The sequence below is a fragment of the Thermobia domestica genome, chromosome 6, assembly GCF_964235325.1.
Source record: "Thermobia domestica chromosome 6, izTheDome1.hap1.1, whole genome shotgun sequence".
Lineage (NCBI taxonomy): Eukaryota > Metazoa > Arthropoda > Insecta > Zygentoma > Lepismatidae > Thermobia > Thermobia domestica.
Window position 1 is genome coordinate 209,699,426 of NC_137459.1, and position 144,179 is coordinate 209,843,604.

Below are 144,179 nucleotides of genomic sequence, written 5' to 3' on the forward strand. Positions count from 1 at the left end.
AACAGCCTCACGATCATGTGGCCTCAATTTGCCACAAATTCCTCATATGAACAGGAGAAAATAAACCAGTAGTTATGGAACATAAACATAGAACTGTCTATTTCTACACGTGTTGATACAACCTAAAGAATGTGAAAGTAATATCTGTCGTCTTTTCTTCTTTGGAAATTAGAAGTTATATTAAATACGAAATGTAATGTAAATCGGGAACTTTCCTGCAACTGATGACCAGCGCCGTAACTTAGATTCTTTTCTGCGGGTTGAATTTGGCGTGGGAGACCCGGATTTAATTTCCGGCGGGATCTCATGTGGTTAGGATTCCACAATAATCAGTACGTCCACGCCTCATATAGCCTTGCTGCTGAAAGGGTCGTTAAACTCAAAATCGACTCATCTCTTTTCTGCGGGGCAAGCATTAATAAGCTTATTTGAGACCCTAGCAAAAGTTGTTTTGTAATTATTAGGCCCCAACTCTCCAACTTTCTCCTAATCTTTATGGGCCCACCGGAGCCTGTGGGCCCTCTTGCACGGCAAGGTCTGTGGTTCCGTTAGTTACTCCCTGGGCTCATTCCATACATGGCAAAATCATCAAAGGGGACAATATTGATAAATCTCTAAGCCATACTAATTAATATTACTCAAGTGGGTCCACAACTCATTTTTGTTCTATTTACCTTTTGTGTGCTGTTTTGTTTATGTATTGTAGCGACTCTACTTGATGCTTCATTCTAATTTCATGTTCGTATAGTTTATGGTGTAAGAAAATTTTGTCTGAAAATGGCCCCCTCAAACGCTGGGGAGCTTCTCTGAAGGCATTTGCTCCCTGATAGGTTACGGCTTTTGCGATGACGTAGGCTCAACTTCAAGAATATTTCGTGATACTTTCTTCATTGAGGAATGTGTATATAACTTGTTTTTGAGTTAAACAAGGAAATCTCGAGTAAGTCATTAAGACACTCACACAAGTTGCTTATATTTTCTTATTTGTATTTTGTTTATATTTATTTGTTTTTGTTATATTTGAGTATCTTGTTTATATTTTTCCATGAAACGATTTTAACTAGTTATTAGATTCAGTAGAAGGATAAGCGGCGCGCTAGGTGAGTGGTTAGCACATTGAGCTTCTGTTCGGTAGACCCGGGTTCGAATCCCGGCGAGACTGAGAGTTTTCCAAGTGTTCCTGTTTCAACTTCAATGCACACTCAGTGTGATAAGCAAGATTTTCTCTTCACTAGAAAGAAAAAGATGTTAGAATGTGGAGAATTGCGGAGGTCTCCCAATGGTGGCAATCATTTACAAAGTTATTTTCAGTAGTTGTTCTAGATTTTATATTTCCAGCTATTTCAAGCATTGTCTGATTAAGGTGTGATCAGTGCTTCTATTTCTTTGATTATACAGTATATAATGAAAAAAATACATTACATATACAGTAATATTGAGATTAACATATGATGTTCATTGACAACACGCTCTGAACCAGAGAGATTGATCTGAGAATGGAGAAATGTTTCGTGCGCAGTGGCGGAACCAAGGGAGGACCTGGGGGGACAGGCCCCCTTGCTCAAAGTCTTCCCCCCCTAGTGGCCCCCCACACAGAGTGATACTACTATAGGTCGACAAACGGTGAGTTCATAGTGGCCTCAAGTGAAACTACTACCGAAACATCTCTCGACAACAGAGTTATTAACGGCAGAATACCGTATGTTGTAATAGTCCGCGTTCTGAGTAAAAAGATCCAGGCTCGTTTTAGTTTGTATTACAGCAAGACCTAGTTCATCGAAATCTGTATGGTGCATCCATTGATCGTTTCTTTTAACCTTTGTCCCTTATCTGGCTGTCTTCTTTGTTATCGACAAAAAACCAGAAAAAAGGCAAAATCAGTTGGCATTCTCATTCGTTTCGATGTTGAAAGTCATATGAAAATAAGAGAGCTTACTTACAAATAGTATGCACTGCAGTAAAACATTACGCTTGTGTTGGACGAAAGAAGTCTACGTGCACTAAGTAATTAATCTTCATTGATTATGGCGACATAGAGCAAATGCGTAGCATCCAATAAATAACTTGGTATTATTATTATTATTATTATTATTATTATTATTATTATTATTATTATTATTATTATTATTAAATAATATCGAGCCGTCTTGTTTAATATACAGTAAAAGAAGAGAGCAGAAGTTTTCATTATTTCTGTCATTCTCTCTGTTGTTCGTATCCCAATCGTTCGAGAAAATTAAGATACTGAATAACACCAACAACTACTATTTGCTACTGATACTGGTTCTCCTTTTCGACTGCCTTCTGCTCTTGTCTCTAGTACGTCTAGTTTCCTAACGCTCTTGGTCGTTGCCAACTCAGTGGAAGCTTTCTGCTGCGATGTTATCTCCAAGAAAAACAAAGTCAGTGCTTGGTGGACCTATACTACTAAGTAAAGCCTGGGAAAATGAAGCTAACAAAAATCAATGATTATAAATAAATCTTTCACGAGTATTTTCTTTTAAATGATTTTAACTCTAGCTTAATCACAAAACTGCTACTACTAGAGAAATTCCGAAGTTTATCACAGAGACAGATTACTTACCATCAGGTAAGATACCGAGATGATACAACTTGGATGCGGCAGTAATGCTATTTTGTGTAATGTTTAGTAATCAGATATATATCAGGAGTTTGTGGGACTGGTCCACAGATATTCCATTCAGTAAGTTCAGTCAGTGAATATACGTTTTTATCACAGATTTATATTTGTTCTTTGTCAAAATATTCAATTCTGAGAAAATTAAGCACTAAGCATTTCTGAGAAAATTACATTGTAGGAATTATGCAGAACAGTAAATCAGTGGTGATATGAATTTTCAACAAGATATACTAATTAATGCCCCTCCTTCAAATCTAAACTCAAAACTAACAATATTTATTTAGCATCGACTACAGTGTAGTAGCGTTAAGTTATTTCAACTACGTTTGAACTGATTTTAAGGCTTTGAAACATCCAAGACTCAGAGGATAGAAATGAGGGAAATGAGTCAATAGGTCCATAAAAATTTCGCTAGTGACACCGAGGATGAATCTTGGTAATCTCCTCAGTCGAAATATTTATCCATGAGGGATCGATCACACCATTTTCCGAATGTTAAGCTGATGTTCTACCGCTGAGCTTCGGCCATTCGGTGTGGGTGTGAAGTGTTTGTGTATTTGAATTCACGTCAAATTCTAAACACTAGTGAAAGTAAACAAACGAAAGAAAGAAAAAGGCCACGTATACTTCTTTTGCTGTAAGGAGTCCCGATTGAAATGTCTAAACTAACACTGTTTGATATTAGGGAAAGAAAATCACATTTCCTCTTTTTGCTTCAAAGAATGTTCATCTCATCATTTTAATGAAGTAAAGGCACATCCGTTACTCATTTTTGGAGCTCAACAATAAAAGTAACCAAAAATAATTGAATCACAACCAGATCAAAACAAAATGCTGCAACTGGGACAGTTGCTCAGCACGCCAGGAAACTAATCTGTGTTTATTGGTGTAGATGTAGATTAAGGGGATACTAATAGCAAAATTTGCCCCGGGCCCCAAATGTCTAGTTTCGTAACTGATTAGACTACCAAATTTTTAGAGCGTGGAATCGGGTCATTTTTCTGAAATATTAAGAATACATGATAATTATTGGCAGTTTACTTTAAACTTCAAGAGCTGGGTTTAAAATTTAAAGTGGGCTGGGACGGCAACTCCTGCTCGAGTTCAGTTCCTGCTAGAGTTCAGTTCCTGTTACTGTGCGACGTTTGTCTCTTAAGAACATTTGTCCTTGTCCATCACTTTTTACTTTACTATTATTATTAATAATAATAATAATAATAATAATAATAATAATAATAATAATAATAATAATAATAATAATAATAATAATACAGTTTATCTACTAAACAACAATTTATATTATTATGCGGCATTAAACCAAATCTAGAACTTGGGATATTTATTTGCTTCCATCATTCCATCCTGCAAATTAGTGTAATCTGTACAAAAGCGAATGTTTTCGGGCTGATAATATTTGGGATGACTGCTACCATGCTATAACGTTGAGCTTCACCTTATCTCAAGTAGATGCGGGCATGTCGGAAGATTCGGTTCTTGTAGACTCACTAGTTCAAACGCTGTCGAAGATGAGGTCTGAAGAATGACTCTCAACGACAACATTCGAACAAATTTATCAAGAATGTTTGAAGATATGCAAAGAAAATGGTCTTGAAATTCGAGAGCCGGAAACAGATAGACTATAGGGTTTTCCGTGGAAACGAACTAGACATTTGCCATCGAAATATCACAAATTGATTTTGGATGAATCTCTTCCTTCATTGGAGGCAGAAAATGAAATTTCTAAAGATGATATACTAAGACATTTTTCTGCCTACTATTGATAAGGCAACCACTGAGGCTTAAAAACGCTTTGGATCATGTAGCAAAACCATTGGATCAATCACCACTCTACATCCAAAAAGTGAAAACTTTCTAAATTACAACATTATGGATCCTATAGTCCAGCATTATGGGAATGATCTGGAAATATTCGAATGTGAACCCAAAATACTTCCATACACAATTAAGTTGTAGGAAGGCGAGAGAAAACCAAAGTTGAATCCTTGATTAATATTGTTAATCTTTGCGTCTACAAAAATGCATTCCTAGAAACCTACAAGCTAGATATCATCTCTGTGACTATACCAGTTTCTAGTGCTACATGTGAAAGGTCATTCTCATGTTTGAAAAGGTTAAAGACATATACACAATTCAATGACTGATGATAGGTTTAAAGATTTAGGATTACTTTATATTGAAAAAAAATGCTAAATCTTTAGATCTTGAAGAAGTTGTGATAAGTTTGCTGCTGCCCACAAGAATAGAAAGATCCTCTTTTAATTAGAGGCATGAACCTATAAGTTATTTTCTTTACCTGTAAAAGTGTATTTCTTCGCTTCCACTTAAATCAACCAGTCACAAATATTTTAAACGCCATGATTAAAGAACTACTTACTTATACACTTACTTAGAAATCAGTTGTATTAATATATCCTAGTTGTTTGAGGTAGTAAATTCTTACATTTTCGCTGTAAAAGGGTAAAACCATGAACAACAAAGATGAAAAAAATTCACCTTGAACACACATACAAACACACACACGTATATATATATATATATATATATATATATATATATATATATATATATATATATATATAATGTGTGCGTATGTATTTATGTGAATAAAATTTTTCGTTCATTCGAGATGGCCCCCTCAAATTTTTGGGCCCTTCATTGCCCCCCCCTGAAAAACAATTCTAGCTACGCTACTGTTCGTGCGTCATCTACTCACAATTTTACTTCCATAAAGACTTGACTGAGTGCTACCAACTGCCGTCAGTGCCGAGAAAAGTTAAGTTTAAGTTGGGTTGCATCTGTCTAGGCGTTCTCACAACTGAAAAAGAATTGGATTCAAAGTAATGGAATTAGAGCGCTTAGGGGGATTACTTTTGTGGCTGGCTGTACCATCCAGAAGTGTCCCTTACTGAACAAACTTAACTGAGGATGATACTCTTACACCAGTAAATAATTTCCTACGTTCATTATCTAGTCATATTGATTTTTCGTTAAATGATAAATTAATTAGTTTTTCATGAGGATCTTATCCTTATCGTGCATACATTGAGACAATATTAAATTATTCTTATGATCCTTCTCAAGCACATTTAGTATGTGCCGTGTGGCATAAAGGTACCAAAGAGCATTTTAATAAATTATATAACACAAATGCTGGTTTAGAAAAACGTGCTAATAGGGTGAAAAGTAGTAAATCTTTTAAAATGTACGAACGCCTTTATATCGATATTGTAAGTTCAGATCGTATGCTTCCCAATAAAGTAAGTTTACGTGTAAAATTACAGTGCAGTAATTATAACCTTTGCTTAATGTCTCCTGAAAATACAAGTTATAAAGTTGTACAGCGGGGGACACTTCTAAATGGTACAGCCATATGGAGATTTACGGCTAAGGTGCTCCACCAACTGAGTCCGAAGCATTTGCTGGGAAGTATGCAACCCAATTAGCTGTAAATGAAGGCAGGTTGCATAACCGCCAGGAGCTGAAAATTCCCGTACACTTGGGCGAGATTCCCACTACTGTCTACAGCATCATTTCTCCAAAATGAAATAAATCTTAGACGTGTAGTTCTTATGGCAAACATATTACTTGATATTTGTCCTATTTGAGCCGATAAATTGAAACAAAAAATTAAAGTCCAATCCTGTTGCTGTTGGAATGAACACTCTTTTTGTCGTTTGATCTGAAATGACTTTGCAGACTCTGAATAAATATTCTGTCACTTCAGGAGGGTAGGAAGAGCGGATACCCACCCCCCACCATCAGTGTGAAAACACATACGTTTAATTAAATGCTTAGTGAGAGTGAGCCCATTGGTATGGCACTTTTATGATTTCAATCTTTGCCCCCAAGCCATCTTATGTCATAGCTGATGACCTTGGAAAACGAGAGATGCAAATATGATGAAAGAGAGATACAGTCACATGCGCAAATTTAGAATTGGAGACAAAATGATCGGATAGCATCCATATTTTGTCGAAAATTTTGATTTGGTAAGTAGACATGTAAAAGCTCACCCAAACCTGAGAGCATCTCACTACCAATTGTTGAATTCAAGTGAAGAACTCAGTTGAGAGCACCAGATGATTACGGAGGGGGAGAAACATCTTCAGATATGGGAAACAAATAATGAAAAAAAAAATGGACTACTCTGAGCAGGACTCGAACCATCGAACTTATTATTACTAAGCAACGACTCTACTTTTTTAAATATATTTATTGAACTGTAATAACTAGTACCCCATTGCAAACACTGATATTACATTACATGAGACCAGTATACTATGGAAGCTTACAAAATCACTTTAAGGAAATTAGCAAACACAGATGTTTCATGCAGATTGATCATAGGAAAAGTCTGATGAGCATATTTTAAGTATAAATAATATTTTTCCACTGTACACTTCGGCGTAGAGGACATAGCATAATAGATAGTATGCCAGACAAGCCAATTAACGGCATTGAGTTTAGTATTGGGATACCATACATAGTCCGGAAAGACAAAATAGTATACGACGGTCAAAATAGTTAGCTGGTTTACGACAGATCACTGCAAGTAATCCACATAAAGAGGTCCAGATGCGAGTCGTATCAGTGCAGATACACGATGCAAAAGAGTATCCAGTCGACCGCAGTGCACACAATTAGGAGATTCAGAACGATGAATAGTATGGAGTCGTTCATTGGTAGGGTGTAATTCATGAATAAAGTACAACCAAACAATACGAATGACCGAAGATAAAATTTTGTTGTGCACATTTCGCCAGATCACATGCCAGTCATAGGTGGGAAACTTATGACAAATTCGGGGTACAGAATGACACATAACACTGTTGATTAAAGCACCATACAACATTTTAGGGGACATGGTGCAAGCCTCGGCTAACGGTGGAACATATGCCCATGCGGAAATGAGTTCCCGCACATATGCAGGGCAATGAGGAAAAAAGCGAATATATGGCGGATTATTTTCAGTTAATGAAACAGTCCAGCATGATATCCATTGCGATGTGTGTGAGTCAGAATCAAGAAATAACTTAAATCCATTACGCATATAAAGAGCTTTGCATTTTTTTCTCACATTAGTAACTTGTAATCCGCCTGTAAAATATGAGCAATAGGTAACATTTCGTGGGAGTCGAAATATAAAATCCACTCCACAGAAACCATCCTATGAGAGAGTCAATCTTCCTTTTCTACTCACTCATCCACGGAGGCACACTGAACGCTAGGCAGTCAGACGTCAGACACAGAACGTTTGTTACTTAAAAAACATTTTTGTAAGGGGTAAAGCTAAGGAAATTCCCCGTCTCTAGTTTTCTTTCCCTGGCACTAACTTAATTACTGTTGTCCCAGCCTGGGAAGAATATTTTCCACCCCTCCATAAACTTTGCTAACAATTTTCATACATTTATATATAGCAGCACAAAACATTAATCCATGGCTGTTCTGCACAATTGTACATACACACAACAATTACTTCCAATTTTATTAATTCCAGTACCAAGTAAACAGAAATACTGGATATGAAATTCTATATTTTGGCAATAGTCTTGCAGAAAATATAGAAAAAAATCAATTTTTCTATTTGGAACAGGGGGACCATACACGCAAGTTGCGCCCATGAGATTTGTTTTACGGAGGAGGGAACAGAAATTTACATTGAAAATGGAAAATCGCACGTTTAATTATAAAACAATTTTATTTTTAAGAATGCCAAATGCGAAGGAGAACGAATGTATCCTCTTTGGCTTGAAAGAATAAAATTATGGCTGAAAGTAGAAGTTAACAGAGACTGATGATGTTTAGGAAAAATGCATGCTACCAAACAGTGGCGTAGCCAGGAGGTCGGGAACCTCAGGACATTTGCACAAGTTGTTAAAATAAGACCCAAGGGTAGAAAGATACTGAAGAGGCCTCGCGATCGAGGTCGAGGTGTCACTCTCGATACTGGCACAAACACATGGATTCAAATGGGTATGCACATGCGGGTACGCTACATTGCGACCTAGAGGTCGACCACGAGGGTGAATCAGTGGTCGCGATGATAAACAACCGAGTTTATTTTTACATCGATGTTCAGCGGAAGCACCGCTGTGGCTCATGTTCTCTTTGGTTCTCCTTGAAGCGCTGCAAGGAATAAAGTATTCATTTTTTTAAAATTTCGTCTGCAGAGGATTCTGTATGTCTATACTCGAAAGGTTTTGCTGCACTGTTAAATGTTATTATGAAAGACATATTAATAGAACTAGTGAGGAATGTTCCAGCAATATGGGAAAAGAAACACAAAAACATGATAATAGACACGTTTTAAATTGAGAATGGAAGAGAATAACAACTGAAATGTGAATGTCGGGAAAGTTATTCATATTTATTTGAGAATTACACTGTAGCTTATTAGAAAAAAAAAGAAGCCATTGTTAATTATATATATGCTTAAAAACTCCACTCCTTTCCCCCAATTCCGAGACTAATAAAAAAGGGTTTCTTGCAAATTTGTTACTGATATAAGATAAAGAAATACCTGTAAAGACAGGCACATATCCATAGGGAGAAAATGTCGTATAATGGATTTTGCAGTGACAAAACTTCATTTGCTACAGTCAATACCGCCTCCAAACCGAAACCTGAAAACATACCTGTCTTTTTCAAGCACCTGGAGGAATGGCCACACCAGGCCCAGGAGGGGAGCCGCAATTTTTAAGTTGCCAAAAGCTAGCCAAGAGTCTAGGTTCTTTCCCCTCCAGAAAATCAGTAAACAAAACATTGGTTACTACTGTGTTAGTTAAGATTTATTTGGAAGAACCGTCTGCTGAAAACTACTACCAAATAATCAGACATAAAACATAGCTAATATTCAAAAATGCCCGAAACATGTAATATTTGTGAAACATAAGATAGAGAGAGAAAGAGAGAGAATTAGTCCTGCACAAAATAGTGCCCTTCGGTTATATATATTTTGTAGTTACTCTTCCGAAATATAACGGGAAAAAAGTAAAGCAAACTAGGTACGTTACTTAAAAATTTGTATCGCGTTACCCTTACAGTTACTTTGGAAAATTGTAACCCGTTACTTGCGTTACGTTACTTCCCAAGACTGGTCACAAGCTTACTTGCCTTGGGAACGAACCAGGCAACCCACCCATCATACAGTTCAGTAGGCGGGGTCTCAGTTTCGATTCTCGGTGGAAGAGCCTTTGAAATATTAAATGTCCTCGATGTATCTGTGTTCGTGTCCCTGTCGTTCAAGGTTACTGGAAATAACTGTACATGCCTGTTCACAAAAAGCTGGAAACTCGATCAGAAACTAAGCCTACATCCGTCACAATTTCCGCAGATCTATACACAGGGAATTGCATGTTCCCGCATTCTTTATATAGACACTAGCTACAATTCGTACTGTCATCCGAGCGATGTGAAAATGTAAAAACAAAATCAAATTACTCTTTTTTAGATTAATATTGATTGCACATCTCATGCACAGTTCCAATATGCAAAATCAACCATTATCTTGAGCAGAAATTGCTGAAAATGACAGAAAATGGATATTTAAACATCCATGTAGAAACCTGTGCTGGAGCGATTCTATTATGAATATTATAATACAAGCTCTTGTAAGATGCGTCCGTGGTCAAGCGGCTTTAGTACTACTACTCACATTTCTGAAACTAAGAGCAACCATTCGAGCGTCCGTGCGGAAAGTTAAACTTTTTCTTCCTTCTTTTAAATATATGAAATTTTTTTTAGAAATATAAATGTCTACTGTGAAGTGATTGGAAACACATTATCCGACAAACTGTCACTTTTGAAATCCCTGTCCCATTTACTAGCCTGCCATGTCCATAATTCATATACGAAAACGCTAAAAATGAGAAATGTAAACACAGTCGAATACCTAAAAACACACGTCCAAAATGAAAATTATTCATATATATAATACGGGGGGCTTTGCCAACTTCATTCTTGGAAATGTGAACATTCTACAAGATATTTCATTCACTTTACAATATTTTATTTGAATAAACATAAAATTTGGGGGGATCAAACCCGGAAGTCCCCTAAAATACATATATATATATATATATATATATATATATATATATATATATATATATATATATATATATATATATATATATATATACTGTTTTTTTTTTTGCATTACAAAACCTTAGGGTACTTCATAATCTGGATTCTTATAAAGCAATTTGAACAATTATTTAGAAAATATGTACACCTTGTCTCAAAAAGGTTGAGCGCATTCTTTATTGGTGTTTTGAGGCAAAAATTTTCTAAGTCCAACTTCGGGAATCTTCCGAAAATAGTAAACCAGGTTCGAACCTCCAAGCCAGCCTTTGTAACGGGGAAAAAGTTTGCACATGAGTTTTTCTTCTTTTAAATATAATAAGACTTGTTATCAAGTGTTGAAAAAAAGCAACATTGACTTAAATACTTAGTGATACAATATTTCGAAACCTTGTATTAATGTCAGCCCATGCTTGTTTGTCATTTAGCTCTCCATACGTGATGGAACATTTAGATACGTAAACGAATCTTTCCATATGTAAAAGAATGCTCAAAGTTAAGACATAGAATATAATTATCCCCTGAGTACTAAAATAAAAGTCAATGTAGAACAGAAACAGCGTTTGTAGTGGATATGAATGTCGTAATTATCTTGAGAACCTTATACATGGCTAAAAACATGCTAGCAGAAGTCCTTGTGGCAGCTCACTGGTAAGTTGTTGAATTTCAGATCATAAGGTTATGAGCTCAATTCTCATCTGGGTCAATGCTCTTTTAAAAATTATATTTTCCGCATTGCATGAAAAATTATATCAAATGATTACATTAAAATACATCAGTTATATATATAACATAATCATTGCAGAACATAGTAATTATTATGTTTAAACTATAAAATCTGAGATAATTTTCACGGTAGGTCAGTATTATATATGAGAATGTTGAATACAAGTTAGGAAAATCGTTTAATAGCAATAAATAAATTATGTAGTGTATTTATTTGCAGCTATTTGTCATATAGATGTAACTTCTCAATATTCTCATTACAGCATGTCATCTACAATCATGATACACAGTATATTCCTACGAATATAGAAAGTGTATAAACAGAGTATCCAAAGTCGAATCCTGCTTGAAGACACATAATTTTTCCCGATCCCCTTAACGTCACGGAAAGAAAAACAAATTATCTTTAGAACGGAATGTCGTTACTTAGTCTCATTCGAATACGTTGAATATGCTTTTGTATATTCATGTCTCTCTCTTTTTCTCTCTCTCTAGCTTTGTTTATGTGTTTGTGTGTGTGTGTGTTACGGGATATCCCAAGTTGAATACAACATTTTCAAAGTATATGAGCATCAGTGTCAGGGAACACCGGAAATTGAAAGTCGTGTTTCTTCAGGTTGGATTTGCGTGTTCATGTTAGCTCACAGGTAGAGTTCGGGCTTGTTAAGGAGGTCGTCTTGAGTTCAAAGCCTGCAGAGAATTATCTTTTTTTGTTAGTAGAATTGCACAGAAATCGGATACAAGGAGTGGTTTACTTCTAGAAATATTTCAAAAGCTTTTAGGTAGCCCTGAAAAGGGTTGTTTTTGGGAGTTAAGGCGGGGACATTAATATTGTGTCCAAGACCCTTCTGAATTTATTACACGCCCCATTCTTCTGGGCATGGAATCTATTAAATGGGTGACAAATCTATCTCCTTACCCTACCTCCAGCCATGCTTCGGAAACAAGATGCCACAGGTCATCCTGAGTTCTTGGTGGATCTGCCTCAGGCCAACTGTCCCTTAGAGTACGCTTCACTTCTGCCCACATATTTTCCATGGGATTGAGGTCTGCTCCACGAGGCGGCCAGTCAATTGAATCAATCTCAGGCTGCCCTGCAAACCATTCCTGAACCACACGGGAAGTATGTATTGGCGACTGGTCTTGCTGGAACTGAATTACACCATCAGGCTGAAATACTCGTACAGATTGCACCATTATATTACTCATAATGTCTAAGTACTGAGCACTGTCCAGATATCCTTCAATTCTGTAAAGCTGTACTGCTCCGCGACTGGAAATCCAACCCCAACATGAAATAGATACATGGCCACTGCGATTTCAAGCAGCCACATATCCAGGGTCATATCGAGTGCCTCTCGGACGATACACAAAACGGCGTCCTCATTTGATGTTGTGAATATGGATTCATCTGAGAAAACTACGTTTACCCAATGCGACCCACATTCGCCTGTGCAAACGCGAGACGGTAAATTTTGTGGTCGTCTGAGAGTTTTTCCTTCACGGCAGCAAAACGGTCACGTAACCCAGCATGACGAAGCCTTCGCAGAGCTGTATGCTTATTACCAGGAAAGAGAGAAGCTTCCATTAGGTCCCCTTCATTCGCGGCCACTGAGTGGAAACACTGAGTTGCGCCACTGTTTGTGAAAAGACGAGCAACCGACAGCAGGTACCAGGGCTTCTTGTTATTTTCTGTTTCCCCTCTTTTTATTGCCCAAGTTATGAGTGGTGTTGCCAGGACACAGACATACACGGAACACACAGAAATACACATACAGCTGTTCATGGTTCGAGATTTCAGTGTCCATTCGGCGACTATCCGGTTCATATAGTTCGTAGAAGCATTTCCACTATCTCAAGTTATTCCACTTTGAGAAATGGCATTTAATAATAAGCAAGCAATTCTTCTTATTTTGCTGCTCAAAACGAAGAAACTTAGAGGGAAAAAACGTATGACCGTGCATCCTATGCTATCAACGAGATTGCATAATGGCCTGTATCATACTTTGTACCTGTTTCATATCGTGATCTCTGTGCAGACAAAATGAAGTTCTTTAACTACTTCCGTATGTCGAAACCTTCCGTATGTAGAAAATTTTTAGATATTTACAACTAAATCCTCTTAATTGAGTGAGTTCCCTGGGTTTTGAAGATGCTGACATGAAGGGGGATATTTTAGATTCCCCGGATGACAGTTGGCCTGAACTAGCTTGAATGAGGTTACTGAGGATTCACAGGACGGCTGTCTTTCTGCTAAGAGATTTGCCTTAGAGGAGGATTTGCATGAGAGCAATCCTGTCATTAGGACTATATACATATGCATATTATTTCTGTACTTTTTTTAAAGATGTATGCAGCTCGAAAGTCAACATAAACTTTGTAATTAATTTCTCAATTTATATTCTTTTGTTAGACGCAGGTAATACTCTTCCACTTACCTATATTTTTGTTTATATATTTTTATTACTTATTCCGATGCTTGTGGTCCCTAGTTCGATCCCAGCTCGCGCCGTGTGGACTTTGTGGTGGACAAACACCGTGCTCGTGGGTTTTCTCGGGGTTACCAGTTTCCTTCCACTTTCTTCATTCCATCATTTCATTCATTTATCATCATCACCGTCTCCTTTAGTCTAACCGGCATATCCGTGGGACGTAAAACTTAAAGATTTCATTTCATTTTTCATTTTTATTACTTAGAGTTCAACTTCATTTCAACACCTACGCTACTAGGCTACATGGTACGTAGATCTACAAACCACAGTACCTGCCACCGGAAATCGAACCCGACTCCTGCAAGGGTGCAAGTTCTAAGCATTTAGCCACAAAGAATCCCATAAATATATATTTGGTTTAGTCAACAACATATTTCCGTCCTTTACTTCTTTCCTTAATGATTTAATAATAATAATAATAATAATAATAATAATAATAATAATAATAATAATAATAATACATAATTCTGTAAAGACAATAAAGTGGAGCGTGCCAATATTTTTTCAAATTAGTCTGGAAACCAAAAATGGTACATGCGTACCAGGTCGACAGATTATAGTCGAGATGAAATATTATTCTTGGGACACAATTGATTACATAAAACCGCTTCTCCCTAGCTATTACTGTTTTTACCTTATAGTAATCAACGTTTAAACCGGAAGTAGTTGTATTATGCCATTTCTGGTTTAAATAGAGGGTTAAGACAGTAGATAGTACATATATTTGAAATGCTAAATTGATTACAAAAGCACTTTTCGCTATCTATTATCGTTTTTATTCTATTAATATGACGATCAACACTGAAAGCGGAAACGGTTGATTTCTACCACTACCGATTTGAATAAAGTGTTAAAAGGGAAAATGCGAACTATTCTTAGAACGCTAAGTCGATTCCAAGGAAATCGAACTTGTTCTCTTATCGGTTTTCTTTATATAAATTAATATTGAAACCGGAAGTCGTATTGGATTTCTACCACTTCCGGTTTTAATACAGTATTAAGGATGGACATGGAAGATATTCTTAGAACACTTAATCGAACTGAGAAAACCTCTTCTCGCTATCTATTATGGCTTTCGCTCTATAATGGCAACGTTAAAACCGGAAATTGTTGATTTTTACCACTTCCGGTTGATTAATCGTCTCCATTAACGAACTCGGACAAGATACCATAATCGCTCCACATATCTATTGCAAAAACAGAATATAACAATTTGGCATTTGTCCAAGAGTTATCGTAGGAGTAACGGACGGACGGGCTAAGAATACAATATTATAAGTCCCGTTACGTGATAATAATAATAGTTATAAACGTATCCGGAAATGATTCATTGGGCATAAGGGCTGGCTGCTAATCTGGTGATGAATGACTAATACCCAAAGAACAAAACATAATAAACGACTAGGCAGAGTTGGATTTACCACTAGGCCCGAGTCTAGGGGCGCAACGTTTTGAGGGGAGCACTTTGAATAAAAATTTAATTAGCAAGACAAAGAAAAGTGCAAAATTATTATTATTATTATTATTATTATTATTATTATTATTATTATTATTATTATTATTATTGATAATAATAATAATAATAATAATAATAATAATAATAATAATAATAATAATAATAATAATAATAATAATAATAACAGAAGTCAAACAGTCTCCAAATAGTAATTGATTTAGGAAGTCTATTGACGTTAAATATTGGTCGTCGAAGCTAAATAGAATTTTAACGTTCTACTTGCAGTAGACAGTAGCGAAGAAGCGGGTAATTATGGTGTACTGCACTTCCTCGCAACCCTCTGTGCATGTGCTCCTCAACACCTTGTCACTATAGAAATCTAGATAAACTTCAATAATCCGACAAGGGCGCCCATGTTGTGGTTTACAAGGGGGGCAGTATAAGCAACGTTTCAAAAATAGTTTCAAATTTTGCTGTAACTAATGTAAAAATTCTATTGGATTTTCGATATTCTGAAGTACAATTTCCTCTAGGGGGGGCGATCGCCCCACCTTGCCTCTCCTGATGGGTGCCCTTGCAGTCCGATTATTTTATTTCCTTTAATGAAATTCTTAGTGTTGGAATATTCAAACTATTACGGGCGAAAGTTCAAAACGAATTTATTTCATTATTGCGCCAACGTATATTGTAAAACTCATCATTCTCTGTAACTATTTCAAACAAGAAAAGATCGTGAATTTATAGTAATTAAAGTCTTTCTTCACAACTTATGTAAAATGAAAATTCATTAAAATTTATACTAAAACGAAATAAAGGTATGCATAAAATAAGTTTTTTCATTATTATTTTCTATTGTGTTAAAAATTTCCCCCATCGGGGAGGGGTAGTAAACCCGCGACTAGGGCAGGCACGGAAAGATCAAGTGTGCATGTTTTGTCTGATCAGCACCTTTTCTTATTTTCTTTCTCCTTTTTTTTAACAACATATACATACATTGGCATCGAGATACACTGGCAACCTTGTGCGGTGACCGCCACTGCAGTGTCTCCGTACGAAGGTTACAATTCAAAGCAATGCTTTTCCTCGAGTGACGGACACTGAGAGTTGCTCGAGACAGTTGCGCGAGAGCGGTCGGTGGCAGCAACCGTTTTAGTGGAAGCAACTGCAGAAGCAAACGAAGGCAGCAATTTAAAGCAATGCTTCACAAGCAGTTGTGCCACCGAGTTGCGCCACTGCAGTGGCTGAATATGAAGAGGGACTTAGCTGTCTAGACGTCCTTAGTGGGTCTAACCGGGCTTCGTTTACTAATCTCGCATCTTCTGCTTCGGTTGACACATGCGGACGACCAGGAGACCGTAAATTACCAGTCTGACGTGTAGCACCATATTTCCGAATCCATCGCCTTCCTGTAGAGGCCGGGACACCTACTCGCCTGCTAGCTGCAGTTGCAGAATAGCCTTCCAACTCCCATACAGTAATTACTGCTGTGCGTCTATCCATAGTTACCAATGTTCTGAGCTGTGAGCCTGACGTGGGGTTGGTTACTTACACGACACGCCTATTGTGGGGAACGACTTGGTCAACGACTCGCGAAAGAAATCTGAAAATGGTGCGCCGTAATAATAATATTAAAAACAGTTTTTATAAAGGAATATTAATACATACGAAAAGCTGTTTAAAGAATGAATTGTTATACTGACTTTACGCGTATAAAAACGTATACCATATACCAAACATATTGAGCGATATGATAATAGCTGTATTGAGACGAACACTTTCGAAATCCAACTTCGGGTATCTTCTGAAAACAGTAAACTAAAGTTGCCGGTTCGAACCTCCAAGCCAACCTTATCAATCGGGAAAAAAATGTAAAGATATGTTTTGCCTTCTGTTAAATATAATAAGACATGTTGAAACGGTATTAAGCGTAGAAAAAAAGTAAAATTGATTGAAATACTTAATGATACAATATTTCGAAACTATATATTCACACTCTCGTTTCGTCATTGTGATTTCCATACGGAAAAGAGCATTTACGTATGAGCTCAGTTATATTTCAGAAGCAGCTTCCGAAAAGCGGTCATGTTAGCTCAGTGGTACACCCCCGAGCGTTTAAATCATGAGTTCGATACCCGTTCAGGTGAGATTCTTTTATGATATTCTGCTTTCCTCAATGCATGAAAATTATGTAAAATAGTTACATTACAATACATCAGTTGTATATATCAGTTGAATATATATATATATATATATTCATATCATTTCACGACATAAGCAATTCTTATTTTTAGAATATAACATTTGAGGTATTGACAGAACGTCGGTAGGTTATATGTGAATATTAAATACAAATTAAGAAAATCGTGTAATAGCAATAAATATGTAATGCATTTATTTGCAGCTATTTTCATACGCAGGTAACATCTCAATATTCGCATTACAACATTTAGGTAGAGCATATCGAAAATCGGATCGTGGTTCAAGACAAAAAAAATATTAATACCTTAATCGCAATCTCTCAACTCTCTCTTATCTGCCTTTATACATATAAAAGTGTATGTATGTATGTTCCAACATAACTCATGTATGCCTAGAGCAGGGTTTCTCAACCTGGGAGTCGTGGCCCCTAGGGGTCGCGAAGATAAGCGGAAGTGATAAATATAGTTAGAATCTAATACCGGAAATTATTTTTAAATATTATTTTGAATTTTGTTCTGATAGGCATACTTTTATTTCTTATACATACTGTAAAGAACAATAAAAAATAAGTCTACTGAACATTTTCAAAGGGTGCAGAGTTGTTTAAAAATGAATTTAGATGAAAGAGGTATGATATGAAACTAATGAGAACTGTATATAAAAATACTAGAAAAATGCACATGCAACAAAACTTGCACATTGAAATACAATTAAAATTGAAACCTAATGAGATACCTAAGCATGGTGTAATTTCACTAGTGCAGCACTGCCCGGTTCAATCTTCGTGACGAACATTATGAAGCCATTTTCAACTGATAAGCAAATTCTTGTCTTTGTTTTAATGTTTACCATAAAAAACACACTTTCGCACAAGTACGATGTAGAAAATGGAATTATTACTTTTAAAGCAGCAGATAGCAGACCAAAATATTCTTCTCTCCTTATCAGGCAGAACTTGTCCAAGTCTTCGTTACAGAAAACCAGTTGCAAAGACTTGTCGCACAATCATTCTATTAGTTGCTCAAGAAGTTGTGGGCGTAGATCAGTTACGTTAATGGCCTCTTCAACGAAGGAGTTTAACAACCATCTTGAACCAACACCTTCGTCGTTGGGAATATGGATATTACAGTTACTGTATCCACTGTCAATGCCGGGCGTCGAAAAAGGGGGCAGAAATTTCGGCGGAAGTGTGTTACTCATGTTAGTAAAGTGCATGTACACATGCATAAAATAGAAGGAGAAACGTAATAAAATGTGCTCAAAATGAAGGAAAGGCAGGGTTTACTTTTGAAAATTTTATTGAGCTTCGTGCCGGCGCTTCGCAGCTAGTCTATCGACCTCCCTCATACGTACGGAGACATCGTCGTATACTCTCGTCCCGAGCGCTGATTTTCCATGCCACAGCACTGTTCACTATAAACAAGAAATGGATTCTACTATTATAGAAATAGGTATGTTAAAACTCCCACACAAGCTTATTATAAAACACAAATTATAGAAGGGTCGCTGGCAATAAGATGTGATGAAAGGGGATTGTGATAGGAATTAGATTGAGAATCACTGGCCTAGAATAATTTTAACTACATTTCTTATAGTCTGAAAAAGAGTGCTGTCGGGTAACCTATGGTGAATGGGAGGGGGATACATATAAAATATTGCTAGAAAATGATCGGTATTAGTGTCGAATTCATAGTTATCGGGGTCGCTTTGATAAATAGTGTGACTTTCGATTTCGCTTAACTCCGATTAAGCTCCCATTAGTAGGGATGGGCACGAGCGACTTTTCTTTGAAACTCGACTCGACTCGAAACAGAAATCTTTGAGGTCTACTCTAGGAATCGGCGCGAAAAATATCCTCCAACTCGACTCGGATTAGAGTCGAGTCGAACCAAAACGAGCCAAATCCTGTGTGTAGTCCTACCTAGACAATACGTAGACAATATAATTATTCTATTATCAATTATACAACTATTACTACAAATAATAATAATAATAATAATAATTATTATTATTATTATTATTATTATTATTATTATTATTATTATTATTATTATTATTACAACACCGTGTATAAACATGAACGATAGATGGTTAGTAAAGGAATATTAAAAGCTAGTCGACTGCCGAAGTCGGTAGTCATGAAGTCTACAAGGCAAAGACATCGTTCATTACCCTAATCTGTAAGCGTCGGTGGACTACAGATGGTCAAATAATGACCTCTTGCCAAAAATTGGTGGCCCCGCAGCGACAATCCGCGGTGGCCACAGTTCCATTTTTAAAACTTTACTACCAGCGGCAGAGGCGCTATGAAACGACAACGAACCACAAAATTACTCTCCCAAAATATGTTAAAATGCCTATATGTGTGATTTGTTTATATTTAGGTGAGTCAAAAAAACACAAAACAAATACCCCGGGGTGGACGCGAACTATCAATATTACGATTACTAGACACGTGTTCTTCTGACTTAACCACGGAAACGATCATAAAAAGCTTCCTTGTTGAGGGATAAATCATTGACGTCTTAATTTAGCCAATCAGACAAACCCCTACATCTCGAGTTCTAGGAGGTGATACCGTGAACCGTTTCAGATTTATTGACTCCTGGTGGGCTACTATCTATGTGCAAAATTTGAACATAATAGCCGACATGCATGTTCGGTGACTCTTATGTTTAGTTCTATTTTAACCAGAGATGGTGTGGGTCAATGAAAAAATGATCCACCCACCATGACCCACTATCACCCACCACCCAAATGACCAATTGGCCCACTCTAACCCATCATCCATCGTGATCCACTCTGACCCACCACAAACTATGAACTACTCTGAAGCATTGTGACCAACTCCGACCCGCCAACACCCATCGACATCAACTCTGACCCATGATCCACGTCCTCTTCGCCGTTGACCAAAGAGGTTACACTTGTAATAAAACAAGACTGTGAAATTATCACTTATCGGAGTTTGAATTCCTACCGTCAATGGCTCAAGCACCTCTCTGTTACAATAATGGTGGATCTGACCTTTACGATATTTAATGGCAAAGTGTTTCTCATCTTCTGAATTAAAATGAAATTAAATTTATCATATATAATTATTTCTTTGTTGCTTTACAGACACATTTCAGTAGAAAACAGGATGAAATTTGAAAGTCTCAAATCAAGGAAAAGTAGACAGACGTAAAAAAGAAAGAAAAACTAATTTTCTACATAATTAAGCACCTGGAGTGCCACTTTTTATCTAATCCACCCCGAAAATTATGGATTCGACATTCGATTTCATTTCTCCTAGGAGAGCAAACGGATACTGCCACCGTTAGGACTAAATTTGGTCTTAAATGACATTAAAATTTCTACCAATTAATTTAGCGACCAGTGTTGCATTTAAAAGCTCGGCGCCCCTACGCACTTCTGCTCTCGGCGCCCCCAATAACTACATATTTCTCCTCCCCTTCATCCCTAACTTAAAAATAAAACTTAATTCGAATATGCTTAATTAGTGAATTTATTACAGTTAAATACCACTCACTACATGCTACAGCTAGAACTACGTAACAAAAAATAACAAATGTGAAACATGTTCTGAATTATTTTTAGATTTCTTACGCTACTATTAAACATATTAGAATAGTAAAAGAGGATTGTTCATGAAATAGTATATTTGCTCTTGATTTTTAACTTTTTCATACGGAAAAAAATACAATATTATTCAAGTTTTAAACTTTGCACTCTGCAAATATGTTGCCCTCTAGGTCAGCGTTTCCCAACCAGTGTGCCGTGAATGGGCCGCTGGTGTGCCGCGTGGAAATCGAAACAAAATATTAATTCTACAGCAATCAAATTGCAAGACAATGGGGAAAATGTATATTTGTATTTCACATCACTATAAATCAACAATTTTGAGTTTTATACCGTGTTACTTTCCTGTACATTTTTAATGTTGAAAAAAGTATTTGCTATCATTGTTATGATTATTGTTGCTTCTTTATTGTTGCAGACTATTTCGTAACTTGAAATTTTAAAATATCATTCAATCCTTTCGACAAAGCAAACATGCATACAAATTACCTACATTTATTTTTTTAAAAACTAAAAGAGATTTGTTTGTGTGTTCGTTATTTAGTGATATTTCTACTTAGTGAAAGGTTGGATACAGTTTTCGAAAAAGAAATCTTAGTTTTATAAACCTGAGTCCAATATTTCACTACAATTGTTTTCTATTTTTAAATTAGAATGAAAAATAAGCATAATGATTTATCACGGGCGAAAACCAGTGATCGAGCTTTCTTCTCTTTGAGGAGATCAGTAATCACAGAAAAAAATACCTTGGTATTTTATATTTACAAATATGAATGTGCCGCGAGAATTTAAGTTGCATCCATAGTGTGCCGCAAGTTGAAAAAGGTTGGGAAACGCTGCTCTAGCAATGGGACTAATGTGAAATATGAACTAATGCAGACTAATGGGAAATGCGGCACTGTTAGCGGCGCTGAAAACTTACGATTCGATTCTAATATCGGTTGATTTCGATATTTTTATGTCGCTACGTAACCACCCTGGGTGCTAATGGGAGCTTAATTGGACTTGAATTGAAAGTAGAACTATTAACCTAAGCGACCACGAAGTTATGGATTCGATACTAATATCGACTTGTTTCTAGCATTTTTCATATGTATCCCGACAATACTCTTTTCCAGACTGTAAGAAATATAGTTAAAATTGCTCTAGATATATCAGAATTATGTTGAAACACACACATACATCCACCTTTATATTCTGTATAAATAGAGAGTGAGCGAGCGAGCGAGAGAGAGCGACTCAAGGCATCACCACTTCCACATTGCAAAACCACATATCAGGAATTGAATTTAAAATCTATGTAAAGACTTTCTGCTGTGGCATGCTTCATAAGGACAATTCCACTCTGCTCACGTGACCTTTGGGATTCATGAATTTCTTGCGAGCATAGCGACTTTGGATTCTCTGATTATGCATCGCATAATTTTTCAAGAACATAAATGACATGCTGTATTATGAATGTTGAGAATTATTCTCTATATGGCATATAGCTGCAAATAAATACACTACATGATTTATTTATTGCTATTGAACGAGTTTCTTAACTTGTATTTAACATTCTCATATATATAATACAGACCTACTGCGAACACCTACCTATTTCAGATGTTATATTTTAAACATATTAATTACTATATTCTGCAATGATTATGTTATATATATATATATAAAACTGATGTATTTAATGTTATTATTTTATATAATTTTTCATGCATTGCGGAAAATATAATTTTTAAAAGAGCATTGACCCAGATGAGAATCGAACTCATAACCTTATGATTTGAAATCCGACAGCTTACCAGTGAGCTAACACAAGGACTTTTGTAAATATGCTTCTAGAAATGTATTACGATACTCAAGAAAAATATGGCATTCATATCCACTATAAACGCTGTTTTTGTTCTACTTTGACTTTTGTTTTAGTACTCAGGCGATAATTATATTATATGTCTTAACTTTGAGCATTCTTTTACATATGGAAAGATTCGTTTACATATCTAAATGTTCCATTACGTATGGAGAGATAAATGACAAACAAGCATGTGCTGACATTAATACAAGGTTTCGAAATATTGTATCATTAAGTATTTCAATCAATGTTGCGTTTTTTCAACACTTGATAAAAAGTCTTATTATATTTAAAAGAAGAAAAACACATCTGCATACTTTTTCTCGATTCAAAAGGCTGGCTTGGAGGTTCGAACCTGGTTTACTATTTTCGGAAGATTCCCGAAGTTGGACTTAGAAAATTTTTTCCTCAAAACACCAATAAAGAATGCGCTCAACCTTTTTGAGACAAGGTGTACCAAATTTCTCAAAAGTAAATCCCCACGTTAAGCGGGTTTGAATATCCAGGCTCCTACCTGTGAAAACATTTACGATCACTCTAACCCCAATCATTTCACAGATTCCACCTGTTGAATATAAGTTATTGGGACGTAAAATTGAACATAATTTATGCGAAAAAGACTTTTATGCATTGCCAAATATTCACCAAAAACTTATAGTCATATCGACATAAAGAAAAAGAAGTGTGGACCAGGAAATACTTTACACAAAAGTCAAAAGAGATTCACTGAAGAGGTACGAACTGTTCAAGCGGTTTGGGTCACTAGTCTATCAATTAGAAGATTATGTGTTCAAACCCTGAAGGGGGTATTCGTTTTTTTAAAGTGTGTTCCTATTTTCATCACAGGACTGAGAACATTTCTTTAAATAAGTCTTTGGCAACTACTTTTCTCTCAATTTCCATTGAAAGGGAACATTATATGAATTGCAAATCTAAAATCCACAGCTGAGAACAAAATATTATGTTCAATATTTCATTATTATCCTTTGATTTGTAATGAAAAATTAATTATAAGCATTGACGATTTCAGAAGATTCTCCCCTAGCAATGGTCAATATATGAATGAGAGAAAACTGATAAAACATTATTAGTCCACTTTGGGCATGATCGAAAATAACTTATGGCCACGAAGGGGGAAATTTATGTCGACAGAGTCTCAAATTCTCCCTGAAATCCTCACTGTTTGAAATGTTTCCTTAACAAATAGAATAATCCATTTATCTCTCGTTCTACGTTTTGAAATGGAAAAATCATAATTTTAAAGTGAATTATAATACGATAAGCATAAAGATTTACAGAACTAATGAAGTAAATATTCTTGTGTAAGTTATCGATTTCTAATCGGATTAAAACTCGAATATTCGTTTGCATTGCACTTTAAAGTAAATCCTCTGTATATATAATTCATACTGAAAGCATGTTTAATTCCAATTACGTAATCAATATTTTTATTGTAATATTTTTACTATTCAATGTTGTATACACTTCATTTCCCAAAGCAAAACCTCGCAAATGTATACTGGGCTAGTGAATATTATCAAATAAATTATCATTTAGTTTACGTAAATACTGCATCGCCTCATTTGAACCTTCGTACTTTAAATAATAATAATAATAATAATAATAATAATATCATAGCCATACCTTTATCAGAATTTCAGGCTTAGTCAATAAATGAATTCAACGTGGTCTCTATTGGAAGTTTGAGCTCCCTCGTGGCTAAGCGGTTAGCGTACGCGCCTATGGCGTGGGAGACCCCAGTTCTATTCCCGGCGGGAGCTCATGTGGTTCGGATTCCACGTTAATGAGTAGGTCCACGTCTCATATAGCCTCACTGCTGAACGGGACGCTAAACTAAAATCCACTACACTCTATTCGAAGTTCTATTTAATCGAAAATGAAATGAAATGAAATCTTTGAGTTTTACGTCCCACGGTTATGCCGGTGAGGCTAAAGGAGACGGTGATGATGAGTAATGAATGAAATGAAGAAAGTGGGAGGAAACGGGAGAACCCCGAGAAAACCCACGCACACGGTGTTTGTCCACCACAAAGTTCACTTGGCGGGGGCTGGGATCGAACCCGGGACCCCTAGCACCAGAGGTGAACGCTCTACCACTGAGCCACCGCGGCCCCTTCTATTTAATCGAATCCGATAGAAATACAAAGAGAAGCTTCGAGAACAGGTAAAAGAAAAATGTTACTTTGGTGGGATTGGAAGTAACTTTTAGGAGTTCTTTACAATTTACAAACAAATGCCTTAGACAGTTTTTTTTCTTTACGTTAACTTATTCATCGAACGTATCTGAGTAACTTGTCTCTTTTTTCTACTCGGTTATATACGTTTTACAATCATTCCCGTTAATCTTGAACGACAGGAACACGAATACAAAAACATCTAAGAGATTTAAAATTCCAAACTCCCCCACCGGGAATCGAATCCGGAACCCCATACACCAGCGTTTCCTACCCGGTGTGCCGCGAATGGAACGCTGGTGTGCCGCGAGGAAATCGAAACAAAATTATTAATTCTATAGCTACCAAATTGCAAGACATAGGAAAATATGTATATTTTTCTATTTCACATTACTATGAATTTCTACCATGGAATAATTTACTGTAATTGTAATATATTATTCTACATCTATTACTGTGCAGCAGACAGTATTTCGGTTCGTACGCATTTCCACGGTTAGCTGCCTGGTTACGCTTCATTTGAGAGTCATACCAACACCGAGAAATGGAATCACTTGTACGGTACGAGTCATGTGAACGTTCGTAGAACACTCATTCGCACGTGAATGACAGAACAACACTTTATTCAAAAGCTGTGTTTTGACGTCGACGCATCGCAAGCTGTGTGATTGCAATAATATGCACCGGTTTTGGTTAAAACAGCAAAGTTAAAAGTACAAGACATTTGTGTGTTCGTTCGTTGTTTAGTGATCTTTGTTCTTAGTGAAAGTTTGGATATAGGCTTCGAAAAAGAAAGCATATTTTTAAAAATCTGAGTCCTATATTTCATTGCAATTGTTTTCTATTTTAAAATTAGAATAAAAAATAAACATAATGAATTAGCATACGGGAAAACCAGTGATCGAGCTTTCATCTCTGTGAGCAGATCAGTAATCATAGAAAAGAAACACCATGGTATTTTATATTTGCAAATAATAATAATATCTATAAGTGTGCCGCAAGAATTCATTTACACCCGTAGCGTGCCGCAAGTTGAAAAAGGTTGGGAAACGCTGCCATACACCTTAGGCACACGTGCTAGCATCTAGACCAGCGGGGAAAGCAAGTGAAATGCATTTTGTTGTATCTGAAGTTTACACCTTATTATTATTATTATTATTATGTTTACCGTATTCGTTACTTTGAGGAATGATACTTGTTATTCATATAGGTTTTATTACATATTCGTTCATAAATATTATATGCGTGGGACGTAAAACTGAAAGATTTCATTTCATTTCATAAATATTATATAAATTATCAGAATTATTCATGATTTTCCATGGAAATTCACTGGTACATGCGCAGTAGAAACAGAAGAATACAGTTTACTGATATTAGTCAGAATGCAAATTTCTAACAGGCTATCAGAATTCCTTAATGGAAAGTAGTGGTTCCCAACCTGGGAACACGCAGCTTCCTCCTGAGTAAGCATGAAGTGGGAGTAAGGGGGCGAAAGCTACTGGCAGAAATGAATTGTGAAATAAATTATTATTGTTATTGTTATTATTATTATTATTATTATTATTAATATTATTATTATTATTATTATTATTATTATTATTATTATTATTATTATTTGTCATACCGCTAAATCAATTTCTTCACTGCTTTCTCGTCACAGCCCAAAACCCAAGCGATCTGAATGAGAGTTTGTTCCACTTTTACTCGACTATAATTTCTCCTCGCAGACTAACAGATAGTTCTCTACAGCCTTTAGAGCTAGGCATTTTGACAACTTGTAGAAATTTGCATTGTGATTCGTATTAGCAATGACAGTAAAGTGGATCTTTCTGTTTCTAATGTGCATAATAGCATCATTATATCAGAAGTATTCCGCCATTACCAGCGGGTCACTTACCGCAGCTGAGAAGCTGTCATGCTCCACAATCTTCAGTTAACCTCTCCATCTTCACATACGATTTTTCTGTTTTGATATCGCCAATAGCCTAATTATGTTTCTATATAGTCTAATTCGTCCCCTCCCTCTCTTTCCTGCCACCATACCCTCTAGCACATCCCTCATGATACAGTTTCTTCTTAAACAATATTCCAACCAGTTTCTCTTCCTCTTCTTAATAATATTTCTCTCCTTCCATTTCCAACCCTTTCACTCGTATCCTCTCGACCCAGCTATTTCTCTCCATTCTTCTCCATTTACATATTTCGAAAGCCTTCAATTGTTTCTCATCATTTCTGCGTAATGTCCATGTTTCTGTCCTATAAATACAGTAAAATACAGTACACGAAGCATTTTATGAGTCTTTTTTCTTTTCAACTCTAAGGCCCCACAAAATAGTATTTTCTTCATCTTAAAGGCTTCTTTCGCCATTTCTATAATTAATTTTATTTTACGTTCGCATGTCATATCACTCATAATACTACTCAGACATCAAAAACTAGTCATTTGCTTTTTTTCCCGCTCCTACTTCTATATTTGACTCCGATCGCTTCGTTTCAATCACCATGGATTTTGTCTTTCTAACATTTATTTTCATCCCATATTCTTCAGAAGCCTTTCTCAAGTTTTCTGCATTTTATTAATTTTCTTTTTAGATTCTGCAACAACAATCATATCAACCCTAAACCGTATACACCTCATCATTCTATTTCCTACCGAAATTCCATCTTCTTTATGAAAACTCATTTTTGCTATCTCTTCTACATAGCTATTAAATAATGTCGGCGAAATATATATCTGTTGAACTCACCTTTCAATTACACTGTCTGTCTACTGTGCATGCGCCAGTGAATTTCCATGGAAGATCATGAATAATTCTGATAATTTATATAATATTTACGGACGAATATGTAATAGAACCTATATGAATAACATATATCATTCCTCAAAGTAACGAATACGGTAAACATTATTACAGCAGGATGAAATAAGTGTAAACTTTAGACACTACAAAAAGCATTTCCTTGTTTTCCCCGCTGGTCTAGTGGCTAGCACGTATGCCTAAGGTGAACGGGATCCTGGGTTCGGTTCCCCAGTGGGGGAGTTTCGAATTTTAATTATCTTGGATGTTTTTGTATTAGCGTTCCTGTCGTTCAAGATTAACGGAAATGATTGTAAAATGTATATAACCGAGTAGAAAAAAAAAGACAAGTTACTCAGATACCTTCGGTGAATAAGTTAACTTAAAGAAAAGAAAAAAACTGTCTAAGGCATTTGTTTGTAAATTGTAAAGAACTCCTAAAAGTTACTTCCAATCCCACCAAAGTAACATTTTTCTTTTTCCTGTTCTCGAAGTTTCTCTTTGTATTTCTATCAGATTCGAATAAATAGAACTTCCAATAGAGACCACGTTGAATTCATTTATTGACTAAGCCTAAAATTCTGATAAAGGTATGGCTATGATTTTATTATTATTATTATTATTATTATTATTATTATTATTATTATTATTATTATTATTATTATTATTATTATTATTATTATTATTATTATTATAAAGTACGAAGTTTCAAATGAAGCGATGCACTATTTACGTAAACAAAATGATAATTTATTTGATAATATTCACAGTCCACTATACATTTGCGAGGTTTTGCTTTGGGAAATGTAGTGTATACAACATTGAACAGTGAAAGTATTACAATAAAAATATATTATTAAAAATATTGATTAAGTAATTGGAGTTAAACATACTTTCCAGTAAGAATTATATACAGAGAGGATTTACTTTAAAGTGCGATGCAAACGAATATTCGAGTTTTAATCCGATTAGAAATCGATAACTTACACAAAAATATTTAACAAAAGAGACACTGACCAAAGCTTAAAACTTTACTTTATTTTAAATTATAATTTGTAACTGTTTCGGATATCTAGCATATCCTTCTTCAGACACGATCGAAATTAATGAAAATACAGACTGTATTTTCATTAATTTCGATCGTGTCTGAAGAAGGATATGCTAGATATCCGAAACAGTTACAAATTATAATTTAAAATAAAGTAAAGTTTTAAGCTTTGGTCAGTGTCTCTTTTGTTAAAACAATTAATCCAAAGCCATGAATAGTCTTACTAAAGAATATTTACTTCATTAGTTCTATAAACCTTTATGCTCATCGTATTATAATTATCTTTAAAATTATGATTTTGTCATTTCAAAACGTAGAACGAGAAATAAATGTAATATTCTACTTAGGTATTAGTTAAGGAAACCTTTGAAACAGTGATGATTTCAGGGCATGACCTGTGGAAGAATTTGAGATCCTGTCGACATAAATTCGTGGCCATATCTTCGATCATGCTCAAAGTGGACTAATAATGTTCTACCAATTTCCTCTCATTCATATATTGAACATTACACGGAGAGAATCTTCTGAAATCATCAATGCTTATAATTAGTTTTTCATTACAAATCAAAAGATAATAATGAAATATTGAACATACTTAATATTTTGTTTCCAGTTTTGGATTTGAGAGTTGCAATTCATATAATTTTCCCTTCTAATCGAATTTGAGATAAAAGTAGTTGCCAAAGATTTATTCAAAGAAATGTTTTCAGTCCTCTGATGAAAACAAGGAACACACTTTTAAGGAAAAAAACAAAACGAATACTTCCTACAGGATTTGAACACATAAACTTATAGACTATTGACCCAAACCGCTCGACCAGTTCGTACGTCTTCATTGAATTTCGTTAGACTTATGTGTAAATTATTTTCCTGCTCCACACTTTTTTTTTTTTTTTTTTGTTTATGTCGATACCACTATAAGTTTGTGGTGAATATTTGGGCGTTACAGGTCTTGGAATGCATAAAGGTCTTTTTCGTATAAACTATATTAAATTTTACGTCCTAATAACTTATATGCAACAGGTTGAATCTGTGAAATGATTGGGGAAGTGATCGTAAATGTTTTCATAGTTAGAAACCTGGATATGGAAACCCGCTTAACGTGGGGATTTACTATTGTGAAATTTGGTATATTCTTCAAGTATATTACATAGACAGTATAATTATTATCAATGACACTACTACTACTACAACATTTATTATTATTATTATTATTATTATTATTATTATTATTATTATTATTATTATTATTATTATTATTAATTGTAACAACTCTGTATGTAAACGTGAAAGATAAGCGGTTTGTATTTGAATACTAAAAAACTAGTTGAATGAGAACCTCGGTAGTCGTGAACTCTAGGAGTCAAGGACATTGTTCACTAGCTTCTGAATTTGGGTTGAGGGTCTAGGTTGAGTATTCGGGCTCGAGCCAAACACTGTTAAAAGTTATAGGGCACTGCCCAAATATCTTCAAAACTGCTCGGTCCGGGTTTAGAATTGTCAACGACTCGAGCAGCTCGGCTCACATCTCATTCACTATCGACCCGAACCGAGAACTGATCCGAGCCAACAGCTCACCCAACGACTCGGCTAGAGCCCTCGGCTCAGTTGAACGAACCGAGCAGATGGCTCATCCCTACCAAGCCAGCTCGAGCCGATGGTTCACCCCAAGTGAGCCGGCTTGAGCCATCCTCTCAGTTCAGCCGAGCCGAGCTGAGCTTGTTATGAAAAATCTCTTGTGGTTTCACTATCGAGACGAGACGAGATGCGAGCAGTTTCCCCTCTCGTGAGCAACACTAAAAGTTTTCCATATTACTGTTTAGCTTACATTTCTCATGGCTTTCGTTTTCCAGTGTAATTAGGCCATGATTTCAAGACGAGTTAAAACGAACGAACCATTTATCAAACTCGACTGAACTCGACGCGAAAAACTGAATCGGCTCAGAACTTGACTCGAGGTTATTACATTTGACTTGACTCGAAACTCAATTTGAATTCGAGTCGAGTAGAGTTTTAGCTTGACTCTTGCTCATCCCTATGCGTTAGAAAAAAAAATTGTTGCTTATTATTATTCTGCTAAACTAATTATATAATAATAACAATGTTGTTATGCAAAATTAAAAATACAGAATATAGAGAAACATTACACCACAACTAAAAAATGAGAACACATGAACTGGGAGTGAATCAAAACTTGGCAGTAACACTAAAATTGATACATGCTTTTTAAAGCTAGTTTCAAACTCTATAATCAACGGGACTCTAGGATAAGCAAACTGATCTGAAAGAACCCCAATATTACATACCATCAACAAACTATTTTTTTTAGTAATAAAGTAGGCCTGCTCGTCAGAACACAGTTTATTCATATTAACTCCTTACTATAAATCGTTAATTATGGCACCCTAGCTGTTAATAAGTATTTTCCGCCGGGGCAGTTCAGACTGTTTACTTTTAAATTTTGTCCACCATCATCCTCAGTTCTTAAGAAAAAAGTATTCTTTCAAATGTTCGAACGGTAAAATATTTTCGTTCTCCATCTTTATAAAAACAACACCAATCAAAGCAAAATAGTGTACCGGTATCATTGCACTCCTAGTTAACTCACTGATTTGGAGCTGCCAAATCTACGACAAAATCTTCCAGGTGCTTGCAATCAGTACACACGATTTCCCTAAGGCTGTCTTCATCTTCCAAAAACAGCAAGTGCCACTACGAACTTGGGAGCACATGGTATTTGCATCCATCCAGCTATAACCAATGCCCTCAATTTCCTTCGTGCAGCTGAAACTGATTTTCCTCCAAGCTGTTACACAACGACAATTAGTCTAGTTGTCTACGTGTCGGCCTGCTGAGCCAAAGGACGAGGGATCGAATCTCGGAAAAGGACATGAAAATTGTTATTACTTACAGAATTATACATTTCACCCATAATAAAATGAGCATTCAGTTTGTGTTTCCGTGTAGAAGTAAGAATTTATTTCAAGTTAAACTTGTGAGCAGTGAAGCAAAACGAATTGGGCTGATGGTTGTCCGAATACCTGGCGGTTTGAATAAATAATACGCCTTTAGTATGGAGTTAAAGAGCTTTCTGACACGTATAAAGAAATCTCACTGACCTAAAGTCCATTACCAAATAGGACCTACCCGAAGCTTCAACCCCACGTCTGCGTCTCTTCGGTGAACGCTGTATGGAAACTTCCTATATAAATTTCACTCACGTGACGTCTTGTCAGTCGATCGTACTTGGTTTGTTAGCTAACTGTATTGAAGGGGTATAGACGAACAATATGTAAAATTCATTTTTCAATTTTGTCAGGAAACGAATAAAATGTGACGCACTTATGTTTAAGAATTGTTGAACTTTTAGGGGGGGCGGGATTTCACTCATCTGCTGTAAGTAGTGACTACTGCTGTTAACCATTGGTTTCTTTAGTTTTCCATTTACACATCCTATACTCTTTCAAGTTCACTTCCACATGCCATTCCATTTAGTTTCATATATTCTGTTCGATTACATACACATTCATATACATACACATACACATTCTCTTATAATATGTAAAAATTAAAAAACGGTTCTCTTGCTTTCTTTCTAATAATGATTATTTAGATTTCAAGAGAGTTAATTTTAAATAAACATGCAACCAATTTGTTAATTACTACCATTACTGAGTTCTTCCTCATTGTGTGTTAATATATATTCTTCAGTGTTTACATTCTAATAATAATAAATATTTATGCCAAACTTAGATATAATTGCCGTATACGAAGGTTAAGTGGGCAATAAAGCAGTTCATGCCAATATCTTACTTCAATCTTTATCGTAGATTACAATTATCGTTAAAAGAAATTGAATATTCGTATCCAAAATTGATTTTATGTAGGTAGGATGGATAGGGATGCGCGAGACAAGATTTGAGGTCGTCTCGTCTCGACAATATGCTGTAAAAGTGATGTCTTGACTCCAAAAATATATATTTTTTTCTATTGGAAGAGCTGTGTCTCGACTTGAAGTTTGTCAGGAAAATTCTGTCTCGACTCGACTCTGCGCATCCCTAAGGATGGACAGTTTGAAGAGCCCAGAATTCCAAAGCTGGCGGGGTAACCAACTACACCATTACGCAACATCTATTTCAGATACAACTATTATTATACACTTCATTTTCACAAGCTTCTTCTTATAACTATATCGATTTCCTACTTAAATTCAATTATACATAATTGTTTCTTACGTAGCAGCTAATATTCATGCTATACAGTATAAAACAAGTACACATTCAATGTAAATAAATAAAAATGTAAGACATTACAGATTACTGTCATTGAAATTTAATCCGATTTTAAGCAGTACATATTTTCTTAATAATTATTCAAATTGCTCTCTAAGAATCCAGATTATGACGTACCCTAAGTTTTTGTAATGCAAAAAAAAAAAAAAAAAAAAAACATGCATATATATATATTTGGTGTATTTTAGGGGTCTTCCGGGCTTTATCCCCCCAAATTTTATGTTTATTCTAATAAAATATTGTAAAGTGAATGAAATTGCTTGTAGAATATTCACATTTCCAAGAATGAAGTTAGCAAAGCCCCCCGAATATATATATATATATATATATATATATATATATATATATATATATATATATATATATATATATATATATATATATATATATGAATAATTTTCATTTTAGACGTGTAGTTTTAGGTACTCAACTGTGTTCACATTTCTCATTTTTAGCGTTTTAATATATGCATTATGGACATGGCGGGCTAGTAAATGGGACAGGGATTTGAAAAGTGACAGTTTGTCGGATAATGCGTTTCCAACCACTTCACAGTAGAAATTTATATTTATAAAAAAGTTCTCATATATTTTAAACAAAGGAAGAAAAACTTTAACTTTCCGCACGGAGGCTTCGTTTCAGAAATGTCAATAGCAGTACTATACCCCCTTGACCACAGACGCAACTTGCAAGAGCTTGTATCATAGTATTGATAATAGAATCGCTCCAGCACAGGTTTCTACTTGGATGTTTAAATATCCATTTTCTGTCGTTTTCAGCAATTTCTGCTTAAGATAATGATTGATTTTGTATATTGGAACTGTGCATGAGGTGTGCAATCAATATTAATCTAAAAAAAAGTAGTTTGATTTTGTTTTTACATTTTCACATCGCTCGGATGACAGTACGATTTGTAGCTAGTGTCTATATAAAGAACGGCGGGAACATGCAACTCCCTGTGTATAGATCTGCGGGAATTGTGACGGATCTGGGCTCACTTTTTCGGACATCGAGAAACAAACTTGGTTGTTTATCATCGCGACCACTGATTCACCCTCGCGGTCGACCTCTAGAACGCAATGTAGCGTACCTGCATGTGCATACCCATTTGAATCCATGTGTTTGTGCCAGTATCGAGAGTGACACCTCGACCTCGATCGCGAGGCCTCTTCAGTATCTTTCTACCCTTGGGTCTTATTTTAACAACTTGTGCAAATGTCCGGAGGTTCCCGACCTGCTGGCTACGCCACTGAATGGTAGCATGCATTTTTCCTAAACATCATCAGTCTCTGTTAACTTCTACTTTCAGCCAGCAGGTTTATGTAGGGGGGGCGTCGTTTTTCAGGGGGGCCAGCTACAAAGCCAAAATAAATTATGTTGCAGCTAGTGTTTTTGAGGCCTGAAAAAACCGGCAAATTTGTGTTTCCTTCCGGGAAACTAAAAAGCACTGGTTTCTAGCTTATTATTATTATTATTATTATTATTATTATTATTATTATTATTATTATTATTATTATTATTATTATTATTATTATTATTATTATTATTATTTGCTTTTCGTCCATAGATTATATTCCAGGTAGGTTTTATTATGTTTAACCAATAATTACTGTCCCGGACCAAACATTATACCTTTGTGCATAACTATTTTAGTTTAAGCCCTTGCACACAGAACCTATCTACATAAGGCTGATTTTCTTTGAAATTTCACTTCTTTTCTTTAAGATTTCCTGACAAAAATAATTTATTATTATTTGTGACTAAAAAAAAAGAAAAACAATTATTTTATTAATATCCACGTCTCATTTTCTGTCCACATATTATGTAACGCTATTTTTTGATCTAGTTTTACCCCTCCCTTCTGCTTGTCACACTTCGTAACGCAAGGCCGAACACCTCCCCTTTGTTACGTAACACTTTTTGATTTTTGTTTTTTCATTATTTTGATTATTTTAGGGGTTATTAGAATAAAGAAAACTATTTTAATGGTAGAACTTTTTATTACAAAATGCTTATATTGTGAATATATTTGTAGCGTTTTTCGCCAACAAATTAAAGTATTAGAAAATGGTAGGCTCGTAATATTTTTTTTATCCCCATAAAGTTGTTTAATTAACCAATCCTAATTCTTCAAAACTACTGTCGTTTCCCCAAGGAGATCGCATCCATCATTTTAGGTCACCGGTGATTGGCAAGGAGAAAGTACTGCGGAAGATGCAGTTAAAACAGGATTCAAAGAAATAACATCGACCTCTTTTTCCGAGATCGAGAATGCTTCGTGCATTTGAGGTTCGCCAGTGTTAACGATAAAGAGTTCTGTTCGTCGTCGACCACAGATTCGAAGTGGCTGCACACGTGAAGAAACAGGGACATCTTGTTTGTAAACAAGCTTTCGAGCATCTTCTTTGGACTTCGGACTTCAGTTTACCACTTTACAAATTCTTATTTTTCCTAAATCAGTGCGAGAATGCGAATAAACTCGATTCCTTCAGAAATATTCAAATCCAAAAATAATAATAAAAAAGTAGTACGACATTAATATCCGACGAATTAGGCTTTTAATATCTTTAGGTCTGCAAATCGTGCATTGTTCGGTCGCGGAAAATATTTCACACACACACACACACAAAAAGTTTCTTTTGTTTCGCATGCGAAATTTCTTCGAAGAAAAGAGTGGGTAATGATTCAAATCAGTAGTTTTAAATAACATTCTAAGAAATAGCAATACAAGTGGGAACGCGAAGGAATTTTAAAACGGTGGTTACGATCACTAACAACTAACTACACAAAAGCGTGTGACGTAAATGCAATGCTGCGATAGCCGCAAAACGGACTTTTATTGTATTGTAATACACACCGGGTTCTTCACCAGTCATGCTGATGTCTAGTGCGTCTTCGAATAACTTCTGTATGATTCAATTTATATAGGCTATAGTTCGCAACTTTCCGAAATAATGTAATTATTTATTTCTCTATCTATATATCTGTACGTATATACAGGGTAAACGGTAACTATGTGAACGAACTTGGACGGGTGATAGTACATCTTAAAAAAAGCAAAAAAGTCCTAGTGAACATGGGGGAAATTCCGTCCTGTTTAGGAATGACAGAGTGTTGAAAGCCTGTGAACATGAACTTCAGAGGCCAACAGCTTAAAAACAATACATCTTGGAGAGTGCGGTTAAAAACGTCACTTAGAAAGTCATACCTACTCTATTGAAAAATGCATATTTGAAAACGCAACTACGTGTGCGCACGGGATTAACGACGTGTGACACTTCTTTCCTTTACAGCATGTCCGGGAATCCCTCCGTTCCTTTGGGGAATCCCGTGCGCACGCATAGCTGCGTTTCCAAACATGCATTTTTCAACAGAGTAGGTATGCCTTTCTAAGTGACGTTTTTAACCGCACTCTCTATGATGTGTTGTTTTTAAGCTGTTGGCCTCTAAAGATCATGTTCTCATGTTTTCGACACTCTGTCACTCCTAAACGGGACGGAAACTTGTCCCATGTTCACTACGACTTTTTTTTTTTTTTTTGCTTCTTGTTAGATGTACTATCACCCGCCCAAAGTTGTCCATGTAATTACCGTTCACCCTATATATATATATATATAATGAAATGACTACATTTGTAACAACTCTTGAGCCACCCGTCTGATTTCAACGTAGATGAGGTTCGGGCCTCGAATGGTTTTTATAGCTTTACTTTGAAGGTGCACTTTGAAGAGAAGGGGAAGATATACAAAATGATCGAAAATGACCAATATTAATGTCGAATCATAGTTTTCGGAGTGGCTGATATTAACAGTGCCACTTCCGATGCCGTTTAAATCCAAATTCATTCCCCATTAGTACTCCTAAGGGGGATGGTGACATGTAAAAATAACTGAAAATTGCCGATTAATTGAAATCCATACTGAAAACGTTTTTTTTTTCACCACATTTTTCATCTGATATAAATATTTTTTTTAAATACTAGTTACAGCATATAAAAATTCTGATGCAGGCCTACTTACAAATCAGTTTAGTACCATTGTTTTATGGTAGTATTTACAGTACCTTGTTGAAACGTTTGTCTTCAAAGTGTCAAATATAAATCGCAATAAATTGTGTAATCTGCTGTAAAAAAAAAAATAAATAAATAAAAAAAATAAAAAATAAACCATACTGTTTTCCGATAGGTATAAGGTGCAGATACCGTACTATTTTTCGATTAGTATGGTAAAATAGTATTTTTCCATACTATTTTACCGTAAATTATTAATTATGTGCAAACGCTGTTATTTTTAAGTGACTGAAACGAGGTAATCTTACCATGATGTTTTAAAAGCTGGTCATTTGGGAGGGCCAGGAAATCATTTGGGGGGCCTGGCCCCGATGGGCACCCCCGTTGCTACACCCCTGGGTCCCCCTGCTCATTTTAGAAAAATTGATTGTTTTCTATATTTTCTGCAAGACTATTGCCAAAATATAGAATTTCATATCCAGTATTTCTGTTTACTTGGTACTGCAATTAATAGAATTGGAAGTAATTGTTTTGTGTATGTATAATTGTGCAGAACAGCCATGGATAAATGTTTTGTGCTGCTACATATAAATGTATGAAAATTGTTAGCAAAGTTTATGGAGGGGAGGAAAATATTCTTCCCAGGCTGGGACAACGGTAATTAAGTTAGTGCCAGGGAAAGAAAAACTAGAGACGGGGAATTTCCTTAGCTTTCCCCCTTACAAAAACTTTTTGTAAGTAACAAACGTTCTGTGTCTGACGTCTGACTGCCTAGCGTTAAGTGTGCCTCCGTGGATGAGTGAGTAGAGTCGTTGCTTAGAAATAATAAGGTCGATGGTTCGAGTCCTGCTCAGAGCAGTCTATTTTTTTCATTATTTGTTTCCCATATCTGAAGATGTTTCCCCCCCTCCGTAATCATCTGGTGCTCTCAACTGAGTTCTTCACTTGAATTCAACAATTGGTGTTGGGATACTCTCACGTTTGGGTGAGCTTTTACATGTCTACTTACCAAATCAAAGTTTTCGAAAAAATATGGATGCTATCCGATCCTTTTGTCTCAAATTCTAAATTTGCGCATGTGACTGTATCTCTCTTTCAACATATTTGCATCTCTAGTTTTCCAAGGTCATCAGCTATGACATAATATGGCTTGGGAGCAAAGATTGAAATCATAAAAGTGCTATACCAATGGGCTCACTCTCACTAAGCATTTGATAAAATGTATGTGTTTTCACACTGATGGTGGGGGGTGGGTATCCGCTCTTCCTACCCTCCAGAAGTGACAGAATATTTATTCAGACTCTGCAAAGTCATTTCAGATCAAACGACAGAAAAAGTGTTCATTCCAACAGCAACCGGATTGGACTTCAATTTTTTGTTTCAATTTATCTCCACAAATAGAACAAATATCAAGTAGATAATATGTTTGTCGTAAGAAGTAGATCCATTTCATTTGGAAAAATGATGCTATAGACGATAGTGGGAATTTCGCCCAAGTGTACGGGAATTTTCAGTTCCTGGCGATTATGCCACCCGCCTCCTTTTAAAGTTAATTCGGTTGCAATACTTCCCGGCAAATACTTTGGACCCAACTGGTGGAGCACTTTAGCTGTAAATCTCCATATGGCTGTACCATTTAGAAGTGTCCCCCGCTGTACATGATGAAGTTATTCTTCATGTACGACACATTGATTTAGCTGCAGATTTAGCAATGCAATTAAATATGCGAATGGTTTCGAAAATGGTCAAGTTACCTCTCACAAGAGTACTAACAAGATCTTATAGTATTCCAGCACAAGTAAAGTCCTACAACCTTGATAGTCTCTTTTTGGATAATATTCCTATCGGCCTGGTTATAGGTTTCTTCTCCAACACAGCCTTCAATGGGAAACCACATCTTAATCCCTATTAGTTCGAAACTTTAACGTTAACAAACTGCAATTACACGTGGGCTCAAAATCATTTCCTCCCAACACCCTCGCTCCTGGTTTTAATAAAAATGTTTACCTTCTAAATTACTATAGTCTGATTTCAGGTACTGGTATATATTATCAAAATTATTCACATACTTTTACTCTTGATGAATATCCAAATGGATATGCTCTGTATGCTTTTATTCTGTCTCCAACAGGACTTTTAGATGAAAATACATGGAATGTAGTTTGTGATTCAACTGTAAATTTAAAAGTATCATTTTCAGAAAATTTAGCTGAACCTGTTACATGCATTATGTATTGTTACGATTACGAGTGGGGATAGCGGTAAAGCTCACCGTTCATGCCCGGCGAAGCTCCACCAAATGTTACGGGCTTTTAGTGGTGTGGTGGTTAGCGCGTGCCGCCGGATGTGAACCAGCTTCCGAACACCAATATTTCGGGGTCTCCACCATAACTAAGGCGTGTGATAGAAACCACACAGTGTGTGTTCGTGATTAAGCGTGAGCACACACTATTCCACTTAAGACAAGTTTCATCAGGAACCTTGCCTTATACGGAGTTAGGAATCGCTTCTCTCTCTCATTCTTCGCCCAGTCAGAATAACATCCCGTATATAATATCGTATAATTCTATCCTCGTAGATTTGCTGGTATGAAGTAAGGCCAAAAGAGAAAACGCATTGAATATGTAGCTCAGCTAGTTCGTTGTCGGTAACTGAATCTACCCAGTATCTATTTTATTTTAGGAGAAGTTCAATGAAGAGAGAAATTTCAGAATAGTAGAGTTTATTACAATGATAGGATAGTATACAGAACGAGTACAAGAGAGAAAATAGAATGAAGCAAATACTAAATTCTTACAAAGATCATGATTACTTAGCTGAACCATGTTCAGGTCTAATATTGACTCTTGGCTATCCCAAACGACTAAGTTCTCATATACGTCCTCGTTTCCATTATTCTCTAGCTTCTATTCAAAGTCGCGGAAAAGGATAAAAATCATAAAAAAGAGAAGAGAAAGAAGAAAACAAGTAAAATCACGCTTAAGCGATTCAAGCTATTCCGAAGGGGCATAGAAGTCCTAGAAGGCTATGTGCAGGGCGAGACCGGTCGCCAATTCTAAGTTCGAAAACTACATCTTACAGAAAAACTTAGCGCAGCGGCTAAGACCACACATACCTGGCTGGTATCGGAGCCTACCAGAGCACGTCTGATCGTCCAGGAAGTCGAAGAAGAAATGAAGACCGGTGTGGCGCCCAAGAAAGACTGAAGTCCCAATTTTTACCACATCATAAATCATGGTTGTAAAATGTCAATGCATACTGTGTTAAAACAGCAGATGGCTTTTTCAAACGAAGACGTTTGAGGTACAAGTTTTATAGTCATACATGGTTGCCAGTTCAAGAACCACAGAGAGGATTTACTTTGTCCATCCACAGAATGTTTCTGTACCCCCAATAAAATAAGGAAAAGACACGGAGGAATACAACTACCACACGTCTTGGCCGCAACTTATCTTTGCTGCAGAAGGTGCCGTTTAGAGAGGAAAACTTGGCACGCGATACATTGAGTGACAGGTAATAAACCAACCGCTCAATGCTTAGAATCAATCCCTTAAAAATGTTCTTCTAAATAATTCAATACATTTTACTTTTTGTAAAACATTAATGCTTTCATATGATAAATAAAACTGTTACTGTTCCTTTTATCAGCCACAAGCATATTTTTTTAAAAATCAGTTGATTAGTTTTATGTTGACAAATTATGTTCCAGACTGCGAAGATTATCTTTGTATATATTAAAATTAAGTTACTTGAAATGAAATTTAATAATTTAATCAGGGGTGTAATCTATTTTTTCATTCCCCCTAAGCCTGAGATGTATATTTTAATAAATAATATAATAAAATACTAATAGAAAACGTTCATTAGCAGATAATGCTACTCCAGAGTCCCAATTAAAATCTGTAATGATTCTACAGAAAAAAATCAATTAAATTCAATTTCTTTAGCCATTACGCAACACCAAGGTAATGGAGGACGGAACCCATCTTAACGTGGGCCTCGAACCGCGACCTGGGCTTCAACCAGCTGTAATTGGCGGGTGTAAGGACAATCATATCGTCGCAAGAGAACCAGAGGAACGTAACTCTATTTCGTAGGTTTACAGGCGGGAGGACAAAAATATTATTTTCTTAGAAAGGTGTGTTTTTAGTAAGATAGTAATTGAGCTACATTACAACAGATGATCGACAAGAAGAACAGGTTTCGTTACGTTCTATTTACACCAAATGAGGCTTTCAAAATTATCTCCAAACATGAAGAAAACGAAAACCGCATTTTTTGGAGTTACATTCCTCTGGTTCTCATGCGACGATATAAGATCAACCTTCACAGAATAAGCTGTTTTCCACAACACTGTCACACTTTCAAGAGAGTTCGATTATAGGATCATGTCTCTGCCCTGATCAACTCAAATAACCTAAATTAAAAATATATCGTATACTTAGGTCTTTCAGAAATAAATAAATAAATAACCTAACCATTCTTTCTGAGTTGTATGGCTTTTTATCGAATGGGCATATATCTGATATCTCGCTTTTGTTTAAGAACAGCGAGACATTATTTTGCCTTTACCTTTTGATTAGTTATTCAAGTTGTGTGTTTGAAAATGCCTTCAAAATAATGCGTTTCTTGGCTTGTTTGTCATTACTGATATCCACAGGTGTGTGTTTAGCTTGGGGTAACCGGTTCGACAACAGACGCTTAAATTAATTTTCATTTTAGGCCATAGGACTACAGCCGTTAAGTACATAGAGGGAGCGGAGATGAGTTATGATACGTACAGGGTTTATATGCAGGAACACAGCAATTGTAGAAAATAATCGAAAACGATCGATATTAGTAGAGAAACAAATTGAGATACAATTACACTAGCCTGCGAATTTTAACTTTTGGATCATTGCATAAAGCACAGGATGCCACGTTTCATATTTCGGGTGTACCGAATTCAGAACAAAAATCGGTTTAGTCATTGCACATCAGGTTTTCTTGCAAATTGCATATTAACATTGCCAATACCAATGTATCTAATGGTTTATTGCTATTCATATCACTGCTACGAATACCGGTACACTTACTAATATAAACAGTATTAATATCTTAAATTTGTATTTCTAGTGCTGTATGCGACAGTAAGTTAACTCGTAATCACGATATTACAAACAAAAAAAGGCAAGAAAACAGAGAAAAAGAAGCAATGTTTATGGATAAGCATTCACTACAAAACAGTAAGACTCTTAAAGCAAGCAAACGTAAACTCCATAGTGTTTTTGAATTTATGCTCTTATCTGCGCCATTTTAAAGAAGGAAATAACGCACCCATAGGTCATGATTTGCCGCACAAAAAATCCACACTAGAGGGTTTTACACCTCTTTCCTGAGAAACTGCGTCTTGTCGCGGCACGCTTGTGACTAGTGGCAGAATCTTCTCTCTGTAACAACCAGCAGTAGTCGGCAAGAATGTTGATATTTCAGTTTCCTTGATAACGATGTTCGAGTTCCTTGAGGTTCTGATGAAATTTCTCTCCTTGTTCCTCACTCACGACTCCGAGATTGTCTGGAAAATAGTCCAAATGGGAAAATAGCGTATGCACTTACAACCCAATTCTTTAAAACACAGTAGCATTCTTTCCATCATGTCTTTATAGTTTGTATCCTTTCTGTTGCCAAGAAAGTTTATCCCTACATCTCGGAAAGTTTGCCATGCTCAACGCTCGTTCTGGTTCATGATATTTTCAAAATTTGCATCACCAAACAGTTTCCTAATAGCTGGACCATCGAAGATGCCCTCTTTAATTTTTGCAATACTGATGCCGGAAATTTTTGACACAGATATTTGAAGCACTCACGTTCAGTATCTAGAACTTTTACAAATTGCTTCTTTAAGTCAAGCTTAATGTGAACGGGAGGTAACAATATATCACGTGCATTCACAAGATTTGCGCGTTGTAAGTGTTTCGAATCAACATTCCACTGCCTATTTGACCATTCCTTTTGAGTCCAGTGGACTGCCCTTGCCCGACTGTCCCACTCACACAGAAAACATGGGAATTAGGTATAGCCTGACTGTTGACCCAACAGAAGACCGATGACCTTAAAATCCCCACATATTTGCCATTGATGTTCCTTGTGCTTTATCTTGTTCAACACCAAATCAAGATTTTTGTAGCTTTCCTTCATGACAACAGAATAAGCAACTGGAATGGATGCTAGCTTGTTTCCGTTGTGTAAGAGTACACACTGCAAACTCCGCTTGGAAGCATCGATGAAAAGTCTCCATTGGAATCGATCACAGGCGATCCTAATTCTAGTATTAACTTCGGAATTTTGTTGGAAAATACTATATTATCTTCTTTGGAAAAGACAATAGCAAATTCTTGTTCACGACCCCTCTACCAATAGTACGTCGTCTTAGGCATCAACAGGTTTCTCTCCTTTAGTCGTGATCTCAGTAGTTCGGCAGATTCCTTTGTGAGACCAAGGTCATGAACTAAATCATTTAAAACACTCTGTTCGAAAAGTATATGCTCTGTTGATTCTTGCGGGTCAAAGTCCGAATCGTCCTTGTTGTCACTAGGAGATTCGGAAGAGGCTTCGTTTAATTGGTCTGGTGGCTGTGGGACGGGTATGTCAGGACCATGGGATACTGGTAAACTGACGGATGGAATTGTAGTTGCGTAAGCAATTTTAGCCCTGTTCCTACTGTTGAAACCTTTCACATTCACAGAACAAAAGTAGCAATTGGTGCTGTGGTCAGTAGCCTCACGCCACACAGTGGGGATTCCAAACGGAATGCTCGTCTTTCACCTTCCATCCATTGCCGCAGTTGTTTGATACATGTTCGACAAAACTTATGTGGTGCCGACGACTTGTCCTGATCTCCCAATGATATACCAAAATACACAAGATAAGCCTTTCGCACAAAGGAAGTTATATTGCGCCGTTGTTTCATGGGCACAAATGTTCCACATATATAACATAATATATCTGGATTATTCTTACAACCTCCACACTGCATTCCGAAATGTCTGCGAACAAGCACTTCACTTTGTCACTAAATACTAAGCACACACCATGATATTAGGGACTTCAAAGCACTGAGCACAATTCGGTAGTTTACAACGAAATCATACGCAGCAAAAGCAATATACTAAACAAAACAATGCCGCTATGCGTTACTACCGTAGCATACCGATACGATAAGCTGTTGTTTAGCTACTGCTACAACATTTCACGCCATGAGAGTAATAGCATTTAAGGCAATCAGGATGTTTAGTCCTCCTGGCTTGAGATGCATATGAATGAATAGGTAAAATGATTATCTCGATTTTGTCACAAAATGTGATACGATAAGACAAAACTAACCTCACTTTTAGGCTTAGGTGGCAATCTCCACATCACAGAAATATATTGCACTCATGCAGGCTAGTGTTATTAATGAAAAAAAAAGGCTACAGCGTTTCGCATTTTATATTTACTGCTTTCTATTATAATAATTGCTGAAGCTTGTGTTTACTATATGTAGCGTTCAGAGCATAAGGTAATCAAGCCATAACGTTGTGAGAAAAATGGACATAAAATTTGTACTGTAAACTTAATTATATGGGAACTTTAAATTTGTATGAGATGCTTAATTATATGAAATTTTTCCTTTACGTTGATCTACTTTACCTTGATTTGAGACTTACAAATTTCATCCTATTTTCCATTGAAAAGTATTATATTTTCCCCTGAACAAAGAAATAATTATATATCATAATTAAATCTTAATTCTTCCCAATTTTGGCCCATGACAAACATTTTACCATTGTATATCGTAAAGGTCAGAGATCCACCGGTATTGTAACAGAGCGATGCTTGAGCGATTGACCGCAGAAATTCAAACTCCGATTAGTAATAATTTCACAGCCTTGTTTTATTACAAGTGTAAACTCTTTAGTCAGTGGAGAGGAGGGCGTGGATAATAGGTCAGAGTTGATGACGATGGGTTTTAGTGGGTCGGAGTTGATCATAATGGGTCAGAGTGGTTCATGGTAGATGGTGGGTCAGAGTGGTTCACGGTAAGTGGTGTGTCAGAGTGGGTCACGGTATGTGGTGGGTCAGAGTGGGTCACGATGGGTGGTGGGTAAGTGTATCGTGTTCAACTTCTCATTGAGCCACGCCATCTCTGGCATTCAAATGTTCATGACGATAAGCTAACAGAAGGTTTAGAGTTCAGACGGACGACCTGGTGGAACGCGTTAACGAGAAAGTGTGATCAAATTGCCGGTTCATAATAACTGAACTCGCCAAAGAATTTTCAGAAGTATGGATATCTGCAGTGCATCGAATTGTGATTGAGGAGCTGGTTTATCATCAACTGTGTGCGAGGTGGGTGTCAAAATTTTTGACATGCTCTCACAAAGAGGAAACAATGGCAGCTGTACGTGATTGTTTAGCCCGCAGGGGGAGGGCAGGATGAATTTTTTCTCACATAGTTACGAGGGATGAAACCTGAATATCGAACAGCAAGGGCGCCATCAGTTCACAATGTCATGAGAACCATGTTTTGGGACCAAAAGTTTGTGATTCTTGTCGAATTTCTGGAACCAGTACAAACAATTACAGCAGATGTATATTGATAAGCACTGAATAATCTGTGACGTACCATCCAAAATCAGAGAAGAGGTATGCTACGCTCTGGGATTCTTTTGATCCATGATAACGCCCTCCCACATACAACTGCTCACATTATTGGGACAATTCAGATTTCGTTAGGAACTGTTTAATTATCACCCGTACATCCCCGAGCTTGCCCCCAGCGATTTATTTCGTTTCCTTCATCTGAGAAAGTGGTTTGCATCTAAGCGTTTCAACGACAGTGAAGTGTTCAAGACATTAGTTCTGAATTGACTGCTTTCTCAGGCAGCTGATGTTTACATAGAGGGCTATAACCCGTTACCAGAGATGTCTGGAGGTTCGTGGCGACTACATTGAAAAATGGTCAAGGTGTTTACTTGTACATCAATCACAATTAATTTCTTCTTCTATCATTTTATTGTCTTTATATATCAGGACTTTTTTTGATATGTGCCTCGTATATATACAGGTATATGCCACTTACAACGAGAATTTTCAGAAACTGAGATACGTATCCGCTTATTTTTAATGAAGATTATGTACATAGTTTCATCCTTGTTAGTTGCCGGGCTCGTTAGGTGCTCATTTTTTTTGCATAAATTATGATCCTACTCTTCCCTTAGAGTATGCATTTTGATCAATGAAATATGATTTATATATATTAATTTATTTGAATCGGTTCAGCCGTTTACCCCTGAATCGATAAGTTCCCACTTTTATATATTATAATATAAATCTAGTTTATTTCTGTCAATAGCTTGCATCTCTACCCCTAGGTTGGGAACCACTGGACAAATGTGCAATCACTTTGTTCTCTGTTATTTTTTCTGGTATTTTCTTCTATATCATCTTTTCCGCTTCTATATATGGATATTTGTTGTCATTTTTTAATTCATTAGTTTGCCTCTTTATAATCAGGCTCACTTCCGAATTTTTTTTGTGTGGGGGGGGGGATCAAAATGTTAAGTTAGTGCATTGGTACATTAAATGATGTGATCTGCATAATTACAAGCTATCACAATTTATCTCAGCTATGGGGGACCGGGGGTGTTAAGCTTCCCTGGAACTAGAAGTATTCCTGGAAAAACAATGTTTCATGACTCCTCCAAAACTTGAATGGCGTTGTGTCATTTCTTGGAATCGCGTCTCCTATGACAACTAAGTGTTACTTTTCAAGATCCGTAAGTAATATTCTTTGTATGGTTGTACTATGATATTTGATGTTTCTGCCGATATCTTTACCATCAAGTTCCGATTGTTCTTTCCAATTTTCTATCTGCCTAACTTTCCTTTAAATACCATATCACTTAGTCCTTGCTCAATAGTCGCCTTTGTAAGGCAATAACGTCATGGATGGTACAACAAAATCTGTAGAGAAATCGGAAATCTCCCAGCTGCTGACTTAAAGATAGGAGAATTATACTTAAGTCATCAGGGAAAGAAAAAAAATTATCTCATATCCAGTCTATCTGAAACATGTAACTATATCTTGTCACCAAATTTACAACTTTTTAGGGAATCGTGTTTCCACTAACAGTTTTGTGGTAGGGATTAGATAATACAAACATTGTTCAGTTCAAGTGGCACACAGATCCTCATTGCAATGAAGGCATGAACTATCGAAATCAGATTCATCTTACTGTTGGGCCTCTTATGTTCACTTTTCTTACTATTAAACAGGCATCTCTTTGACCTTTCCGAGAACTCATTCTGCTTGTACATACTTTATCCAGAACTTGATGTGTTTCAATTTAAATCATGGGTACACAAACCAAGGCTTTACATTTATTTTAGGTATATCGATGGAACACGTTGCAATTCCAAAGTTGATTTGTTTTTGCTGAGACCAAAATGGAAATATCTTGTTTCGAGTAACTATTAGTCTCCATAATTGTAGGCCATTTGTTATTGTAAGTTTTAGATTATCTTCTACATGACTATATATTAATGTTTACAGAGATTATACAACAAAATTCAAAATTGTTTATTATCATTTGATATACAAGTGGCTAAATCGATAATGCCTCAGTAGAGTTTAAAGTTGGCCATGATTTTGCACTCATGCGCACTTATATTTTGAGCTAAACTAACTCACCCTCATCTTTTCGAAAATGAGCAAGTTCAAGACAAAACTCATGACAAACGAACGAACTCGCTTATATCCCTGAATGAAGAGTCGGTTTTCCTCTCTAAATACAGAAGACTAACACTTTATCAACATAGGAAGCCCAATAGACTATTTTGGTTGCTTCCTCCCTAAAACCTAGAACATATAACGCGTGTCAAGTTAGACCAACCACCAACACTAAAACGACAGAACATATCTCAGAATTATGGGCTATTTATGCGGTAATTAGTTGCTCTAATCCAAATTTTTGGGGTCCTACTGTTTAGCAAGAAATCGGAATCAAAATGGGCGAGTCTAACTTGATATCAAACTATAACCCCAATTCGGTTAAAATGGTCCGACAAAAGTTCAAACAAAAGAATTATGGGCTATTTATGAGCTAATTAGTTGTTCTATTCCCAATTTTTGGGCTCCTACTGTTTAGCAGAAAATCGGAATAAAAATGGGCGAGTCTAGCTTGACATCAAGCTAGAACACCCCCATACGATTGCAATAGTCCAATCGAAAAAGATCAAACGCCATAATTATGGGATATTTATGGGCTAAGTAGTTGTTCTAATCCCAATTTTTGGGCTCCTACTGTTTTGCGAGAAATCGGAATGAAAATGGGCGAGTCTAGCTAGATATCAAACTAGAACCCCATACGATTGCAATAGTCCAATCGAAAAAAAATCAAACGCCAGAATTGTGGGCTATTTATGTGCTAATTAGTTGCTCTAATCCCAATTTTTGGGCTCCTACTTTTTAGCGGGATATCGGAATTAAAATGATCGAGTCTTGCTTGACATCAAGCTAGAACCCCCCATACGGTTACGGTTACAATGATCCGATCGAAAAAAATTCAAACTCCGGAATTATAGGTTATTAATGGGCTAATTAGTTGCTCTAATCCCAATTTCTAGGCTCCTAACGTTTAGCGGGAAAACAGAAATAAAATGGGTGAGTCTAGCTTGATACCAAACTAGAACTAGAACCAAACCAGAACCAAACTAGAACGGTTACAGTGGTCCGATCGAAAAAAAATTCAAACGTCAGAATTGTGGGCTATTTATGGGCTAATTAGTTGCTCTAATCCAAATTTTTGGGCTCTTACTGTTTTGCGGGAGATCCAAATCAAAATGGGCGAGTCTAGCTTGACATCAAGTTAGAATCCCCCATACGGTTATGATTACATTGGTTCGATTGGAAAATTCTAACGCCAGAATTATGGGCTAATTAGTTGCTCTAATCTTAATTTTTGGGCTCCTAATGTTTAGTGGGAAATCAGAATAAAAATGGGCGAGTCTAACTTGACATCAAGCAAGCACACCCCATATGGTAACAATGGTCCGTTCAAAAAAAATAAACGTCAGAATTATGTACTATTTATGGGCTAATTAACTGCTCTAATCTCAATTATTGGGCCCCTACTGTTTAGCGGGAAAACGGATTCAAAATGGGCGAGTCAAGCTTGTCACTAAGCTAAAACAAACATTCGGTTACAATGGTACGATCGAAAAAATTCAAACGCGAGGATTATGGGCTAATTAGTTGCTCTAATCCTGATTTTTGGGCTCCTACCGTTTAGCGGAAAATCGGAATCAAAGTGGGCAAGTCTAGCTTGACCTCGACCCTTAAGGTTAGACATCTCGAATCGATGAAAATCAAACATCAGAAATATGGCTATTTATGGGCTAAATGATGCTGTAATTCTGAGTTTGGGGCTGCTACCTTTTAGCAAAAATTCTTTATCAAATTGTGAGATTTGGTTTAACTTCTAGCTAAAAACCTAGGGCTATAATACTCCTATCAAATAATTAAAATGTCGGAATTATGGGTTATTTGTGTGCTAATTTGTTGCTCTAATATCGTTTTTTTTTTATCGTTAGCAAGAAATCTCATGCAAGATTGGTATTGAGTTTTAGATAAAACGGGATGATAATTTAAAAGTAGCAGTGAGAAAACATTGATGTTTATTAACTGAAAATTGATTTATTTGCACTCTCCGCAAATATAAATATATTTCTCTACTAGTATATCAACGAATTCTTTTATCACGCGTTTATGTTCATTATGTTTGGAAGTAAGTAGTGTATATATAGAATTTATATAGTGAAATATCATATTATTTTTAAATAAATTCTTCGTGTAAAGCAAATGCCTCTTCGCCGTTGCTGGGAGCCGCAGTCGCACAGTGGTTGAGTGTTTACCTATTGCGCGTGTGATCTCTGGTTCGATCCCAGATCGCGCCAAGTTTGTTTGTGGTTGGCAAACACCGTGTGCTTGGGTTGTATCGGAGTTTTCCTATTTCCTCCCCCTTTATTCATTCAACATTTTCATTCATTTCTTATTATCACCGTCTGCCCTAGCTTATAGATCACTCAACACGGAAAAACAGGAGGCATTACATTCGGAATGAGCCTCATAATATAACAAACTTTGTATAACAATGGACAAATAATGATCTGAAACAATATCTTTTAAGTGGTCTTGTGCATCAGAAATAATATCTTTAAATGTTTTTTTCTGCACCATGTCTACAGAAAAAAGGCATTTCAGACTTTACTTTTCCACTTTTAATTAGATTAAGAAAAATTTTCCCAACATGCTTGTGGGGCACAATCTTTGCCCTACTCTTCGAGAACTACTACAAATAGAGTAACAGTTTGTGCAATATATTTATCATAGGTGAGATTACCTGTATATTTCTTGGAAAATTAAAGCCTACACAAATGTAAAAAAAAAAAATGGAGGTACTGAGAAGAAATGAAATATCTAGTTTAACGACCCACGCATATTAACCGAGGCTGAGTGAGACAGTGAAAATAAGAAATGAATGAAATGGTGGAATTAATAAAGTGGGAAGAAACGGGAGAATCTCAATAAAACCCAAGCAAACGGTGCTTCTCAACCATAAAAGCCACTTGGCGCAATCTGGGATCGAACTAGGCATCACACGCGCGAGAGGTGAACATTCTACCGCTGTGAAATTGCAGACCCAGCAACGTCGAAGAGGCATTTCCTATAAACAAAAAATATTTAAAAAATAATATGATATTTCACTATATAAATTCTATATATTCATTACTTACTTCCAAACATAATAAACATAAACACGTGAAAAAGAGAATTCATGGATTTACTAGTAAAGATATATATTTGCATTCGCGGAAAATGCAAATAAATCAATTTTCTGTTTATTGACATCTAAGTTTTCTCACTGCAACTTTTAAATTATCATCCCACGTTATCTACAAATCAATACCAATCTTGCGTGAGATTTCTTGCTAACGATACAAGAACCAAAATTGACATTAGAGCAACTAACTAGCACACAAATAACCAATAATTCCAGCATTTTAATTATTTGATCGGAGTATTATAGCACTAGGTTTATAGCTAGAAGTTAATCCAAATTCCAGAATTTGATGAAGAATTCCTGCTGAACGGTAGCAGCCCCAAACTAGGAATTAGAGCACCAATTAACCCATAAATAGTCCATAATTCCGGTGTTTGACTTTTTTTTTTGATCGGAGGAGGGTTTTAGCTTGGGTTTGGGTACAAAACGTCGCGGCCAGAACCTCGCGGCGACAACCTCGCAGACCAAAACCTCGCCTGGCCAAAACCTCGCCTCCCAAAACCTCGCGGCCCAAAATCTCGCCAGGCCGAAACCTCGCCTGGCCAAAACCTCGCCGCCCAAAACCTCGCGGGACAAAACCTCGCCGGGCCAAAACCCCGCCTGGTCAAAACCTCGCCGCCCAAAACGTCGCGGGCCAAAATCTCGCGGGGCCAAAACCTCGCCTGGCCAAAACCTCGCCACCCGAAACCTCGCCGGGACAAAACCTCGTGCCCCAAAATATCGCCATACGCAAAATCTCGCCTGACCAAAATGTAAATGTTCCAACAGATGATAAGGATGGCGGTATAAAAGACGCTGTTTCAGAAGAAGTATCACGGGTATTTGAATAAGTCCCGCGATACCATATGAAAATTCTATTTCTGTATTAGAGGATTTCAATGTGAAGGTAGGGCGACAGGATGTTTTTAAACTGGTTATAGGGAATGAAAGTCTGCATAAGGAAAGTAATGACAACTAACGAGGTTAGTTTCGTGAACTTTGGAACATCCAAAAACTTAAAATTTTAACAAAAATCTAATAATATTTATGAAAGTATGAAATAATATATGAGTTTTTACGACGTCCCTTGATTATGTCCTATAGGTTAAAGGAGACGTAGATGACCAGGATGAAGAAAATGATCGAATAAAGAAAGTGGGAGGAAACGGGAATAACCCGAGAAAGCCCACGCACACGATGTTTTATATCTTCTTCTTCTTCTTCTTCTTCTTCTTCTTCTTATTATTATTATTATTATTATTATTATTATTATTACTTGTAATGTGGAATTGCATATTAGGAAACACACTGGGTAAATTTTAAAGAAAAGTTTCATTCGCGGCGAGGTTTTGGCCCGGCGAGATTTTGGGCGGCGAGGTTTCGGCCCGGCGAGATTTTGTCCCGCGAGGTTTTGGGCGGCGAGGTTTTGGCCACACGAGGTTTTGGCCCGGCGAGATTTTGTCCCGCGAGGTTTTGGGCGGCGAGGTTTTGGCCACGCGAGGTTTTGGCCCGGCGAGATTTTGTCCCGCGAGGTTTTGGGCGGCGATGTTTCGGCCGCGAGATTTTGTCCGTATACCTTTAGCTTGATGTCACGCTACAATAGTCCGTTTTGTTTCCGACTTCCCGCTAAACAGAAGGAGGACAAAAATTGGAATTACAGAAACTAATTAGCACATAAATAGCCCATAATTCTGGCGTTTTAAATTTTCCAATCGGACCATTCTAACCATAACCGTATGAGGGGTTCTTTCTGCATGTCAAGCTAGACTCGCCTACTTTGATTCCGATTTCCCGCTAAACAGTGGGAGCCCAAAAATTGGGAGTAGAGAAATTAATTAGCCCATAAATAGCACATTATTCTCGCGTTTGAATCTTTTTTTTCCATCGGACCATTGTAACCGTGTGGGGGACATGTCAAGCTAGACTCGCCCATTTTGAATCCTATTTCGAGCTAAACAGTAGGAGCCCAAAATTAAGATTAGAGCAACTAATTAGCCCATAATTCTGGCGTTAGAATACTTCCAATCGAACCAATGTAATCATAACTGTATGGGGGATTCTAGCTTGATGTCAAGCTAGACTCGCAAATTTTGATTTGAATTTTACGCAAAACAGTAACAGCCCAAAAATTAGGATTAGAGTAACTAATTAGCCCATAAATAGACCATAATTCTGGCGGGATTTTTTCGATCGGAGCAGTATAACCGGCTGGGTAGTTCTAGTTTGATATCAAGTTAGAGTTGCCCATTTTCTTTCTGATTTCCAGCTAAACGTTAGGAGCCCGAAAATTGGAATTAGAGCAACTAATTAGCCCACAAACAGCCCATAATTCCGGCGTTTGAATTTTTTCGATCGGACCACTGTAATCGTAACCGTATGGTTGTTCTAGCTTTATGTCAAGCAAGACTCGCCCATTTTGATTCCGATATCCCGCTAAACAGCAGGAGCCCAAAAATTGGGGTTAGAACAACTGATTAAGCCCTAAATAGCCCATAATCCTTGCGTTTGAATTTTTTCGATCGGACCATTGTAACCGAATGGGGGGGTTCTAGCTTGATGTCAAGCTAGACTCGCCCATTTTAATTTTGATTTCCCACTAAATAGTATGAGCGCAAAAATTGGGATTAGAGCAACTAATTAGCCCATAAATACACTTCTGTAGTCCACAATTCCGGCGTTTGATTTTTTTCGGTCGGTCCATTGTAACCGAATGGGGGGTTCTAGCTTGAGTCAAGCTAGACTCGCCCATTCTGATTCAGATTTCCCGCTAAATACTAGAAGCCCAAAAATTTGGATTAGAGCAACTAATTAGCCCATAATTTGCGACTAATTAGCGGCTAATTAGCGACTAATTAGCGACTAATTTGCAAATTCAAATGATTCATGAAAAATTCAAATGAAAGTCAATCAATATAATTGTTTTAAAAATATTTAGGTTCTTCTTTTATATATATACACAAATAAGCATGGTGATAGTTCCTGTTTCTCACTTATTTTTTTAATTTGGAGGAATTGTTTAATTTCTGATATAACGCCAAATATTGCAGGAAAACTAAAAAAAAAATGCCATTCTATAATCATAATTCCAGTATATGACTTACATACGGAATCATTGGATTTTACTCAGCACAGAGAATTTTCTGAGCCATGTGGAAAAATAATGTTGGAAGATTGAAACTTCTTTGGGGTTGCTTTACAAAATTATATTTCAATATGTTAGCAAATGCTCTGTAAGTAATTAAGATTACTGGAAAGAGAACATGTTGAAATTCTAACTCAGAATTTTTTTTTTGTTTAAGACTCTCAAATTACCACATGATCAGAGGTGGAACGTACTCTTCTTTCTCCTATGTATACGCCTATGACCGCGGTCTTCCAAAGGCACTTGTTCCCCTATCTTACATCTCACACATAACTTCACAACGCAAGAATTTAGAGTAAGGATGATTTCAATATTTTTTTTTTTTGTCAAGAATTTAGTGCTTTTATGCTTAAAGATTTATGTGTAATGTCTTAAGATGAACACTCTCCCTTACAGAATGTAGTGCTTTTATGCTTAAAGATCCAAAGAAATGCGTAATAAAAGTAAAAATTTCCTACTCTTTTATACAGTAGAATTAATGCAAGTGTATGTGTATTTTGTACCTGTGCACCTCGTGGCCCAGGAGAAGTATGTGATATGTATATACAATAGCAACAATTTCTTTCAGTGCCTTTGGCTTATGCAACTAATATGAAGGAAATCTATGAAAACATCGAAATAGTGTTAGAAAGAATTCAGTATGAGAAATGCAAGTGGACCGTTTGCTGTGATTTAAAAGTCATTTCTTTGTTAATGGGTTTGTAGCTTGGTTATACGAAATATTGTTGTTTCCTCTGCGAATGGGGCATCTGGAACAAAGTGGAACATTACATCATGAAGGAATGACCAACGCATGCATTAACTCCTTGACAGAAGAATGCTGTTTATTCCTCACTGGTGAGCCCTGATTAGATAATTCTACCTCCTCTTCACATAAATTTGGGATCTTCAAAATCTTTGTTAAGGCAATGGACAAATGTAATGCAGGATTTTGTTACCTCAAGGAAAAATTTCCTCAGGTTAGTGACGCTAGGGATTTTTGTAGACCCCCAAATAAGATGTTTGATTCGTGACCAAAAATTTGAGGATATCTTAACTCTGGTTCAGAAAGCAGCTTGGTGTTCATTTAAATGTTTAACAGAGAATTTTTAAGGAAACAAAAAAGCCGCAAATTACCGTGAAATTGTGAGTGATTTCCTGCAATCATTCAAAGAAATGGGCTGCAACATGTCCCTTAAAGTTCACTTTCTAGACTCCCACCTGCATTTCGTTCCTAAAAACCTTGGTGCTGTTATTGATGAGTATGGGGAACGTTTTCATCTGGACATTCCCTCCATGTAGAAGAGATACCAATGAGAGTGGAGTTCAAAAATGCTAGCTGTTTACTGTTGGATACTCAAAAGAGAGGTTCAAGAAGCCAAACACAGAAGAAAGTCGACAACTAAAACATATTAGTTGAAGTAAATAAGTGTTCATTTATTAAGAAGGTACCACTCACTTCTTTTGTATTATTTATTAAGTAGATATAAAATGGTGACACGGTGTATACATCATTGAAAGTACGTTTTATTTCAAATCCAATGAGATATAAACCGTGATTATTTTGTAATTTTCGTGGAAGTTATATGTGATATTATCTGCTCTAATGAATATGGTAAAATGAACAGTACACATAGCATATTTTTTTATATAAATATGTTTATTTCTCTAGAAACAATAATGCTATTCTTATGAAACTTAGAGGGCTTACTAAGTATAAATCAAGCTAACACACAATATAATTCGTGCATTTATATACCTAAAGTACCCGAGCTGCAGGTATCAAAATGTTTAAAAAAAGAAAAAAAGAAACAGGAAATTGAGGGAAAATTTCCCGAAAATCCCTCTGCCACGGGAAAACTGAGGATGATGCAGAAAAACTGATTACAGATTCGAATTCTACGTGAAAAGTTCTATTAGAATCAGGTATTTTCTTCCGTGTGTCAGAGAAAAAGATTTTTTTTTCCACTAGTGTAATAGGTACAATTTTCAATCTCAGAAACCGTTATTCAAACCGGTTAACGTTGATCGCTAAACATCCAAAACTGTAATACATAGCTGTAGCCCCACCCCTTTTCTTACTTTCTAGGTTAAGTGTCAAAAAACGTTAAAACACGATTCACTGGTTTAACATTTGAAATCATAAGTCGAAATAAAAACTTTCATATCTCTAACTTTGAGCAATCCCGAGATAAATACATAATTACAATAATTACAATTCCCATAGCTTTTCTTCAATTCTAGGTCAAATATTAAAAATACTCACATCCGTATATTCTTTCGTGCAAACGGGCATTTTACCTGCACATTTCTGCACAAACGATGTATAAACGATAGCTACAATTTGTGGTTCAATCGAACATGGTGGGGCTAGCACTTAGACAACTCCCCTTTCTTTTCATTCTGTCAACGCACCTGATAGCGTAGAAACAAAACTTTCGCCTGCGCATTACTGTACAAACGATGTACAAACGATTGAGATAATGTTCTTTTTAATCGGACGTGGGAGATGTGCTACAAATTAGGCAGTCTATGCTTTGCCATCGTTTCGGCGACGCCCCATTTATATGCAAACGAAAATTTCAGCTGCATATTTATGTACAAGATGTATATACAAACAAGTGTGACAGTTTGCGGTTGAATTGAACATGGGAGGGCTACCATTTAGAAAGCCCCCACTTTGTTTTTGTTCTGGCGGCGCCCCTAATTGTATACAAACGAAAATTTTGCCTGCACATTCTTGTACAAACGATTGCGACAATTTGTGATTGAATTGGACATGGTGGAGGGGCTACCATTCAGACAGACCCCACTTTGTTTTCGTTCTGGGGACACCCCTAATTGTGTACAAACGAAAATTTTGCCTGCACATTTTTGTACAAACGGACGTACAAAAGATTGCGACAATTTGTGATTGAATTGAATATGGTGGAGGGGATACCATTCAGACAGTCCCCACCTTGTTTCTGTTCTGGCGGCGCCCCTAATTGTGTACAACAAAAATTTGGCCTGCACATTTCTGTACAAACGATGTACAAAAGACTGCGACAAATTGTGATTGAATTGGACATGTTGGGGGGCTACCACTTAGACAGCCAACACTGTTCTCGTTCTGGCGGCGCCCCTAATTGTATACAAACGAAAATTTCGCCTGCACATTTCTGTACAAACGATGTACAAACGATTACGACTATTTGTGATTGAATTGGACATGGTGTGGGGCTACCATTCAGACAGCCCCACTTTGTTTTTGTTCTGGCGGCACCCCTAATTGCATAGAAACGAAAATTTCTCCTGCACATTTTTGTACAAACGATGTACAAACGATTACGACTATTTGTGATTGAATTGGACATGGTGGGGGGCTACCACTTATACAGCCCCCACTGTTTTCGTTCTGGCGGCGCCCCTAATTGTATACAAACGAAAATTTCGCCTGCACATTTCTGTACAAACGATGTACAAACGATTACGACTATTTGTGATTAAATTAGACATGGTGGGGGGCTACCACTTAGACAGCCCCAACTGTTTTCGTTCTGGCGGCGCCCCTAGTTGTGTACAAACGGAAATTTCGCCTGCACATTTTTGTACAAACGATGTACAGACGATTGCAACAATTTGTGATTGAATTGGACATGTTGGTGGGCTACCATTAAGACAGCCCCCACTTTGTTTTCGTTCTGGCGGCACCCTTATTGCATACAAACGAAAATTTTGCCTGCACATTGTTGTACAAACGATGTAGAAGCTACTGCGAGAATTTGTTATTGAATTGTACATGGTGGAGGGGCTACCATTCAGACAGCCCCCACTTTGTTTTTGTTCTGGCTGCGTCCCTAATTATGTACAAACGAAAATTTCGCCTGCACATTTCTGTACAGACGATTGAGACCATTTCCGATTGAGTCTGAAAAGGTAAGGGGGGGGGCTGTCTAAACGGACGTCTGCTTTTCACCTCTAGTGTAATGAAATTCTTCCAGGAGAAAATCTGTAATTAACACTGTCAGTAGCTACGTCCTCGACTAAAATACATTTACAATTACAGCTTTATTTTCGCATGTTTTCCCCACAGTTACCCAATTTAAAACCGTATTATAATTCAAAATACTTATCATATTTCTATCGTAAACAATAATATGTAATCAACTTCTTAAATACTTCGCTCTGCAGGAACCTGTTCAACGCGTGCAACAAGCAAAAACAACATGTTTGGCGTCTCACAAATGACAAAGGGGAAAAAAGAAAAGCAAAAGCAGCAGAGCAGTGCCTTATCACAGTCAAAGCTGACAACGTAGTTTCCGTCGTCACTGACGTCAATAGACCTACTAGCGGTGTACAAGAGCTATACAGTTACAATATACGTTGTGCCACAGTAGCGCTACAGGCGGAATGTGCACGAATTACAAATGAATATGCTTCTTACAAGTATCAGTCAGTGTTGCACCCTCTTTACATTCTACACATACTTTTTTCTCCCACTTTTTGACCTTGACAAGCAGAAGTACCAGGCTTTCCGAGTTCACAACCATAAACTGTTTGTGTACAGAGTGCGTTTTCAGTGCTTCGAATGACTCTGCGCGCGAAGAACAAGGGTGATGATCGGGCTACCGAATACGGCAGCCAGAAACACCCGGTTGCAATTTTAAATGTAAAAGATAAATATAGAGACTTGACAATGCCGTGAGGATATATATATATATATATATATATATATATATATATACGAGGGGCCTACTGAAAATCGTGAGCAACATTTCGTGATCTTTCTTTCACTTTTCCATATAGGCTCCGGATTTTTTTTTTTTTTTTGCAACAAATCTTTGCCATCATTCTGCAAGTTTGAAAATACCCTTAAGATAGAATTACGTTCCAGCTGCCCACAGCACTGACGCCCTGCTTGCCTGCCGAATATCCTCCAGTATCTAATAGCGATGGCCTCGTATCGGCCTTCTCAAAACCGAAAAGATGGTAGTTAGAGGGTGCCATGTCATGGCAGTCGAGAGGATGTGAAAGCGTTTCCTGCCCAAATCTCCTGATCTGTTTCATTGTGGCACGTGCAGTAGGCAAACGCTCATTATCCAGTTAAAGGATGAACTTCTCAGGACGTTTTTCAAGCTAGGCACGACGGAACATCATTAGTGTCTGGATGTAGAGGGCAGAATTTAATGTTTGTCCAGGCTAGGAAAGTCAACCAGAATACAACCCTGTGCATCCCAGAAGACGCTCCCCACAACTTTCCCTACAGATTGCACTGTCTTCGCTTTCTTCTTCGGTGGCGAATTCAAGTGGTGGCATTCTATACTCTGTCGTTTTGTTTCAGGTTCATAATGATGGATCTAGCTTTCATCTACATTCACAATAGTTAAAAGTCATCACCTTCGTGCAGAAATCTCTAAAGAAGGGTTTGGGTAATAGTTAGCCTTTAACGTTTGCCTTCCTCGGTTAATAAACGTGGCGCTCAACGGGCACAAACCTTCCGATAACCTAAGCTATGAATCATTTCTTGCACCGCACTATGTCCAACACCAATTTTAAGCAAGCGATTTCATTCACAGTGGTACCCATTCACCAATCCTTACCTTATTGCGTTCCCTGGAGGCAGTTCGAGGGCGCCCGCTGCAAGGCTCATCTTCGATACTTGTTTTTCCATCCTTAAAATATTTCATCCGCCTCCTAACACTGCTGGGAATCATGCAGACATCTCCATAGGCACGTTGCAGTCTGCTATGAAATTCATAAGTAGTTTGGTCTTCTTTAACAAGAAATTCGATCACAGCACGCTATCGAAACAAAACATTGCTGCCCGCCATTTTGGAAATTCTGCTTATGGGCACGTGCTAGCAACAAACAGTGTCAACGTGTGGAAAGAAATAAAGAAATGTCTCTATATTGAGACCATATACTTGGTTTCACTTACAAATAAAGATTACGGTTGTGAAAACATATACATTACATATACATATACATACATACATATATATACAGTTGCACATTCTACATCAGAGATGATCATTTTTCCTACCCCCCCCTCACCCTCCATTCACACCCTCCCCTCACCCTCCCTCACACTTACCCTCCATTGACGCCCTCACACTCACCCTCCCTCACACTTACCCTCCATTGACGCCCTCACACTCACCCTCCCTCACACTTACCCTCCATCGACGCCCTCACACTCACCCTCCCTCACACTTAACCTCCATCGACGACCTCACACTCACCCTCCATTGACGCCCTCACAATTACCTTTCCTCACACTCACCCTCCATTACTTTATCGCCCTCACCCTCCAACGCCCTTATCCTCAACTACTAAACTGAGGGTGAGGTGAGGGTGAGGGCGACACTCATGAGGGCAAAATGAGGGAGGATGGGTTTGGGTACAAAACCTCGCTGCCAGAACCTCGCGGGCCAAAATCTTGCCGGGCTGAAACCTCGCCTGGCCAAAACCTCGCGGGACAAAATCTCGCCGGGCCAAAACCAAGCCGCCCAAAACGTCGCGGGCCAAAATCTCGCAGGGCCAAAACCTCGCCACCCGATACCTCGCGGGCCAAAACATAACCTTGCCAAAACCACATCTTCCAAAACCTCGCGCGCCAAAATATCGCCATACCCAAAATCTCGCCTGACCAAAATGTGAATGTTCCAACAGATGATAAGGATGACGGTATAAAAGACGCTGTTTCAGAAGAAGTATCACGGGTATTTGACACCGCGAGTCCCGCGATACCATATGAAAATTCTATTTCTGTATTAGGGGATTTCAATGTGAAGGTAGGGCGACAGGATATTTTTAAACTGGTTATAGGGAAAGAAAGTCTGCATAAGGAAAGTAATAACAACTAACAGGGTTAGTTTCGTGAAATTTAGAACATCCAAAAACTTAAAATTTTAGCAAAAATCTACTAATATTTATGAAAGTATGAAATAATATATAAGTTTTTACGACGTCCCTTGTTTATGTCCTGTAGGTTAAAGGAGACATAGATGTCCAGGATGAAGGAAATGATCGAATAAAGAAAGTGGGAGGAAACGGGAATAACCCGAGAAAGCCCACGCACACGATGTTTTATATCTTCTTCTTATTATTATTATTATTATTATTATTATTATTATTATTATTATTATTATTTGTAATGTGGAATTGCATATTAAGAAACTCATTGGGTAAATTTTAAAGAAAAATTTCATTCGCGGCGAGGTTTTGGCCACGCAATGTTTTGGCTGGCGAGGGTTTCGCCCGGCGAGATTTTGTCCCGCGAGGTTTTGGCCGGCGATATTTTGGGCGGCGATGTTTCGTCCGGGAGATTTTGTCCGTATCCCAGGAGGAAGACCATCTATGGTTATGAATATGTTTGTTGAAACCATATATGGTGGACTTCTACCACTTCCCGTTTAAGTAAGATTGTTGAAAGAGATGGAACCTATTCTGGCAATGCAGAATTGATTCCCGAAAACCGTTTGTCGATAGCTCATACCCTTTTAAGTTTATGAAAATAAATATTGAAACCTGAAATAGTAGTGGATCCTACCACTTCCAGTTTTAGTAGAAATACAGGAGTTAAGGTGGTTCCTTTCATTTCCGCCTATTTCCGAAAACCGTTTGCCGATCGCTATTACCGTTTTTTACTCGTGGTCTTTAATTTGAAACCGGAAATTTCCGATTTCAACCACTTCCGGTTTAACAGATTGACTGCCAAGGTGATTTGAGGGTACCTGCTTAGTAGGATCTTGTTGGAGATGCAACCTATTATTGGGATGCTGAATCGATTCCCGAAAACCGCTTGCCTATAGCTCTTACCGATTTTGGTGTGATACCTGTTGACTGACAGACACACAGACGGACACAGCCGTTCTATAAGACTTCCCTTTCATATGCATAGCGTAGTTTGGAAGTCTAAAAGTACTATATAGCCAAAAGCAGGAAATATCTTTTTATTTGCTAATTAAATATAAAGTTATTTTTTGCGGCTTGCAGCTTTGTACTTTTCTTATATATACACGGTATTTTTCTCTTACTTAGAAGAAGAAATAAAGGTTTTTCTTAGTTACAATTTCAGAATGAATGAATATACGAACATTTATTAGTTTCTCTTCTGAACGAATATATGAAAAAAAAATCATTATTTCCTGAGAACATCTAGTATTTTAATGGGTTACTTTCGTTAAACTTTGAAATTTTCGGTAGCCAAAAACTTGCAGTAGATAGTTTTATATATTTTGTAATTATTATTTCTATAAAGTCAAAATATATAAATATAGAAAACTAATAAAGCTATAAGAAACATCTTGTCTTCGCGCATGAAAAGCGTATGAAACTGATGTAATATTGATATGACGAATTTCTGTGAACGACGATTAATTATAAGAAAAAAAAACTACATTACATTTTCTAACATATTTTCCAGAAATGAAGAATTGCAAGATAATTAATTTTATGAACACGTACCCTCACCCTCACCTCCCTCACACTCACTCTCAACTGACACCCTCACCCTCCCTCACACTCACCCTCCATTACTTTATCGCCCTCACCCTCAACTACTAAAATGAGGGTGAGGGCGGCCATCATGAGGGCAAAATGAGGGAGGATGACCATCTCTGTTCTACATTATATTATAATGTGGAAACGTCATTTCATGACTGCGCGGATCCAAGGAGAGGGCTATGTCCCCCCTCTTGACGCTCAGGTATAAATGGGCTTCAATCCTACTTTCTTTAAACTGGATAAAGCGTTAAACTATGGTTTAGCCCCTCCCTTGATCATATACCTAGGTTTATAAGTAGGTTCGCAAAATTATCGTTGATAAAGAGAAAATAATAATTGAAAAAGTACTTTTTAGGGGTAGGTGAATTATGTTCTGCTTTTAGGACCTTTAATTACCGCACTCTATTTTTCTCTTGTTTGTTAAATCTCTTAATATTTTTTACCCTAAATCTTGTTTTATGTTTCTACTTTTCCGTTACCGATTAATTTAGTTAGGTATGTAGGCCCAATAGCATAAGTACTTCTTGCAAAGCGTGCACCTACGAAAACTGAGTAAATATTTTGGTTTCTTAAGTCACTCTGGGCGTTAGGAAATTATATATAAGCACAGGTACAGTTATGGTTTCCTCACTGTCAGCTCTTGACAACTTCCATCATTTACCTGCAAATACTGTCCTCAGATCCAGATGGGATTTACATTGGGTATTTTGGGGTCCATACTTTTTAAACAAAAAAGAATCATCAAAATCGGTGAGCATTCCTCGCAGTTATACATGAATGTACCCACAATACGAGAGCGAATTGAGTCGACTATTTACGAGTCTTCCGTTTTCCATTTTTCATTTCTTCATTTTGATTTTTCATTTTTTCTTTTAGTTTGGTTATAAAGAAAAAAAAAACTTGTTAACATTCCCCCAATGGATATTGGGTCATTTTTGACCCACATATGTTTTATTTTAACCTTCGAGTAGTCGCGCCGCTGTCAAAAGCACCACATGAAAATTATTTTTTATCGTGTGCCCACTCTGTTTGTCCGACAGACTCCACGGTCTAACTAATGTTTTCCTTCACCTTCCCAAACATTCCTGCTCAATCACTAAGTTATCCGTTGTTTGAGACTCTACGCTGCTTTCCACCGCGCGCCACTAACTGTGTAATGTTTTTTTCTCAGTGTTTCGCTTTGCACGCGACCTTTGGTTTGGAGATTTTTTAAGCTTTATAAACATAAATATTACTTTAATCGACGGAAGAGAGGTCGACAGAGTTAAAAAACTGATACCAAGTGTGAAAAAGGAGGAAATTAGAAATGAACAACTTAAAAGAACGGAGGGAAATGTTAGGAATTGATTATTCGGATAAATCAGCCGAGATGATCTTGTGGAAGCTTTGTCTGAAGAAAATCATAAAAAAAGTGAGTTAACACGAAAGGTGAAGTGAGGAGTCTGAAGATCTTAAACCCAGAAATGACTAACGATTCCCCAAATTTAGTCAGAGCAGGAGAGGACGAAATAAGCGACGGCGAAGTGTAGAACAGTGTAAATTTGAAGATAACCTAAAATAATTCAATGTAGTGCTCTATAGGTGAAGTTTGAAAATAACAGGACTGTAAAGTAATTCAATGTAAATTTGAATTCGATTTAGCGCCCATTTCAGCATCAAGGCTATGTAAGACGTGGACCTACTGCTTAACGTGGGATCCGAACCAAATGAACTCCCACCGGGAATTAAGCTCGGAAGTCCTACGCCAAAGGCGCGTATGCTAACCGTTTAGCTAACCGCTCTAATTGAATGTAAAATGCGCTGTGAAGCTTTGTTTAATTGTTATGTTTATATAGTATTTATTTTACTAACTTACTATTGCATTTCTAACTTTAAACGAACCAAAGAGTTGGCAGAAACAAAAGATCGTCATCAGATTTAGAATTTTCAATAAAACCAGTGCGTAGTTATCTATATAAAGAAATATGTAACGAAAAAAAAAAATACTTTATTCCAAATAAGAAATAGAATATAGTGCATGTCTAATTGTAGGTTCCTCTAATAGTTATTACTGTAAAACTTATTATAATAATAAAAATTTTACTCCCTGGTAATCATAAAATATACGAAATTACGTTTCTAATACAAGAAAAATGTTTAAAATGATATTTGCAACACATTATGTTCGTGCGGTCCTTTTGACTGCGCGCGACTATTGGCGTTACATTTTCAGCGCGACATCTTGAGGGTTCCGGTCATCGGCCTAGGTATGCTCCTTTTAACATATGTATTATCTGTCAGGAAAGTAAATGTACACCTATTTTTCGAGTCTGGCATTCCTGAGCTCCATCCGTGGAGAGTATGAGAATTAAATCAATCAAATATTTACTGAGGGGCAAAAACAAAAGTTGAATCTGAATAAGACATTGCAGAGGGGTACAAGCTGTGAATGCGAATAGTGCATAGTGTAAATAAAGGACGACACCGAAAGAGAAAGCCAGAAACAGCTGTTAAACTTAGAAAAAAGATTAAAAATTGTCGAAGTGAGAACATAAAACACAAATACAACAAATACGCCGATAACTAAGCGTTCGCCATGCCATGATCTTGGTGTAGTGGGTGGGCAGCCTAAGATTATTCCTTGTGATGCAGGGAAAGGCTTTCGAATGAACACGCCCAGCTTTGTGGTGAGTGATATACTGTGTTTGCTTGTTGAAGTGAGTAGACATGTCTTCGCTCTGTGCAACAAGCTCTGACGTGTTTACCTTCAACGGTGCTTTCCTTAGCACTCAGTTTTGCTGTTGTTCTTTTTTGTTCTTTTTTCTCTCTGTTATTTTTGTGAGTGAATTCGTTGAATGAACCATGTCGTTAAAAAGGGTCAATACATTAAAATATGATTTTAGTGGTGTTTCACAGCGACCAAGTACCTTGAGTTTGCATCAGTGGCTCAGCGATTCTTTCAAGTTTTCTGTTGATGATGTCTTGAGTATTGAAATGGATGTTTATCGTAAATTATTGTATGTGAAACTTCGTACCGAAGAACTTTGTGAAAACGTTTTGAGTGCTTCTGACGGAACTGTGTACTATAGTGATACAGATGGTCAACATGCGGTACCAGTTTTGTGGGCTGATGTGCAAATTGTAACAGTTAAATTGCTTTGTACACCAATGGAACTTGACGATTTTGAAATTAAGAAAGTTCTTGGGGACTATGGGATCATCTCGAAAATTTCTGATGAACTATATTCCGTTGATCATGTTTACCCTATACGAACCGGGCGTAAATAAATTCGTATGGAAGTAAAAAGGCCTATTCCATCTTTTGTTGTCATCCAAGGGCAAAAGTTTTGTGTCACGTACCCCAACCAGATCCGAACATGTCTCAGGTGCAATGGGGCTCATATGTACTCCAATTGTCCCCTTCGAGTTCCCAGGGATCCGAACAGTTATGCAGGGAAGGTAGCTCCTATATTTCGCAATAACGATCCTGCAAAGCGTCTTATGCCTAATTTTACAGTTTGCCCATTCCTTCCCGGCACTGGAACAAACCCACCACTAGTGTATCATGCTCATCTGACGCAAATGTAGCTACAATAGGCGCTTCTCAATTTCCGGAACTACCAAGTACGAATGTTTCCTGCGAGCCGAACAGTGCTAAGAGTGTTTCCTCAGAATAGTCCGCAAGTGCGTGTTTTAGTTGTTCCACTGAAAAACAAGATGATTCACAGCCGTTACTACGCCCATCTGATGCACCTTTATCTAATTCTGTTTCTGATCTCAAACCAGTTCCTGGGGGACAAGATCTCTCTACTGCGCCGATTTCTATGACAGTTAATCGTAATGAGAGCTGCTCACCTGACTCTCAAGCAAAGTGTGGTTCTCCTGAAGAAAGGGTTCATGCTCTCTCCCCCCCCATCTCAGTGTAGTGAGTCGGAGGTCGCTTCTCCTATCATGGAAGTAAGTACAGTTAGTGACGACATTCGAAATCGACGCAAGCGTACGAAACGTAATGAATTAAGTCAAAAGCTATTTAAAAAGTCTGAAAATGACACGAATGCGCCTATTCTGTCTCCAAATACTGACATTATGTCGTAATATGGTTCTTAATACAGTACATGTGCTATATTTTAATGAATTCAGTTTAAGTTTCTTACGACACGTTAGTCTCTTCTTATATAATACGTTATATTAATATGTATGTCATTTAGATGTTTTAAGCTTTCTTTTATTGTTTCTCTTGTCAGAAATTATGCCGTTATATTTACTTTCTCTGCTCATTCTTTTGTGTCGGTGGTTTTCTGTGCTTAGCAGTGTGATGATACTTAAAATTGCTACGATTAACATTAATAATTTGCAAAGTTCCGCCAAGCAGTTTGCTCTTTGTGACTTTTTGCGCATAGAGGGCATTGACGTTGCCCTTTTACAAGAAGTTGGTATTTCTGATTTAAATCTTAGTCCATTCTATGCTGTAGAAAATAACTTTGACAATAGTGGCACAGGTACAGCTATTGCTTACCGACATTCAACAGATTTTTCTTCACCTGTGTTCCATCCATCTGCTCGAATAATACGGGATAATCTAGGAGACATCAATCTTGTCAATATTTATTCTCCAAGTGGTTCACAAGCTCGCACTAAGCGAAATGCTTTCTTTTCCCAGGACGTTGCTCTGTCGTTTGGACCCAATGTTGACAGGTTAATTTTGGCTGGAGATTATAATTGCGTTTTAAGGCCTGAAGATGAAACGCCGGGATTTAACTACTGCCATACCCTCCACGAGTTAGTCAATGGACTTCATTTGCAAGACACATGGATCTGTCTGAAGCCACAAGCACGGGATTACACTTATTTATCACACCAGAGTGCCTCTCGCCTTGATCGCATATATGTATCTCCTGTGTTGGTACCATGCATTAAGCACGTTTAAATTGCCCCCACCTCCTTTTCTGATCACTCAGCCTATATAGTATCTTTCAGCTTTCCTGATCTACGAGTTGAACGAGGTAGGGGTTATTGACAATTCAATACATCGTTATTGGAAGACGATCAATTTTGTGCTGAGTTTCAGTCCAAATGGCGTTACTGGCCTAGGCAACGTCAATACTTTCCCACAGTAGGCGACTGGTGGAATACTTATTTCAAACCACGGTTTGCAAGTTTCTGTCGGTGGTACTCATCTGAAAAATCCAGAGATCTTCGTCATCTGCTTTACTTTTATACCAGGTGTTTGCGAGAAGCTCGCTGTGCTGCTGTTTCTGACTTATCTATGTTTTCTCAGGTTAAGCGCCATCAAGCTTTGCTTCTCAATTTGCATCACCGCCGTGTAGCTGGCATCAAGGTCAGAAGCAAGGTTCCCCTAATAGATGCTGATGAAGAGCCATCATTACATCATGTCCTCAAATAAATCAAACGAGGCCAAGGAAAATGGATCCATCAAATCATAGATGACGACGGACATCTTCATAAGGATGTTGCTTCCATTAAACATGTGTTTTGGATGCACTACTCAGAACTCTATAGTATTGCAGACACTACTACAACGTCTGGGGAATTATCTGCTTCACTTTCTGGTATTCTTGATGATGCAGCACAGCAATCTCTTGTTCGAGCTTTTAGTATTGAAGATGTACATCACGCTGTTCTCGCAGCTCCGAAAGGTAAATCTCCAGGACTAGATGGCATATCTGCAGAATGGTATGTTAAGTTTTTTCCCTCTAATTGGTGAAACACTGACCTGTCTTGTTAATGAATATTTCAGTAATAACCCACAGAGACTGTATAGAAGTCCTGGTGTCACAGTATTTATCCCTAAGCAAGCACACCCTACAAGTGTTACTCATTATCGACCCATCACTCTCCTGAATTGTGATTAAAAGTTACTCGCTCGTCGTTTGAACAACAGACTCTCCCACTATATTGATATTCTCGCTGGACCGTTTCAATATGCACGAGTCGGAGTGAAAAAAATATATCACGTACTTCAAACTGTTCGAGATGTTATTGCAAATTTTCAGACTAACACTACTAGTCATGCTTTGCTATCCTTAGATTTTAACCAAGCCTTTGATCGTGTAGATCACAATTATTTGTGGTCAGTATTGAACCATATGGGCGTTGGAGACTTATTTGTCCGTTGGATTCGCGTCCTGTATGGTGACGCTCAATCGAAATTAAAAATCAATGGATTCCTGACTACTCCTCTAAAACTCAAACGCAGCGTTAGGCAAGGATGTCCATTAAGCATGACTCTTTTCATAATTTCCATCTATCCCTTCCTACACAGAATTGCGCAACGTATCCAAGGCCTTACTATCTGCAATGTTCCTGTTAAGGTGTATAGTTATGCTGATGTCGTGCATGTTTTCGTTCGTGATCCCCAGGATTTAGAAGTAGTTGAAGATTGCGTTCACAAGTACTCTGAACAGTCAGGAGCACGTCTTAATCGCTTAAAATCTAAACTTATGCCATTAGGAAATGGTTCTACGAATGCATATACCAATTTTCCTCAGGTAGTGAAGGTTATGAAAGTACTTGGTATTTATTTTTCCTGCAACTTGGGTGAGAGTATAGCAAAAATTTTGAAGATGTTTTTCTGAAGGTTCGCTCTATTTTACATCAATATACATCTCGTCACCTGTCGTTAATATCTCGTGTCTACTTTGTGAATACATATGCATTTTCCAAGTTGTGGTACGTCAGTCAAATTTTGCCTATGCCTACATTTTACATTCAGAAGTTTACGAGCATTGGTAACTGGTTTGTGTGGACAGGTATGATTTTTCGAGTACGATATCCAGCTCCATGTTTACCATATGGTGCAGGAGGGCTCAACTTGATCCATGTTGCAAGTAAAACGAAAGCTTTATTCTCCTACCGAGGATTCCAAAACATTCAAGGTATTGGAGATCAACTCAGCACGACCGTTCTTTCGTCTCTCGTAGCTACCAATGATGGAGTACTACCTGTGAACTTATCCCAGATTCCTCCCGACTTTTGGTATTTTAAAGATGTAATATGTAATTATTTCTACCTGTCTGCCCGTGGCCTTCACACCTTACCTCACAGCGTGAAACTTCTCTATAACTTGTTTCTACAAGACCAACCAAGCCAATGTCCTCACATAGTTACAAAATTCCCATCTGCACATTGGCAACGTATTTGGAGAACAATTTCCTCTACTGTTGTGTCAACCTCAGCCCGCTCTTTATGTACAGAACTGTTCATAACATTATAGATACTAAGGCTAAACGACATCACCTTCATATTACAGATGACAACCAGTGTTCTCTTTGTGGACAAGTTGATACTTTAGAACACCGTCTCACCACCTGCAACGGATCGACCTCAGTTTGGAAAACCTATAGAGAAATGGTTCAATATTTGTGTAAAATAAGCATTGATTCTATTACTGTTCAGATGCTTTTGTTTCCTGATTTTAAGTTTTTTTCCTAAAGAGAAGCACAACTCTGTTGTATGGCTCACTGCTACTACCATTGAATTTATTATGTCCCCTAGTTCTCCTCATGCACATCACACCTACAAAGATTTCCTGTGTTTACGATACGGTAAATTACCACCACCAAGAAATAAAAAGCTCTTTGCGCATTATCTGAATTACCTCTTGTATGGGTATGCACTAAAATTGACATGTAAAGTTCTTGTTATTTGCTCTACTATATATATTCACTTTGTAATTACCAACTGTACCAATTTGTAGTCTTATTGTTTTTCTGAATTCTGCGCTGATATGTAATATCAATTATTAACAATAAACAAGTAAAAAAAAGTGGTTAAGGTGCTGGATTACAAATGCAAAGGTCGTCAGTTCGAATCCCCGTCAAGGATATTTTTAAAATTTTTTGTTGATAATACATACAGCTCATGATAGGGTAAAATAGGTCGTATTTAGTTTTTCGTAGCAATTATTATTGGTAATGGTTAGTACTTATAATACTTTTTGTCTTAGCGTATTGCTTTTATTCTTTTCTTCATTTCGAAAGAGAAGAATATGCGAACAAATGCCACTAAATTTCTTTTATTTTGAATGTAAACGCCATTTGCGATTAGTGAAGAATAAAAATTGAACGTTACGAAGTAGCTGCAAAAAGTAAAAATAAAAAAACATGGAAATGGACCATACTCATGGTTACTAAAAATACAATTTCTATATGCCTTACACCTCCCGACCACATTTCTACGTTAGCAAGTAAGAGGCTTGTGTTTAGGTTAGGCAGGTCAATACGTTTTGCAAAGGGGCCCGGTTTAGCTCTGACGCACCACAGGTGCGAGAAGGGAGCAAAACACTTTTTCCCTCCCCCTCTGTGTGTCTATTTATCTATCTATCTGTATATATATAACGCTATTTGTGAATGCCATAACCACCCTAATTTTCAGCGGATTGAGACGAAACTTGGCACAAACATTAATTGTTGAAATATCTTGATGCGTTCGTTAACCAGAATAATCAGATGAAAATTTTCAAAATGGTGGCCCTTCAAACATTAAAAAGGTTCCAAAGGAACCAAATTTCGCTTATAAGTAGGTATCCAGAAATTTTGAATAACATTTTCGCTTTTACTGAAATATTTGTGTGCATGAACTTATCCTCTTTTATTGAAATATTGGACCCGATTAATCGCCTAAAGAAGGTTCACGCCCTTTCGCTACGGTCAGGCATTATTTATTTACTACTTTTTTTTGAAGGAGGGGGTTATTTTCGTATCAGAACAAGATGATTGTTAGTGATGATATGAAATTACACATTGAAAGTGAAGTAACTTGTGAAAAGTGGTATTTGAGAATAATATAATAAATGTGATTTCCTCCAACACAGAGAACTGTAAATCACGTATTTCGAGTTGAGTTGAGTTGATTTTGAGTTTAACGTCCCTTTTATGCAGCGAGGCTATATGAGACGTGGACATACTGATTAACGTGGAATCCGAACCACATGAGCTCCCGCCGGGAATCGAATCCGGGCATCATGTATTTCGAGTTCGGGAGTGTGAATGGCGATGAGTGATATTTGATTTGCTTTTTAGTAACACATTGCAATTCAAATAAAGGTAGGCAACATTAGTGGTAAGTAAAATAATAATAATAATAATAATAATAATAATAATAATAATAATAATAATAATAATAATAATAGTAATAATAATAATAATAATAATAATAGTAATAGTAATAGTAATAATAATAATAAGTTTTGTTTGTGGCAAGGAAATATCTTCCTCAATTCTTCTTCTTCTAACATAATGGTTGTAACGCCATATCTCCCTTACAAACAAAATATTAGCAATTTATATCGAGAGAACGGGAAATTGTATAGGGATGGGAGAAACATTGGACAGTATGCACTCATAGTACTCAGAAAAATAAGCGATTTCAATGCAAAATGAACGAAGAGTCATTGTCATGGGGAGTCATGGGGCCACGGCAGAAATCTTTAGGCAAAATGTCGATAACTTATATCGAGAGAACAGGAGGTGATAGTGGGATGGGACCAACGTTGGACACCGTGGACCCATAAGGCACATCGAAAAAATTCGGAGACGGACGCCAGCGAGCCTTATTTATTTCCACGTAATAATATAAAATAATATTGTGGATATAAAAACACGAGTTTGCTACTAATATTTCATATTATTATTATTATTATTATTATTATTATTATTATTATTATTATCGACAGCGTCTTTTCATTACGTGAGCATGTTTGACATGAAACCAAAGAGAAGATCCATCATTCGTACAAAGAATAAGAATAGTCAGTTACTTTAACTGTGAGCGAAAGCAAAAAATGCGAAAAGAGTGACTACCTGTACCGAAAAGGAACAATACTTTCTCTCAAATGGATAAAAATTGAAGCCGAGATAGATTCGAATTCGCATGGACAGCGCGAAAAGTCAGTGCTTTGTCCACTTTTTTTTTAACTGACTCACCGAATGTGTTTTAGTAACTTACTTATTGCTAATTTTACTTGCTTCACTCGTTTAACTTGCTTTTTCTAATAACTTATAACGACAGGGACACGAACACAGAAACATCGAGAACAGTTAAAAATCTTAGATTCTCTCCCGCCGGGAATCGAACCTGGGACACCATATACCAAAGGCGCACGTGCTAGCCACTAGACCAGCAGGGAGGGCATAGCGCAGTTTCTGTGTCGTTAGGGATTACGATCACTGTATTGCCAGCTATCACTTCTGTAGGTTGTATACTATGATCACATGTTTCTTCTTTGCTGGAAGAGTTAAACCTACATTCTATGTAAGACATGAGGTATTTAGACCTACATGCTCTTCACATAATGTAATAAAAGGGTCATGCTGGGAATAAGAAAAAAAAACATTCCTTGGACAAAATGGAAACTATTGGCATCAGAAATATTTGTCTACGAGGCATGCGCAGTAGTATATTTCAGAATAGTTACTGTTTAGTTCAGTAAACGAAGAAAGGGGTATAAAAAAGCATAAATGTCGCGTCAACGAGATTGACTAGAGTTTACAGAGGCGGAAGCAGATGTGTAGTAATATAACAACTTGGTTAAATTGATAATTGGTTCTTTATTCTGTAGTAGATCGTATCACAACTTTCCGGGAGAGCAGAGAAAGACTTACTGACGCTATATTATAGTAAGCTTTAGTAACACGATCATATAGACACAAATGGATGTAACTGTGAGTATTACAACTTGGATTTAACGAATGCCGTTTAAATATTCAGTGGTTTGCAGGGTTGTATAAGACACAATACAATTCTTCATACCTCAGCTCCCAGTAATTAGATACATGCAATTTCTGGTTAGATACTGAAACTGCTGTCGGATTTTAATACATGACGTATTGCAGGATACAAAATGATTTGCATTACTTGTTTGTTTGTAGACAGCTACTAGCTTACCCAGATAGCATGTTTGCTTGCCGCAAGCTTGCCTGCCGCTTTTATTTGATTTTATTTCGCTTTGGCTTATACACAAAAGCTTATTTCTGCTTAGCGCAAGCTGTAGTGCGGGCAACCCCCGCTTCACTTGCGAGACGCTTTTCTTTAGATTGAAGTAAAAAGCCAGCGCGCGTTCGATTTTCAGTTGTTCTCAAAAACCACGTGACGCTGACCTCTTAACTTTCGGCGACAAGGTAGTATTCGCGTTGTTAGCGTCTTATTAGCATTCAGCTTGAATAAAGGACAAACTTAATTATTTTTTTTTAATTGTACCGTCTAGTACTCTAGTACTCTAGTCCCACGTACCTATAATGTCGCTCTTTATTTCTTCATATTTCAGTAACCATGAGGCATAACGAATTGTAGTAATTATGTATAAAGGATAAATGTGAACATAGTGGCAGCAGGTTTCAGCCTACTTGTTTTGCAAAAGCATACAGAACTGTTGCAGATATTTTAATATAAACTTCAAATTTAACTTACAGTATAAACTTTATCTGAACGCTGTGTTTAAAGTATAAACATTTTTCTGCGTTTTTATATAAAAAGGTAGAAATTTCAAGTACTCGTGGCTAATATAGTAACATATTAGATATTTGTAAGAAGCAACGGCGCGTTGCTTGTCGCAACTAAAACGTAACAATTATGCTTATTTTGATGTTTTGCAGAAGCGGGTCGGAAACTTGGGTCTTTTCACGGTTGTGCATTTGCTTCAATAATTGGGAAGTTGAGGGAACAATATATTCTAGCATAGATTTAATCACACGGTTAAATTATGCTGATTTCTTACTGTTTTATCTAAATTCGCTTACTGCAAGCTTCCATATAAATTGTTTAGCGTGTGTTTCGCATGCAATAAGCTTATTAAAGCTTGCCATTGATGAGAATACGCTTATAATTGGCTTGCGTTTGAGTTAATTTGGTTTGTGTTTAACTTGTGAAGACAAGCATGCCCCAAGCCTTGCCCAGATGTAACTAACTAGCTTGCCACAAGCTTGCAGCAAGCTAATTGGCTTGCATAGTATAGCTTGTGGCAAGCTAATTGACCTTGTGACAGCAAGTTTGTGGCAACTTGCATCAAGTTTAAATTGCTGTCTGGGTAGTGTTCTGAAAGGTTGTGTATAAACTAAGGATAGCCAATTCCGGAATTATTACTTTCCGGACTCCCGAAAGTAAACCCGGACAAATTCCGATTTTGGAATAATTCCGGAATTCGGAAAAATCCAGAATTTAGAAATTTCTGATTTCGTTAACATTCCGGAATTCGAAAAAATCCGGATTTTTTCGAAATCCGGAGTTTTTCTCAATTCCGGAATTTTCTAAATTCCAGATTCCTCCCGAGTTCTGGAATTCTTCTGAATTAGAGAGTTTAACTGAATTCCATAATTTTCCGAAATCCGGAAAGTGAAAGTTCACCTTCCGAAAACTTGTGAACCAACGGTTTAGGAACAATTCAAGTTATTAACGTAAACTTTGCCGACATCATAAAAGAAATACGAAAGACATTTTGAATCCAAGAATCTATAACATACAAGTTTGCAAGCGGAGAAAAAGAAACCTAACGTAACCAGACAAAAAAAGAATTGTTTACCGCGTAGTGATCGCGGTTCAGTGGTCGAGGTGTTTGTGCGAATGCACGTTGTAATTTTTTTCTTTTTTTTTTCTTTCTTTTTTTTAACTTTAGGATTTTTGATGGCGATTGATCAGCGATAACATACGTTTTATTATATTCAGATATTTGAATACTCGGATGTTTCATTACTTCAACTATGAACTCTACAGGAATAATACTAGTAATAATAATAAACTAATAATAATTATTATTATCTCGTAGAAGATTAAAAGCTAGGAGCTAATTATCGCTCAGGTCATACCATTACAAGCAGAAAAGTGACATTTTAAAATAATATTTCGGTTTGGTTTAATGTTGCTCAGGACAAGAGGAATTTCTCATCTTGTTTCTAAAATAAATAAAATAACATGAGAATTAACATTTTACATTCGAGACAGGTCAAGGCTAACTCAAAATTTTCGTCTCTCTTGGGAGATGAGAATCGAGACGAGACGAAAAGTATCGTAAACATTTCCCGTCTTGTCTCGATTCTCGAAATAGTGTATGTCCATTCTTTAACTAAAAATTGCTCTGTAGACTGAATCTCATAGGCTATTTCGTTACATTCTATTTCAGAGCTCATTGAATTATGCTCTGTGTAGGTATTTTGTAGCAAAGCTTTCATATTTACCTCTGTATATCCTAAAAATTAGCTTATCATATGCCTTACTTTTGCGTGATATTCAGTTATATTTATTACAGTTATTTTCCTTAAAACATACAGTAGAATACTTCCTACATGAAACTTCAATGGAACGTTCTAGTTAAAAATGTTGGTAGTTGCAGAGGTGTGTCTTGAAGGTGCGGAACCCTTTCCCTGAAATCTCTACTTTTAAGTAAGTTTTGACTAATTTCAGGGCAAGTTTGAAACTTTTATTATTATGATTATGATTATTATTATTATTATTATTATTATTATTATTATTATTATTATTATTATTATATCAACACCGTGTATAATCTTTAAAAGATATGCGGTTTGTATCTGAATAGTATAAGCTAAGTGATTGTCGATCTCGGTTGTCGAGAAGTCTTCAGGATGCAAGGACATCGGTCACGTTCTGGGTTTGAGCTCTGAAGGGGCAATTATTCGGGCTCGAGCCAAAAATTGTTGAAAGTTATAGGCTTCAGCCAAACATGTTTAAAACAGCTGGGACCGGGTTTACGCTTGTCAACGGCTCGAGCGGCTCAGCTTACAGCTCATTCACTATCGAACCGAACCGAGAAGTGAGCCGAGCCAACAGCTCAACCTACCGAGCCGATTTGAGCCATCGGCTTAGTTGAGATGAGTCGAATCCTGCCGATGGACTAGTTTCAACTTAGCTGGCTCGACCTGGTTCACATGAGCCGAGTAGGTGACCCATCCCAACCGAGAAAGCTCGACCCATTGGCTCAGCCCAACCGAGCTGACTCGAGCTTTTCGCTCAGTTGATACGAGACGAGCCGGTTGATATCACTACCCGAGTTGGTCTAATGCTTGGGCTCAAGAATTGGGCCGTGCAGGTCTCAGCCTTGATTTTAAGAACTACAGTATATACTTATATTGGTGATTACGACATTTGAGGCTGTCTCGTAATAATAATAAAAAAAAACTCTTGTCTTCTCGTTATCTAGACGAGACGAGATACCCTAAAATTGCCCCACGAGATGCATTAAAATTACGAGACGAGACGCACCCCTGTCGTGAGCAACACTAAAAATATTCCACGTTACTGCTTACATTTCTCATTGCTTTCGCTTTTCAGTCTAATCAGGCCATTATTTCAAAACGAGTGAAAACGAGCTGAACTAGCGAGCGAGCCATTATCAAACTCAACTCAACTCGAAACTCGACCTCGAAAACAGCGACTTGGCTCGGAACTCAACTCAAAAAAATTACCTTTGACTCGACTCGAATTGAACTCGAGTCGAGTCGAATTTTGGCTCGAATCGTGCTCATCCCTATTCGTATTTGTATTTTATGTTTCCACTTCAACAATTTTTACCCTTTCTTCTCCGTTTTCCTGCTGTTTCTGGATTCCTCTTTCGGTGTCGTCCTTTATTTAGACCATGCACTAAAGCATGGTCCCAGCTTGTGATCCGCTTCAATGTCTTATTCAGTTTAGGCTTTTCTCCTTACCTTGACTAAACATGTGATTGATTTAATTCTCACTTTACGTGTAGGACCGATGAAAATTTATTATTATTATTATTATTATTATTATTATTATTATTATTATTATTATTATTATTATTATTATTATTATTATTATTATTATTATTATTATTATACTATTGAACTTGTACGGCGAAATTACTGTATAATACGATATTATTTCTGTAATTTTACTCCATTGTATGTTATTTAGTTTATTAATGGGCACCAAATTGTCTCTAGATCAACGAATAAATTAACTACGGCATGCACCTTGGTGAAATATCATTACAGAAACATTATTGGTTCGTTCCAAACATGTTCATGTAATGATATTGGCTGAAGCCTATAACTTTTAACAAATTTGACTCGAGCCCGAATACTTGCTCCTTCGGAACTCAAACCCAGAACGTGACCGATGTCCTTGCTTCTTGAAGACTTCTTGACGCCGAGATCGACAGTCAATTAGCTTCTACTATTCAGATACAAACCGTATATCTTTTAAAGATTATACACGGTGTTGATATCATTATAACAATAATAATAATAATAATAATAATAATAATAATAATAATAATAAAAGTTTTAAACTTGCCCTGAAATTTGGAAAAACTTACTTAAAGGTAGAGATTTCGGGGAAAGGGTTCGCACCTTCAAGACACACCTCTGCATCTACCAACATTTTAAACTAGAACGTTCCATTGAAGTTTCATGTAGGAAGTATTCTACTGTATATTTTAAGGAAAATAACTGTAATAAATATAACTGAATATCACGCAACAGTAAGGCATATGATAAACTAATTTTTAGGATATGCAGAGGTAAATATGAAAGCTTTGCTACAAAATACCTACACAGAGCATAATTCAATGAGCTCTGAAATAGAATGTAACGAAATAGCCTATGAGATTCAGTCTACAGAGCAATTGTTAGTTAAAGAATGGACATATACTATTTCGAGAATCGAGACAAGACGGGAAATGTTTACGATACTTTTCGTCTCGTCTCGATTCTCATCTCCAAAGAGAGACGAAAATTTTGAGTTAGCCTTAACCTGTCTCGAATATAAAATGTTAATTCTCATGTTAGTTTATTTGTTTTAGAAATGAGAAGAGAAAATACTCTTCTCGTGAGCAACATTAAACCAAACCCAAACATTCTTTCCAAATATCACGTTTCTGCTTTTAATGGTATGACCTGAGCGATAATTAGCTCCTAGCTTTTAATTTTCTACGAGATAATAAAAACTATTATTATTATCAATCGCCATCAAAAATCCTAAAGTTAAAAAAATACAACGTGCATTCGCACAAGCACCTCGACCACTGAACCGCGAACACTACGTGGTAAACAATTCGTTTTTAGTCTGGTTACATTAGGTTTCTTTGTCTCCGCTTTCAAACTTCTTTTTTATATTTCTTCGATTCAAAATGTCTTTCGTATTTCTTTTATGATGTCGGCAAATTTTACATTAATAACTTGAGTTGTTCTTGAACCGTTGGTTCACAAGTTTGTTTTTACACCACACGAAATACAAATATAACAGATTGAATCCTCATACTCTCCATTTCTTTCAAAGCAGTCGTCATTACCGGGTCAAAGACTTATTTCCGCCACGATTCATATTAACCAAAATAAATTTATTTTTCGGAAGCGGAACTTTCACTTTCCGGATTTCGGAAAATTATGGAATTCTGAAGAATTTCGGAACTCGGAAAGAATCCGGCATTTAAAAAATTCTGGAATTGAGAAAAACCCCGGATTTCGAAAAAAACGGATTTTTTCGAATTCCGGAATGTTAACGAAATCAGAAATTTCGAAATTCCGTTTTTTTTTCGAAATCCGGAATTATTCCAAAATCGGAATTTTCCGAATTCCGGAATTTGTCCGGGTTTACTTTCGGAAGACGGAAAAGTAATAATTCCGGAATTGGCTATCTCTACTTTATACACAACCTTTCAGAACACTAAGCTAGTAGCTGTCTACAAACAGACAAGTAATACAAAGCATTTTGTATCCTGCAATACGTCATGTGTTAAAATCCGACAGCAGTTCCGTATCTAACCAGAAATTGCATGTATCTAGCAACTGGAAGCTGAGGTATGAAGAATTGTATTGTGTCTTATACAACCCTGCAAACCACTGAATATCTAAACGGCATTCGTTAAATCCAAGTTGTAATACTCACAGTTACATCCATTTGTGTCTATATGATGGTGTTACTAAAGCTTACTATATTATAGCGTCAGTAAGTCTTTCTCTGCTCTCCGGTAAAGATGTGATACGATCTACTACAGAATAAAGAACCAATTATCAACTTAACCAAGTTGTTATATTACTACACATCTGCTTCCGCCTCTGTCAACTCTGGTCGATCTCGTTGAGGCGACATATTTGCTTTTTTATACCCCTTTCTTTGTTTACTGAACTAAACAGTAACTATTCTGAAATATACTACTGTGCATGCCTCGTAGACAAATATTTCTGATGCCAATAGTTTCCATTTTGTCCAAGGAATGTTTTTTTTCTTATTCCCAGCATGACCCTTTTATTACATTATGTGAAGAGCATGTAGGTCTAAATACCTCATGTCTTACATAGAATGTAGGTTTAACTCTTCCAGCAAAGAAGAAACATGTGATCATAGTATAAAACCTACAGAAGTGATAGCTGGCAATACAGTGATCGTAATCCCTAACGACACAGAAACTGCGCTATGCCCTCCCTGCTGGTCTAGTGGCTAGCACGTGCGCCTTTGGTGTATGGTGTCCCGGGTTCGATTTCCGGCGGGAGAGTGTCTAAGATTTTTAACTGTTCTCGATGTTTCTGTGTTCGTGTCCCTGTCGTTATAAGTTATTAGAAAAAGCAAGTTAAACGAGTGAAGCAAGTAAAATTAGCAATAAGTAAGTTACTAAAACACATTCGGTGAGTCAGTTAAAAAAAATGGACAAAGCACTGACTTTTCGCGCTGTCCATGCGAATTCGAATCTATCTCGGCTTCATTTTTTATCAATTTGAGAGAAAGTATTGTTCCTTTTCGGTACGAGTAGTCACTCTTTTCGCATTTTTCGCTTTCGCTCACAGTTAAAGTAACTGACTATTATTATTCTTTGTACGAATGATGGATCTTCTCTTTGGTTTCATGTCAAACATGCTCACGTAATGAAAAGACGATGTCGATAATAATAATAATAATAATAATAATAATAATAATAATAATAATAATAATAATAATAATAATAATAATAATAATAATATGAAATATTAGTAGCAAACTCGTGGGTTTATTTCGACAATATAATTTTATGTTATTATGTGGAAATAAGTAAGGCTCGCTGGCGTCCGCCTCCCGAATTTTTTCGATGCGCCTTATGGGTCCACGGTGTCAACGTTGGTCCCATCCAACCACCTCCTATTCTCTCGATATAAGTTATCGATATTTTGCCTAAAGATTTCTGCCATGGCCCCATGACTCCCCATGACAACGACTCTTCGTTCATTTTGCATTGAAATCGCTTATTTTTCGGAGTACTATGAGTGCATACTGTCCAACGTTGCTCCCATCACTATACAATTTCCAGTTCTCTCGATATAAATTGCTAATATTTTGTTTTTAAGGGAGATATGGCGTTACAATCATTACGTTTGAAGAAGAATTGAGGAAGATATTGCTTTGCCACAAACAACATTTATTATTATTATTATTATTATTATTATTATTATTATTATTATTATTATTATTATTATTATTATTATTATTATTATTATTATTATTAATTACTTACCACTAATATTGCCTACCTTTATTTGCATTGCAAAGTGTTACTAAAAAGCAAATCAAATAACACTCCTCGCCATTCAGGCTCCCGAACTCGAAATACATGATTTACAGTTCTCTGTGTTAGAGGAATGCACATTTATTATATTATTCTTTCAAATAACACGTTACACAAGTTACTTCACTTTCAATGTGTAATTTCATATCATCACTAACAATCATCTTGTTCCAATAGGAAAATAACCCCCTCCTGCAAAAAAAAAGAAAGAAAAAGAAAAACTGACCGTAGCGAAAGGGCGTGAACCTTCTTTAGGCGATTAATCGGGTCCAATATTTCAATAAGTTTCTGCACACAAATATTTCAGTAAAAGATGAAAATTTATTCAAACTTTCTTAATGCCTATTTATGGGCGAAATTTGGTTCCCTTGGAACTTTTTAAGAGTTTTAAGGGCCACCATTTTGAACATTTTCATCTGATTATTCTGGTTAACGAACTCATCAAGATATTTCAACAATTAATGTTTGTGCCAAGTTTCGTCTCAATCCGCTGAAAATTAGGGTGGTTATGGCATTCACAAATAACGTTAATTATATACAAATAGATATATAAATAGACACACAGAGGGAGAGAGAAAAAGTGTATTTCTCCCTTCTCGCACCTGTGGTGCGTCAGAGCTAAACCGGGCCCATTAGCAAAACGTATTGACGAGAATAACCTAAACACAAGCCTCTTACTTGCTAACGTAGAAACGTGGTCGGGAGGTGTAAGGCATGTAGAAATTGTATTTTTAGTAACCATGAGTATGGTCGACTTCCATTTTTTTCCTTTTACCTTTTGCAGCTACTTGGGAACGTTCAATTTTTATTCTTTACTAATTGCAAATGGCGTTTACATTCAAAATATGAGGAATTTTGGTGGCATTTGTTCGGATATTCTTCTCTTTCGAAATGAAGACGAGAACAAAAGCAATACGCAAAGAAAAAAGTATTATCAGTACTAAACATTACCAATAATAATTGCTACGAAAAACTAAATACGACCTCTTTTACCATCTCTCATGAGTTGTATGTATTATTAACCAAATTTTTAAAAACGTCCTTGCCCAGGATTCGAACTTGGGTCTTTTGCATTTGTAAGCCAGCACCTTAACCACTACACCAAGATCACGGCATGGTGACCGTTTAGTTGTCGCCGTATTTGTTGTATTTGTGTTTTATGTTCCCACTTCGACAATTTTTACTCTTTTTTTGTAAGTTTAACAACTGTTTCTGGCTTTCTCTTTCGGTGTCGTCCTTTATTTACACAATGCACTATTCGTATTCACAGCTTGTGCCCCTCTGCAATGTCTTATTCAGATTAAGCTTTTCTTTTTGCCCCTCAGTAAACATTTGATTGATTTAATTGTCATACTCTCCACGGTTGGAGCGCAGGAATGCCAGACTCGAAAAATAGGTGTACATTTACTTTCCTGACAGATCATACCACGAACGAAAAAATCTTATTGAGAAGTAATATTTTAAAAATTAAAAGTCTATTAGGGGATCTTTAATTTTCAATACTGTTTTCTTATTCATAGAAAAGTTTATCTTTTCCTTATTTCTTCCATAATAACTGTATGATTCCACTTTCCACGCAGAAGCGTACTCGTATACTGTGCATGTAAGCACGTCAGGCTATCGTATACTATGGACACATGATAGTAGTAAAAACAATTGTCTCGCGAGGAATAAGGATCAGGTTGAATAAGGCTATACCACAGACCCAAGAAAACATATTATTCCTTTTTAAAAACAACACTTTTTTTGGCTCAGTTGTCATTAACTAAATTGTTTAAAGATTTCATTAATCGAAGTGTAATTCAGATAAAATGAACTTACTTCTATTCAGCATGCCCTCGTCAACGAGCAAGATATGAATGAATTAATGCGATTTACTAAAGTCACTGTGAACACCTTCTCTAACATATCTGGATAACTCTACGCTATGGCTGTGTTCCTCAATAAGGAGGAATGGCCCTAAAAAATTCCTGACTCATGCACCATCATAGGTACCAAATTTCACATAAGTAAATCCCCACGCTAAGCGGGTTTGCATATCCAGGCTCCTAACTATGAAAATATTTACGATCACTCCAACCCCAATCATTTCACAGATTCAACCTGTTGTATATAAGTTATTAGGACATAAAATTGAATGTAATTTATACGAAAAACCCTTTTATGCATTGCAAGACCTGTAACGTCCAAATATTCACCACAAACTTATAGTTGTATCGACATAAACAAACAAACAAAATAAAAAAAAAAGTGTGGAGCAGGAAACCACTTTACACAAAAGTCAAAAGAGGTTATTGAAGGCATACGAACTGGTCGAGCGGTTTGGGTGACTAGTCTGTCAATCAGAAGTTTATGTGTTCAAACCCTGTAGAAAATATTCGTTTTGTTTTTTTTTTCTTAAAAGTGTGTTCCTATTTTCATCAGAGGACTGAGAACATTTCTTTGAATAAATCTTTGGAAACTACTTTACTCTCAAATTCGATTAGAAGCGAACATTATATGAATTGCAAATCTAACATCCACAGTTGAGAACAAAATATTAAGTATGTTCAATATGTCATTATTATCCTTTGATTTGTAGTGAAAAACTAATTATAAGCATTGACAATTTCAGAAGATTCTCCCCCGGTAATGGTCAAGATATGAATGAGAAAAAACTGATAAAACATTATTAGTCCATTTGAGCATGATCGAAGATAACTTATGGCCACGAAGGGGAAATTTATGTCGACAGGATCTCAAATTCTCCGACAGGTCATGCCCTGAAATCTTCACTGTTTGAAAGGTATCCTTAACAAATAGAATATTATATTTATTTCTCCTTCTACGTTTTGAAATGGAAAAATCATAATTTTAAATAGAATTATAATACGATAAGCATAAAGATTTATACAACTAATGAAGTAAATATCCTTGTGTAAGTTATCGATTTCTATTCGGATTAAAACTCGAATATTCGTTTGCATCACATTTTAAAGTAAATTCTCTCTATATATAGTTCCTACTGGAAAGCATGTTTAACTCCAATTACTTAATCAATATTTTTAATAATATATTTTTATTGTAATACTCTTACTATTCAATGTTGTATGCACTTAATTTCCCAAAGCAAAACCTCACAAATGTATAATTGACTAGTAAATATTATCAAATAAATTATCATTTAGTTTACGTAAACATTGCATCGCCTGATTTGAAACTTCGTATTTTAAATAATAATAATAATAATAATAATAATAATAATAATAATAATAATAATAATAATAATAATAATAATAATAATAATAATAGTAGTAGTAGTAGTAGTAGTAGTAATAAAATCATAGCCATATCTTTATCAGAATTTCAGGCTTAGTCAATAAATGAATTCAACATAGTCTCTATTCGAAGCTCTATTTAATCGAATCAGATAGAAATACGAAGAGGAACTTCGAGAACAGGTAAAAAAAATGTTACTTTGGTGGGTTTGAAAGTAACTTTTAAGAGTTTTTTTTTTTTTTTACAATTACAGACAAATGCCTTGGACACTATTTTCTTTTCTTTAAGTTAACTGATTCACCGAACGTATCTGACATATGAGTAACTTGTCTCTATTTTCTACTCGGTTATACACGTTTTACAATCTTTTCCATTAACCTTGAACGACAAGAACACGAACACAAAAACATCCACGTAGGTATGACAGTTAAAATTCCTAACTTCCCCCACGGGGAATCGAACCCGGAACCACATACACCTGAGGCACACGTGCTAGCCACTAGACCAGCGGGAAGAACAAATAAAATGTATTTTGTAGTGTCTGAAGTTTATAGCTATTTCACCCTGTTGTAGTATGTCTATTGATTTTTTAATGTTTACCGTATTCGTTACTTTGAGAAATGATATATATTATTGATATAGGTTTTATTACATATTCGGCCATAAATATTATATAAATTATCAGAATTATTCATGATCTTCCATGGAAATTCACTGGTGCATGCGCAGTAGAAACAGAAGAACACAATTTTCTGATGTTGGTCAGAACGCAAATTTCTAACAGGCTGTCTGAATTCCTTGGTGGAAAGCAGTAGTTCCCAACCTAGGGACCTGCAGCTTCCTCCTGAGTAAGCATGAAGAGCGAGTAAGGTGGCGAAAGCTACTGGCATAAAAGAATTGTGCAATAAGTAAATAAAGCACTACTTATTATGACTTTCAAATTCAGCTTGACAATTTTATAATTGCCGTTTTACAAAAACATCATATTGCACTAGGAGGGTATGCAAAAGTTTTGCTGGAAATAAATATAAATTCCTGGGATGATGATGATGATGATGATGATGATGATGATTATTATTATTATTATTATTATTATTATTATTATTATTATTATTATTATTATTATTATTATTATTATTATTATTATTATTATTATTATTATTATTATTGGTCTCCTACTTCTTGGCCAAGATGTGAAATATTCACTACCTTCTTCATACCGCTAAATCAATTTCTTCACTGTTTTCTCGTCACAGCTCATACCCCTAGCTATCTGAATGGCAATTTGTCTAATTGTTGCTCGACCTATGATTTTCCCTCGCATAGTAACAGATAGTTTTCTACAGCTTTTAGAGCGAGGTATTTTGACAACCTGTAGAAATTTGCATTGTGATTCGTATTAGCAATGACAGTAAAGTGGATATTTCTGTTCCTACTGTGCATCATCAGTATCATTATATCAGAAGTATTCCGCCATTACCAGCGGGTCACTTACCGCAGCTGAGAAGCTGCCATGCCCCACGATCTTCTGTTAACCTCTCCATCTTCACATACGATTTTTCTGTTTTGATATCGCCAATAGCCTAATTCTGTTTCTATATAGTCTAATTCGTCCTCTCCCTCTCTTCCCTGCCACCATACCCCTCAAAATACTATTTCCTCCATCCTAAAGGCTCTTTTCGCCATTTCTATCCTTGCTTTTATTTCACGTTCGCATGTCAAATCATCACTAGTAATAGTACTCAGATATCGAAAACTAATCACTTGTTGTTTTTTCCCGCTCCTACTTCTATATTTCACACCGATCGCTTCGTTTCAATCACCATGGATTTTGTCTTTCTAACATTTATTTTCATCCCATATTCTTCACAAGCCTTTCTCAAGTTTTCTACATCTTATTAATTTTCTTTTTAGATTCTACAACAACAACCATATCAACCCCAAACCGTATACACCTCACCATTCTATCTTCTACGGAAATTCCATCTTCATTATGTAGACTCGTTTCCGTTATCTCTTCTAAATAGTTATTAAATAAAATATAATCGGCGGAATATAGCCCTATAATCTCTGTTGAACTCATCTTCCAATTACACTGTCTGTCTACTGCGCATGCACCAGTGAATTTCCATGGAAGATCATGAATAATTCTGATAATTTATATAATATTTATGGCCGAATATGTAATAAAACCTATATCAATAATATATATCATTCCTCAAAGTAACGAATACGGTAAACATTAAAAAATCAAGAAACATACTACAACAGGGTGAAATAGCTATAAACTTCAGACACTACAAAATACATTTTATTTGCTCTTCCCGCTGGTCTAGTGGCTAGCACGTGTGCCTCAGGTGTATGTGGTCCCGGGTTCGATTCCCCGTGGGGAGGTTAGGAGTTTTAACTGTCATACCTATGTGGATGTTTTTGTGTTCGTGTTCTTGTCGTTCAAGGTTAATGGAAAAGATTGTAAAACGTGTATAACCGAGTAGAATATAGAGACAAGTTACTCATATGTCAGATACGTTCGGTGAATCAGTTAACTTAAAGAAAAGAAAAAAGTGTCCAAGGCATTTGTCTGTAATTTGCAAAAAAAAAAAAAAAAAAAAAAAAACTAACTCTTAAAAGTTACATCCAAACCCACCAAAGTAACATTTTTCTTTTATCTGTTCTCGAAGTTCCTCTTCGTATTTTTATCTGATTCGATTAAATAGAGCTTCGAATAGAGACTATGTTGAATTCATTTATTGACTAAGCCTGAAATTCTGATAAAGATATGGCTATGATTTTATTACTACTACTACTACTACTACTATTATTATTATTATTATTATTATTATTATTATTATTATTATTATTATTATTATTATTACTATTACTATTATTATTATTATTATTATTATTATTATTATTATTATTATTATTATTATTATTATTATTATTATTATTATAAAATACGAAGTTTCAAATCAGGCGATGCAATGTTTACGTAAACTAAATGATAATTTATTTGATAATATTTACTAGTCAGTTATACATTTGTGAGGTTTTGCTTTGGGAAATTAAGTGCATACAACATTGAATAGTAAGAGTATTACAATAAAAATATATTATTAAAAATATTGATTAAGTAATTGGAGTTAAACATGCTTTCCAGTAGGAACTATATATAGAGAGGATTTACTTTAAAGTGTGATGCAAACGAATATTCGAGTTTTAATCCGAATAGAAATCGATAACTTACACAAGGATATTTACTTCATTAGTTGTATAAATCTTTATGCTTATCGTATTATAATTCTATTTAAAATTATGATTTTTCCATTTCAAAACGTAGAAGGAGAAATAAATATAATATTCTATTTGTTAAGGAAACCTTTCAAACAATGATAATTTCAGGTCATGACCCGTCGGAGAATTTGAGACCCTGTCGACATAAATTTCCCCTTCGTGGCCATAAGTTATTTTCGATCATGCTCAAAGTAGACTAATAATGTTTTATCAGTTTTTTCTCATTCATATCTTGACCATTACCGGGGAGAATCTTCTGAAATCGTCAATGCTTATAATTACTTTTTAATTACAAATCAAATGATAATAATGACATATTGAACATACTTAATATTTTGTTCTCAGCTGTGGATTTTAGATTAGCAATTCATATAATGTTCGCTTCTAATCGAATTTGAGAGAAAAGTAATTTCCAAAGATTTATTCAAAGAAATGTTCTCAGTCCTCTGATGAAAATAGGAACACACTTTTAAGAAAAAAACAAAACGAATATTTTTTACAGGGTTTGAACACATAAACTTCTGATTGACAGACTAGTCACCCAAACCGCTCGACCAGTTCGTATGTCTTCAGTGACCTCTTTTGACTTTTGTGTTGTAAAGTGGTTTCCTGCTCCACACTTTTTTGTTTTGTTTATGTCGATACAACTATAAGTTTGTGGTGAATATTTGGACGTTACAGGTCTTGCAATGCATTAAAGGGTTTTTCGTATAAATTACATTCGATTTTATGTCCTAATAACTTTATACAACAGGTTGAATCTGTGAAATGATTGGGGTTGGAGTGATCGTAAATATTTTCATAGTTAGGAGCCTGGATATGCAAACCCGCTCAGCGTGGGGATTTACTTCTGTGAAATTTGGTACATCTTGTCTCAAAAAGGTTGAGCGCATTCTTTACTGGTGTTTTGAGGCAATAATTTTCTAAGTCCAGCTTCGGGTATCTTCGGGAAAAAGTCAGCCAGGTTCGAACCTCCAAGCCAGCCTTTGCAATCGGGAAAAAGTTTGCAGATTTGTTTTTCTTCTTTTAAATATAATAAGACTTGTTACCAAGTGTTTAAAAAAGCAACATTGATTGAAATACTTAATGATACAATATTTCGAACCCTTTTTTATTTTAATGTCAGCACATGCTTGTTTGTCATTTAGCTCTCCATACGTAATGGAACATTTAAATACGTTAAAGAATCTTTCCATATGTAAAAGAATGCTCAAACTTTAGAAATAGAACATAATTATCGCCTGAGTACTAAAATAAAAGTCAAAGTAGAACAGAAACAGCGTTTGTAATGGATATGAATGTCATAATTATCTTGAGATCCGTTATACATCGCTAGAAGCATAATTCTAGAAGTCCTTGTGCTAGCTCATTGGTAAGCTGTCGGATTTCAAATCATAAGGTTTTGAGTTCGAATCCCGTTTAGATTAACCCTTTTTATAAATTATATTTTCCGCAATGCATGAAAAATTATATAAAATAATTACATTAGAATACATAAGTTGTGTATATATAACATAATCATTGCAGAACATAGTAATTATTATGTTTAAAATATAACATCTGAGATAATTTTCACAGTAGGTCGGTATTATATATGAGGATGTAAATACAACTTAAAAAACTCGTTCAATAGCAATAAATAAATCATGTAGTGTATTTATTTGCAGCTATTTGTCATATAGAGGGTAATTCTCAACATTCATAATACAGAATGTCATTTATGTTCTTGAAAAGTTATTCGATGCATAAACAGAAGGTATAAACAGAGAATCCAAAGTCGGAACGCTCACAAAAAAAATTCATGAACCCCAAAGGTCACGTGAGCAGACTGGAATTGTCCTTGTGAAGCATGCCACAGCAGAAAGTCTTTACATAGATTTTCAATTCAATTCCTGATATATGCTTTTGCAATGTGGAAGTGGTGATGCCTTCAGTCGCCCTTTCTCGCTCGCTCGCTCGCTCTCTCTCTATTTATACAGAATATAAAAGTGGATTTATGTGTGTATTTCAACATAATTCTGATATATCTAGAGCAATTTTAACTACATTTCTTACAGTCTGGAAAAAGAGTACTGTCGGGATACATATCAAAAATGCTAGAAACGGGTCGATATTAGTATCGAATCCATAGTTTCGTGGTCGCTTAGGTGAATGGTTCTACTTTCAATTCAAGTCCAACTAAGCTCCCATTAGCACCCAGGGTGGTTACGTAGCGACATAAAGTTATCGAAATCATTCGATATTAGAATCGAATCGTAAGTTTTCAGCGCCGCTAACAGTGCAGCATTTCCCATTAGTCCACAATAGTCCACATTTCACATTAGTCCCATTGCCTAGAGGGCATAATATTTGCAGAGTGCAAAGTTTAAAACTTGAATAATATTTTATTTTTTTCCGTATGAAAAAGTTATAAATCAAGAGCAAATATACTATTTCACGAACAATCCTCTTTCACTATTCTAATATGTTTAATAATAGCGTAAGAAATCTAATAGTAATTCAGAACATGTTTCACAGTTGTTATTTTTTGTTACATAGTTGTAGCTGTAGCATGTAGTGAGTGGAATTTAACTGTAATAAATTCACTAATTAACCATATTCGAATTAAGTTTTATTTTTAAGTTCGGGATGAAGGGGCGGAGAAATATGTAGTTATTGGGGGCACCGAGCTTTTCTACATTTTACTTTCAAGATCTCCATTTTTCTTTTGTCATTTGTTCCTAATAAAAACAGTTCAGTCACTTTTGGATTGTCATAGGATAGTAGGAGTTGGATTTTGGGATGCAGCCTGTGAGATTCTAGAGGAGCTAACTGCTTGAAAAAGTATTTTTGAATCATCTGTAACATATGAAATAAGGATATGTATCATAAAAAATTGAAAGTAACTATGTCTGCGTAATCATCACGGTCAAATTGCAAAGTCAAATAAATTGACGTTTGGTATATAATCAGGCTCCAATCCCAACTGGGAAGTTATCATACGCGTGTCACTTTCATTATAATACATATCCTTAGGGGGAGTAGAAGTCCGAATTTTTGCGAAAAATTGAGTTGAGTTGAGTTTAGTTTAGCGTCCCTTTCAGCAGCGAGGCTATATGAGACGTGGACCTACTGATTAACGTGGAATCCGAACCACATGAGCGAAAAATTGAGTATCTCACAAGCCGTTCAACTGAGAGCTGAAATTCAGCATATAACTCTTTATTAAAAATAAAGAGAATATGTCCTGGCATTTTTTAAAATTATCTTTTATGAGCGGGGGGACGGGGGTGCATTTTCTATATATTGGAAATTGGTAGTGGGTTGATTTGTAAAAATAATCGAAAACGATTGATATTAGTTGAAATTGAGTAATGCAAATTAAAGTTCTTTTTGAATTTTATACCCACTGCTTTCTATTTATAATTGCTGAAGCTGGTGTTTAATATATAGAGCGTTCCGAGCATAAGGCAATCAAGCCATAAAGTTAGAGAAAAATGGCCATAAAATTTGTATTCTAAACTTAATTACATGGGCATTTTCAATTAGTACGGCATGCTTAATTATATAGAAAATTAGTTTCTCTCTCTCTCTCTCTCTGTTTTTTTTTACGTTGGTCTACTTTTCCTTGATTTGAAACTTTCAAATTTCACCCTATTTTCTACTGAAATGTGTCTGTAAGGCAACAAAGAAATAATTATATATGATAAATTTAAATTCATTTTAATTTGGAAGATGAGAAACACTTTGCCATTATATATCGTAAAGGTCAGACCCACCAGTATTGTAACAGAGAGTTGCTTGAGCCATTAACGGTAGAAATTCAAACTCCGATAAGTGATAATTTCACAGTCTTGTTTTATTACAAGTGTAACCTCTTTAGCCAATGGAGAGGAGGACGTGGGCCATCGGTCAGAGTTGATGTCGATGGGTTTTGGTGGGTCGGAGTTGGTCACAATGGTTCAGAGTGGTTCATAGTTGGTGGTGGGTCAGAGTGGATCACGATGGTTGATGGATCAGAGTGGGCCAATGGGGCATTTGGGTGGTGGGTGATAGTGAATCATGGTGGGTCGTGGATCAAATTTTCATTGACCCACACCATCTCTGGTTAAAATTGTACTAAAGATAAGAGGCACCGAAGATGCATGTCGGCTATTATGCTCAAATTTTGCTCATGGATAGTACTCCACCAGGAAGCAATAAATCTGAAACGGTTCGCGGTATCACCTTCTAGAACTCGAGATGTAGGGGTTTGTCTGATTGGCTAAATTAAGACGTCAATGATTTATCCTTCAACAACCAAGCTTTTTATGATCGTTTCCGTGGAGAAGTCAGAAGAACACGTTCCTAGTAATCGTAATATTGATAGTTTGCGTCCACCCCGGGTATTTGTTTTGTGTTTTTTGATTCACCTAAATATAAACAAATCACACATATAGGCATTTTGACATATTTTGGGAGAGTAATTTTGTGGTTCGTTGGCGTTTCATCGCGTCTCTGCTGCTGGTAGTAAAGTTTTCAAAATGGAACTTGGGCCACCACGGATCGTCGCTGCGAGACCACCAATTTCTGGCGAGAGGTCAATAGTTGACCATGTGTAGTCCACCGACGCTTACAGCTTAGAGTAATGAACGATGTCTTTGCCTTGTAGAGTTCATGACTACCGACGTCGACAGTCAACTAGCTTTTAGTATTCCTTTACTAACCATCTATTGTTCATGTTTGTACACGGTGTTGTCATAATAATAATAATAATAATAATAATAATAATAATAATAATAATAATTATTATTATTATTATTATTATTATTATTATTATTATTATTATTATTATTATTATTATTTGTAGTAATAGTAGTATAATTGATGATAGAATAATTATTGTCTATGTATTGTCCAGGTAGGACTACACACAGGATTTTGCTCGTTTTGGTTCGACTTGACTCTAATCCGAGTCGAGTTGGAAGATATTTTTCGCGCCGAGTCCAAGAGTAGACCTCAAAGATGTCTGTTTCGAGTTGAGTCGAGTTTCAAAGAAAAGTCGTTCGTGCCCATCCCTACTAATGAGAGCTTAATCGGAGTTAAGCGAAATTGAAAGTCTCACTATTTATCTAAGCGACCCCGAAAACTATGAATCTAATATCGATCATTTTCTACCAATCTTTTATATGTATCCCCCTCCCATTCACCATAGGTAACCCGACAGCACTCTTTTCGAAACTATAAGAAATGTGGTTAAAATTACTCTAGGCCAGTGCTGCCGTGTCGTGACAAAACGCTGTAACTTTGGCGAAGAAGTTTTGCGAAAATGAGCCTTAAAGTTTTCATCCGAAAATGTGATCTGTATCGTGTAGAACCAGTGTAACTAGGCAATAATGGTCAACCAATCAATTTTCACCAAATTTAATGACACAACATGCATTTACGTAACATTACATGTAACCACGTGTTTTCAAAGTCAAGATACACTATTTCTACACGATACAGATCACATTTTCGGATGAAATCTTTAAGGCTCATTTTCGCAAAAGTTCTTCGCCAAAGTTACAGCGTTTTGTCACGACACGGCAGAGTGGTTCTCAATCTAATTCCTATCACGATCCCCTTTTATCACACGCTCTTGCCAGCGACCCTTTTATAATTTGTTTTATAATAAGCTTGTGTGGGATTTTTAACATACCTATTTCTATAATAGTAGAATCCATTTTTTTGTTTATAGTGAACAGTGCCATGGAAAATCAGCGCCCGGGGCGAGAGTATAGTACGATGTCACCGTATATATGAGTGACGTCGACAGACTAGCTACGAAGCGCCACCATGGTTGGCACGAAGCTCAATAACATTTTCAAAATAAACCCTACCTTTCCTTAATTTTGAGCACATTTTATTACGTTTTTCCTTCTATTTTACACATGTGCACATGCACTTTCCTAACATGAGTAACACACTTCCTCCGAAATGTGTGGCCCCTTTTTTCGGCGCCCGGCACTGACAGTGGATACAGTAACTGTAATATCTATATTCCCAACGACGAAGGAGCTGGTTCAAGATGGATGTTAAACTCCTTCATTGAAGAGGCCATTAACGTATCCGATCTAAGCCCACAACTTCTTGACCAAATAATAGAATGATCATGCGACAAGTCTTTGCAACTGTTTTTTTGTAACGAAGACTTGGACAAGTTCTGCCTGATGAGGAGAGAAGAATATCCTGGTCTGGGGATTGCTGCTTTAAAAGTAATAATTCCATTTGCTATATCGTACTTGTGCGAAAGTGTTTTTTTTATGGTAAACATTAAAACAAAGATAAGAAATCGCTTATCAGTTGAAAATGGCTTGATAATGTTCGTCATGAAGATTGAACCGGACATTGCTGAACTAGTGAAATTACACCATGCTTAGGTGTCTCATTAGGTTTTAATTTTAATTTTATTTCAATGTGCAGGTTTTGTTGCATGTGTATTTTTCTAGTATTTCTATATACAGTTCTCATTAGTTTTATATCATACCTCTTAGATTTAAATTCATTTTTAAACAACTCTACTAACTAACTAACTCTATGGCCTATGGAACCCGGAGGTTCAATGCCGCGTTCACAAAAGCTCTACACTGACTTCTATCCTTAGCCAATTGGATCCAGTTTCTACTTTGTATTCGTATCTCAGCGAAATCCATCTTAATACTGTCCTCCCATCTGCGCCTAGGTCTTCCTAATGGTCGTTTTCCGATTGGTCTTCCAGTCAAGATTTTGAAAGCGTTTCTACTTTCTTCCATTCTAGCTACATGACCTGCCCACCTAAGCCTTCTAGACTTGACGACCCTAACAATGTTGGGTAAACCGTATAAATTATGCAGTTCCTCGTTATGAAGTTTCCGCCATTCCCGTTCCTCTTGGGTCCGAATATTCGTCTAAGGATCTTGTTCTCAAATACTTTCAGTCTATGTTCTTCCCTCAAAGTAAGCGACCATGTTTCGCAACCATACAGAACAACAGGCATGATTATCGTTTTGTATATTTTAAGCTTCAAATTTCTCGACAGAATTCGCGACGACAAGACTTTGAACCGAATAGTAACACGAATTCTACACCCTTTGAAAATGTTCAGTAGACTTATTTTTTATTGTTCTTTACAGTGTGTATAAAAAACAAAAGTATGCCTATCAGAACAAAATTAAAAATAATATTTAAAAATAATTTCTGGTATTAGATTCTAACTATATTTATCTCTTCCGCCTATCTTCGCGATCCCCTAGGGGCCGCGACTCCCAGGTTGAGAAACCCTGCCCTAGGCATACATGAGTTATGTTGGAACATACATACATACACTTTTATGTGTATAAATGCAGATAAGAGAGAGTTGAGAGAGAGCGATTAAGGAATTACCGCTCTCAATCTCTTCACTTTACTTTTGCGATTCGCGAATTTCTTACGTGACAGTTTGGGGCTAGCTAGTTTTTTGTCTTGGACCACGATCCGATTTTCGATATGCTCTACCTAAATGCTGTAATGCGAATATTGAGAAGTTATCTGCGATGAAAGTAGCTGCAAATAAATACATTACATAACTTATTTATTGCTATTACACGATTTTTTAAATTTGTATTCAATATTCACACATAACACACCGACGTTCTGTCAATACCTCAGATGTTATATTTTAAAGATAAGAATTACTTATGTCGTGAAATGATATGAATATATATATTCAACTGATATATACAACTGATGATATGAATATATATATTCAACTGATATATACAACTGATGAATTGTAATGTAACTATTTTACATAATTTTCATGCATTGAGGAAAGTAGAATATCATAAAAGAATTTCACCTGAACGGGTATCGAACGCACGATTTAAACGCTCGGTGGTGTACCACTGAGCTAACATGACCGCTTTTCGGAAGCTGCTTCTGAAATATAACTGAACTCATACGTAAATGCTCTTTTCCGTATGGAAATCACAATGACGAAACGAGAGTGTGAATACATAGTCTCGAAATATTGTATCATTAAGTATTTCAATGTTACTTTTTTCTACACTTAATACCATTTCAACATGTCTTATTATATTTAACAGAAGGAAAAACATATCTGTACATCGTTTCCCGATTACTAAGGTTGGCTTTGGAGGTTCGAACCAGCAGCTTTAGTTTACTGTTTTCCGAAGGTACCCGAAGTTGGACTTCGAAAGATTTTGTCTCAAAACAGCTATCATCATATCGCTCAATCTGTTTGGTATATGGTATATGTTTTTATACGTGTAAAGTCAGTATAACAATTCATTCTTTAAACAGCTTTTCGTATGTATTAATATTCCTTTATAAAAACTGTTTTTGATATTATTATTACGGCACACCATTTTCAGATTTCTTTCGCGAGTCGTTGACCAAGTCGTTCCCCACCAGCGTTGCCAGACTCACAGCTCGGAATTATTCCAAAACCTGATCGAACTTATGCTAGATTCGGTCAAATTATGCTAGATCCTCATAATTACTAATTCAGGAGTTTAAAAAAACGAAGTTGAGATACGATAACGTAACTTAAAATACACAGAGAGCAAGAATGCAATACTTCACGCACCAAAATTTTAACTCAGCTAAATTAATGCAGTCGTTGCCAGACTCAATGGCGTATATATCGTATAAATGAATGCAAAGTTTTTGTTTACATATTTTGAAAGAAAATTACTTCGCAGCATAAGGGGAGTTGGGAATCGTCTGCTAGGGGGGGCGGCAGATTTTTGGTCGGTCTCGGAGCTGTCATTTCAGGAATAAATATGATCATGAAGTCAGAAATAAAGATGGTGAAGTTGTCAAAAAGTTGGGGGGAGAATGGCCCCCATAGCTCCGCCCATGCCTCGGAGTTAAAGGATTAGAAAACCTTGGGTGGAGCCACAAAAAATCCCAAAGACGTTTCGAACTTTCTTCGGAAAATAAGACTGCCTGTGAGGTTTACCGACTGTATGAATCAATGGAAGAGGATACATTTCTGCCGTTCTTTTTCTTCCCACGACCAACTTCTTTCTCATCTCCAGGTTTTACGGCTTTCTGATAAACTTGCTGAAATTGTGCTAGATTTGGGCAGGATGCTAAAAGCAAGATGCTAGATGCTAGAGACATGCAAATTATGCTAGATCTAGCATCATTATGCTAGATCTGGCAACGCTGTTCCCCACAATAGGCGTGTCGTGCAAGTAACCAATCACACGTCAGGTACTATCTTTTACCTATTGCTTCCTTCTCACAGCTCAGAACATTGGTAACTATGGATAGACGTACAGCAGTAATTACTTTATGGGAGTTGGAAGGTTATTCTGCAACTGCAGCTAGCAGGCGAGTAGGTGTCCCGGCCTCTACAGGAAGGCGATGGATTCGGAAATATGGTGCTACAGGTCAGACTGATAATTTACGATCTCCTGGTCGTCCGCATGTGTCAACCGAAGCCCAAGATGCGAGATTAGTAAACGAAGCCCGGTTAGACCCACTAAGGACGTCTAGACAGCTAAGGGAAGTTTCTCTCTTTCCTGGTAAAAAGCATACAGCTCTGCGAAGGCTTCGTCATGCTGGGTTACGTGGCCGTGTTGCTGCCGTGAAGGAAAAACTCTCAGACGACCACAAAATTTACCGTCTCGCGTTTGCACAGGCGAATGTGGGTCTCAATTGGGAAAACGTAGTTTTCTCAGATGAATCCATATTCACAACATCAAAGGAGGGACGCCGTTTTGTGTATCGTCCGAGAGGCACCCGATATGACCATGGATATGTGGCTGCTTGCAATCGCAGTGGCCATGTATCTATTTTATGTTGGGGTTGGATTTCCAGTCGCGGAGCAGGACAGCTTCATAGAATTGAAGGACATCTGGACAATGCTCAGTACTTAGACATTATCAGTAATATCATGGTGCTATCTGTACGAGTATTTCAGCCTGATGGTGTAATTCAGTTCCAGGAATACCAGTCGCCAATACATACTTCCCGTGTGATTCAGGAATGGTTCGCAGGGCATCCTGAGATTGATTTAATCGACTGGCCGCTCGTGGAGCAGACCTCAATCTCATGGAAAATATGTGGGCAGAAGTGAAGCGTACTCTAAGGGAAAGTTGGCCTGAGGCAGATCCACCAAGAACTCAGGATGACCTGTGGCATCTTGTTTCCGAAGCATGGCTGGAGGTAGGGGAAGGAGATAGATTTGTCACCCATGTAATAGATTCCATGCCCAGAAGAATGGAGCGTGTAATAAATTCAGAAGGGTCTTGGACACAATATTAATGTCCCCGCCTTAACTCCCGAAAACAGCCCTTTTCAGGGCTACCTAAACGCTTCTGAAAATATTTCTAGAAGTAAACCACTCCTTGTATCCGATTTCTGTGCAATCCTACTAACAAAAGAATGATTATTAGCTGTGGGCTTTGAACTCAAGACCTCTTTATTGGCAAGTCCGTACTCTACCAGTGAGCTAACATGAACACGCAAACCCAACCTGAAGAAACACGACTTTCAATTTCTGGTATTCGATGACAATGATGCTCATATACTTGGCAAATGTTGTATTCAACTTGGGATATTCCGCAACACACACACACACACACACACATAAACAAAGCGAAAGAGAGAGAGAGAGATGAATATACAAAAGCATATTCATTGTATTCGAATGAGACTCTAAGTAACGACATTCCGTTCTAAAGAGAGTTTGTGTTTCTTCCCGTGACGTTAAGGGGATCGGGAAAAGTTATGTGTCTTGAAGCAGTATACGACTTTGGATACTCTGTTTATACACTTTCTATATCCGTAGGAATATATTGTATTTCACGAATGTAAATGACATGCTGTAATGAGAATATTGAGAAGTTACATCTGTATGACAAATAGATGCAAATAAATACACTACATAACTTATTTATTGCTATTGAACGAGTTTCTTAAGTTGTATTTACATCCTCATATATAATACCGACCTACTGTGAAAATTATCTCAGATGTTATATTTTAAACATAATAATTACTATGTTCTGCAATGATTATGTTACATATACACAACATATGTATTCTAATGTAATTATTTTATATAATTTTTCATGCATTGCGGAAAATATAATTTAAAAAAAAGGACTAACCTAGACGGGATTCGAACTCTCAACCGTAAGATTTGAAATTCGACAGCTTACCAATGAGCTAACGCAAGGACTTCCAGAACTATGCTTCTAGCGATGTATAACGTATCTCAAGATAATTATGACATTCATATCCATTACAAACGCTGTTTCTGTTCTACTTTGACTTTTATTTTAGTACTCAGGCGATAATTATGTTCTATTTCTTAACTTTGAGCATTCTTTTACATATGGAAAGATTCTTTAACGTATTTAAATGTTCCATTACGTATGGAGAGCTAAATGACAAACAAGCATGTGCTGACATTAAAAAAAAAAAAAGGTTTCGAAATATTGTATCATTAAGTATTTCAATCAATGTTGCTTTTTTAAACACTTGGTAACAAGTCTTATTATATTTAAAAGAAGAAAAACAAATCTGCAAACTTTTTCCCGATTGCAAAGGCTGGCTTGGAGGTTCGAACCTGGCTTACTTTTTCCCGAAGATACCCGAAGCTGGACTTAGAAAATTTTTGCCTCAAAACACCAATAAAGAATGCGCTCAACCTTTTTGAGACAAGGTGTACAAGCGAAAGAGTGTTATTGTATTTTCTAACTAAAAAATGCAAATTTACCCACGTGGCACTCCCATTAGGCAAAAGAAATTCTGTGTCCACGCCCCTAAAAGAAATCCACACATGGATATCATCTTACTGTCAGAAACATTTTTTTTTTCTAAAATAATGCCAAATTTCACATTGTAAAAAAAAAATGCTTCTGTCAGTAGGTCTTTGCGTAAGAACAGTCATATTGAATTTATAATGTTTCTCAAAGATAGCTGTAGTAACATTAGTCACTGGTACATAGAAGCAGTATTGAGTATTAATTCTGTGCATCTTGCAACTAATTTGACATTCATGAGCACTCCCAAAATAAAAAAAAATGGAATTTCTATCAGTCCTTCCCCTATGACCCCTAAATGTACCAAATTACCCTCCGTGCCCTGTATCTATTGCCAAAATAATATTAGAGATTTTTACTATAAAACGCCAAATTTCACATTAATTGACAAAATATAGCTTCTTCCGTATGTCAATGCTAACGATATTTATCATAAATTTTTAATGTAATTGTTGAAAGGGGGCTGTAGCTCAATATCAGTCACTGGCACATGCAAGGAACATCGGAATATTAATTTTTCATTATCTGCGATCAATCTGACACACTGGATTTTCCAAAATAAAATTTGAAATTTTTATAAAGATAAAATAACTTATGCTTCACCCCCTGTTCTCCCCTAAGGCGGTACATTACCAAAATAATATTCCAGATTAGATAAACGCATAACTTTTTGCTACCCAGACGCCGAGTTTCACATTAATTGAGAAAAATCATTCTTCCCGTCTGTCAATACTAAGGATATTCATGTTTTTTTTTTAGTTTGTTTTTGAAAGGGGGCTATAGCCCCATATAAGTCACTGACTATGCAAGGAGCATTGGAATATTAATTCTGTGACATTTGTGAATTATCTGTCGCTCACTGGCATTTTCGGAACAAAATTTTTGCTTTTTATGAAGAAGAATCATCTGATGCTTTGCCACCTGTGCCCCCCTAACACGGTGGTTACCAAAATAACATTCCAGATATGAAAAACGCATACTTTTCTGATACAACGACGCCTAATTTCACATGAATTGACAAAAATACCTTCTTCTCGTATGTCCCTACTAAGGATATTTATGGTGACTTTTTATTATTGAAAGGGGACTATAGCCCCACGTAAGCCATTGGCACATGCATGGAGCATTAGAGTATTAATTCTGTGACATTTGTGAAAAATCTGACTCTCACTGGCATTTCCGGAACAAAATTTTGAATTTTTATAAATATCCATCATGTAATGCTTCGCCCCCTGTGCCCTCCTATGGTGGTGCATTACCAAAATAACATTCCAGATTTCAAAAACTCATACTCGTTTGCTGGAATAACGCAAAATTTCACATGAATTAGCAAAAAATTCATTCTTCTCTTATGTCCCTACTAAGGATATTTATGGTGATTATTTTATTTTTGAAAGGAGCCGTAGCCCCATTATCAGTCACTCTTACATGTAACAACATTGGAGCATTAATTCTGTGACATTTGTGATTAATTTGATGCTTACAGGTATTCCGAAAATAAATTTTAGGATTTTGGTAACACATCACCCACCACCTTTTCACGCCCCTTGGCCCCCAAAAAAAGGGGCGTTCCCGAAATCATGTTTGAGACAGCTTTAGTAGCTTTGTGAATGAGTGTTTTTGCATTTTGTAACAAATACAACTCATTTGTGCCAAAATCTTTACGAATAATTATTGGAGAAAACTGCTTCCAAAATTTAACATAGAATCTCCCATAAGGAAAATGAACTTTCGTGTTTACACCCCCAAAACAGGACCTAAACAGTAATTTGCTCTTAATTCCTTTAGAAATTCGAAAAATTCAGATATTTCTCAATAACAGTGCCAAATTTTACATTAACAGTGTGAACACTTCATCTTCTCCCAGTGTTATAGAAAATTACACGAATTATAGAACAGTCTGTATATATATATATATATATATATATATATATATATATATATATATATATATATATATATATATATATGGGTGTTTTGAGTACATTGTTTATTTGCGGGAAACATTAAATTATATTCGAAAATTTCATCTCTCCGGACGGGAAATTACCCTTCACGAACTGGTAACGCTGTATGTTGGAGTAAATATCAAACATGTTAGTTCAGTTTCACTCGTGGAAGCGAAGAATGTAAATAAATTCCCCGCGTCTGTTTTCTGTTCGGTAATGTCCTACCAAAAGCTTTTGAAATCCTCAGATTAGATATTTCGTGAACTGATTAGACAGCAGAAGAATGTGCTGAAGCTATCATATTCTGGGTTCTGACTGCCCCCGCTCCAATTTTTACCTTCTAGATCCGTCACTGAAGACCAATATACGCATCACTAACATCAAGCTCTAAATTAATTGGAAACCTAGTACTAATACTATGTTTTCCTTAAAATTTAATTAAAATATTGATGGGTCATAAACGACCCTATGTTCTTCAGATGCATTATTTCTAATATACTTGCTGGGCGAATGTTAAACTCTGACTGATGAACTCGAAATGACCCAAACTCAATGAGGACATAGTTGGCACTTTTTTTCAATACAGCGGTAATAAAACTTAAAACACATCAAGTTCACTAATTCTCGACCACATTGATTTGAGGGATTTTGAATTGAGTGTGTCGTGTTCCTATAGAATGCACTAAAATGAGTAAGAGGTGACAGAAAGCCATACGTTTCTGTGGGAGCAGTCTTCTATATAGCTTTACCAGTTCATTGTTTAAACATGTTTTATTTAATTTGGCGCTTTCACTTATGCTTATTTATTTAGTTGTAAGCTCTGTAAGCTACTACTGTTTTTCTCGGACTTGTTCATTGTCAGCTAGCCAATGTATGTTGTTTTCATTTATGCAATTGGTGTGCGGCAGCTTCAACGTTTTTCTTGATATATTGTTGATTTTCGCTGTGATGTCATAAGACCCTTCTAACAGAAACCGGGAGGTACTAATGCGACCACAACTAAATGATCCCACATTATGCTCGTATTGTTCCTAAATGCAGTTTATGAACATCTCTTAACAGAGAACAGCGTTCAAAAATAACGCTCATTTTACAAACTGTCAAGTGAGAATACAATTTATGTTTCCTAGGACCTTGTAAAGTGTTTGTAAACAAAAAGAAACACAAAGGAAAAAAGAACAAAAGAAAAGAAAGAAAGACAGAATGAAAGAAACTGTCTCTGTTGGTTTTAGCTAAAGCAATTGCCAGGAAAATGGCTGGTTGAATGCTGAACTCATGTTTTGCATATTCACCGCCTGTTTCAAGCGTGTAAATCCACCAATGCTGGCGCCTTTACTGTGAACTATCCTCCCCATTTCTCTCCTGCCCCTTCCTGCATTCGTTTTCTATAATTTATTGTACTCTTTCTCTTGTTGTCATGGTAACCTTTAGGAGAAGGCAATTCGCGAAATTTATGGCTCGGCCAAATTGGGTTTTGTAAACAGTACACAAGTGTTTATTCCCAAGTTGCTGGGTCAGCGAAGTTGGAGTTCGCCTTGGAAGGAGCCATTTCGTTCGTGGAATGGGCAGAACGCCGTTTTGTTTTGCGTCAGATCGTCAGCAAAGAGGCTGCGGCGCCAAAGTTTACCCAGTTCTCAGTTGGAGAAGATGCAAAAGAAAAATAAAAATAAAATAAATAGAGAGAGAGAGAGAAACAAAGAGAAAGATTATTGCGAGGTCATACACAAAAAAGAAGAAAATAAATTGAGATAGTAGAATTAGTTGTGGTGAATGTACTTGCAAAAGTTTATTCAGTAAATGCTCGTTCACGTGGCAAAATTTCAAGTATGGAATTCTACTGGATAGCCAACACTGAATACAGAGGTAACTACTATAGAAATTTTGTACGGTTACGGAAATATATATTTTTAAGCATTCGGTGGAACAAACATAACTTAGTGCTCCTTTATATATATATATATATATATATATATATATATATATATATATATATATATATATATATATATATATATATATATATATATATATATATATATATATATATATATATATATATGTATATACAGCGTGTCTCACCTAATTTTGCGACCTGAAATATTTCCGAAATGACAAAAAAATTAACAAATCTAGTTACGTAAGAATCTACCCATGGCAGAGACCTATAAAATTCCGCAAACAACAAGTGCATCAGGGTTCCCATCACAGGGCCCCAGGGGCCAACTTGAAAATTTCAAATGGAAACCCCTTATTTTTATTGCATATGCTGATTCTATGATCTAAACTAAGCACCTTTTACTTAAAGCACTTTTTCGTTATTCTAATAGATGGCGCTGTAATCGCAGAAAATGAATATCGCCGTATTTACGTCCCCTAACATTGCGACCTCAAATATTTCCGAAATGGCAAAAGATGTAACAAATCTAGTTACGTAAGAATGCACACATATCAGGGGCTATAAAATTCTGTAAGCAACGTGTGCCCCCAGGGGTCCCATCATAGGGCACCAGGGCTAACTTGAAAGTTTTAAATGGAAATTCCGCATTTTTATTGCAGATTCTGATTCTGCGACCGAAAATACGCAAATTTTACTTATAGTACTTTTCGTTATCCGCCTAGATGGCGCTCTAATCACAGAAAAAGTAATATCATTGTACGCTACCTAGGATTGATAATAAACTAAATATCTCGAGAAATACACGTGCAATTAAAAAGCACGAAATACGTGTCCAATATTTTAAAAAGGCTTAGCGAAAAATAAAATTGCTTTTATTTACATTTGAATGCGACCGTGTTAGGCCATTACGATATGGAAAGGAAAGTTTTTGTGTTTTGTGACAAGAAACATCTTCCCTAGAATCGTAAAGCTCAAGTAGACAAATATGTTTGTTAAATATCACGAGACACGGAAAGATTAAGTAAAATCATTATTTCACACTAGTACGGAAAAGCAAAAATGACGAAAGAGATTTCACAGGAGAACACATTTAGAAAACCGGATAAAGTACAAAGAAACTTAATTGATATACAGGGTTATTGTAAATGATCTTCCCGATTTTAAAGGTTAATAACTCACGTGTGTTTAGTAACAATGACATGCAGCTTATGTTAAATTAGAGAAAACTCAAAATTATTTTTTGTTTATAAACTCATGCGTGTTATGTTCCTTGTCAAGGTTGCTCAGAATGACTGCAGTTTGTAATTCAACATACATCAGTTTGATAGTCTAATTCTTGGCACACTTTTTTTATTTTTTTATTTTTTTATTTATTTATTTTATTATTTTATTTATTTTTTTTTTTTACATTCCACAGCCAGGAGATCCATCTGCTTCTTAAATGCATTCTCAAAGTTTAGTTTAATTGTTAGGGATGGGTGACTGATACACATGGATTTAACCTAACCCTAAGTGTTGAAAATTCCGCTTCACATGAATGTAGAGAACTACACATCCCCTTTACTAGCCTCTGAACTACACATCCCCTTTGCCTCCTCGTTTTTTTTCTTTTTTTCTTTTTTTGAAAAACTTGATTATCATGAGTCTCCTTGCCCCTCACGACTCGGTTGTCTAAAATTAGCAGGTGAACAAAGTGTAACTGATGTTTCACAACATGTGATCAAACTGCGCACCTTTCTTGTTATGACAGTGAGAAATTCGATGGTAAAACACAAATACTTCATTCCTGATGACGTCCAGTTTAATAAGAGCAAAATTATCAATAACCCTTTGACGAAGATTATCCAAAGTGGTTGGCATTTTTTGATATACTCGGGGTTTTAGATAAACCCAGAAAAAGTAGTCTACTGGCGATAAATCAGGGGGACAGAGAACCAGCGGGCTACCCAATATAACCACTTCTGCAAATTCGTTATTTAGGAAATTCCGTGTTAAGAAATTGCCGCATATTTCCACGGTTGTGCGGTCCTGCACATCTCGCTGGAACCATATGTGGGCAAAATTGTCTTCTGCAGTGTCTCTTATTCCTAGTACTTGTTTTCGAAGCATCTCCTCACACCGTCAGAAGTGAAATTGTTATTAATAGAAAAAAGGGACCAATTATTGTATATTTAGCACTACCGCCCAGATATTAAACTTTTCAAGATTGTAGTTTGAAAGGACCAATGAGATTGCTGTCAAATCAATGTTCATGTAACCGGTTACGTGAAACGTGACTTCATCAGAGAACACATTGCTGGTAAGAAAAATGGGATCATCATTGATTTATTTCATCATACTTTCACAAAATTCTACACGCCGATCAAAAACATTCATCCAGCTGGTGTATCAGATGAAATTTATATGGGTGGAACTACATTTTCTTCATTCTTTTCGCAGAAATGTGACTAATGTCATGTTGTTCAGCAGCTTTATGAATGCTAAGTTGAGTATTCCCAACAAATAACTGCAACATCAAGCTGTTTGTCGCCAATTTCAGACGACCAGGAATGTTAAAATCCTTGATAGTTACCGTTTCCTCGACGCATCACTATCAGCTCAATACTATATCTCGGAATGGGATTGTATGGAACGCGATTTTTTTTTTTCGTTAAATATTACCCTTACTTCAGCACATGACCTTTGGTGATTGCCCCATCCTCGTATCATCGAGAGCGTTAGAACTTTACTTTGAGAGCTCTAACACAAATTAGTTGAAATACAGCTTGAGTGTTCAGAGGATTAATGCTTACAGCTACCAATATCTAATGGCTTCTACGTTGCTGGGCCGTAATTTACAATCAACCATAAGGATTTACAGAACAAAACATAGAGTCTGTTGGAATTGACAGAACATGATATGTTATTTGTTCCACTAGGTTCGTAAGAGCACATTTGCTCTCTTAAATGTACGGATCAACTTCACATGTTCATATTTACTTTCACTTCTTAGATGCAATTACATGCAGTCAAATCGTAATTATGGACATCTACATTACCATAACAAAAAAAAAAAGAAAAAAAAAGATTATGTTATTTTAAACTTTAATAGATCCACCGATCAACCTTACATGTTCACTTTCACTTTTGCCTCTCAGGTTTATACATATCTACATAAACATGAAAAAAAAATATTAACTTATTCTCTTTTCACACTATGTCAGATTATCAATTGAAACTTCATGTCCCAACAGAGAGCTAGAGTTAATCAACTTTCATAGTGTCCACAACCTCACAGAAAAAAAAAATCTCAGTTCTTGAAGAATATTGTTACAAACATGTTCATAACTTTATTTGTTTGCAAGTCTTAGCACCAACATCACGCAGCATGTCCAGTGCTTGAACCAGGTTTTCATTTATCAGCCACAGGTGATATACAATGATATTATTATTATTATTATTATTGCGCTTTATGTGTTAACTAGGAGGACAAAAAAAAAATACATAAACTAGAAGTTGCGTATTTTCGGTCGAGTATCCGAGTCTGCATTAATATAGAGGGTTTCTATTTCGAATTTTGGGAAGAAGAAAGAAACTTTATTTTATGTTAGTTGAATAGATGTTTTAAAATGATTGGACACACTCATAAATTGCAAGTGCATTTCTCGAGGTATTTAGTTTATTGTCAGCCTTAGGTGGGTAACGTGATATCCATTTTTCTTGTTATTACAGTTCCATCTATTATAAGAACGAAAAGTGCTTCAAGTAAAAGTTCCTTAGTTTTGATCGCAGAATCAGAATCTGCAATAAAAATAGGGGGTTTCCATGTGAAATTTTCAAAATCTTTGAGTTTTACGTTCCACGGTTATGCCGGTTAGGCTAAAGAAGACGGTGATGATGAGAGATAAGTGAAATGGTGGAATGAAGAAAGTGGGAGGAAACGGGAGAACCCCGAGAAAACCCACGAGCACGGTGTTTGTCCACCACAAAGTTCACTTGGCGAGGGCTGGGATCCAACCCGGGACCCCAAGCACCAGAGGTGAACGCTCTACCACTGAGCCACCGCGCCCTCACGTGAAATTTTCAAATTGGCCCCTGGGGTCCTATAATGGGCCTCCTTCGGGGCACATGTTTACAGAATTGTATAGGCCTCTGATATGGTTACATCATTATGTAACTAGAGTTGTCACATTTTTTGTCAATTCGGAAATATTTGAGGTTGCAAAGTTAGGAGACGTACGTACGATGATATTCATTTTTTTGTGCGATTGCAGTACCATCTATTAGAATATCGAAAAAGTGCTTCAAGTAAAAGTTGCTTAGTTTTGATCACAGAATCTGAATCTACAATAAAAATAGGGTGTTTCCGTTTGAAATTTTCAAGTTGGCCCCTAAGTCCCTATGACGGGACCCCTGGGGGCACTTGTTGTTTACAGAATTTTATATGTCCCCTACAGGGGTACATTCTTATGTAACTAGATTTGTTACATTTGTTGTCATTTCGGAAATATTTGAGTTCGCAAAGTTAGGTGAGACACTCTGTATATCTATCTATCTATCTATCTATCTATCTATCTATCTATCTATCTATTTCTCTCTCTCTCTCTCTCTCTCTCTCTCTATATATATATATATATATATATATATATATATAGAGAGAGAGAGAGAGAGAGAGATAGATAGATTTATAGATAGATAGATAAGGAGGAACGAAATATAAAAAAAATCTTCAAGTTTTACGTTCCAAGATTATGCCAAATGAAAGATTAAGAGAGAGAGAGAGGAGAGAGGACTGAAGAGAAAAATTCACATTAACAGATCCGTTACTCGTACTAGCTACTTACGTATAAAGTTTTTACATTATTTGTTAGAGAAGTTTAGAAAAATATAAAAATGTCCGCTTCATGAATTGCGTATTCCCTCCTCCTTCCGATAGGATTAATGCAAATTATCTGATACCAATAAGCAATCCATCATATCTAGGAATGATTGATAAACGAATTTTGAGTGTGAGACCAATAGAGGGGTCTGTCGAATTCAGTGCTCTATGTAGGTTTTGGCTATTCACACAAGTCGTTCAACAATATTATGCTACCACCTGAAAAATTTGGTTCAATGTATTTTGAACAAATGCATGCAGCCATAGCCACTTGGAACTTTGCCGATGGCAAAGGTGACAGAGGCTCACGTTTATCATTTTATACAAGAAAATTTAATGTTCACTGATGGGTGTCTATAAGCTAAGAAGGAAAGAAGTCACTGTTACCGGATGTGACTATTTCTATAAGCAGTAAGATAAAGTTGGATTGTTATTGACATTCGACTCTTGTACGATTGATAAGGGATTTTTACAGAATAAATACAATATTGTATCCCTTAATTTAACAAAACTAACTTATGAAGTAACTGCATACTCTTCTGTATATAGTTAATCGTAAACATATTTTTGGTTAAATAAAAAAAAAAAACTGCTTCGTAATATTGGTTTCTCATTAAGTTTGCATATGTTTAAAAAAAAAATACGGCCGTGGTGGCCCGGTGGAAGAGCTTTTGGAACTTATCTGTCCTGGATGGGGAGCGGACAAAATCCAAGCGGATAAAATCCAATAGGACAAAATCCAAGCGGACAAAATCCAAGCTAAATTCTGACAAGGCGGACAAAATCCAAGCGGATAAAATCCAAGGAACAGTATAATGTTCACAGCTGTGATATGTTCCTCTGAACACCCTAATTAAATTGTATGTTTGTTTCTTTCGTCAATTGTCATGCATTTTAAAGTTTTATCTGTAATTCTTCAATTTATTGAAATAACATTTCATTTACTTTTAAAGAACTGAAAACCGAATAAAACATGTAAGATTGTCACAGTAAGAGTGCAGATGAGCTTTAATTACTTATCACATCCATATGAAAGTATGCAAAAATATTGTGTGTGTAGAAATACATTATAAAAGTATGTATTTTCTTCTCAATATATATACAGTATAATACATTTAAGACCTCAGCATATTATAGTGAGACCAATCATTGGAGTATTTTAATTCAATTCTTATGAGGTGGCATACAGAAGTCTTGATTTGTTTGTTGGTAGTGTTTTATGTATATTTCGAAACAAATAATTATGAAATATGAAGTGTGTATTTTTAATAATGTAATAATGTGTGTGAATTAATGTAAAAGTGTTATCTAGAAAATGGAAATGTGAAAATCTGTCTAGACAAACTAAATGAAAATGTATATATTATTGGTTATTTTAACAATTATAACTGAAGTAGATACTTTGAGGGTAGAGAAGTATTTTTTTTATATCTAAATTATATCTTTTTAATTTTATTTTTACTTTAATTCTCAATAAATATAATAGAATTAAGTAAGTAGTGTACTCTTTTTAAGACTGGGCTGCTTTGCTGTTATTTGTTATCTCTGATATTAGCCAGTGCTTTCATTTTCTGGTTAATTTATGTGAGTATACTCTTTTTAGTCAAAATATTTCTGATCACCCTAAATTGGATTCACCTGGGCATGTCCTAGCAGTGACCAGACTATTTTATGAGTAATTAAAGCTCATCTGCACTCTTACTGTGTCAATCTTACATATTTTATTGGATTTTCAGTTCTTTAAATGTAAATGAAATATTATTTCAATAAATTGAAGAATTACAGATAAAACTTTAGAATTGAAGAAAGAAACAAACATACAATTTAATTAGGGTGTTCACAGGCACATACCACAGCTACGCACATGATACTGCTCCTTGGATTTTATCCGCTTGGACTTTGTCCGCCTTACCAGAATTTAGCTTGGATTTTGTCCGCTTGAATTTTGTCCTCTTGGATTTTGTCCGCTTGGATTTTGTCCTACACTCGTCCTGGATATGTATGTCTTCGTGTCCCTCTCGAATTTAGTAAAGGTCAAAGGGGCCTTGTATACGAGAAAACTCGAGTTACTCAGGAAACTCATGTATGATCGGTTGATGCTTAAAAAGGTGGTAAAGTGTTCACCTCTGGTTCGTGGGATCACTGGATCGATCCCAGCTCGTGCCATGTTTTTTGTGTGTGTGTGTGTGTTTGGATAAACATCATGTTCGTGGGTCTTCCCCGGGTTATCTCGTTTTCACCCATTTATTTTATTCTACCATTTCTTTTATTTCTCATTACCACCCGCTCTTTTAGCTTACATACCATATAGGTATAACGTATAAGTGAAAGATTTTATTTCATTTTAATCTGAAAGAGAGATATTACCTTGTTTCACAATAGCTAGCTTGCTTACATTCAAAGCACGTTTCCCAGTTGCAAAGCCGACAAGGTTGCATTTATTATTTTGCTCCAGCATTATGAAACGGTTTTTAACTTCAAAATGGAAAGTAAAAGTATATAAGTATACTGTTGATTAGCGTACTCCTCAATCTCAAGTGGAGAGAATCCATGTCCCATGCATCCTCAGATGACACCGCTACCCTATTACCACCCTTGAAAATATGTAAGAAATCAACAACCTCTGCAAATATGGCATATTATTAATGTTAAAAATTAGATTCTAGCAGTCTTGGAAAGTAACGTAACGAAAGTAACACGTTACTTGTAACATGTTACTTTTTAAGTAACGTTTCCTACAAATGCGTTATATTTTTCCAAAGTATCTGTAACGGTAACGCGTTACATTTTTTATGTAACGCACCTAGTTTGCGTTACTTTTCTCGCGATACATTTCAAATGAGTAACTACAAGATATATATATATATATATATATATATATATATATATATATATATATTGTTAGAAACAAATGTTTCTTTTCTGTAAGTGAATTTCTCAGAATGGAACAATGGAGCACGAACTACGTATTTCAGTGACCGACAGTCACCAACACACAGAGAAACAAATAAGATCATAGTGCTACATGGTGTTTTTGGAAGATGAGGACAGCCTCAGGGAAATTACGTGTACTAATTGCAAGCACCTGGAAGATTTTGTCATAGATTTTGACAGCTGCAAATCAATACATTCAGTGAGTGAACTACGAGTGCAAATGTACCCGTAGTCTATTTTACTTTGATTGGTGTTATTTATTTATAAAGATGGAGAACGAAAATATTTTACCGTTCGAACATTTGAAAGAATACTTTTTCTCAAAAGCTGAGGATGATGATGAACATAATTTAATGTAATGTCTGAAGTGGGCCGGTGGGAAATATTTATCAACAACTAGGTTACGATAATTAATGATATACAATAACGGATTAATATGAATAAACTGTGTTCTGATGAGCAGGCCTACTTTGTTACTAGAAGATAGTTTGTTGATGGTATGTAATATTATAGCTTTTTCAGATCAGTTTGCGTATCCTAGAGTCCCGTTAATTATAGAGTTTGGAACAACTAGCTTTAGAAAGCATGTATCGATTTTAGAGTTATCGGCAAGTTTTGATTCAGCCCCAACCATGGGGGGAGTATGGGGGGCATTGCCCCTCAATTTTTTGACAAAATAAGTTATTTATTTTAACTCCGCACTCGTGTAGGAAGTATTCCACAGGCCCGAGACCGACCAAAAAATCTGCCCCCCAGCAGACAGCTCTTAACTTCGTCCATGCCCTAAGTTCATGTGTTCTCATTTTATAAGTTGTTGTGTAATGATTCTCTATAATCTGTATTTGTCATTTTATAAAACTATATTGTTATTATTATAAAACTAGTTTAGAAGAATAATTATAAACAGCCATTTTTTTCTAACGCACAAAGATGGGTACGAGTTGAATTAAAACACGACTCGACTCGAATTCAAGTCAAGTTTCGAGTCAAGCTAAAGGTAATTTTCTCGAGTCAAGTTCCGAGCCGATTCACTGCTTTTATCGTCGAGATTGATAAATGGCTCGCTCGTTCAGCTCGTTTTGAAATCATGGCTTGATAACACTGGAAAGCGAAAACCATTAGAAATGTAAACAGTAGTATGGAATACTTTTAGTGTTGCTCACTAGAGTGGACACTGCCCACATCTCGTTTCGTCTTGATAACGAGACCACAAGAGATTTTTATACGAGCTCAGTTCGGCTAGGCTCAACTGAGCCGATGGTTCGAGCCAGCTCGCTTGGGGTGCACCATCAGGCCGAGCTGACTTGGTTGGGACGAGCCATCTGCTCGGTTCGGCTCAACTGAGCCAAGGGCTCTAGCCAGCTTGGTTGGGTGAGCTGTTGCCTCGGTTCATTTATCGGTTCGGCTCGATAGTGAATGAGCTGTGAGCCGAGCTGCTCCAGTTTAACAATTCTAAACCCGGGCCGAGTAGTTTTGAACATATTTGGCCAACGGCCAGTAATATTTAAAATGTTTAGCTCGAGCCCGAATACTCAACCTAGACCCTCAACACAAATTCAGAAGGAGCTCCTCCGTGGCTAAGCGGTTAGCATACGCGCCTTTGGCGCGGAAGACCCGGGTTCGATTCCCGGCGGGAGCTCATGTGGTTCGGATTCCACGTTAATCAGTAGGTCCACGTCTCATATAGCCTCGCTGCTGAACGGGACGTAAAACTCAAAATCAATCAATCAATCAAACCAAATTCAGAAGCTCGTTAAACCTAGACTCCCCATCTTCACGACTACCGAGGTTGGCAATCACCTAGTCTTTTAGTATTCAGATACAAACCGCCTATCTTTCATGTTTATACTTAGTGTTGTTATAATAAATTAAATTAAATAAATAAATAAATAATAATTTGTAGCAGTAGTAGTAGTATTGATAATAATTATATTGTTCATGTAGGGCCCTTGAAACTACACAGAGGATTTGGCTCGATTTAGCTCGGCTCGACTCGAAATTGGGTCCAATTTCGAGTCGGGTTGAAGGATTTTTTTCGAGCCGAGTTGTAGAGTCGACCTCAAAGATATCTGTTTAGAGTCGAGTCGAGTTTCAAAGAAAACTCGCTCGTGCCCATTCCTACGAGTAACGCAACATGGCATTTTAGTCATTGATACATGTGGTGATATTAGTGTTGTAAATAAAAAAAAAAAGTTCGTATTTTTTTTTCAGAAATGTACTTTTTTTTAGAAAAAAAAACATTGCCTCTCGTTTTTTCCCTAAATTTCGTTTTCTTTTTTCAAATAGTCATTTGTAATGTATCTTACGTCATTTAGGTCTGAAGTATTTTTATGTAGGTGTAATTACCATAAAATGCAACATAAATTAAACACTAGATACTGACACGGTACAAATATTTTACAATTTATATGAGTAGCGTATCTACTAATAATCCGGGTTTCTGTACTGTTTCACCAATATCAACCAAGAAATAAAAGTATAAATGAATATTTGCTTTTTGGTGAAAGTAGGCCTTTAATAAGTACGAAAATAATATCACGAACAGTATAAAATGCAAATAACTTGTCTAAAGGTAAAAACTAATACTAATTTGCCTACTAATATTTTTCTCAATATCATATATAAATAATTTGTCGACTAGATATATGATATGCATTGCTGGCTCTACCATATGTGCAACACGTGCATTTGGACGGGGCTGCAATATCTGTCATAAGTATTTTATTTAAAATAAATATTTCTTGTTGGAAACAGACTTCATGATCATGGTAGCTAAATTTACTAAGCTGACCTTCTATTTCAATACTACATTCATAAATTATGTTTAGGTCGCATTAGTTTAAGTCATATGGCCAGTGCTAAAACAAATGGTAAAATAAATCCCAGAATAAATTGCTTGATTGTTGTCAAATACAAGAACTCAATTCTCGAATGCCTGTCCCCTTTGGTTAGTTATCAGAGTTCTGATATGAAAGCTTCTCTTGTTTTTGTCGCAAATAAGATCGTTATCATTGAAGCTGGAAACACTTAAAAAAAAACAGATGTAGAAGGAAAATCAAGAAATAAAGGTAAAAGAGCTAGTTGCACTATAATTGGAAACTGATATGTGGAGATTGAAACTCGATATTGAATTCTATAAAAAGGATTACCACCTTTCAGATGTATTTGCTTTATCTTTCACTAACATAATAGATTAATATTTAAAGAAAGAAAAACAGACACAACAATATTGTATTTGTACCAAATTTCACAGAAGTAAATCCCCACGCTGAGCGGGTTTGCATATCCAGGCTCCTAACTATGAAAATATTTACGATCACTCCAACCCCAATCATTTCACAGATTCAACCTGTTGTATAAAAGTTATTAGGACATAAAATTGAATGTAATTTATACGAAAAACCCTTTTATGCATTGCAAGATCTGTAATGTCCAAATATTCACCACAAACTTATAGTTGTATCGACATAAACAAACAAACAAAATAAAAAAAAGTGTGGAGCAGGAAACCACTTTACACAAAAGTCAAAAGAGGTTATTGAAGGCATACGAACTGGTCGAGCGGTTTGGGTGACTAGTCTGTCAGTCAGAAGTTTATGTGTTCAAACCCTGTAGAAAATATTCGTTTTGTTTTTTTCTTAAAAGTGTGTTCCTATTTTCATCAGAGGACTGAGAACATTTCTTTGAATAAATCTTTGGAAATTACTTTTCTCTCAAATTCGATTAGAAGCGAACATTATATGAATTGCTAATCTAAAATCCACAGCTGAGAACAAAATATTAAGTATGTTCAATATGTCATTATTATCATTTGATTTGTAATTAAAAAGTAATTATAAGCATTGACGATTTCAGAAGATTCTCCCCGGTAATGGTCAAGATATGAATGAGAAAAAACTGATAAAACATTATTAGTCTACTTTGAGCATGATCGAAAATAACTTATGGCCACGAAGGGGAAATTTATGTCGACAGGGTCTCAAATTCTCCGACGGGTCATGACCTGAAATTATCATTGTTTGAAAGGTTTCCTTAACAAATAGAATATTATATTTATTTCTCCTTCTACGTTTTGAAATGGAAAAATCATAATTTTAAATAGAATTATAATACGATAAGCATAAAGATTTATACAACTAATGAAGTAAATATCCTTGTGTAAGTTATCGATTTCTATTCGGATTAAAACTCGAATATTCGTTTGCATCACACTTTAAAGTAAATCATCTCTATATATAGTTCCTACTGGAAAGCATGTTTAACTCCAATTACTTAATCAATATTTTTAATAATATATTTTTATTGTAATACTCTTACTATTCAATGTTGTATGCACTTAATTTCCCAAAGCAAAACCTCACAAATGTATAATTGACTAGTAAATATTATCAAATAAATTATCATTTAGTTTACGTAAACATTGCATCGCCTGATTTGAAACTTCGTATTTTAAATAATAATAATAATAATAATAATAATAATAATAATAATAATAATAATAATAATAATAATAATAATAATAATAATAATAATAATAGTAGTAGTAGTAATAAAATCATAGCCATATCTTTATCAGAATTTCAGGCTTAGTCAATAAATGAATTCAACATAGTCTCTATTCGAAGCTCTATTTAATCGAATCAGATAGAAATACGAAGAGGAACTTCGAGAACAGATAAAAGAAAAATGTTACTTTGGTGGGTTTGGATGTAACTTTTAAGAGTTAGTTTTTTTTTTTTTTTTTTTTTTTTTGCAAATTACAGACAAATGCCTTGGACACTATTTTCTTTTCTTTAAGTTAACTGATTCACCGAACGTATCTGACATATGAGTAACTTGTCTCTATATTCTACTCGGTTATACACGTTTTACAATCTTTTCCATTAACCTTGAACGACAAGAACACGAACACAAAAACATCCACATAGGTATGACAGTTAAAATTCCTAACCTCTCCCACGGGGAATCGAACCCGGGACCACATACACCTGAGGCACACGTGCTAGCCACTAGACCAGCGGGAAGAGCAAATAAAATGTATTTTGTAGTGTCTGAAGTTTATAGCTATTTCACCCTGTTGTAGTATGTTTCTTGATTTTTTAATGTTTACCGTATTCGTTACTTTGAGGAATGATATATATTATTGATATAGGTTTTATTACATATTCGGCCATAAATATTATATAAATTATCAGAATTATTCATGATCTTCCATGGAAATTCACTGGTGCATGCGCAGTAGACAGACAGTGTAATTGGAAGATGAGTTCAACGGAGATTATAGGGCTATATTCCGCCGATTATATTTTATTTAATAACTATTTAGAAGAGATAACGAAAACGAGTCTACATAATGAAGATGGAATTTCCGTAGAAGATAGAATGGTGAGGTGTATACGGTTTGGGGTTGATATGGTTGTTGTTGTAGAATCTAAAAAGAAAATTAATAAGATGTAGAAAACTTGAGAAAAGCTTGTGAAGAATATGGGATGAAAATAAATGTTAGAAAGACAAAATCCATGGTGATTGAAACGAAGCGATCGGTGTGAAATATAGAAGTAGGAGCGGGAAAAAACAACAAGTGATTAGTTTTCGATATCTGAGTACTATTACTAGTGATGATTTGACATGCGAACGTGAAATAAAAGCAAGGATAGAAATGGCGAAAAGAGCCTTTAGGATGGAGGAAATAGTATTTTGAGGGGTATGGTGGCAGGGAAGAGAGGGAGAGGACGAATTAGACTATATAGAAACAGAATTAGGCTATTGGCGATATCAAAACAGAAAAATCGTATGTGAAGATGGAGAGGTTAACAGAAGATCGTGGAGCATGGCAGCTTCTCAGCTGCGGTAAGTGACCCGCTGGTAATGGCGGAATACTTCTGATATAATGATACTGATGATGCACAGTAGGAACCGAAATATCCACTTTACTGTCATTGCTAATACGAATCACAATGCAAATTTCTACAGGTTGTCAAAATACCTCGCTCTAAAAGCTGTAGAAAACTATCTGTTACTATGCGAGGGAAAATCATAGGTCGAGCAACAATTAGACAAATTGCCATTCAGATAGCTAGGGGTATGAGCTGTGACGAGAAAACAGTGAAGAAATTGATTTAGCGGTATGAAGAAGGTAGTGAATATTTCACATCTTGGCCAAGAAGTAGGAGACCAATAATAATAATAATAATAATAATAACAATAATAATAATAATAATAATAATAATAATAATAATAATAATCATCATCATCATCCCAGGAATTTATATTTATTTCCAGCAAAACTTTTGCATACCCTCCTAGTGCAATATGATGTTTTTGTAAAACGGCAATTATAAAATTGTCAAGCTGAATTTGAAAGTCATAATAAGTAGTGCTTTATTTACTTATTGCACAATTCTTTTATGCCAGTAGCTTTCGCCACCTTACTCGCTCTTCATGCTTACTCAGGAGGAAGCTGCAGGTCCCTAGGTTGGGAACTACTGCTTTCCACCAAGGAATTCAGACAGCCTGTTAGAAATTTGCGTTCTGACCAACATCAGAAAATTGTGTTCTTCTGTTTCTACTGCGCATGCACCAGTGAATTTCCATGGAAGATCATGAATAATTCTGATAATTTATATAATATTTATGGCCGAATATGTAATAAAACCTATATCAATAATATATATCATTCCTCAAAGTAACGAATACGGTAAACATTAAAAAATCAATAGACATACTACAACAGGGTGAAATAGCTATAAACTTCAGACACTACAAAATACATTTTATTTGCTCTTCCCGCTGGTCTAGTGGCTAGCACGTGTGCCTCAGGTGTATATGGTTCCGGGTTCGATTCCCCGTGGGGGAAGTTAGGAATTTTAACTGTCAGACTTACGTGGATGTTTTTGTCGTTCAAGGTTAATGGAAAAGATTGTAAAACGTGTATAACCGAGTAGAAAATAGAGACAAGTTACTCATATGTCAGATACGTTCGGTGAATCAGTTAACTTAAAGAAAAGAAAATAGTGTCCAAGGCATTTGTCTGTAATTGTAAAAAAAAAAAAAAAAAAAAAAAAACTCTTAAAAGTTACTTTCAAACCCACCAAAGTAACATTTTTCTTTTACCTGTTCTCGAAGTTCCTCTTCGTATTTCTATCTGATTCGATTAAATAGAGCTTCGAATAGAGACTATGTTGAATTCATTTATTGACTAAGCCTGAAATTCTGATAAAGATATGGCTATGATTTTACTACTACTATTATTATTATTATTATTATTATTATTATTATTATTATTATTATTATTATTATTATTATTATTATTTAAAATACGAAGTTTCAAATCAGGCGATGCAATGTTTACGTAAACTAAATGATAATTTATTTGATAATATTTACTAGTCAATTATACATTTGTGAGGTTTTGCTTTGGGAAATTAAGTGCATACAACATTGAATAGTAAGAGTATTACAATAAAAATATATTATTAAAAATATTGATTAAGTAATTGGAGTTAAACATGCTTTCCAGTAGGAACTATATATAGGGAGGATTTACTTTAAAGTGTGATGCAAACGAATATTCGAGTTTTAATCCGAATAGAAATCGATAACTTACACAAGGATATTTACTTCATTAGTTGTATAAATCTTTATGCTTATCGTATTATAATTCTATTTAAAATTATGATTTTTCCATTTCAAAACGTAGAAGGAGAAATAAATATAATATTCTATTTGTTAAGGATACCTTTCAAACAGTGAAGATTTCAGGGCATGACCTGTCGGAGAATTTGAGATCCTGTCGACATAAATTTCCCCTTCGTGGCCATAAGTTATCTTCGATCATGCTCAAATGGACTAATAATGTTTTATCAGTTTTTTCTCATTCATATCTTGACCATTACCGGGGGAGAATCTTCTGAAATTGTCAATGCTTATAATTAGTTTTTCACTACAAATCAAAGGATAATAATGACATATTGAACATACTTAATATTTTGTTCTCAGCTGTGGATGTTAGATTTGCAATTCATATAATGTTCGCTTCTAATCGAATTTGAGAGAAAAGTAGTTTCCAAAGATTTATTCAAAGAAATGTTCTCAGTCCTCTGATGAAAATAGGAACACACTTTTAAGAAAAAAACAAAACGAATATTTTCTACAGAGTTTGAACACGTAAACTTCTGATCGACAGACTAGTCACCCAAACCGCTCGACCAGTTCGTATGCCTTCAATAACCTCTTTTGACTTTTGTGTAAAGTGGTTTCCTGCTCCACACTTTTTTTTATTTTGTTTGTTTGTTTATGTCGATACAACTATAAGTTTGTGGTGAATATTTGGACGTTACAGGTCTTGCAATGCATAAAAGGGTTTTTCGTATAAATTACATTCAATTTTATGTCCTAATAACTTATATACAACAGGTTGAATCTGTGAAATGATTGGGGTTGGAGTGATCGTAAATATTTTCATAGTTAGGAGCCTGGATATGCAAACCCGCTTAGCGTGGGGATTTACTTATGTGAAATTTGGTAGTAAGTATTTAAGCCTTTCTGAGTGCGAGTGTAGTTTCCCTCCCCTTCGTTGTTCATGCTGGAGTAGCATACTTAAAATCGTTCTTTCTGGAGAAAGAGGGAGGCGGCAAAGTTCGACAAATTGCCTGGGGCCGGCCCTGATGATATGTACACTCATGTCCAAAATGATTGTCGCATATCTATAACTGTCTTCTTGTAAGAATATAATTTGATAATTATTTTCCAGGGTACTTTTAATACTGATGCTGTGTGTATAATCGGAAAAAGTATATTTGTGGTATTATAAATACGAAAATGAGAAAGAGTAAAATAAAATATTACTAAATGGACAATAAAGTTTTTATTTTCGTTTTATTGTTCTCATTTACTGCTGTTTTGACATGAAATTTGCCACATACACTGTAAAAAAAAATTCTCGAGGTTTTCGGGAAAATGCGGGCAGCTCCGGAGGCAGAGACGTTTCCGAGGAATTTCGGAAAATGTATTTTTCCGACTCGCTAAGAAACTTGTAGGTTTCCGAAAAAGATCGGAAAAGTTTTCTGGCTTGGGTCGGAAAAGTTTCCGAACAACTTCCCGAAAGTTTTCGGAAAAATACGTGTTTCTTAGTGAGTTGGAAAATTGCTGTTTCCGAAATTCCTCGGAAACGTCTCTGCTTCCGGAGCTGCCCGCATTTTTCAAGAAAGGTTTCATACTAAAACCTTTCCGATTTTTTTCGGGAACATCCTAAAAAATATTTTCCTTACAGAGTGATGCATGATTTTAAATTTTATATGGCATGGAGACCTTCTGAATAAAATGATTCATCAAAGATGCTAATACAATGTATATCATCTTTTTTTCTTCCTTCTTCTCTTTTTTTTTTATTTTGATTGTCTTCGATTCTGCAAATCAAACTAATATGTCTCCCTTAGAACAACATTGAAACTTTTACGCTAATTAAAAAAAAAAAAATAGAAGTTGTCGGCCATACGTGCTTCTTGCATCTTTGATGGATAACAAAATTCAGGACTTCGTGCTGCATAAAATGTGAAATCAAGCATCACTCCGTAAGAAAACATGGTGAGCCAAAACGGGTTAAATATCACAGGAAAGTGAAAAGAAGAGGATAGAACTTAAATAATTTATTTGTTCTAAAATCACTGTTCTTTTTAATGTGACCTTATATTCTTGAAGAAAAAAAAAAAATGAAGTTTCATTGTAAAATTTTAAGACCAAAACCATAGCATATATTTACCATTTTTCAAGCACAGTATATATATTACCTCCATTCAAAAAGGCCTATATTTTTTTTTTAAATATTCATATGACGTACAAGAGTGGAATAACTATAAAGACTAGTCACCAAATGATGATTATACGTCACATTCTTAAAGGTGGATATATTAGATTTAAGAATTCTGTATGTACATTACAGTCTTTCTCAGTTTTTTTTTTTTTTCGTGCAGATATATTGAATGAATCCATATGTAAATACACTGTTTATATACACTTCCGTTTCTGTAAATCGACACACATTGTAATCTCACATACAGTTAATCTCTTTAACTGTAATTCTGACTTTAGTTAGATTCTTAAATTTTGCTTTAAACGTAAATTTCACGAATATATGGATGTCATAACTGTCGAACACCTCTATGATTGCGCGTCATGAGTTAGCACACTTAATTAAGATACTTTACATCATTTCACTTTGTAAAGCAATGGTTAATGGCTACCTTATGGGGAAATTTGTGCTTAACAGGTCAGACTATTTTTTCTTTTTTTTTTCTACGTAGATACGCACCACACAAGTAAGAACATATGGTACTTAGTTTATTTACACACGGGCCTATTAAAATAATATTACAAATTTGTTAATTAAAGTTTACAAACATGTGGGTCCGTACAGCAAATGTACCTTTTTTTTTTTTTTTTTTTTTTTTTACTGTGAGGAAACGTTCTGTGTAGTCGAAAATGATTGGATTTACATCTATTGTAAGTATTCAGTCATATTTTGAGAACTAATTTGAATTGGAATTTTTCTGATAGTTTCTAAATACCATATTTTTCATGTGCGAACCATTAAAAAAAGAAAAAAGTTTTCCTTGCTCAACGTGTTCCCATACTTTTAGAGAGAACGAATGCAATTATTTTTACAAATTTAGTAAAACATAAATTTGAAGAGTGAAAATTGCGTGACTATACCAGAAATCTAACCCGTGACCTTTGGACTGACTTTCCAAATACGGCATCAGTCGATCCACCTTCCAGATTTTTTAAAAATCAACTGATCATTCTTCATTTTCCTGAGCACACGAATTTATTCGCATTTTTTTTAACCCTTACCAAAGTAGACAGGAACATGAACACAAATATATTTAGGACACTTAAAATTCCAAAGGCTCTCCCACTGGGAATCGAACCGGGGATCACGTACACAAAAGGTGCACGCGCTACCGTTAGACAAGTGGGAATGAATACCAGCACACAACGTTCACTCTTGGTGTCGATATTCGGCTGTCAAGACCACATGAGGAGGAGTACTACCTTAGGACTACCTTCGTCTGATAATAGTGACGTGTTTATTTTCTAACACAGCATGTAGGTTTTTCACTTCCATTGTGTCATGTTTCATTTCAATGAGGCAGCCGCTTTTAGGGAACCTCTCTGATATCTAAAATACCTCCTTAGTATTCAAATGTATCTTTAGAATATTTTCATTACTGTTAATACTTAAATTCTAAGGAACACCTCAAGAACGATTATTTAACATACAAAACTACATTTGCTGAAAAAGAAATAGGCCTATGGCCTATATATGGAAGAAATTTGTGCTTGGATCCGTACATAAGTCTGTACCGCATCGCCAATTGCTACCATTATGCAAACACGACAGTGATTTACTAACATAAACTTTGCATAATTAAAGGAGTCATATTTACGAACACCAATGCTACGGTATTTTCTGGAATAAAACATAACCAATTGCTAATGCAAATGTAAACTTCAACCGTTGTTATTGTTTTGGGCAGAACTGGCACGGCGATGCAAATGTAAATCTATGTTAAAACTTGTGTTTTCAAAAGTTATTCAAACAGAGTAGAGAAGAGGGGATTTCCTGCTGACGTAGATGTTAAATAAAGTAAAATGGTAAGACGTGGAAATACGATGAGCTTATCTATCCTAACCTTACCTACTTTATGCTTCATTTCTCTGGGTTGTGGTTCGATTGCCGGCCACGCAAATTTGTTTTAGACATCATCGTGTCCATATTTTCCCCCAGGGTACTCCTTTCCTCCCACATTCTAATTCCACCAATTCACCATCATCATTCACTTCCTTCATCGTCTCCCTTAGTCTAAAGGGGAATAATCTTGGGACGTTAAACCGAACTATTTCATTTATTTTTCTACCCTACTTGTGAAAATAAGGGTTAAACGTTGAGCTAACGTAACCTAGCATACTCTACCCTAACCTGCATTTGAAAATAACGGCAAAGCATTGAGCTACGTAATTTAACTTAATCTACACTACTCTACCCTAATATTATCTACTCTTCCTATCATACCCTATACTTATGGTATGCCTATACTTAGCGCATAAACCGAACGTTGAATTTAAGAAAAGACAGTATTTCTGTGAAGCTTAGCGTAGTTTGTAGCCAAACATTATTTAAGAGAAAGGGACTATTTACCTTTACTTGAACATGTCGCTTAACAGGTGATCTGTTAGAGCACAGCTTTTTTTCCTTGAATATTTGGGCCCTAGATATGCATATTTGGTTTGGTTTGGAGTTTAGCATCCCCATCAGCAGAGGGGCTTAATGTAAGATCCGAACTACATGAGCTCCCACGCCATCCCGCTTATCCCCGCCCCCCCCCCAAAAGCGCTCCTTTTTTTTTTTTTTTTGAAATATCAGATACAGTTTCCTTTTCAGTATTTGATATATTTCTTTTTTCCTTAAAGATATGTCTGTCTAGAAGCATTAAAACACATTTGCCTTCCCGAAGAGTCAATTTAGCCCTCTTTTCTTCCAATATCTAGTACGAAATGCTACCACATTCTATGCGTATCAGTTTTTTTATTTTTATTTTTTCAGTTGTTACTGCACTGTTTTAGCCAATCAAACGTATGATATTGCATGACATGTCGTAAACCTCATAGTTTTATACAACGCCCGATTATTCGTGGATAAGTTAATTCTTTCTCACAAACTGTTGGTGCAACGATGTAAGATTCTTTCCCAAAGAAAAAAAAATCTGAATATAACTAATTACTGTCAGTGCACAACATACTAAAATGACATTTGAGTGATATTGAAAGTATAGCATGTGTAGGTGTGCTCTTCCATATCCTCGTTTATGCGTATACCCCCGTCGCTGACGCGCCTGCTCCCTACGGACACACCATCTCGCTGTCGCTCTATACCCCCTGCTGCGCTCCTGCTTTGACTCGGTTAGATAGCATTCGTGCGTTTTAGTGGCCACCTACAAGTTGGTTCGTGGTTTATGCCAGGGTTTGCCCATGTGGGCCCAGCCCGAAAAAACCCACCTGAAAAAAAAAACACTTTAAAACCCACCTGGGTTTTTGAGCTATTTATTAGTATATTATTGGTACAACTAAGGCGATCACATTGAAAGTGATTTTTGTCATATCTTAGACTTTCCTTGGGCGAATTAGAGGCTTTCACGTTAAGGTATACAACAACATTCAACATAAGACCTTTATAATGTTCTGAATGCACTAAATGAATTAAAAAAAAAAAAAACTTACCTTAGCTTGAGATAGTTATAGAACAAATTAATGTATTGATTATGCTTATAGCCTATTTGAAGTAAAATAAGCAATTTTGTACTTTAGAAAATATTTTCCGTGAACAGTGTGCTCGTCAACTTGGCGACAACGAGGGACATTATCACTTATACGTTTGACGGGTTTAAGGTCATAGCTGCCGGTACTAATAATACATATATAAGTACATTAGTAAACTATTAGTATTATTTCTTACCTTTGATGTAAAACACAAGTTTCTTAAACTACAATCTGGTTTTCTAACAATAGCAGTTTATTTCAGTTGTTTGTTGCTACTCTTCAAATAAGCATTCTGTAGAATCAACACCAGCAATAGCGTAAAAATTCTTGTCAAATTTAAGAAGCTTAAAGCTCGGGGTTCCGAAGACTATGTAACGCTTACTATTTCAAGTCCTGAGTTCAAATTTCCGTACTAGTGGAAGTTTTGATGTACACGCCGTGAAAGAAATGCTCGGGGAATTCCCGAATTAAAAGAAGAAGGATTGGAAATGAATACTTCAACAATAAAACTATTTATTTTACGCTTAAGCCTGCCATACGTCACGTAAAAAAACGGAACAGTCCCGTTTTTTGGGCCCGAGTGTCCCGCGTACCCGTAAATTTAGTCGGGACAGGGAAATGTCCCGCATTTTAACTCCGTTTTATTTCTGCTGTCAATATCAGCTTATTCGAAAAGTGAAAAACAAAAAAATTCTGACATTGGCTGGAACTCCTGTAATTAGTGAATGCACAGTAGGCCTACGCTGTTGCGTGTAACAGTTTCGAGGATGTTATTACACCACCCTGTTCGACTTGATAGCGAGCGAAATTTGCAATGCTACTTTTTCCATTGCACTTGATGGAAACTCAGATACTCTCTGGAACATTAAAAAAAAAAAAAAAAAAAGTTGCTTTTAGTGTTTCTACATTTATAAACACAGGGAAGATGACTGACTTTCTCCAGCAACACATTAGATAAACTAACAAGAATTTTAATATTTTTCACAGGCTAGGGGCACAGAATTGTGTTTTGGTTCAGGTCTTAGAAAACTGTAAATCCCGTCCTGACAATTACACACGACACAAGGAGAAAAATCAGCTTTTCATCAGATTAAACTGACAAACGTAATTTTGGCAAATACAGCCATGTAAATAAATATTGCTAAACGCGCGAAGAATATTGAAGGTAGATTGTACCACTGATTTAAATAATTTGCATATTGTTTTCCTGTAAAGCATTTTTATAGCATATTTTAAGTTTTTAAGAATTTTCAGTCTGTACAATTAATTGCAGGGTACGAACAGAGAAAAGCAGCTGCTGCTTAGTGAACTTTCGCCTATTATATTCTTTAAAAAATATAAACGAAATGAAATCTTTTAGTTTTAGTCTCACGGTTATGGCTGCTATGTTCAAGGTGATGAGAAATGAATAAAATGACGGAATGAAGAAAGTGGGAGGAAACGTGAGAATCCCGAGAAAACCCACGCACAAGGTGTTTGCCCACCACAAAGCTCACTTGGCGCGAGCTGGAATCGAACTAGTGACCCCATGCACCAAAGGTTAACGCTCTACCACTGGGCCACCGCCGTTTCTTATACTTTTGTTCATAACTAGATTACAGTCCATTGCATTGTGCTGGAAAGTTGAGGGGGGGATCTGAGGTGTCCCGTATTCTCATGGAGAAAATATGGCAGGTTTATTTACGCTGGAAGGTGTTAATTTCATATAAGACATTCTGAAACATTTATTTATTTCATACAACATGAATTGTATCTTTGTTTTAAATTAATAGACCCTTTTGGTATTTATATTTGGCGAACGTTAGTCAGGCTTCTGGGTGACTTCATCTACATTTCTTCGTTTGTCTGCCGAGCTCCTTCATGGCTATGCGGTTAGTGTACGCGTCTTCGGCGTGGGACCCGGGTTTGCTTCTCGGGGGGGGGGGGCTCATGTGGTTCGGATTCCACGTTAATCAGTAGGTCCCGTCTCATATAGCCTCGCTGCTGAAAGGGACGTTAAACACAAAATCAGCTCAATTCGTTTGTCTTCCTCTAGCACACACACTACATGGTACAACTTTCGGGCTTTTAAGTTAATATTTTTAAAGTACAAGCACGAGACACTGTAAATTTCCTGTATAGATTTTGGCGGTATACCAACGTAAAATATCAAAATGGCGGTCATTTTTTCAAACCAGCGAGCATCCATGCTACGAAGCCCAATTTTCAGTGTTTTAAGTTGAAATTTTGACGGCCGAAGCACGAGACATGCTAAATTTGCTGTATAGATTTTTTCGGCGATCGAATGTAAAATTTCAAAATGGCGGCCATTTTTTCAAAACAGTAGTGAGTAGAAAATAGTTGCAAGTTGTGACAATGACAATCTTGAAATATAAATCACATTTTAACACTTTTACCCCAAAGACATTGAAATATTTCGAAAAAGCCCGAAATAACCCAATTAAACCAGAAAAAAACCATATGGGCTCAGGAGGGTTGGGCTTTTTCAAAAAAGTCCGGGTTTTTTCAAACCCTGGTTTATGCACTAGCTTCTCATATAGTGCATGTTCTGCAAAAATGCAATAAATGTGTGAAAATTTGGTAAAACCTCCTGCTTGAGTAATACCCCAAATATCCTAAACTAACCCAAACTAACCTAACCTACAAAAATCATAAAAAAATGCATGAAAGTATCGCAAGAAAGTACAAAATTTAAGCAAAACAATCTGCCCTCCCAATTCCAAAAATATGCCATAGTTTGAATACCACTTGTGTACACTGTATTGACACTGAGACTTGCTGAAGTCATTGGGAAAGTAGTAATGAAGCCTCTCATTTAGTGCATGCTCTGTTAAAAGAAATACTAACCTGTACCCTAACCTAGAAATGTAAGAAATATGTGAAAATTTGGTAGAATCGTCTGCACGAGTAATGCCGAAATTACTTATATTCACACTCTCACGAGGTGTTTTACATCGTATTTTTACCTATAAATATTCTTTTCGGTAGGACTGTCTGTTCGAGTGAACCCTATTATAGGCTTGGGATATTTTTTTGGAATTGGGCCAAAATCATTTAAAATCACCATGTAAAAATTATTGCGGATGTTTTATGTATTTTTCCACCATCCTCGTTTATGCGTATGCCCCCCGTCACTGACGCGCCTGCTCCCTATGCTCCCATCGCTCTGCTCGGGCCCCCTTGCTGCGCTCCTGCCCTGACTCGGTTAGATAGCATTCCTGCCTTTTAGTGGCCACCTACAGGTTGGTTCGTGGTTTATGCACTAGTTCCTCATTTAGTGCATGTTCTGCAAAAATGCAATAAATGTGTGAAAATTTGATACAACAGTCTGCTGGAGTAATGACCGAAATAACCTAAACTAACCTAACCTACCTAGACCATAAACAAATACTGAAACTATAGCAAGAAAATACAAAATTTAAGCAAAATATTCTGGCCCCCCAATTCCAAAAATAGGCCGTAGTTTGTATGGCACATGTGTATACACTGTATTGACACTGAGACCTGCTGAAGTCATTCAGAAAGTAGTAATGAAGCTTCTCATTTAATGCATGTTCCAGTAAGTACGCCAGAAATTTTTACTTGGGGGGGAGTGTTCAAAATAAAAGGGGGGATGCTCTCAGAATAGTGATATAATTTTTAAACAAACTCAAACGAGAAAACAGTACATTTTGTTACGCAACTATTGCAATACTACTACTACTACTACTACTACTACTACTACTACTACTACTACTAATAATAATAATAATAATAATAATAATAATAATAATAATAATATCAGCTCTTCGCAGTGGTAGGTTCAATAAAGTAAGTTCACACATTTGAGCATTTATTATTATTATTAAACTAGGTAATACAGTGAAACCTCTCAAAACGGACATCGATGGAACCAATTATTTGTCCGTAAATGAGAGGTGTCCCTTAAAGGAAGGGTTCTCTCTTATAACACCACACCACACATATTTATGGCATGGAAGAATAAGAAAGTGTGTCCTCTTACGAAGATGTCCACTATTGAGAGATGCCCGTTAAGAGATGTTTCAGTGTATTAGGAATTAACTTCCACTATTTTAACCAGTAGTTACATTTGAATTGATTACATACGAATTATTGTAATTATTTTCCAAAATTCTGCTATTATTTCAATTTATTCACCCCAGCAAGTTTTAGTGGGTGTTTTTTTTTAAATATTAATTGGGAAAAAAATTCCCTCGTCCCATGGTGAAATCACATTCGTTTAGTAAATAATACTGTAGATAGTTCCAATTTCATTATTTTAATATTCTAACCCTGTTGTTAACGTTAATTTTTGTAATATTATTTGATCTCTTAATCTCCGTTCCTGCCCCTTCCTAGCTACGTTATTGGCTCTGAGTATATTTCATATGAAAACTATTCATTGATTTAGTTGTATTCCAGAAATTCAGTTTTTCAATTTACAAATGTTGTATCTGTCTGTTTTGTCTTCTTTAATATACCCTAATTTTAATAATCTCAGGGCTCATAGTGGTCTGATCTCTTGTAAATAGTTGAAAAGTAACCAAAAATGGCCAAAAGCACACGAAAAAGTGACCAAAATCTCATCATGCCTCTTTTTTTCCTTTGTCAATTTCTTCATCACCTCTTTCTTTGTTTGTTCTTTTGTTTCTTCTTTACTTCTTCTTCTTGAGCTTTCTCCTTTCTTAGGTTTTCAAAGTATGCTTTGTAGTTGCGTTAGCAGTAAAAAGCTTCTGAGTAAGTGGAACCAGTTCTGGCTTATTTCCGAATTTTTTCATCCCAGACATTATATTTAACTTCGCATTAAGTGTTCTCAAAAACGTGAAATATCCGAATTCATCACGTACTCTTAAGAAGAACATACAAGAACCATAGCACAAGACGAACATGATGAACCACACAAACACACATACATAACGTTGAATGGGGCATTAACTATTACGAGAGAAAACTAAAAGATTATTATGATAGAAGAAAGAATAGACACAGAAGGGTTCTCAACCTCACCTTGGGAGCTTAGGCATCCACCAACCGTCCACTGTGCTTTAGAAAGAATAGAAGCTGAAGTGAGAATAAAGCTGACTGTTTCACATGTGACAGCAAGTACTGAAGCTTTCAGAAGAGTAATGAGTAACAAGTTTCTGCCTTTTTCCATTTGTTTTTATATTTTTCTTAGAAAACTGCCAATGCGAAACATAACTCACACAAAAAAGTCACTTTACCTCTCAAAAAAGTAACTTTTAGTGACAAATTTGAAAAAAAAAGCAACTTCTAGTGACCAACTTGAAAAAAAAGTAAATTTTAGTTTAAAAAAGTGACTCGCTATGAGTCCTGTTCCGCTTAATGAATTTACGTAAATAAAAATATATTTTACAAAAATTAAGCTAGCGCCAAATGCGTTCCTGCATAACACTAGACTCAGTCTAAAAATATATAATTCTCACTTCGATCGATCGATTCATTTCTAAAAACGTTTTGACTACACCCTTCTAACGTCCGTCCGTTGATACACCACCTGCAGAGCAGGCTCGAAACCAGCCACAGAGCTTTGGGGAGCCATGAATATGTTAGGAGGGGCCAAGTCATTAAAAATTATCTTACAAATATCTAAAGTGTGTATTTTGTATTGAGGTCTGCAGGGGATATGAAAAATTTAGGGAAGCCAGTCCCTCCTTAGCCCCCATCTGGTTGCGAGCCTGTTGCAGAGTAGCACTTACCAACTGAATCTGGTATAGGCTTATTACTATATTGTCACATTTTTCCTTATTGAGGAGAAGGTAGGTGAATGACCGCTCAAGACGTTGCCAGTTTCAGTCATCTGCACTGCATCTGTCCATCAACCTCTTTTCTCGGAAACGACAGCGGAGCCCAGGAGGGTAGGTATCCGCGGTCTATTTTGCCAATTGTTTCAATCGAAATACCGCCCGAAACAATGATTTCATGTGGTTCTCGAAGCCGTACATCAGAACGAGGTCGCTTCGTATTTTGAAGTGAAATAAATAAATAAGAATATTGCCTTCTTTCCTAAACGCTAAACCTTTTTTAACTCGGTGTAATAAATAACCTATATGATACTGATTGATACAATTGGATTTGGGGGAGTATTCCTTTCCTTCCAGGGGTGTGAGTAAAGAAATTTGGAGGGGAGTTAGGGGGGTGTTGGGGGGTGTAGATTACTCCCTGGCATGTTCTGTTAAAAGAAATACTAACCTGTACCCTAACCTGGAAATTTAAGAAATATGTGAAAATTTGGTAGAATCGTTTGCACGCGTAATTCTGAAATTATTTATATTCACACTCTTCGCTTACGAAAAGTGTTTTACATCGTATTTTACCTATAATTTTTTTTTTCGGTAGGACTGTCTGCTCTAAATTCCATTTTGTCAAATAATGGAAATATTAAAAAAAAAATGTAATACACTTTTCTACTTACTTTCTAACATAATTTTATTTTTTTTTCCATCGGACGTTAAAAATATGTTTTTTATTTATTTCCCATGATGCATCAGTAAAAAATTTCTGAGTAGCCAGGTAAAGCTAGTTTACCGTAAAATAAAGGAAAAGTAACATCAAATTATGGGAAAGTATGAGAAAATTCCTTTAAAATAAAGAAAACTTGTTTCCGATGACGAAAGGATTCCATATATTTCTGAACACACCGAATCCTTCCTGATTTCTTACGGAAAGTGTCTTATTTTCGTTAAAATGGAGTAACTTTCTGTTAATTTGTCCGGAAACCTAGACTTTTCTATGCAAAATCTTTCCCCGAAGATGAGAAACCTTCTCGATATTTTTTACAGTGTACATGTCTTTGCCGATTATACACATACTAACATTATAAGAATACCAGGCGGATTCGTTATCAAATTATATTCCTACAACAACATACTTATAGACATGCGACAATAATTTTGGACATGAGTGTACATACAAGACATGAATATAGGATGACATAATTTGAAGTAATGGAGGGTGTTTCAAAATGAATATTATGGTTTGAAACTTTATAGTATCTATTACAATTATCTTACAATTATAAGTATTATCAAATGAAAGAGCAACTCAAACAGTTTTGGACACACGCATGCCATGCATTGTTTCCTCTGTTTCCCGTTAGAAAGAGCAAGTAGCAAAGATGAAGACTAGAGACCAGAAAGCTTTGTGTGTTTTAATTTTGCAAAGACTGAATCTGTATTTACAGTGCAACCGTCTGTGTGAATTGAATTGTTTGTGCCATATGGCGGAAAGTTTATGGGCCTTTCTCACCTATTGACTCAATGTGTGCCATGTGACGAATGAAGCTCACATCGAACACTTGAAGCAAAAACTGTTTGAGGTGTTCTTTTATTTGATGTATTGTTTATAATTGTGCGTAAAATGTAATAAGAACTACGAAGACTTAATTCACCGATATTCATTTTGAAACACCCTGCATTTCCCAGCATCAGTATTGGAATTAAGATGAAAAAGGAGATATTTTGATTGTTTACAACAACGATATTATTATTAGTAAAGACTATAATTACCATAACAACACAAGTTAGTAGTGAAAAAAATGTAATTAAATGGACACTCGTAATCCTTTCCGATCCAGGTGGCCAAAGTGGCACAAACGGGTGTGTCACTTTTTTTAATCCGCTCCTGTGTGGTCACTAATTAAGATATCGGTATATATATATATATATATATATATATATATATATATATATATATATATATATATATTGCCAGATATGGTTGGTCCATAGTTTATCAATTTAGTTTCTTTTTCATCTGTGTGTCGAATTTTCTTCTCAAATTTCACCCCAGTCAAAAATTCTAGAATTTTCGAATTTTCTTTATTACTTTTCCCCTGTAGCTTCATTTGTTGGAGAGATACCTCCTTAAGACTTGTCATGTAGATACGACGGATGGATACCTAATTGTTGACATCACTTGGACGGGCTTGTATGCAGTGTTGCCAACTACAGAAATTAAAATCTCTTTAAATTTGGGCAAAAAATCGAAATTTTTGTTATAAACCGTACCTATATGTCCGAATGCAAGTCAACTTACGCCAGTCGAACATTTGTCCTTACTGAACAAACTCGGGTACATATCGTTACAGTGGGGTAATTAGGGGAGGCACGAAAAATTCGGATTTTCCCCTACTTTTCTGTTTATCGAAATATATTTTTGGTAATTAGAAGCATTGTTTCTTAAATATCGCCATGATACTTGTAGAATATATTAGTAATGCACCAGTGTTTTTTTTAAGATTGTTTTCGTCTGTCTGGTAGCAGTGTTGCCAGCTACGGAAAATTTTAATTCCAGATTTTAGGGGAAAATTACGTGTTTTCTCTATTATATCCCTCTTGTAGGCTACATCGGAACAAACGTACCAGTATCTGAAACTCTTTTCTTTGCCCTTCACAACGCACTATAGAAAGTTTCAATAGGATAGTTAGGAGAAGTACAGTTGAGGTTTACATTAGACCTTGTTCTCTAAGTGGAAAGATAGCTGTGATTTTTTTTTTTTTTTTGGTAGACGGAAATATTTTTAATGATCTGCTTACTTTATTAGATATCGTCAAAATACTTGTAGGATATATTATAGGGATACCAAAGCTTCTTTTAAGATAGTTTGTATGTGTCTGCTAACACTGTTCCCAGCTACAGAAGATTTTAATTTCCGATTTTAGGGGGAAATTTTGAAAAAAAAATCCCTGTTTGTCTCTATTATTTCCCTCTTGTTGGCTACATTCAAACAAACGTACCACTGTCTGAAAGCCTAGTTCTTAGCCTACACAGCGCACCATAAAACGTTTCGGTAGAATAATTAGGAGAAGTACAGTTGAGGCTTATATTAAACCATGTTCTGTAAATGGTAAGAAAATTGTGCATTTCTGAGTTAGAATGAGATTTGTTTAAAAAATTCATGCTTACTTTGTTAGATATTACCACGATACTTGTGGGCCATTCCATCGTCACGGGCAGGACATTTACACTACATTTTTGATGCTTTAAAATTGTATATTTCTTGAAGTACAACATAAATTCTGCTAATTGTATGATGTATGAGCAGTACAGACTTAGGAGTATATGTAGCTGATGATTTCAGTATTTTTTTTTCTGTTTAGAGTAGAAAATATTAATTCCTATACGTCTGTCACGGGCGGGGACAAAAAAGAGAAGTGACTTTCGACACACCAAGTGAATATTACAAAACTTTGTGAATTCTTAGCTCAAAATGTTTTTATTTAAACGAAAATGTGTAAACGATGAATTTTTTAAACAAACTTCACATAAGAGAAATTTGCCAAATATTTATATTAATAAATAAACTAAACTATACTGTGTCACTGGCAGGACACACGGTTGTCAGGGGCAGGACACCGTGTGAATCAACACACAAAATCTCAAAAAGAATGATTTCAAAAATGAAATAAAATCGAAAGTAAGTCAATTTCTGCAGTTCTGTTATAGCATTGTACACAAATAATTCTATTTACTATCCTTGAGGCTCGCTTTTATCACATAAAAATAATAATATTTCGTACACTTATTTCTCACCACCTACACTTTAGGAAATGGTTTTATTTGCCAATTTACACCCACCTTGTAGGGAAATTCGTACAAAACACTGTCTAACAGGATATAAAATAGGAGCTGGTATCCAGTGCTCGTGTCGTAGAAAATCAGCGCCCGGGGGGAGAGTATACGACGCATCGCGATGGCTTCCCGTAAATATCAGTGAGGTCGACAGACCAGCCGCAATGCGTCACAATGGTTTTCAAGACGCGCAAGAAAATTTTCGAAAATAAACCCTGCTTTCCCTTGGTTTTGAGCACTTATCTTTTATTTTTTTTCCTCCTGAATTTTGCGCCCCCTTACTTTGACGCCCGGGGCCGTCACCCCGCTCGCCCCTTCTCCCCACGGCACGGCAATCATTATTTGATCGCCGTGCGGTATTATTTGATCGAAATGCACGTAGGTCACATCTTCAACAGTCTTGAAAATTTTACCGCAATCGCTTACGGTCTTCATACGAATTTCCTTGACTTCTTCGTCCTCTTCCACTGGGCTTTGTGCAATAGTTGCATGTCTATGTTTTCTTTTTCTGTCCACTAGAGAAAAGTTCCATCAACAAAAATGTTCCTTGTGTTATACCTTCAACAGCAGGTCTAACACAAGCCTTGTTAACATGCAAACCTAAGTCGTCGCTCAGGATAGCTTCATGGCTTTTGGAATCATCATTTTCAGAATCAGAACAAAAGTCTGTTAGAAATTTAAAGATTTTACACGGATGAAGCTCTGATTTAAAAGTTCTACGAATTACCAAATGTTCGCTGTCAAATTGCAGGGAAAAAACTGTTTTGATTGGAGACATTCAATTGACAGGAGCATTTTCCCGTCTTTTATTCAAAGCGTCTTTTTTTTATTTTTATTTTTTTAATTTCTGCTGATGATAGTAGTAAAAGAGATATATTTTGAAACGACGAGCTGAAAGCTGCTACGAAATCAGCAGCACATTCTACTATCACTTTCTTCTGTTTCACAAAGTTCCATACTGGCCTTTTTGTACGTACTTCAATCCCATCCACTTCTGCCTTGAAACGAACAAAAAGGTGACGTTAATGATAATATTTATATAACACTTACTTTAAGTTAAAACATCATACAATCCTCTACTTAAGTAAATATTGTTCATGCTTAGAAAATTTTTATTTTAGTAAACATGGAATAATTTTCTATCATTAATAACCAATGTACACAAGCTTTCCCACCAGTGGCATGCCCACTGTCACGGGCAGGACAAGTTTTCAAATTGAAATAAATCGAAATATATTACTAGCGTTTGTCCAAAATTTGGTGAATGTGAAGTACACGTGCAAATTGTTACTTCCACTAAGTACGAACCACATTCTCAAATTTAGTAATTCAGTACAATAACTTTTGGTAGTTTTCTGTCACGGGCAGGACACTCAAATTGACGTTTATATCTTTAATGATATTATAAACAATTTTTATCCTGTAAACACTTTTTCAACTGCAGCTTGTAGCAAAAAGAAGCATCTTGAATAGCTCGAAGTTACTTCAGCCAAACATGCACAATATACCGTAAAATGTTGCCGATAATAAGAATAAAAATTTCCTCGCAGCTGACATGTTACAAATTCACAACTTAGACTTAAAATTTTACGTAAATTCTAAGTATAAATAAGTTTTTTGTGTGAAAGAATAAATTTCGTTCTATTTACTTCATATATACGTAGAAATGCATTAGTTTTGACAGTTTTCGAAAATTTGGGTTCAGGCTCAGTTTCGCGTGGAATGGCCCTTGTAGGATATATTATTATGGTACCAAGGTTTACTTTCAGATAGTTTACGTCGTTTTATGGCAGTGCCGTTGCCGTTTTATGGCAGTGTTTCCAGCCAAAACAATCAATTCCCGATTTTAATTGAAAAATTCGGCAAATTTCCCTTACCCCTCTATTATTCCCCTCTTGCTCGCTACGTTGCAACAAATGTACCACTACCTGAAAGCCTTCTCTTTAGCTTACAGAACGTACCATAAAAAGTTTCAATAGGATAATTATAGAAGCTGTAACCCCGGTATATCTGTTGATTTTTGTTTCGGAGGCGTAAAAAGTGTTAAAATTTCATGTGTACGGAAACAGAGACTTTTTTTCTTTCTCTCTTTGAATGGAAGCCAGCGACTTCAGGTCTTCACTGTACATTGTTAACGCACTAAAGAAATTTTTTAGGTGACTTGGACCCATATGGCAACCGGTTAGGGATTTTTTTTGTAAATGTTCACCCTTACATTTCCCTCAGTAATTTCCCACCCGCTCGCAACACTGCAATGTAACGTACACCAAAAAATAGCCACATTCCTTTTCTAAAAAACAATGTCTTAACCATATCAATAGGATAAATGGTTTTTGAGCAATAAGTAACTAACTGACAAGGTAGGAAAACGCCAAAAATGACCTGTGTCCGAAAGGAATAACCACACGATTTTGCTCGTATAGGTACAAGGAAACAAATGATTTGTAAGTTACCAGGGCTTCGAACCAAGTTCTATTGTTTATTTCAATAATCTTCAACATAAATCAATAAATAATAGCTGCCAGAAAAAGAAAAAAAAAAACATACATTTGAAAAAAAACATGAAAAAGAACGATGTTTTTATTGAAAAAACTTCACAGAAAAAAACGTTTTTTTTTACAACACTAGGTGATATGCATAAACGTGAGATCTTACTCTTTGCTCTAGATTTTGAGATTAATCTTAAGGTTGTATGCATAAAAAGCGAGACAACGTGACGTTATTTGAGTTTAATCTTAGGTATCTGACTAAATGCTCCGAACTGATGAATCAAAATATGATTTGTCACTTTTCGTATGCATAAAGTTGAGTATAACATCAACTAGCTGAGATTAATCTCCAAATTTTGTGAACCACCCCAATACCTAGTTCACTTATCTCAGTGTGTTAAAGTGGGTCGAAATAGCTGAATTTATTGATGTGTAACCAAGAAGAAAGTGTACAAAGTTCGAAGAGACTCTGATGTGCATGACTATAAAAGTCTATATAGATTGGAAAAAGAAAATGTATATACAATTGAGGGCACAGCGTTTGTTTTTGTTTGTTAATTTACTGAAAACCAGAGATGGGACTCTGAATAATGACAAGAAGAGGAGAGTTTTTAGCTCTCACTTTGCACTCTCAACGTTAAAACATACAATAAATAAACACATACGTGTTAAAAATAATGGCTAAGCTTAGTGTAGACGCTAACGCTATCGTCTTTTCTGGTCCCGGGCTCCATTCTCGGTGGAGGCACTCGGTGGAAAAGTGGAAAAGCTTTTTCAGGCCTGACATCCTGAATGCGTTTTTCCTGGGTTTTCCTCATTCACACCAAGAAAATGGCGGGGTGGTACCTAACTACTAGGTCCCAGACCGCTTCTTTCCTTCAATTTCACAACCACGCCGAGGGACGTCATCCCTCATGCACGTGATGGGCTAAATGGCCTTCGGTGCCGAAAGCTCAAAAATGTTAAAGCCTAAATTTAAAAGAAAACAACATAAATACAATAAATAAATATGGTGATGTACGGAGGAACCACTTATTGTTCGTTAGTAATTCATAGTAGACTCCATTTTAGGGTTATTGGTGCCCACATCCGATTTCAACATTATGCACTCTAATACTATCTATGTCTGATTACGTGTAACCTTTTATGAGGACCCGGGTTCGATTCACGGCGGGAGCTCATGTGGTTCGGATTCCACTTTAATCAGTAGGTCCATGTCTCATATAGCCTCGCTGCTGAACGGGACGGTAAACCCAAAATCAACTCAACTCAACCTTTTATGAGGAACAATATTTCACTTGACCAATTTTTGTTTTCATTTGTTATAATTTGTGGGCTAATGGGTTTTTTCTGCATATCTTTAACCTCTTCTAAAAGTTTTCGGAAAACCGGGATGCGAGATTGGCATTTCTTTTTCAAAATTGCGGGAACCCCAAACACCGTTGCATGAGACAGGTGCACGGTGCCTCAGTTGTGCCCTGCCCGCTGGTCTAGAGGCTAGCACGTGCGCCTATGGTGTACGGGGCCTGGGTTCGATTACCGGCGAGGGAGCCTTTGAAATTTTAACTGTACTCGATGTTTATTTGTTTGTGTCTCTGACGTTAAGGAAGTTACTTGAAAAACTGTAGACTATACAGTGAAGTAAAATAAAGAAATTAAATTCTTGCTACTTGTTCAGTGAATCAGCTAACTTTTAAAAAGTGGTTGAGCGCTTACCTAGTCCTTGGTTCGACCCCCGGCCAAGTGGGATTTTGGTGGATAAAATCGTGTCCGTGGATTTTCTCAGAGTATTCCCATTTCCTTCCACTTTCTCATTCGACTTATTATTTTATAATAATTCATTTGCTTTAATCATCGTCTCCCTTAGTCTATATGGCATATTAGTGAGAAGTTAACTGTAACATTACATTTCATTTTTTGTACTGTTGCTTTAGCACTTCCGTTTTGTTTCAATATCACAAATGCAAAAGGGTTCCCAAATTGGTACTTCAAAATTGAAACAAGATGTGTGGCCTGTATCGTTCGCTATGATAATTAATTAATACACTTAAGTGTATTACACAAGAACGTATTTATTATTAATTTTTAATTCACCTTAGAGCGAACACACATTACATCACATGCGCTGTGCTGTCACAGACTATCTCGGATTGCACACTGTCAATGTGGCCAGAACCACTTGACAACTATTGCATCCATTACATCTCCCCCTTTTACACATAATCTTTGAAGCAGTAAGGCTTCTTTACTTTTCTTTCGGACCTACGTGGCTTATCACCAACTACTCCCCTTAGATTGACATCACAATCAGTTTCTGTCACATTTTGATTTCTCGTTATATTGTCTTGTTCTATGGGTTCTTCATTTTCTTGCACACCCTGTACATTATTGTTAGTTACATCATCATATTCACACAAGTTTTGAAATTCAAATTTGTTTAGAGACTTTCTTAAATGTATTTTATTCCTGCGATACACTTGATTGTTTGTATCTTTTACTAAATATGATCTCGGATAGTTTTCAACAATCATTACTTGACCTGGTACCCATATCTTATCCTTTTGCAACAAACAATTTTCCCCTGGTTTAAATTCAGGCCTTATTTTAGCTGTTTTGTCATAAAGCATTTTATTTTTCTGCTGCTTTTTTAGTAACATTTTGTGTACATTTTCTTGAACTTTTGGTTTTAGCAGCTCTACATGTACTGGCAATTTAGTTCTTACCCTCCTACTCATTAACATTTGAGATGGTGACATATCTGATCCCAACACAGGAGAATTGCGATATTCAAGTAACCCTAACCTGTAGTCTCTCCCTTCTTCTTGGCTTTTCTTTAAAATTCTTTTTGAAATTCCTACCGCTTTTTCTGCCAATCCATTCGACCTTGGATACCTTGGACTACTAGTTACAAACCTCCCACTCTCTAGCAAAATCCCTGCATTCCCTTGAGCTAAATGGTACATTGTCAGTCACCACAATTTTAGGTATACCATGTGTTGTAAATACATTTTTAAGTTTGTCATTTACTTCTACAGAAGTTTTTGACTTCAATGGTAAAAGTTCAAGCCATTTCGAGTAATAATCCATTATGACTAGAAATGACTTACCCCCAAATTCTAAAATATCAACACCTATGTTTTCGAATGGTAAATTTGGTATGTCATGGGAAATTAACGGTTCTTTGGTATTTTACATTCTGTACTTCTCACACGTCGTACATTTAAGGACCATATTTTCTATATCCGTTGCTAACCCTGGCCAATACACAATCTGTCTTGCTCTTGCCTTAGTTTTTTGCACTCCAAAATGACTTTCATGTAACTGGTTTAACACTTGTTTCCTTAAACTAACCAGTACAATTACTTTTTTACCCAAAAACACTAGGCCATTTTCTACAGTAATATCCTGTCTCAATTTATGATAAAATTTTACAATGTCATCTAATTCCTTCTTATCACCTGGCCAACCAGGGTGCGAATTACCGGGGGGGATGAGGGGGATTTTCCCCCTCAATAACATTTTGCTCCCCCCAAAGAAGTCAGCTGAAGTATCCCCACCGGGGATGCTCGCTTTCCCCCTCAAACTATGCTTAGTATAACTAAAAATTTCACTGATTTTTGCTATTTCTTGTAAATTTAATCTTCTAGCTGTATTTCGAAATGATCGATGTAAACTGTTCAGTTTTGGTCATTTCTACTTACCACCTAATTACCCACTATTTTCAACGTTGTTTAGTAGAACTATATTATTATGACTACGGTTGTTACTTGCAACTGTACCTTCGTACCCTTCAGTTCGTCATCGTTTGTGAATTTGAATGTATTAATTGCGTATAACAAAGCCACATATAGATTTATAAATGTTCTTAGCGGTTGGCCAAGAAGAAGTAAACAAATAGCTTCTTCTACCATACTTGGCGAAGTTCGGATATGTCATATTCATCCTCTATATTTGTATCGATTATCATCTTATTTTAATTTTTGTTATAACATGTTATTTCATTTTCCAGTGTACTCTTTGTTAGCATATGTTCTTCATTCCCTAGTAGGTTGTGTATATGCAACTCAAAAGTTGCATTTAATTTGTGATAATTAGCATAGTAATCACTGCTTTTACAGTTTACGGAAATGAACTTTTGAAACTGTACTCAAAATCTGAGATATAGGTACTCTCTCGTAAGTATATGTTAACGTACACGCTGGGGATACGCTCCTAGTGAGCAGACATGTTAATGAGGGTTATTTTTAGGTGAATAAGCGAATAATTCAAGATTTATTTCAGCATTTGTTAATACGACTGGTTCTCCGTGTCATTGTCCGTGTCTGTATAAACATTTCAACTGGAGCGGGTTTTTTTAAAGTTAACCCTTCATTTTTTCCATCTTTTCGCTGTACAGTTTGCTGTCCACGCAATTAATGTTGTCTGAAAAACTTCAGTGTAATGTTTTACCTTATTTGAATAACGTAGCCCATAGTGAATCAACTCATCTTCAACCTAACAGTAAAGTAATTTTTAAGTGTTGACTTTCTGTGCCCATCACGGAATCGATATTTGGAGAAAAAAAGTCGTAATGAGCACAGCTTTAGCGGGAAGTAGAAGCACAAGCTCGAAATTTAAATTGAGAGATTCTAAATATTTGGCCTTCGATTTGACCTTGATGCGAGAAATCGGGCCCAGCAACAATCCATTTCTTATTTGATACGCTAACATCTAGATTTTCTTTAAAAAAAGAATGACCGGTTTAACTGATAATTTTAGTGGTTTTTACAAGACTGAAGTAGGTTTCTTTTCGCAACCTGTATGTATTAATGCAAAGTGGAAGCTTTCAATATGAGTGGAAAAATTAACATATGCTTGTGATCATGGCTATCGCTCGAGCCGAATTTTTAACTAAATAAACCTTAGACAGCTACGGGGACAAGAGTGAGTACAACATTAAAACACGTTTAGAAAGGATTAGTGGGGTGTGTGTATGTCAGACAATATGTATGTGCATAGTTATTGTCGGTAGATGAATTAAATTAATAAATCTCTTATTTATACAGATGTCACACACACACACACACACACACATATATATATATATATATATATATATATATATATATATATATATATATATATATATATATATATATATATATATATATATATATATATATTTGGGGGGTAAGGCATTTATTGTCTCATTTTGAAATTTGAACCTTCAGACTATGTCCTTTGGCCTAATTTTATCCCCCCAATATAGATTATCTAATTCGCACACTGTGTCCAACCCTTGTAATACAGATACAAAATTCTACTTAACACAGGGTCTAATTTAGTTGCTTCAATGAACTGCTCTTTACGTGCATCACTAACTTGTGAGTAAGAAGTTAGACTATGGATTACTTCAGTAAGTGACCTGTCGTCTTCTTCAACCTCATCAAGATATGACCTTGACAACAGATCTGCAATGTGCATATTTTTGCCCTCTACATAAACAAGTTTAAGATTATAATTCAGTAATTTGAGCTTCATTCTTTGTAATCTACTAGAAGGCACATCTGCTACATATTTATTCATTATCGAAACTAGAGGATTGTGATCTGTTTCTACCTCTACTTCCCTACCATAGATGTACAAATGAAATTTTTTCACCGCATATACAATACTAAGTAACTCCTTTTCGACCTGTGCATATGATTTCTCAGTTTCTATAAGGCTACGAGAACTGTAAGCTACAGGATGCCCATCTTGTTTGAGACAGCAACGCAGCCCTTCACTTGAAGAATCACATTGTAATGTAATTTTCTTATTTACATCAAAATTAGCTATCACAGGAGCACTAGACAGTTTTTGTTTTAACGTTTCAAAAGCCTCCCTATGTTTCGGTAACCACTGCCACTCAATATTTGATTTTAACAATTCCCTTAACGGTGCAGTGATTGTAGAGTAATTGGGAATGAACCTATTTACGTAATTTACCATGCCAATTACTCTTTGTAGTTCTTTTTTTATTTTTGGGTTCTTTTAACTCAAGTACACCTTTCACCATGTCCCTATTAGGTCTAATTCCCTCTTTACTGTACACATGCCCCAGGTATTTAACTTCGTGTACCTTGTAGTTTTTCAGGATTGAACTTAATGTTCAATTTTCTTGCTCTCTCTAGCACTACATTCATGATTTGATCGTGTTCTTTTTCAGATTCTGCCCCTATTAAAAGATCATCAAAATAAACGACTACACCAGGAATATCTCCAAAACACTTTTCATTTAATTTCTGAAACACTTCCGGAGCTATGCTTAGACCAAAAGGTAGCCTTAAAAACCTCCAACACCCATACGGTGAGCTAAACATACACAATCTACTTGACTCTTCATCAAGCTCAATGTGATAGAAGCCATCTTTCCAATCTAGAACACTGTACAAAGATTTTTTATTTAACCTTGCACTATCCTAATCCACAGTAGGGATTATTGCATAATTTCGTTTAAGAGCTTTATTTAAATCTTTAGGATGCAAACACAATCTCAGGGACCCATTAGGTTTTTCAACTATAACTAGATTGCTTACCCAACCCGTTGGATTTTCTTCTTTACAAATAATTCCATCGTTTTCTAGTTTTTCAATTGCTTGCTTAAGTTTAGGCTGCATACTTAGCGGCACCCTTCTTGGTGGCTTTGCAGCAGGTTTTGAGTTTTTGTCAACTTCTACGTGTAGTTTCCCCTTGTACTTACCAATACCTTCAAATATTTCTTTATTTTGAGTTATAAAACTACTCTTGGCCATTGTTGCTACAATATCAACAGGTACTCTTTGTATTAAATGTAACTTTGTGCATGCACTTAGCCCTAATAACGGCTTAGCTGCGTTACTTACACCTTCAAATATTACAAAATCTAAGTATTCATCCGCGTTTTTTTGACACACAATGTAAGTTTAGAATACCTACGGGTTTAATTTTATGACCACCATAGACTTTTAACAACATTTTGGTAGGCCTAACCTTAAATTGTTGATTTACACGTTTAAATTCTTTTATTGGAAGCACGTTGACTTCTGCACCTGTGTCCAACATAAATGTGATCTGTTTATCTTCCACCTGAATGGTTTCTTCCCATTCTTGCTTTGCTGATATTACAGCATTAATGTGAGATATTGACACTTCGGATAAATACAGTACATCACTTGTGTCCTTCGTTTCCGCTACTTCTTCCTGTATGCACTGGACTTGTTTAGCCTTGCATCCCACTGCAAAATGATTAAACTGTTGACACTTTCTGCACTGTTTACCGAACGCTGGGCACTGTGCTTTCTTATGTACTGTGTTGCACTTCTTACACTTGTACTCATTATTGTGAAAACGCGAGTTCCTTGCACTTTGTTCTTTACACTTATTTTTGTCCTCGCCTCTTGTCCATGCTTTTCCTGGCGGAGCTGATGACTTTTTCCCACTTGCAATTGTTTTTTCGCACTCACTTCACTTGTTTGTTTTGTAT